At 37.2% G+C, this 144,179-nt stretch overlaps 5 protein-coding genes and 1 pseudogene across 15 annotated transcripts; 2 read left to right on the top strand and 4 right to left on the bottom strand.

The window, feature by feature from the left end:
• Positions 1-15,865: 15,865 nt before the first annotated feature.
• On the bottom strand, positions 15,866-20,855 carry LOC133877733 (protein SOSEKI 3). 10 transcript variants are annotated; one of them, XM_062316121.1, is made up of 8 exons: positions 20,682-20,855; positions 20,534-20,589; positions 20,087-20,335; positions 19,925-19,994; positions 19,726-19,841; positions 18,633-19,548; positions 16,390-16,690; positions 15,866-16,281 (listed from the first exon to the last, which is right to left on the bottom strand). In XM_062316121.1, exons 3-8 carry the CDS (start codon positions 20,292-20,294, stop codon positions 16,210-16,212), a joined length of 1,683 nt encoding a protein of 560 aa, XP_062172105.1. In that variant the 5' UTR covers positions 20,295-20,335; positions 20,534-20,589; positions 20,682-20,855; the 3' UTR covers positions 15,866-16,209. The 10 variants fall into 10 exon arrangements, with proteins under 10 accessions (XP_062172105.1, XP_062172101.1, XP_062172104.1 ...); XM_062316117.1 differs by having other exon boundaries at positions 20,087-20,332; XM_062316120.1 differs by having other exon boundaries at positions 20,087-20,332; positions 20,731-20,813.
• A 13,250-nt stretch (positions 20,856-34,105) lies between these two features.
• LOC133878292 (DNA ligase 1) lies at positions 34,106-71,144 on the top strand. Its single transcript, XM_062316826.1, has 17 exons — positions 34,106-34,967; positions 35,953-36,069; positions 38,370-38,471; positions 38,552-38,668; positions 39,938-40,168; positions 40,257-40,351; positions 40,632-40,719; positions 41,884-42,015; positions 56,736-56,848; positions 57,486-57,587; positions 57,690-57,751; positions 58,023-58,094; positions 58,192-58,265; positions 58,379-58,435; positions 70,272-70,349; positions 70,447-70,524; positions 70,711-71,144. Exons 1-17 carry the CDS (start codon positions 34,209-34,211, stop codon positions 70,777-70,779), a joined length of 2,346 nt encoding a protein of 781 aa, XP_062172810.1. The 5' UTR covers positions 34,106-34,208; the 3' UTR covers positions 70,780-71,144.
• LOC133877610 (uncharacterized) lies at positions 59,729-66,310 on the bottom strand (annotated as a pseudogene).
• A 3,413-nt stretch (positions 71,145-74,557) lies between the features above and the next one.
• On the bottom strand, positions 74,558-76,258 carry LOC133878551 (uncharacterized). The gene is made up of 2 exons (XM_062317111.1): positions 75,958-76,258; positions 74,558-75,785 (listed from the first exon to the last, which is right to left on the bottom strand). The coding sequence occupies exons 1-2, from the start codon at positions 76,003-76,005 to the stop codon at positions 75,096-75,098; spliced, it is 738 nt and encodes a 245-aa protein (XP_062173095.1). The 5' UTR covers positions 76,006-76,258; the 3' UTR covers positions 74,558-75,095.
• Positions 76,259-93,058: 16,800 nt separating this feature from the next.
• On the bottom strand, positions 93,059-100,082 carry LOC133878207 (SHUGOSHIN 2). Of its 2 annotated transcripts, XM_062316733.1 has the most exons (9): positions 99,411-100,081; positions 99,284-99,321; positions 98,864-98,972; positions 98,744-98,767; positions 98,575-98,640; positions 94,272-94,310; positions 94,086-94,179; positions 93,913-93,973; positions 93,059-93,561 (listed from the first exon to the last, which is right to left on the bottom strand). In XM_062316733.1, the coding sequence occupies exons 1-9, from the start codon at positions 99,576-99,578 to the stop codon at positions 93,267-93,269; spliced, it is 894 nt and encodes a 297-aa protein (XP_062172717.1). In that variant the 5' UTR covers positions 99,579-100,081; the 3' UTR covers positions 93,059-93,266. The 2 variants fall into 2 exon arrangements, with proteins under 2 accessions (XP_062172717.1, XP_062172718.1); XM_062316734.1 differs by lacking the exon at positions 94,272-94,310 and having other exon boundaries at positions 99,411-100,082.
• Positions 100,083-132,509: 32,427 nt separating this feature from the next.
• LOC133878404 (kiwellin-like) lies at positions 132,510-133,632 on the top strand. Its single transcript, XM_062316956.1, has one exon. The coding sequence runs from the start codon at positions 132,798-132,800 to the stop codon at positions 133,458-133,460; it is 663 nt and encodes a 220-aa protein (XP_062172940.1). The 5' UTR covers positions 132,510-132,797; the 3' UTR covers positions 133,461-133,632.
• Positions 133,633-144,179: the final 10,547 nt, after the last annotated feature.

The raw sequence follows: 144,179 nt of genomic DNA, 5'->3' as shown, positions 1-144,179 counted from the left end.
ATTAAAACAGCAAAGAAAAGAAAGAAGAATGGAAAATTATATAACTTTAAATTAAAAGAAATTTGAACGAAGTAACAACTTACAAAAGAAAAGACAAGAGTTAAGACAAGTGCTCTGAAGAAAATTGGTATGTACAATGATCGTTATGATAAAGTGGTGTCTAGCATGGGGTATTTATAGCAGAAAATCAGGTTAAAACCCAATTTTTACAAAATAACACATCCACCCCTCAAAACCCTACTAAGAGAAAAGAATGCTAGGGTTTGGAACTATATTTTTAAAAATGGAACCTCAACCCCTCAAAACCCTAATAAGAGAAAAGAATGCTAGGGTTTGGAGTGTCTGCAACAACCAGGAACAAGGAAATTCGCGTTCTTATATTGCGGGGCACTTATAACATAGCATACGTTTGAATTAGGAAAATTCTATTTCACAATGATTTGTATTATTTTGAATTATCTTTCTAACGCCACTAATTTCACCTTAATCAGATACTTAAACTGAAAGTTATGGTTAAAATACTATGACTTGTGCAGAACGTGAAATTTAATCCAATCCGATTTAACTCTTTCATTGATTTGGTTAAACATAACCATATCATCTAAGTCTTCTCAAAGTGTGCTTTCTTCCAAACCTCTACATTTTTCACTTTAAAATTGTTGTTTCTTTCAATGATGTGCAAAATACAAAAACTAACCAAAAACATTAAAAAATAACAAAGCTAAAGGTTTAACAAATGTGAATTAAGGGGTCCAAATATACAATATTTGACACTCATCATGAGGTGATAAGCTGGTCGATTCGGAAAGCTTGAACCTGGCACAAAGTCGATGTGGTGTTGTATATCTCTCATGGGTGGCAAACTGATAAGCGTCGAATGTTGCACATTCAAGCCCCTTAACTTATATATGTTAATTCCTTAGCATTGTTATTTGTTTGATTTTGTGTTGTTTTATTGTTTTCAGGTTTTAAATAAAGATGCAATTAATTTCATTGATTTTGGGCTTAAAGCACACTTTGAGAAGACTTGGAAGATATGTTTAAGCTTAACCAATCATAATAAAAGACCTATATGATGTGGTTAAGTTTAATCAAATCAAGTGAAGGATTAAATCAGAATTTCTCCACTAAGAGTTAAAATCGGATTGGATTCAAATTTGGATTCTGCATATGTCTCAGTGTTTGGATCATAACTTTTGTGTCAGATATCGGATTGCAATGAAATTGATGGCGTTGGAAAGCTAATAAAATATTTAACAAATATGTCAGAAATAGATTTTCTCTAATTCGAATGTTTACTATGTTAAAATCGCCCCGTAATAAAATACTGCAATTCTGGCCGAATTTGGAATCCTTTTCCTACTTGGATTGAAGTTTCAATCTCCTACTTGGACAACAAGACTCAAGAGCAATTTTTCTGGAATTTCAAGGGCTTCTAGGACTTGTGTGCTCCCTATAAATAAACCCCTAAGCCTCAAGAGAAGGTGTGCTTGGTGCTTGGGCTTGTGCTTAGATTTAGACAGAAAATTCTTTTCGGAGGCTTGACAAGTTGAAGAGGAGAAGAACATGGCAGGAGGCCATCCCAGCACTACGATGAGCGGCTAAATTCCTAATAAGGTGTTGATGTACCCCTTTTCCAAGTAACAATGGTTTAATTGTATTTTAGTTTGGGATTTTTTCTATGCATGATGATTGTATAACTGTGAGAATTGATTTTAATGTTTATATTCAATCATTGTGAATTTCTTATCTTGTCTTAGAAAGTCTTTTATATTGATTGAACTCAATCCTTCATATTTTTTGTGATTATGTGAATGATTGTTATACAACGATTTTAATTGATATATGATCAAGAGGATTAGATAGACCATGCCTAGGGAAGACGGATTGTACTACACCCTAGTTTAGTGTAATTTAGGTAGACAGTCCGTGCCAACCGAAGATGGGTTATACTATTCCATTGATTGTGTGTATATCCTATTAAAGACGTAGCTAGTCCATGCCTAGGGAAGACGGGTCGTACCGCATCTTAGTGGTTAGGTGGACGGTCCGTGCCAATCGAAGATGGATTATACTTATTCTTTAGAGGTAATTTCTTGACTACTCGAGTGAGACGAGCCCTTTATCATGCATAGTATGAATTTTCCTTGTTAATTTATGATTGACCATTGTTATGCGGTGAGTGGTGAAATCAATCCCCTATTCTTTATCTCATCCCTACTATCTTTAAATTTATGTCTTTTACTTTTATGCATTTATTTTTAGAAAACAAAAACCAAATCAAACATATTTTTAATTAAGTTATATTTAATCTCGATAAGCTTGATAATAATACCCCTACAGTCCTTGAGGTTCGACACCCTCTCTATAGCCTTATCCTACAAGGATTCGTCCTATTGCGAGTGGTTATTTATTATTGATATATTTTGGTAAACAAAAGACCACATCACAAACCAAGTGGTAGTTCCTTTGGCATCAAATCAACAAACTCAATCAAAACCTCTGGTAACTCCACTGACACATCATCATCTACTCTAGAACCCTTTTGACATGTCATCAAGGTGTACACAACACCCTCTTCTTCTATTTCCTCCAAGAACAGAGACATTGACAAAAGATTAACGCCCTTCTCAATCATTGGTATAGGGATGACTCCTTCTCGCCAAGGTGCTAACACCACTTTCTTTCCCTTGATGCTCAAAGTACAGGTATTTTGCCGCCCATCATGGACAACGCCTCTATCATACTACCAAGGCCTACCTAGTAATAAATGACATGCATCCATAGACACTACATCGTACCATGCATTATTGAAATATTTCTTTCCAATTGAAAAAGAAACCAAACACCTCTTATCTACTGTTACTTCACTTCCCTTTTTGAACCAGGACAATATGTATGGTTTTGGATGGCGATCAATCTTCAACTTAAGCTTCTTAATTGTGCATCCTCTAACACCACATTCTTAAAACTACCACTGTCAATAATAACCTTGCAAATCTGTTCCACGATTGTGCATGTGGTATGAAAAATATTGGTTCTTAACCAATCTTCTTCGGAGTCATCTTTTGGAGCGAGCAAGCTTTTTCTAACAACAAGAGTCTTGTGCCCATCTCCGTACAAAATCTCCTCATTATTGCCATCATCAAAAACATGATCTTCAATGTTGAATTCTTCTACTGTTTCATCTTCAATTAAAAGATTCTTACCCATTCTGCTTGTAGGCTTTCGACAATCTGTAGCTCGATGACCAAGCTCCATACATCTGAAACAATGGATGTTGGAGTTGTAACTCTGGCCTTGCATAGGTTGAGGATTAGGACGAGGTTCCCAAGGATGGACTCCTCGTGTATTTTGATATCCTCTTGGTGTAGATCTGGTATTGCTTATGGTATGCTGCTTTTCTACAGTCAAGGCACGTTGGTAGGCTTCAAAAACTGTCCAAAGGGAGTGGAGACTAAGGACGTCTTGTAGGGACTGCCACAAACCGCCCAAATATCGCGCCACTAACTACTCCTCAGTCTCTGACAAGTCATTTCGAACAACCAATTAGTAGAACTCTTTGGTGTAATCATCAACAGGTTTCGCACCTTGTCTCAGCATATGAAGCCGGTGAAACAACGTCTGTGTGTATTCGAAGGGTAAAAAGTGCCCCTTCATCTTCTTCTTAATTTTCTCACAATCACAGATCTTTTGCTTGCCTTGTCTATCCCATGATCTCTTCAATTGCTCCCACCAAGCAGTGCACGACCCTTTAGCTTGATGGCAACAAGCTTCACCTTTATGCAATTTGGAACCTCCTTATAATCAAAGATCCACTCTACTTTGTGTAGCCAATCAATGAAGCCTTCGGCTTGTAGAGTGCCAGAAAATTCTGGAAGCTCAACTTTGAAGCCTAAGTCTCCATATCGGTGTTACCAACCACGCTGTTCCCGACCCAAAATAGGATTATGATACAGGTATTCAAAGTTGGAATCTAAATCACGATCATCCATCTAGCGATCCCCTTCCAACTTTTGCGCCGCTAGACATTGGGATAATTCTACAACCTGCCTCTGCAAGTCTTCAATCGTAACGTCTTGTACATTGTATTTATGGTATGGGACTTCTTCATTCAGAACTTGTCCACGCCGACCATGACCACCAGCCATGGAAGTTGATGAAAAATTCACCCCAAGAAAACGCTTAAGCTCTGATACCAACTGACGCCGGCCAGAACTAAGATTGTTCTGACAGCGTATGATAACAGCAAAAATATGAATTGAAGATAGAAAATGGAATTCGGGAAAAGAAAAAATAACAAATAAGGAAGAGAAAACCTCTAATTGCCCCAAATAAGCAAACAGATAAATAACTCTGAAAGATTTAAAAATTTAATTAATACTTTACTTCAAAACTTGATTGAAAAATAACAAAGACTAGATGCCTTTAGATAGGCTAGGTAACTTCTAATTTAACAAGGAAAAACAGAAAAGAAATCCTAATTGAAAAAGAAATACATAATCCTAATGGAAAACGAAAACTCAATCCTTATTTGAAAAGAAAAACTAAAACAGGCATGCATAAAATAGAAAACTCAATCCTTATTTGAAAAGGAAAAATAAAAAACACATGCATAAAATAAATTCACCCTGAAGTCAACCTTCTCATGCATCAATATGATAATTTGTTGCATAGAAATTTCGGATGTCTTCAATATGGAATCATCTTAATTGACATATTGCTCTTTTTGACTGAGATGATTGATCTTGATGTCCTATGGATTCTTGGCTCATTTGTGGAAGGTACTAGTAGGAAACATGTTTTTTAATATGCACAAATTGATAAATAAATATGAATAATAAATTCTTAAAAGAAAGTAGAGATAAATATGGGAGGAAATTACATTCATGCCTCTCAAACTACCAGTCGTTTTGGAAGTAGCCCCCAAACTATTAACCCTTTGACTCTAGCCCCACAAACTACCAAAAAGTTTTAAAAAGACTCATTTTGTCAAAATATACCTATAATAATCATGCCACGTGTCATTTTTTAATTAAAAAAAATATGGGGGCCGGTTTGGGAGTGGCCGACCACCCCCATATTGTTTTTAATTTTTTTTTGTTTTAGTTTTTTTTAATATATATATATATTTTGTTTCTAAATTTACTTTTATTTTTTTTTAATTGAAAAATGACACATGGTAAGGGTATTATAGGCATATTTTGACAAAAGTGGTCTTTTTGAAACTTTTTGGTAGTTTGGAGGGCCAAAGCCCAAGGGTTGATAGTTTGGGAGGCTATTTTCAAAAAGATTGATAGTTTGAGAGGTTAAAATGTAATTTTCCCTAAATATGGAAAACCAAGGGCGGTTTTAATTATTTGATACTATTATGGTAATTGGTTGCATAATAGTTAGGTAAACAGGTCTTGTTTTAGATTGTTGAAGTTAGTCAAATTAGTTATCTCCATCAATTAAATAGAGCTGGAATATGTCAGTAGTGCCTGTTATTGTACCATCGAATGTTTGTGTTCCTGCTGGAGTTGCTGATTTCTGTTCAAATTTGCCACTGATGGGTGAGGAAGCCCAAAAAAAAAAAAAAAAAAGGCCTCGCTAGGTAAATGTGACGATAACTTGATATTGTTCCAAAAAAAAAAAAAGTGTTGGACAGCATTAGTTATGGAGGTCTAGATTAGTTTTCAATATCTTTGATTTTTTAACAGATATGAGCACTACCTTTATTAATCTAACTGCACACTTGTTTTCACATAATGAACCTCTGTTTTTTATTTCCCTAGTCACACATAACTAAGCTTTACGCCAAATTATAGTCTTGTAACTAAGAAATTTGTTAAATGATTTTCTTGGAACTTTCACGGACATGTTATTCCTTGTGGTTCTATTGAATGTGGGCAGAGTTTGATTGAACGGCTTGGTGTATGTTTGATACGGAAGTCACAAGATGAGCATGCATGATGGAGTCGATCTTTATCTGTTAGTGTTGGTAGTAGAGTCTTATCTTATTTGAATTTAGGAGTTGTTGGTAGAATAAGTGATCGTGTGATCACTTAGGACAGTTATCTCTAAGTATTATTTTTAAGTAATGAGTCAAGTTGTATTTTCTATTTAAAGAGTTGATGATGGAATAATAAAGCATGCAAATTTAATCACAAACTTTGTGCTTGAAAAGTTCTAGGTTTCCTCAGAATCTAAGGTCTAGGTTCCCTCAGAAGCTAATAATATATCAAAATAGGTAGGAAGAAGAATCTAGATCCAGCTTCTTTTCTTGTTGAAGGGTGCGTTACAAGATCCGTTACGCATTCACATAACGGTTGTGGTATGAGTTAGTTGGCAAAGGGATGGGCCGGAGTGAGAATCTTGATCTACTACCATTCCAAAAAGAACTACCATGTGACGCATTTAAAACGCATACCCAAAGAACAATGTAAAAGAACTACAGTTTCATTTCCAGCTTCCTCTTAGGGGTTTTGGTTTTTGTCCCTTCCCTTTTTTGTATTTGGCATTATAATTTGCTAGCACTTATGTTTTTTTACGTGCTTCTTGTTGGCTATTTGAATTCGGGATTCTGTGCAATATTATGGATGTTTCTAACGTTACATGATCTAGTTTCTTGGTATATATGATGTTAGCTTGAAGTTTGTACTTGTATTACAGATACGCACATAGCTGCCATGACAATACAGATTCACTGCCAGAGGGATCTAGTGGTTCAGATGTTGAAGGAACCACCTCTTCTTCGGATTTGAAGAAATAAACTGATTGATACAATGCCTCTCATGGCCTCATTTGATTTTCCTTTGTAGATCCTATTTTTGTTTCCACAAAATGTAGATATGCGGTTGTAGCTTTATCTTTTTGAATTTGCAGCCAAGGGAAAATCCCACCATTTATTCTCATTTGTGCCAGCCCCAATTGTACTAGTCCTTGAAATTTTTTTTTTCAAAGCTTACCGGTCCTTGATTGAAAATGAATGAAAATGGATTTTGTTTTGGCTGTGTATCTTTTGTGTTCTCATATTTTGGCAATATGCCAAAGTGATGGTGTTTGGTGAATGAACAATTATGGCCATTTTTGTTCCTCTTTCCCTTAGTTGCCCATTAGTATTGCAATGAAGTGTCAACAATCAAAGATTTATTGGGCCAAGATTCATAGCCAAGAATCATGAACAGACGAGCATGGAAGAGCTAAATCTGCATTTACCAAGACAGTTCAAACTTTGCATCTATAAACAGTTGAATTGATCAACTGGTGGACACAATACATCTAAGCCATAGCTCCGACTTTACAAAATCAACCTTCATCAAAATGAATGTGAATTTAGACTCCAAAGCACGAGTGTCCCAAAAGTTCATGTGCCGAAGGAGTGTCCACAATCGCAATCTACATTCATCTCCTTCCTTTCCAGGCTCTCCCTTCCTAATTGCCCTGGATATCTCCTCACTAGGAACTAAAGGCAAATGGCCAAAGATAGGATAACCCTACCGAGTCATATACCCTTCACCACACAAGTGTACTTCTTTGACCACTGCTGGAGGACCACTGCTTCAGTCCAACCCGCATCTGCATGCTTTAGGACACAAAGAACTGCTTATACTCTGAAGCAGCATAATGCACAGCAGCACGAGGACCCTCAGTTTGCGAAAAGTGGAGCATCCTCATCAAATTTGTGCAAAGCTTCATCTTTCCTGCAGTAATCAAACAATTGATCAGGTCCACGAAATACTTCCATCTATGTTGATAAAAAATTGAAAAAAAATGGGAATAGAAGGCCATAAACATATTACTAGCACCAATACTTCCATGACAAGTTCCATTGACACCAGATATAGAACTCAAAAGCCTCGCATTAATTGCAGATTTTCAACTTGAACAAACCAATGACATATATCTGGTAGAAAATTAAGTCACGTGATATCACGTCATGCAAGTTGGAAGTGAGATGAAAATGCTGGACTAAAACAATCAGGTAAGCTAGGAGATGTCATTAGAAAAATTGAAAACCGAGAGGTGTCACTCAAAAAAAAAAAAAATATATATATATATAGGCTCATTTTTACCCTTTATAATATACAAGAAAATACAAGAGATATAGGCTCATTTTCCATGATATGCAGATCAGATCTTTCATCTAAAATCTTAAATGGTTTATCACGTGGGTTTTTTTTTTCTGCCGATGTTTTGATATTGTAGTAGTGATCTCATTCTCATAACTTCTAATAATGATTCATTGGCTTTTCTTTCTGAATGTTGTGGGTTCAGTAGTTCAGAGAGATAAAAAAAAAAAAAGGATTGGAAACTTACAAAGAATGGAGAGTGAAACCGAGGCTTCATTGTCTTCTCAAAGCTCAGGTCTTTCTGAATTTAGTGACGAAGATATATCTTTGATGGAACTCGAATCTGGGAATTACGGGTATGTCTCATTTTTCAGCTTTCAATAGAATCTTTTTTCTTTTCTTTTTTGTCCTTCTCTTACAGGAGGTCAGGTGCTCGCATTACAGGAGGAGATGCAAAATCAGAGCACCCTGTTGCAGTGAGATTTTCGATTGCAGACATTGCCATAATGAAGCAAAAGTACACATGCACTTAACATTATGAACCTTTCCTAGTTTTTTTCTTTTCTTTTCTCTTCTATTTGTGATCATAATTCTTATTCTGTTTTACATGAGCAGAATTCCATGGAAATTGATCCACATGATCTTCCACGCCATGAAGTTGAAAAGGTTGGCGTTTTTTTTACATTTTATGAATTTCAAGTAAACTCAAGGGTGCCTCTTCTTTTAAAAAGTATCATATATTTTTTGCTGATTGATATTCCTTTATCCTGCCGTGTCCCTGTGTCATGATATATTATATGAAGAAATCTGTTCTGCTCTTGTTGCTTCTCTTTCTTTCTTTCTTTCTTTTAATTTTTATTTTTCTTTTAAAAAGTATCATATGTTTGAGTAGCTAGTTATTTCTGGAAATAATTTGTTGGAAGAAATACAGAATGTCTTCACACGAAACATGCGCAATTTGAGTATGTGCATAGGTGTTCAAAGAAACGAAATGACTGATAAGAGGTTGGTATGGTTTTGGTTTTGTTTCCTTAGCAAGCCTTGCCTTATTGCTTGGATCAGCGAATGAATCATAGCAAGAACTAAAAATTCATCATAGTTGCGAAGAAAAAAAAAATTGATGCCACTTTGCTGCTCAAATCCCTTGGCAACCAACCTGGCTTTGAATCTCTCCATAGATCCATCAGGCTTCTGTTTAATCTTGTAGACCCATTTGTTTTCAATTATGCTGTGGGAAGTAGGTCGAGGGCAAAGCTGCCAAGTGGGGTTGGATAACAGAGCATCAAATTCCTGTTGCATAGCTTCCCTCCATCTAGGATCAGTAGCAGCCTTACTATTGCAGCTAGGTTCAGTTTCTCGAAGGACAGTATGGTATAATTAGAGGATGCTTGGTAGATTTGTATACCTTGTAATCAGAAAACATTTTGGGTTTGAGAGAACCGGTTTTAGACCTGTTTGTCATGGGTTGAGAAGTGGAAGAAGAAATGGAATGAATTGCAGAAGGGGGAAGAGATTCTGCAGAAACCGAGTTTGCAGACAAGGGCAGTAAGGCATCTGATGGAGAAGGGTCCTTAGAGAAAGAATTAGGATATAATGGAGAAGTGGTTGGACTTGGAGGGTCTGCAGCAGCAAGATGAGTCTAGGTAGTAGGCAGAGAAGTGGAAACAGAATCGGTAGGCATCAAAGGGTGAAATGCAGGTGGAGATGTACTTACTAGGATGATCAGAGGGGTGTCGTTTTGAGCAGTGATCTTGGAAGGCAATGTGGCAGCAGGATATTCTAGTTTTTGAGAGATGTATATAAGATTTTATCTTCTATATATAACATATATGCCACATGTATATATGATCTATTATATTTAATAAAAAAAATCGTGTATACAACGGCCAAACCAATTGGCGTTGGCATTAATTTTGCTCTTTGGATTGCCGAACCACCTCCAAAGGCCATGAGGTGGCTCAAGCCACCCCTCCTTTTTTTTTCTTTCTTTTTAATTAACTTAACAATTTGAACTTCGACAATGGTCTGGCGGAGGCCCATCAATGGTTTGGTAGTAGTTCAATGTTGCCCGGTGTGCCCAATGGTGGTCCCAAAGTGACTCAGTAGAGGTTCAATTGTGACTTGGTGGTGGCCTATACCAGTGGTAGTTCAAGGTGGTCGATGGTGATTTAGGGTGGCACAGTGGTGGCCCAGTGCTGACTTGGTGATGGTCTAGCAGTGATTTGGCAGTTTGAGAAGAAGAAACTCAAACTCGAAAAATGATTTACGAAATTTAAAAATGTAAATCTTTTTCCAAAACTAAAAAAGCTTTTTTGGTCAAACCGAAAATATTTTCGGTTTGAGTTTTATTTTAATTCGCACCAAACACCAAAAAAATACGAAAAACACTTTTCAAAAAACATTTTACGCCGAAACAAAATGAGCCTAAAATGAAAAAATAAATAAAAAGGAACCAATGGAAACTCCAGATCTAGTTCCAAGGGAACAGAAAAATCTGTTAAAACTTAAGGGAAGAGTTCGGGGGCAACTCAATAAAAATTGAGGCCTAATGCAAAAGGTTAAAATGTGGCCTTTTTTAATTTTAAAATATTAATGTAATAAATTTTTATATTAAATCTTTCAAAAATTAACTTAAAAATCATTCTTCTAACTTTTTCATGTTCAAGTTGTGTTAATATTTTATTCTCTGTACATAACACGCCTAATCTATTTTATCTCTCTGGGAAGATAAATAATTTTTTTTTTTTTTTACATGTCCACACAAGAGGGGGAGGAAGGATACGAACTAATGACCTCCACTTCATGAAGCGTGGCCCCCAGCCGATTTAGCTACCTCTTGGGGACGGAAGATAAACAATTTTGAGTATGGTTCAATTAGTTATGTACTTAAATCAATGACACACAGTCAAAACTCGTAACAACAACTAACTAAAATCAATCGTCTTATAGTAAGTACAACATATAAAATATCAAAGAAATAAATAATAATAGAACAAAGAAACAAAAGAATAAAAGTGATGAAAGAAAATTAAAAAATAAATAAATATAGAAAAGAAAGTGAATCGTGCTTTAGTTTGAAATTTTTTAAGATTTTAAATATTCTACATCACTTCTTTTTTTACTTTTTTTTTTTTTCTCTAAATCCTGGCCTCGTAGCATGTCAAATAGTCTCCTCTCATTTTATTTTTCTTGAGGCATTTTACCTTCTTCTTTTTCTTTTTTACTTTTTTTTTTATTAAATTTAATATAAAATGCCTTTTTTGAGGGCTTTTTATAAATTATCTTAGGCGGTGGCCTAATTGGCCTAGCCATGGAACCGGCTTTGGAGAAGTTTATAAGGGGGGAAGTGTTGCGTAGGAGGGAAACCTGCCCATGGCTAAAAACGAGAAGGTTTTTGGCTTTTTGCAAGGGAGACGTTTTCTTTAGAGAGCTGAGAGAGAATTGTCGGGCTGCAAATAAATTAGTCAGTTCAATAACCCACTTGTTTAAACTCCATCAAAAACTTAATTTGTGACTACAAAAATCTGTTTGTAATTGTAAAAACTCACTTGATTATTAAGTGATACATACTCGACTCAATCGACAAAACTCGAGCTAGCTCGTATAAAGCTCGACCCAACTCGCCCGACTCAACTCGCTCGACCCAACTCGATTAAGGTTCACAAGCCTAGATCATATACACACATGTTTAAATGTGTATATAAACATATACTAAGTATTAATTAACATATTAAGTTATTAACTAGTTAGTTAATATACTTACTAAATAACTAACTACCTATGTAAGCATAGTTTTTTTTTTTTTTTTTTTTTGAAGGAAAGTTAGAACTTTCATTGCTGGAATCATATTACAAACAATACACCGAAAACGGCGAACAGAACACCACCCCAAGGGTGTACAACCAGCATGAGTTTCACTACAGACAGTTGCAAACTAAACAAATCCAATCACCAGACTAGTGCCTATGCGTTAACATAAACCTTTACTTGCATAAGGAATCGGTCACACAATCTGAGATACAACTAAAGACTGGATTAATACAAGCATGAAGCAAACTGTCAGAAAAAAAAAACACAAAAACCCAACAACAGAAAACAACCCAAACCACCGGCATCGGAAAACGCCGTCTCCAGCGGCGGCACGTGGAGCACACGCGCCCCCAGGGACCTCCCTCTTCAAAACAGACGCCACCGGATACACCCGAACCACCGAAAAACACCAGCCACGTCCCCAGAAGTCATGCCGCAACCCACACGCGCCGGAACAAGGAGTGACCTCCCTGACGCGTGCAGGCCACGCGCCGATAAGGAAAGCGCGTCACGGCCGAGGATGGAGGTTGCAGGACCGGAGAAGGTCGGCGACTACCGTGGAGAGGTCTGTGTCTTTGAGAACCTGGCAGAAGTGAGTAAATCTGACACCAAACAAAACACCAAGGAAGCACGGTCAGAACTTCGCCGAAGACACGCCGAGCCGCCGTTCCCCAACGCCAAATCTCCCGTGAAATCTTCTGTCAAGGGACTAAACCACCATCGGAAAACCGGGGGGACAAAACCCCATAGCCCTACTGGCCAGGAGACAACTAAACTACCCAAAAAAAAAAAAAAAAAAAAAAAACAACCCTAACCCAAAAGAGCAAGAAGAAAACCATCACCAAGAGGGGGAAGGCGAGGAAAGCCCCCCCCCCCTCCTGGCTAACAAACTCCTCACAAACTCCCTCTCTCTCTAGAAGACTTTCAAGACCCTCTCTCTCTAGAAGCTGGCAGGGCCGTTTTTATTTTTTATATTTTTTTTAAAAAAAAGTATATACTAAATAAGCATATTATAGTTAATTAGTTACTTAGTAACTAACTATACTAACTTAGTAAACATAATATTACATGTTAATTATAGAGAAAATTACATTATAACCCCCAAAACTGCCAGCCATTTTGTAAGTAGCCCCACGAACTGCCAATGCTTGAACTCTAGCCCCCCAAACTACCAAAAAGTTTAAAAAATACCAATTTTGTTGAAATACGCCTATAATATTCCTATCACGTATCATTTTTCAACTAAAAAATTATTATTATTATTATTATTTTTAAAAAAAAAAAAAAAAAATGAGTGCTTGGGACTTGGGAGTGGCCTTCGAGCTGGGGGTGGCAGCAAGGGTCGGGGGTGGCCGTGTGGCTACCCCCAATGGCCAAGGATGGGCGCGCAGCCACCTTTGGGGGCAATAGCTGAGCCAGGATATTTTTCAGAGGGGTCAAGATTAAAAAATAATGTTGAACGAAAGTTAATAAAAATTTAAAATATACATCTAACAAAATTTAGTTACTGTTTAAAACTATAAATGTAAATCAAAATTTATTTTGTCATGCCAAGCATGAAATGTAACATTCAAATCCTCTTGGTAAAAAAAAAAAAAAAAAAAATTCTTAAGCAAGGATCTACCGATAGATTTTCTAAATTTATTTCAACATAAACTTCTTGATAATTTGATTGGAGCTTAATAGAATCATTATTGTTGGTTAGACATATTACATTTAAAAAATTTATAAATTCGGATATTAAATTAACCAAATTTTGAACTAAGGTCTAAATAAAAATTTAAAATAATATTTTTTAATTGAAAAATGACACGTGACATGATTATTATAGGTATATTTCGATAAAATGAGCATTTTTAAAACTTTTTGGTAGTTTGGGGGGCCAAAGTCCAAGCTTTAACAATTTGTGGAGCTACTTGCAAAACGTTAGGCATTTTGGAGGACTAAATTGTAATTTTCCCTTAATTATAATACTTCGATAATAGTATTACTATTAATGTATATACAAATAAAATTAACACACTATCTACATAAACTAATACCTTTTAAAAAAAAAATTAAAAAAAAAAAAAAAAAAAAAAAAAAAAAAAAAAAACCTAAATAAACTAAAATATTAAGTACTTAATAGTTAGTATATAACTATATACTATACTTAAACTATAGTTAATTAGATATATGTGGTATACTTTTTTTTTCTTTTTTCAGTGAAATTGAGCACATTTTATAAATAGACAAATTAACTACAACGCTCAACAGCAATAATATCAACAATACAATAAAGAATTTCCTCTAGAAAACATTGAAACTCGCACAAAGATATTCCGCCTAACATGGTAAACCTTTCAATTCTGCAAATTGTTCGAAATCCCCGTCTCCTCAAAAAGATAGCCATAGACGCTCCAATTACTCCCACCTTTTCCCAACATCTGCACTATTTGAAGGGCATCACCTTCCAGAATAATTTTGTAAAACCTTAATTCACAGCCGTTATTGCTTCTACAACATCAAGTGCAATGATACGATCCTTAGGCTCACCCAAAGTTGCCAGAACCTTACCCTTACTATTTCTATTTATAACACCGATACCCATCTTCTTCTTAGTTTTATCCACAGCTGCACCTCAATTGACCTTGACAAAATCATCCATATATAGGAGCTTTCCAACAAGTTATATATGGTATACTAGACTTACTACTTGCCTACATTATACATATACTATAATTTCTACTCTCTAGTTATATATAATAATATATTATTAATTTGTAACCTATAGGCCATAATTATATATTATATTGTATAACATGCCTAATATACTTATATATTATATATTTGTACTATAGATAAATGTATAAAAGTTGCTCACAACTCAAGTTTAAATTCCACTGAAATCACACGTTAAAAAATTTAATACCCTCATTCAAGCTTGTCAAGTATCCGCTTAATTCGAGTTGAAAACCGCTTAATTCGAGTGACATTTTCAACGAACTCGAATTTAAACCCCATGGAGCATTCCGCGAGCCAAACTTAAACACACAAATTTTGTAATTCGGTTCAAATGGACATCCTCCTAAACAAGTTAATCTGAAAATTCTAAAGTTCAGCTAAGCTCATTATTGCCCTATAAGTGCCCCCATTCAATTGCTCTATGCGGCCTACGTTAGTGTCGTTGAGTAATTAAAGACATTTGTCGGCCTCCGAGGCTTCCTATCTCCTGACAAAAGGTAAAGAAAAGCGACAAAAAGCGACAAAATAAATACATGGGTTGAAATCATCTGCAATTTCCCTGCCAAAGTGCAGTAAAGGAGACTTGTAGAAAAATAAAGAAAGATGGTTCTCTGTTTAAACAGAGCTTCTATCCAAGCAGAGGAGCCCTGCAGCTGCAAGGCCCCTCCTCTCATCCCGAAAATTGGGTTCTAAGATAAGAAGCACTAGCTCCCGAAGATAAGATCGAAGAGAATGAAAACCACGTGGTGGTCATTATCAAAAGGTACTACAGACATTAAAAAAACAAAAAAAAAAAAAAAAAAAAAAAAAGACAACTCATTTATGGCATCTCCACCTATCTTCCCTAGAGCTTAAATTAGGAAAGCATAATAGTAAAGTCGTCTCACACTTGAATAAAACTTTCGGCAACCCTTACTCCATTAATTTCGATCATTAAAAACCATCTCCAGATTTTCAAAAATATTACACAACTTAGCCCTAGCAATACGTACGATAATTGTGAGTCAAACCCCTCCTCCAATTGGAGCCCACTTACTCCAACGTGCCCCGGCAGTCTGTCTCCTCTAGCCTGGAGAAATCCTCATCCATCACATGGCCCCTTGGAATGCAAAAGCAAAAAGTCATAGGCCAGGCTAATATCCCCGTTTTGAATAAACAAAAGCACTTTTTAGCTTTTGTAGTAAACAAAAGAAGCTTTTTAGCCTCCAAATTATTAACTTTTCAACGGGGCCGTGTTGGCAGAGGTATCCCAGAAGGAGCTGATGGGCTCAGGTGAGTAGAAGAAAAAAACAATTCAAATTTCAAACGGATCCTTGGGAACATCAGCACGCCATTTAAGAAAGTGTTCTGAAAAGACAAAGCAGGACAGCAAGAAGTGGATACTGCAACTGTAGTTACAAGAAAAGGTTCTATCCCATTTAAGAAAGCCCATAAAATCTGAAGAAATGGTCCACTAGGACCACACCTGCCCTACCAGCTCCCTCAGCAAATGAGTTATTCCCTCCTCATTTTTTACTTTCCAGATGTACAGAATCATTCCCTGGACCCGACATGTCTTCCATAATTTGAAATTCCAAATTAAGTTACCTTTCTCAAATGGAATGAAAATTGAACCCGTTTCTTAAGAACTGCAGACGGCGGTGTCACAATGTGCTTTGGATTCTATTATAACCCGAGCTCCTGAAGCAAGCCTGTAGGATAAAATCAACACTAAATGTCAAACCAATATTAACAAGATGGTGGGATCAGAATGATAACTTTGAGAGCCTCTTGTGAAAATGGGCAGAGTCGACACTTAACTTTCTTCAATTTTGATCACCTTCTCCTTCTCTTCTCTGAAGGAATCTAATCTCTTTGATTGCATTTTTCCCGAGGAAGGCTCTGTGATTCTCTTACTGCCACCATTTGATACACAGGGAGTTGCGGTATGTGAGCTGTCCACTCCATCTGAAGAGTTTCTTGGTTTGTCTGAAACAGGAGATCTCATAGATTCACACCGTGCCGGCTTGCTCAATGAACTCTTAATTGATCGTGGGATACATTTTGAATGTCCAGAGTTTGACTCCTCTTTGTCTTCCGTTGAATCGAATTGCTTAAATGTCCTGGACATTACATTCAGTTTTCATACTTTGAGGGCTAATTGTAGAACATTGTAAGGGAAATAACTACACATGGAAGTTTGGAATGTATGATATGACTGGCATACTCCCAAAGGATGCCTCTATCTCAATTAACAATTCTTGATCCATTGATCTGATAAACCTACCCCAGTAGTTAGTCATTTTATTCAATAAAATATCCACATTAAAAGCAAACAATTCAAGATTAACCATTAAATGAAAAGGCAAAGTATACCCTTAATTTGGTGTTAATGCAAGTACTTTGGTGTCCTCGAAAATCTATTCCCTATATTTATTTTCAGGGAATTTGAGACTTAAGTATACTTCTACGCACGTTGAGGACCAATAACTCTTCTCTCTCTCAAACCAAACTGGGTTGAGTATGTTTCAAGCTCAGGTCACTTAAATATGATCAAGCTTGACACAATCATCGAGTCTGACTCCAGCTAGAGTTCCTTCACAAGCCTAAACAATCTTCTCAATCAACCTAATCAAAAATACATCACAATCAAAACACTATGAACTCACTTTATTCTTATTATTGATTACACACATATTCCACCCATCATATTAATATTTATTTCAACTATCATTAAGTATTATCTTTCTACAAGTTTCTTTAGCAGCACTCCTGGCTCAGGTAGGCACAAGGCCAAGTTATTCTTATTACTGATTACACACATATTCCACCCATCATATTTATATTTATTTCAACTATCATTAAGTATTATCTTTCTGCAATTTTCTTTAGCACCACACCTGGCTCAGGTAGGCACAAGGCCAAGTGAGGTGAGCATGGTCTTGATCAAACTTGGCTCCTAAAGCAATCAAGATTGGAACTTCAGCATGAATTTGGCTTGTCTAAAAGGTCGATTAGTCAGAACAATCTTCAAAAGTGACGGGAGTCCCAAGAAGTCATGGCCAACTGAGAATGGTTAACAGTCCCCGACAAACATATTCCAAGAAAGACTCTGATTATGCTCAGTTTGTTTTGGTGTAAAACATTTTCTGAAAAATGCTTTCCGTATTTTTCAGTATTTAGTGCGAGCAAAAATAATAGTCAAACTGAAAATATTTTCGGTTTGACTAAAAAAGCTTCTTTAGTTCCAAAAAATGATTTTCCGAGTTTGAGTTTCTCCCTACTCAAACCGTTGGACCACCACCAAGATAGACCCGAGCCACCGCTGGGTCACCACCAAGACAGACCCAAGCCACCGCTAGGTCACCCACCAAACTATCACAGACCATCATCAAACCACCCCCGGGCTACCGCTAGACCACCATCGAGCCACCCCGGACCACTACCAAGCCACCACCATACCAGCGTTGAACCCCCACCAAGCCACCCTCGGAGACCATCACCATTAAGCCACCCTCGGACCACCGCCAAGCCACCCCCTAACCATAGTCGGACCACTACCGACACACCCCTAGACCACCCTCTAACCACCACCAAGCATTATTTTATATTAATATTTTAATGTTGTGAATAAAAATTGATTTTTATAGGTTAATATGATTGAATGAATATATATATGTGTGTGTGTGTGTGAATGAATGAATATATGTGTGTGTGATTTACCATATGCTCCAAACGTAGAAAAATGTTTTCTGCGAAAAACATTTCCTAAAACTTGAAAATATTTTACGACGGAAAACATTTTATGTCGAAACAAACGAAGCATTAATGTAGTTGTCCTCCATCTTGTTATATTATCATTTGAACCCATCCGTGAATTCTGAAATTCTAACGGGAATGGTTGCTGTCAACCACAATAAGCAATTCTTACGCTTACTACTTAGTTTTAGAATATGACCCATAGCAACATGTAACACGAATACACGATTAATCTCCAATAATCAAGCCCTAGAGATTTGTTCAAAAGATATAATATTGCAAGAAAAGAATTGGAACCAGACTAACCTGGCAGCATTGCAGGAAGAAGACCGTTTCAGAGCATTAGCTCCATCTCCTTCTTCCTTGAGCATTTTAGTCTCAATCAAGCTCCCACTAAAATATTCTTTGTTTTCCAACCTCAGGCCCATCAGCATTGGATTCTCCGTCAAGCAATCAAGCTCCCCCAACATTAATGAAGTAGAGTACAATGGGGAGGGAAATTTTGAATGGGAAAACCTGGGTTTGTAGGAAGGAACAAGGCCAAAACTGTGGTCTTTCACCGATATCGACCCGCATGAGATCAATTGCATCAACACATTTGTGGTCTTTAGCCTTGCGTTGGTGGGCATCCGAATTTCTCCCTCTTCAAGAATCCTAAAACTGTTAATTTTACTGGCATCAGCTCTAATCAAGGATTCCAAAGTCTCCGTCTTCCCACCCGATGAAGATGCACTAGAGCTAGATGGAGGAGGTGAACTGGCATCCCTAGAGATCTCAAAATTCTCTTTCGCACGTGTAACCTGACTTTGATAAATCTCACTACATTCAGGTTCTAACGATCCATCATCAGTCGAAACACCTCTTGTACAAGTTTCTCGGGCCTTAGGTCTGCCATTTTCCTCAGTTTGCGTTGAAGCATCAGCTAAGCCATCACTCTTGTAAACCTTGTACTCTGTCAAGCTCAGAGAACCACCCCACGAAGAATTTTTTCCAACTCTAGACTCCGGAGAAACACTGGAGGAACTGGGTCGTTGAACCGGAGGAGAGAGCTCGTCTTCTTGGGAATGTTTTGTCTCTTTTCCATTCATGCTGGAAGAAGAGGAAGAGTCATCGTGGCTTCTAGAAGATGCAGGCTCTGGCAACTGTTTCAAGCTCTGCATTTTAATATTTCCAATGGGACTGAATCGACCTGTAAAGGAAAATACTCCAGATTGCAGGTTTCCTAGACATTGAATAATTAATCCCCTTTCGATTGTGTAGATGAAAAATTAAACGAATGGATAGCTTCAAATTTTTCAATTTTCTGTTATTTGAATACAGAAAAAAAAAAAAAAAAAAAAAAAAAAAAAAAAAAAAACCAGCCAAATCAAACAGAACCTTGCGAATAGTCCCCTTCTACCTGAGTCAGATTCTTCGAAGAGCTCGGAACCTTTGAGAACGTACTCGTTTCCATGAGTTGGAAGAATGAGATCATCTTCACAAAGGTCATGCCACACAAATCCATTCTTGTAGCTTCTGCATTTTCAAAGAATAGAAGACCATGCGTGTGTTAGCATCATCCAAAGAAGGCAAGGCAAAGTGCCGCCATTGAGTCTCACCTCTTACAAGACCAAGAATACATGGAAGCCATCCCTCTGCCTCTCAGAACATTAAGCCTGTCAATCACATCTGCAGAAAGTCAAACAAAAAGAAAATCTAATTAGAATGAACACACTGGGTGTGTGTTGGAGCGCGTAATGGAAACGTGGGCGTTTGGTAACCTCTCAAGGAGAGACCGTCGGAGGACGATAGGGGGACCTCCATGAAATGGGGGTGCTCGAGCAGGCGGTTCCGGCAGAGATAGTAAAGCACAGGGACTTTCCGAATCTGATGGTACTTGGGCGACTTCTCCCTCCACACTTTGGCCCTATCCGGACTCACTTCCCGCTGGTACTTGTTCATCCTCAATCTTCCCTCAACTCCACTCATCGCACACGCTCAACAATCTACTTTACAATCAGCTTCACCTGCTTGATATTATTAAGAAAAAAATATATATTTAATTTCAAAAGCCACCAAATATATGCGTACATATTAAAATCTTATGCGTAATGGACTAAATCAGATCTAAGAATCTGCCGGAAACAGTGAGGATAATACGCAAAACGAATCAAACACCTACGAAAAAACAAAGAAAAATAGATACTGAGAATCACGCAAACTCATACGTGGAAGGGAAGTCGAGGAAATTCCAGAAACGAGAAATGGTGAAAGCTTGACATTGCTGGTGCAATGAAAAACAATCATATAAAAGGAGAGCAAAGGACAAAAGCGATTGATTGATTGATTGATTGATTGAGAGAGAGAGAGAAGAACCAGAAACGGGGGTGGACGCCCGAATTTAATTCTTCGCAGAGGGACGCACTCTTTGGTATGCTGATGCGTTGGGAGCTTCAAAACGACGTAGTGTAAAGGATGTAGAAGACAGTCAGAGAGTGGAGAAGGACAAGACGGAAGGGAGGCTGCCTCTGGTTTTCTTTTCTTTTCTTTTCTTTTTTTCTTTTTTTTTTTTCCCTTCTTCTTTCCCTGTTCTATAATTCTGTACCGGTTTTACCCCCAGTGAATACGGTCATTTGCATTTGGGGTTTTGGTTTGGACCGTTGCGGCCCTGAGAAAAGTAGTCGACTATTATATGCACATTAATTCTTCCTTATGCAACTTTCTTTTTTTTTTTTTTTTGGGAAGAGTCCTTATGCTATTACTCCAGCCAAACATTTAAAGCCTTCCTTTACTATTTGGAAGATATAAAGTCGCAGCTAGGGGTGTGCAAAACCCGCAGCACCCGCCCCACCCTGCAGCACCCGCCCCGCAGAAGACCGAATTTTTGAAATTTTTTGCGGGTTAGAATCCTAATTTGAGAAATTTATGTGGGGCGGGGCGGGTTGCGGGTTTAGACTTTTAAAAAACGCGGGTCCCCGCCCCACCCCGCCCCACCCCGAAAAAAAAAAAAAAAAAAAAAAAAAAAAAAAAAAAAAGGAAAGAAAGAAAACCTAATCGTCTATTCATTCACTCATTCCTTTTGTTTTAAATTGTTTTGGTTCACTTTTATATTTTTGCATGTTTACTAACCAATTGACTGTTATATTTTTTCATGTTTAGTTGTTTATTAACTAGTGGACTCATTTCATTGTGTGAGAAATACAATTTTTATGGTTCAATTTTATGTGATGTTAAAGTGTACACATTTTTATTGTATTATTATTTGAAATAATTGTTTCATTACTTCTGGAAAAGACAAGAAAATTGATGACATGGAATAGTGAAATATTATAGCTTTTTATTCTTGTCATTTTTCATTATGCTTTGTTGATTGGAGAAAATAAAAATCATGTTTCTTAGAATTTTATCTTATAATTAATAGAGCTTTTAGTTTAAAAGGCTAATCCATGGAAAATGTTCTTGAATGGAAATATGAATTTAATTTTTTATTTAAAAAACTAGTATTTTTTTTGAATTTTTTATTTTTTACAAAATAAAATCAAAATTACGTAAATGCCACTCAAAATACCCGCCCCGCCCCGCCCCGCAATCCCCGCAATCCCCGCCCCGCACAAACCCACCCCGTAGTGAACCGCACCGCACGGTTCCTCTTTATAAAGTGTGGTTTGCGGGTTGGAAATTTCCAACCCGCAAAGGTGCGGGGCGGGGCCAAAAAATGCCGAAACCCGCCCCACCCCGCCCCATGCCCACCCCTAGTCGCAGCTCTTTCTTCTTCTTTTTTTCTTTTTTTTTCTTTTTTTTTTTTGGATATATTGAAAAAGATACATGAAAAAATTAAAAGGTCGGCATTCTAAAACTTTATCCCAAGCAAGTAAAATAGTTCTAGTTAAAGTTGTTGATTCTGTTATTCTGTCTTATACTATGAGTTCTTTTCTATTACCAGATAGCCTCTGTCATAAACTGGATACTGTTTTTAAAAATTTCTAGTGAGGTTTTCCAAATAATAAATCTCGGAACCTATCTCTCAAATCTTGGAGCTCTGTGCTTGCCAAAGGATCAGGGTAGCTTGGGTTTTCATCTCATGAAGGATATCAATTTTTCTCTTATTTCAAAGCTTTGATGGAAACTCCTCACACAACCGGACTACCTCTGGGTTTCTTTGTTTCAGATAAAATATTTCAAATATGGTAATCTCCTATCTTCACCTCTTGCTTCAAGTTCTTGGATATGGAATGGCATCAGGTCCACAGTCTCATTACTTTCTTCTGGGGCTTGCTTTATACCACATTGTACTTCTAGGTTACCTATTTGGTCTTCCCCTTGGATTCCTATTGTACTCAAATTCATGCATGTACCTCGGATCCCTTTGTTACCAGCGTTATACCCTTTACAGGTTGCAGATCTCATCCATGCTGATACTATGATTTGGAAATCTAATTTTTTTCATTTTCTTTTTCACCCAAACACAGTTTCAGAAATTTTAAAAATTTCTCTCAAGTCTGGCAATGATCTCCTTCTCTGGACTCCTTCCACTACATGTGTTTTTTCTACTAAATCCGCACACCATCTCCTCACCTCTTCTCTCCCTTCCCCTCCCTCATCTCTTCCCAAATCTAGTTGGAAATCTTTACGGAAGCTTAATCTCAACCACCGATTACAACTTTTATTATGGAAATTAGTTTGGAATATAATACCCACCAAGACTAGGATTTCACAAACCTTATCCTTCTCCCAGACAGATACGTCATGTTCTCTATGCTCCTTTCCTTTGGATTCCATTTTACATCTCTTTTTCACCTGCCCCATTGCCTGAGTGATTTGGCGCCAATATGACAGATTGGCTTTCTATTATTCTTAATCCGGAATGCATAGGCATCCCACGGGTAGATTTCCATCTGTTTTAAATATTTGCGGTGGTTGCATGCGATCCGATTTGGTTTTCCAGGAATAAAGCTCATCATGAAGGTCAGATTCCTAATGCACTTTAGTAGCCGATTCGGCTACGTGGATTTTAATATTTATAAGTTTACCACTCGCAAATAGTACGAATCAATTGTACTATAGTAAGGGTGATCGAACCACAAAAATTATTGGTTGTTTTGCGTAACAGGATATCTAAAGAGCGTATGTAGCTTAACTTTGAAAAAGAAAACAAAAGTAAAGGTTGTAGAATTGAAGCTACAACAAATAAGTGAATAAATGCGGAAAATGAAAACAAACTTATGCTCCGTTTGTTTCGACGTAAAATGGTTTCCGTCGTAAAATATTTTCGACGAAATCAATTTCAAAAGAAATTATTTTCTCGAAAATATTTTTCGGCGTTTGGTTCGCACGAAAAAATTACGAAAAGGGAAAATGCAACTGTCGCCGGAATCCGGCGACGACCGGTCGCCGTCGCCGGAATCCGGCGAACATGTTTGGCCGGATCCGGCCAAAATTGCCGGATTCTGGCAGGACACCTCCGGGACCGGTCAGATCCGGCCTGATCCGGTCATTTTGGCCGGATCTCGGCAGGATCAGTGGCCGGATCCGGTCAGATCCCGCCGGATTCCGGCCATTTGGGCCAGATCCGGCCGGATCAGTAGCCGGATCCGGTCAGATCCCGCCGGATTCCGTCCATTTGGGCCAGATCCGGCCGGATCAGTAGCCGGATCCGGTCAGATTCCGCCGGATTCCGGCCATTTTGGCCGGATCCGGCGGGGTCAGTGGCCGGATCCGGTCAGATCCGGCCGGATCCCGGCCATTTCGGCCAGATCCGGCCGGATCAGTGGCCGGATCCGGTCAGATCAGGCCGGGTTCCGGCAGGTTTCTGTCCATGGCCGGATTCCGACGGCCGGCGGTGTTCCGGCAACTGGATTCCGGCGGATGGCGGTATTCCGGCGGCCGGATTCCGGCAGCCGGCAGGATTCCGGTGGTCGGATTCCGACGCCGGCATTATTCCAGTGACTTGATGATGCCGGATACCGGTGCTGCCTATTTTCGAACGACCGACTATTGTAGGATTTGGACAGTCAGATATCAAACGTGCGTGTAAGGACGAAGAATATAATTTTGGAAAACGATTTACGGTTTTAAAAACCGTAAATCGTTTTCCAAAACTTAAAGAAGGTTTTACGGTCAAACCGAAAATGATTTTCGTTGACCGTTATTTTCGCCCCTACCAAACACCGTAAAATACCGAAATCATTTTCCGAAAATCATTTTACGCCGAAACAAACGGAGCATTAAAGGAAACTTAGGGTGTTGATCTTATCCACTCCTCAACCAATGAGATGCTTAAAGTCTCTATGGATCTTCCTAATATGCATGATTTGAGGGCGTAATGGGCGTTAACCATTACAACGTTCTCGACATGAAAACACTTTCGTTAAGACGTAGTTATAAAGCACCTAGTTTTATATTAATCAACTCCACGTAAAGATTAGTCTATAATTGAAAAACGTTTACACTACGAAAAGTGTGGAGTGATTAATGCTCCCTAACTTACTACTCTACAATACATCCTAATAAGCATACACAATACATGCAAACCCTAACTAGGCCACAATGATAAGGTATCTAGTTTTGCACCGGTCTATTCCATGTAAAGATTAAACTACAATGGAAATACATTTTACACTACCAAATGTATGAAATGACCAGTACTCCCTAGCATATCCTATAAGGTGACTCTAATGAGAAAACACACATCATGTCAAAAAGCATCATTGCACAAGACATCATTCTCTTTCAAAAATGTTGGTTTTATTTATGAATCTAAGTAAACTCATAGACAAGCATAACTCTTTTTCATGAATAATTAGATTGAAATATTGAAGGCAAAACATTTTAGTATGGGTTTTGCAATCCTCTAGTCTTACACAATCATCAAACATATTAAGAAATTCTCAAGAACATCAAGAACACTTCATGGTTTTTGGATAGGATTTTGATTAAACCCTAAGAACTAAATTAGCTATGCATAATTGAATATAATCTATGCATGAAATCTAAAGAAAACAGTAAAGGAACAAGAAGAAAATGAACTAAAAATAACTAGATTAAAATCATAAAATTCGGATTACAAAAGAAAATAAAACCTAAGCTAGAACATGAAGAACAAGGAAGAAAAAAAAAAAGAAGGAGACAAGCTCTCTAGAACTAAGCCCAGAAAACGTGCATTAAAGGAAATAAAAAACACTAGAATTTAAGTGATACACCTGAGCAAATCCGAAATCCCCAAAAGATGCATGTCTAAACCTAAATCCCTAATCTCATATATATAGAGAACTGGATTTACAAAAGACCATCAAGAGTTAATTATAGCTGCACAAACAGAGCTGGTCAGTGTCCATTTTTGTCCACAAAATCCAACTTATGATTTGAATTACATAAAGAATTCAAAAGATCTGGAAATATCTAATTTTCTGGAAGACGGAGAAATCGATCGATCGATTATAAAGTCGATCGATCGCATTTCGCTCTATCGCAGTCGGGCTTGTCCTGGTTCGATCGATCGAGTTTTGCTCGATCGACTTTTCTTCGATTGATGAACTTCGATCAATCGATTATAAAGTCGATCGGTCGAATTGCCTTGGTCAATTCTTCAACTAACAAGAACAATCTCGAACTCTGGAAATGACTAAAATACCATTGATGTATTTTCATGTCTAATTCAAGTGTTTTGAATTAGATTTCAACTAAGACCTGAAAATAAGACAAAACACAAAACTACAACAAAACATTATATATACAACACAAACTAGGTCTAACAAATGCAAATTAAGTAGTCTTGAATTGAACAATTCAAGACTTATCACACTTGCTATATCATCTACTATCAATAAACTTGCTCTGGAACATCATTCATTCTGGTCTACAAAGTACATAATCCTAGAGGTTTGGAAGAAGCCTAACTCCCATTTCTTAAAGATCAATTATGATACTGCTATCCATGATTCCTTTTTAACCTAGGCAGCTGTTTGTAGAATTTCAACAAGCACTATTCTTAAGTGTGTCTCTCTCATTAGCCCACCATGTTTAGCTCTTCATGGTGAAGCCTTGGCGGCTTTACTGGCTGCACGTTTGGCTATTTCTTTGAAAGTTCATTCTTTTATCTTAGAATGTGATTATCTTACAGTTACTTTGGCTCTTCAACATCCAAATATCATACAAAATTGGCATATTGCTCAAACAATCTCTCATGTTTTGGCAACCATTCCATCAACAACTAGCTGGACAGCTAATCATGTAAACTGAAGTACAAACTTCTATGTCCATCACGTGGCAAACTGGGCCGCGACTATAAATTTTTCTGGCTGCATTCTCATTTTTTTAGTTTTCTCAGGATCTTTTCCTCATTGTTTTGGATTGGATTCCTTTTTCCCTTTCTTAGTTCCTTAATTTGTGTACTCTTTCTCCAGTACTTAAAAAATAAAAAATAAAAAAAATAACGAAGTCATTCATGACTCGTTTAGAGCACCTATAAAAGCATTTCTGGTAGTTCGAATTTTATTAGACAAAATAATTAAAAATTATTTTTCTTTATTTTAGTTATTCACTTTTTTAAAACACACTCAACAGTCTCACATGTGTCGTAGGGTTCCTCCACAAAATCTATATGAAGCTCCACAACCTCAAAATCTGATAAATGACCTACCATTAGTTATAAACTCGAGCTAAAAACAAGCCATAAATCTTAATACGCTCAGAATAGACTTTATGCCTGATCATTGAACGATCAAACAGAAGAGGTTGAACGTTCTACCACGACATCGAACGTTTGTCTAGAGAAGCTTGAACATTCGGTGCTGGGTAGAAACTCATTGCCGAACCAAAAACCAGTCAAGCCTATTATAGACAAGTCATAAGGTCTTAACATTATCCTTAACATAATCATAAGCCACAATAATGAACCCATGCAAAAAAGATACGTTCAACATTATCAATACGTTAATCCATCGTTAAGCTTGTGTTAAGGCCAACAAAACCATCTAGAGGCTTAAACCTACGAGCCTATACTATGAAAACAAACCAAAAAAATAACAACAACAAATGAAAGGAGTTGGGCTATAAAAAGTTACCTCCTTATAAGCACAAATGGACAATAACACTCTTTCTCAACCAATGCACTCTCTCACAATCTCTCTAGAAGAAAACTAACTGGGATGAGCGAAGGAGAGGGGTATTTATAGGATAAAAAAGAAGTATGGATAAGTTTGACACATTCTTTTTCAGTACAATCAATCATCGAACATTCGGTGTACTTTATGACACATGGTCTAATCGTGTGAGCTGTGCTACACAGCATATGATCGAACTTTTGGACATCTAACATTAACGTTCAGCACTAGGGTTTAACTCGAACACTCGGCTGAAAACTAAAGTCAATATTTTCTCTTTAAACGAACTTTACCGATCTTTATTAAGCCCATTAGCCCTTCCAAAACTCACTTAACCCTAATTAATAATAGGAGTATTACATGTAGACCCATGAGTTGTTATAATAATTTATTATAAATGTGGTGATGGGTTAGATATTTGATGCAGATGGTTAAACTTTAACATGTACGGAGGTTGGTTTTATACTTGGGACATTATTAGAGGTTAAATTAGGGCCTTATATCGGGTTAGAATGTGTATAGTTATAACTTTTGTAAAAAAATGGGTATTCTGCCAAACCATCGAGCAATTGACACGATTTTCAATTAATCGATGCTTCCATCAAACGTTTGATGCTTGAACATTACAACTTTTTTGCCTGAAAACTAAGTTTAAGTGTATTTCAAGCTTAGATAGAGACTAGTAATAGACCATTTCACCTATTTCAAGGTCGTAGAGTATTAGAGGGATTACCGATAAGTGCCCTACGTCTAAGGTGAGTAAAACTCACATGGATACTCGTTTTAAGATTCAAAATAACATAATTAATTTATTTATCAAACATGCATACTTATTGCTCATATGAAATATATTTTAGAATGATGTGAACTCTATTTTTTGTGTAAACATGTGATGAATAAATGAATGTTGCATCTTGTAAGTTTTATAAATGCATACATGTAAACGATAATGATTAATTGCATCGTATGATATTGGTAGCGATCCAACCGATGATTAAAAATAAGAATTTTGGTTTTGCAATTTATCGGTTGTCACAACTACGTGGATTTTAATATTTGTAACCACTCGCAATAGTACGAGACTTTGCAGTATAGAACTAAGGAGGGTATCGTACCACAAGGATTGGGGGGGTTGTTTAGTTATAAAGTACTTAAGACGTTGCCTAATTTAATTATGAAAAATATGATTTGTTTAATTTTATCATTAAGCTAAAACAAGTAAAATGGAGAGATTTAAGAACAAGGAAAGTATAGGGCATTAATTTCACTCAATCCTCATACACATGGCATACTATATTCCTCCCGAATTTCCTTCACAAATGTAATACGAACGCGTAATGATTGTCAATCACACGACGACCTCAACATGAAATTAATTTAGTTAAAGACAATGATAATCCATCTATTTATACGAAAGTCATTCAACTTATATCTAGGGTTGAATAATTCATGCTCCCTAGTATGGACTATAAGACCTTTTAATAAGCATACACATCTATGGAAAAAGCATAAACCATCTTAGTTAACACATAATCTCCACATAAAATTACACTAAAATGGAAAGACATTTAAGTAATAATTAAACTAAAAGAGTGTGGAGTAATATGTGTTCCCTAGCATAAGTTATCAAGTCCACATAAATTGTGTCATAAGCACCATTACATAACTATCTTAGGCTATGTAATCATTACACTTGTATGGAAATCCAAGAACAATACAATCAAATCATGACACTTAGAAAGAGTTCATCAATACCCTACAACTAAGTTAGCTACTCATGGAGAGATGAGATTCTCTTATAGGAGAAGAAGAACCCATTTCTCTAAGAGGTCTAGGAACTAAAATATGATACTAACAAGATGAAAAACAATTTAATCTAATGAAGGAATCTAACCTAACAACTAAGGATAATCAAAAACAAGAACTAAAGGAAAGAAAACATAAGAAAAGCATTAAAGAACTAGCTCAAGACTCTGGAATTTTAGGATTCCAGAGTTGTATTAAACATAAAATGACACAAAGAAGAAGAAAGAAATACTGAAAAATGTAAAGAACACTTGCATCAACTAGATTCCAACTTCACTTTACTAAAAACGAATTTAAAATAAGTTACAGCATCAACATACCTTTAAAACTAAGCTCTCTGGAAAACATGAAGAAAATGGTGCATCACTTGAATGCACAAAAACTAAAAATAAGATTATCCACTAAAAACTATCTATATCCTTAACTCTCACGTCCATCCTCTATTTATAGAGGATTTGGTACAACAAACCTAGCTCAAACAATCACTCTCAGCCGCACAAAATGATGGTGACAACTTCTGATTAGGACCGCATAACTTGAGGATGATTTTAGGCCACACAAAAAGCTGCCGACATCTGAAGATCTTTCTGAAATATCTGAAGTCGATCGATCGATTTATTTTGTTTTAGAGATTTCGATCGATAGAATGTAGATCGATCAATTTAAGTTCGACTGAAGAATCGATCGATCGACTTTTTGTGCAAGGAAATTTCGATTGATCGATTATACTTGATCGATTTTCCTTTTCTAGGCAGGAGCACTTGAACTTCAAATGTCTTCATTAGGCTTAACTTGTTGATTTTTTATTGTTTTCAATTAAGATCTAAAAAAGAGATTAAACACTAAAACATAATAATACATTATTTAACAACACAAATTAGGGTTTAACATATGCAAATAAAGGGGCTTTTGAATGTAAACATTCAACTCTTATCAGATATGGTACTACATGTATGGGTAACGACCATGTGCTTAACGTTATACGGGTTGACCCTATGGTCAAGAGATTTTATGTTTAATGTTTGACATTTGATCCAATAGTTTTATAGGTAATTGGCGCAACCATATACGGGTGGTGGTCACAATAACAACATCGTTAGTGGTGTGGATCAATTGGAGTTTAAATTTGATCGAATCACTAGCAATGACGGTATTCGTACCTCACCGGGGCATTGGCTTTGTACTACATATCCCTTGAGATAACGTCAACCTTACCAAAAAGGAGTTAAGGGTTTGGGTAGATCGTATGAAGTTGAACAAGTACATGTTCACTTTAAATATCATATACTATATTTATACTACATCTTCATGATATTATTGTCATTTAACAAATGATCTCATTTTATATTATTGCTTGTGATTTATAAATTTTTTGCTAAACAAATGAGTTCACCATATGATAACACGTTCTTCACGTGTATTCTCATTCACTAAGTCATGGACTTACACTTCGATTTACTTTCCACCAATAAACATTATGTTTTATAGCGACTGGTCCTATAGAATATGGATATGGAGAATCGAGACTGGAATATGGTTTTGGACAACCATTTTAGATTGGTCTTCAAGGAGTTAGATCCACTCTTAAGTGATGACATGTGGCATAATTTTGATGACTCCCTTCATGAGACGTTTTTAGGGTTTATGTGGGGTTATTTTAAGTTGTATTGCAATTCTTTGATCGATAGCTGCAGTTATCTTTTGCTTGTATCGATGTTTATACTTGGTTTGTAATATTTCTGAATTTTGGAGTTGTAGTAATTAATTTTGACTTGATGATCGGTCTTAAGACTGAAACATTGGACAATTATGCTCTAGTTGTGTTATGCTGTGTTATAATGCTTTTTGTATACTCTGATTGTTATTCATTTATGGAATTGTAGAATTGACTATCTTATAAGTAATAAAGGTCGTGTTTGGTAAACATTTGGGTTGTAGGTTTTTTTTTTTTTTAATAGTAATAAAAAGTGATTGATGTGATTTAAAGTAGAAATAAAATTTGATTTTTTTGTGAGGAAAAGTGAAAAAAGTTATTAAAAAATAATAGAAGTGATATAAAAAGTTAAGACTGTTGTTAAAAATGATTGATGTGATATAAAAAGTGAAATATTTTGAAGTTGACTTTTTTCTGAATAAAAATAGAGTGGTTTGCCAAACATTATTAAAGTCTTTCGTTAGAGACTTGTTGTGCAAATTATAATTACTCGCAAGTGCATGAATCGTTTTGCAATATAGTGTTATGCAAGTGCGAGGTCGATCCCACAGGGAATTGAGTTGCGAAAATTAATCTCTATTCAAACTAATCATATTTTAACCTAGTTCCAAATTTAGGGGTTTTTAATAAAAGAAAACATAAACAAAATTAATGAAAATAAAAGGGTCTAGGGTTTTGGAATCCACACTCACCAAATCACAACAACCTAATCTCATGCTCATCACACATGTTTTGAGGTTTTCAAATGCAAATCTTAGGTATGTTCTACTTTTGCTTCAAAAATTGTTTAAATCATTCAATGAATCCATTATTCCACAAATCACAAAAGATATATAGTTTCAACTAAATCATCAAATGTATCCATAGAATGAAACACAATGAATATCCAACATACATGAAAACCCAAGCCATCAATTTAATAAAACTATATCAAATCATCACTTGTATCCGGAAATCACAAGAGATATCCAAAAATAATCTCAAAAATCGGAGTAGAACAATGAGAAATCAAAGCCCATAAACTCAAATAGCATAAAGAAGCAATGAAACTCAGTTTCTATTCAATGATGAGGTTTCATCCTCAACCCAAGACGAAAGTTTAGTTATACATCACTAAAGAAAACGTAAATGAACAAGAAGAATCAATAAAAACATAAATAAACTTACAAAGGAAGGTGGTTCTAGGTGAAAATCACCCAAGAACCCTAAGCTAGGTCAAAATCGGCCCTTTGGGGCGCCCAGACGGTCTCTGCCGCGGCTCCTCATATTGAGAAAATGAGAAAAAGACGTATTTATAGAGTTAGCTAGGGTTTCTGTCTCGCAAAAATTTGATCGACCGATTTTAAAATCGATCGATCTACTTTTCGATCGATCTACTTAAAATTCGATCGATCTACTTTTTCAGCACTTTTGAAAATCCAGCTTTCTATGTATTTTGACTTGAAAATTGTCATTTTTCTCTTATTACCCTGCAAAAACGCAAAAACACTAAAACTAACCAAAACATCAAAAAGTAACAAAGCTAAAGGTTTAACTAATGTAAATTAAGGGGTCCAAATATACACTTTTTGGCACTCATCAAGACTCTCTGATGAGGGTTCTAAGATTCATTGCTCTTATTTGTTAGTAAAGAGGCGTAACCATGGGGTTAACTATTAGTTAATTAATTTTTCGAGGCGTTACACAAGGATAAACAGCGAGCCGGTTGGAATTCCCAAAGCTCGAATCGAGGCATTTGGAGGATTGAGTTACTAAAGGCCCACTTGGCCCTTGAGGTGAGTTAGGCCCAACGCCGATTAATGGATCCCCTACTCTCGACCTGACTCATGCCTCGACAACTCTTAGACCGTGACCCAAGGTTCAACGACTCATTGGATGGTTCTAGTAGTTGAGTTGTAGGGGATCCATGCCCTTGCCACGTTACCATAACAGGCAACTACGAGACCACTCTAACAATTACCTACGAAAGGGAAAATTTGTTGGCCATTACTTACGTCCCTTTATCCACGTCCGCCTCACGTCCATGCAAGGGAGTCTGTACTATCATGATGCTCCCCTGCCAAGTAATGCCATGTGTCATAGGTGGTTATACCTCTACTCTTATAAATAAATGATTATTGTAGCAGGTATGTTCCCAAGCCTTTCTTCTTCTTTTTCACACCTTCCATCTTGCTCTCATTGGCACACCCGACAAGCGTCTCTTGCTTGTTTCTTGTTTCTCTCGAAGTTCCTTGGTTGAGCTACCGACGTGTGATCAACTGCATCAACAATTATTAAGTTGGATGAAAGACAAGTGAAATGACTTTAAAGTGTTATTTTCATATTTAAAAAAAAAAAAACACGTCTTAAAAATTAAAAGAATTATTAACCCCATTCTTAAATATCTCTTTATGTTAATTTTCAAAATCAAAAGATTGAATGTTTTTACAACTAACAAAATATAAAATAGGCATGCCTAATAGTTGATTTGGACCAAAAGACAAACTTATATAAAATTTAAAGATTTATGTAATACACCATATTTTTATTTCATTTTACTGATGTGATATTGTAAATTAATGTTTATATATTTTTTTAACAATAATTAATCTACATTATCATATTAATAAAATAGAATAAAAATGTGGTGTATAATATTTATCAATCTCAAAATAGAATACATACAAAGTGACCCACGAATTGGTGGTTTATGAGTCATTTTATTAAATAAACCCAGGGGGTGGCTTAGTTGGTTAGAGCCTGGGACAATAAGGCATTTTTCCCATTTGATCCCAGGTTCGTATTCCCTTAGGTGCTACCTCTCTTTTGAAGCTAGTCACCTGGGTTGTGTGGAGGGGTACTTGTGGGCCTCTGATCATCTACTCATGATTTAAAGCCCTAATGCCTGGAGTAGTATCGGATATTGGGATTAGTCTTTGGTTTCCTGGTAAGACAGTCATTGCCGTCGGAAAGTTCGACTACCAGCTTGGTGGGACAGTCGTTTGGCGAACAAGGTATATTGCAGCGTATAAGGGGCCGAGATCCCTTAAAAAAAAAAGAAAAAAGAAAAAAAGAAAAAAAGACCTCAAATGTCAGGAACACGTGGTTGCTCAAAAGTCAAAAGTCAAAACGAGGGAACCTGGGCACTGGGCGAACTTGTTTTGGGCTAAAAATTAAAATCCTCTTTATATGCATATATATGTAAAATTCCCGCCACATTTCTATTCATTTTCTCCTCCGTCTAGAACGAGAACACCCACCCATACTCTCTCCTTAGCTGCTTTGACTATCTTTCTTCTGTTGATGCTCTCACTTCGTTCATGCTGTTGTCTACGCCATCATCAATCGCTCTCTCACCCCCTCAACCCTCTTTCTTTCTCTCGCTTCCCCACCGGCCCCTTCTCTTTTCCCCCCTATCTCCAGGCCTTCTCTTCCGCCAACCCCAGCTCCATAGCCATGTCCTCGCGCCCTTCCGCTTTCGACGCCCTCATGTCCGGCGCTCGGGCCGCCGCCAAGAAAAAGCCCCAGCCCCAGTCTTCGTCTCCCAGCAAACGCAAAACCCTAGATTCTAACCCTCCCCTAAACCCTACCACCCCCAATTCTTTGCCGCCCCAAAACCCCATTTCCTGCGAATCGAGCGGGGGGCCCCAGGAGGCGATGGCTGCAAAGAAGAAAAAGCTCCAAGCTGTTTGCGCGGAGGATAAGACTGCGCAATTGAAGAGCAAAATGCCGCAATTGAAGTTGAAGGCCGGGGATTTCAGTCCGAAATTGGTTGCGTGTTGGGGCGAGGGCGAGCGGGTTCCCTTCATGTTTCTCTGTTTGGCTTTTGATATGATTTCCAAGGAGACAGGCCGGATTGTGATTACAGATATAGTGTGTAATATGCTCAGGACTGTGATGCATACCACGCCCGATGATCTCGTGCCGGTTGTGTACCTTTCGGCAAACAGGATCGCACCAGGGCACGAGGGCTTGGAGCTGGGAATTGGGGACGCTTCCATAATTAAGGCACTCGCGGAGGCTTGTGGGAGGACCGACGTGCAGGTTAAAAAGCAATACAAGGTACCTGTTTATGTGGTTTCATGTTTATTTATCGCTTCTTTTTGGTTAAGTAACTCTCTGTTATCATTAACTTTGGATTATGAGTTATTTCACGTATATTTAGTTGCTGATATGATAAAACGTGTAGGTATGAGGTTCGAATTGCTGATGAGATATGGTTTGCGTTTTTCTGTTTATCTAATATCAGAGAAAGTCAAAACCTCTGCTTGGTTTAGGATTTAGAACTAGTGGCTTTGTTGATAACAGATTTTCATTTTCTTTTGGGAGGATATTAGAAGAATGAAAGTCCTAGGGATTTGAGATTTATACTTTTTGTTGGAGGGTTTCTGGTTGCTGATTGCACGGCAGTGTTGTATTATTGTGAGTGTTATGTCAGTTTTGAACTGTCCACTTGAATGCAGCTTTTGAGTAAAAAGGAAACTATGTGGAGATTGCATTTGGTGGGAGGAGTTGTTGAAACAAAATGAGAAGAGATGGCAACAAGTATCACAAAACAGGAAGCAAGAAGTTGTTAAAACCAGAGATCATAATATGCGGAAGCTACCAAATGGGCCCCAAGTTCTGACAGAATTGTTTTTTCTGATGCTAGACTTCGGTACTCAGCCATCTGTTTTATGACTTATAATATAAATCCTATCAGTTTGGTACTGTTCAAATAATGATGTGCAAGTTGATAGATTGTACAAATTGAGAGTACAGACAAATAGTTTGGTGTTTATTTATGTTAAGTCACTTTGGAAATAAATGGAAAGTTTCACAAGATCTGCCTTTGTATGGGTAGATGGTGATATTATTCAACATTAACGCATTGTGCACTATCTCATCTTTTAAATCCAGTTGGTTTTAAACCTCATCCTAGGAGAAGATCCAATCTTTTCTTATTTATCTTGCGAGCCAACACCTTTTTTTGACTTTCACATTTTGTGACGGTTCCTTTTGTCTTCTGTTTTATTTTATATTAAGTTTTTTTGGTTCAAATTGTCAGGAATTGGGAGACCTGGGTCTTGTTGCAAAAGCAAGCCGTTCATCTCAATCTATGATGCGCAAGCCTGATGCATTAACTGTTACCAAGGTTTTTAATACATTCCGGCTCATTGCTAAGGTGCACTATCTTCTTCTTTTCCAAACTTAATAGGCTTTAGAGTTTGACTCCTGTTCTTTGGCCATGGATTGATTTATCAGGAGCATTGAGGCTGGGAATTCAATTATGTTAACTTGATCTGGTTAATATTTCACTTTTTAGTACAGTCATAATCCTTGCGTCGGATAGTTTATACCTTAGTTTGGCTTTCATATTTGTGAAGCATTTGATGCAATGGTGCTCTACACAATTTATGTTTTAAGTGTCAAATATCATGATTGAAATATTGTTTCAGGAAAATGGATTATCGTTGATTCAGAAGACTTTTTTTTTGGATGAATAATAATAATTTTAATGAAAAAAAGGGCAGAAACCCTTGTACATGAAGTGTATACACCTTGATTCAGAATACTAATTTTCTGAACTTAAACTTGAAGACTATGAGTGTGTTCTTCATAATAAGGCTTCATGCTTTTCAGTATTTCTTTTTCACGACCATTAGGTGTGGCAAAAGCTGATCTCAGTCATTTTTTTAATTATGAGGACTAGGTTGTGGTTAGATTTTTGTAACTTATATATGAAAGAGTTGTAATAGGGTTTGCACAGCAAGACTCGACAGTTCATGATAATCCTCATTCCATACACTATCTTGGATAGGGATTATTTGAGTGGTTTAATTTTCTGGTTCTTTCTGGGCGTTTGACTTAAATAAGAGAGAAATTGAAGTACCCTTTGGTAACCTCACAGGGTAGATTTTCTTTTTGCAGGCTGCAAGAAGAATTGGAGTTTAAAATGGAAAGGACGCGAATTCTTAGTAAAAAAAATGGAGGATGCAAATGTCAATTTTGAGATGCACTTACAGAAAGTGCATTGAAGATGGCTTGACATTGAAATTGATGTAATGTTGGGTGTATAAATCCTTTAACTAATCAAAAGAAAGAAAAAGAAACGGTTGGTTTCTTTTATGAATTTTGTAGCCTAGCTATAAAGGTTTTCCTTTGAAAATTTGCCTATCACCTTTTAATTTTATTGATCCTCAATTTCTATTTCAAGTTTTTACTTTTGATTTCTTTATTTGAAGTATTCATGTTATTTGACATAGGAAAAGTTAAAGTTTTAGTTTGGAATATAGCATGTACATTTGTGATGGTTGGTTGACCCACAATACTAAGGGTTGGGTTAGCAGATTCTCATGCTTGGGATGGTTTTCATTATAGTAGCTACTGCCTGGGTGCTAATTGACAGTGCAAAAAAAAATTCAAGCCATTAGTTAGATATACTTTGCTTTGTTAAATTACCATTTGTCCCAAAAGCTTAAGTTGATAGGAAGAGGCAAATTTAGTCATTTAATCAGTACTTAACACTCCCCCTAACATGTGGGCTCAAACTCTCTTTTAATAGGTGAGGCCTAACATGTGAAATATTTAATTGAAAAATGAGGGTAAATGACCGAGTCACCCCCCATTTCAATTAAATATTTCACGTGTTGGGCATCACCTATTAAAAGGGAGTTTAAGCTGATAGGAAGAGGTAAATTTAATCATTAATCAATACTTTAACATACTTGTGATATTGGAAGCTCTTATGCTGTATCCTCCCCTTCAATGCTTTTTTCTTGGGGAGGGGATTTTGCTACCATCCCGCTTAGATCTGTTGATTGAAATGTTGAGCCTTTTGTTGTGGGTTTCTTGTCCACCAATTTTTTTTTTACTGGTGGGGTTTTACTATTGGTTAGTTGTTGAATTTGGAGGAAAGGAAATATTGGTTTGTGAAGTTTATGACCCATGTTATGACTTACGCATCCAAAGCCAGCATGAAAGGAATCAATGTCTCTTTGAGGATAGCGAGTCTAATGTTCTTTTTCAGAAATCCTCACTTCTAAGATCTTTTTTGGATTGGGTTATTGTAAATGTTCCTAATTTTGACTTAGAGAATCTGGTAGATTTGATTTGTTTTTTAGATTGTAGTAGCCTTTAAGGTTTTTGGCTCTCTTATATACTTTTCGTGTACGAGGGCTTTGCCCTTTTCTTTCAATAAAATTATCATTATGCATCACAAAAAATTATGCTTCTAGACTAATGTATAACCGACAAGAGTCTTGATACATACTGTACTATTTGTACCCAAGAAAACATGTTATTTTTTTGTTGAATAGGGATTCACCCTGTGTAATGTAATCTAGAAGCACCATTTTCTGTTTGGCCAATGTGCAGGATATCAATATTTGGGAGAAGATTGAGAACCTTGTACTGGGATTAAAATTTGGTTTTAGGAAGTATTGCCCTTTGTAATTAACTTGGTGTTATTTTGAATGTTGGTAGGAATCTGGGAAGGATAGCCAGGAGAAGAAAAAAAACCATATCAAGGGACTACTTGTTGCTGCCACCGACTGTGAACCGCAATATCTAATTCGTCTAATTCAGGTTGTAAATTGAACATGTATTAGATATCGGCTTGTTTCCTCGTTCGGTTTATTGTAAGCTTTCTATTATATATTTTGTAGACAAAGTTGCGCATTGGATTGGCGGAGCAGACCCTATTAGCTGCATTGGGTCAAGCTGCTGTATATACCGAAAAACATTCTACACCACCTCCAAACATCCAGTCTCCTCTAGAAGAGGTCAGTTTCTGTTCGTTAGATCAGAAAACATGCTGTGGAACGTCAAGTACTATGATAGAATGGAAGCCATCTATGGATTTGTTTACCTTAGTATGTTCTAGAAATGGCATCACCTTGTAGACATAACACTTTCACTATGTAAGGGAGTTCGGAGGGAGAGGAGAGGATAAGGGAAGGAGGGAGAATACAAGAGATGAGGGGGAATGGTTTTCTCTTCCTTTGTTTGGATCTTTTAATAAATAATAAGAGGGAAGAGAAGAGTAAGCACTTTTTCCCTTGTTTGATTGCATGGTGGCACCTAGAGAAAAGATAAGGTACCGTGTAAATTGACAATGGAGTAAGATTTTTGATAAGGGCTTGTGTAGACATAGTTGGAATATTAATAAATTATTAGTTTATTAAAGGAAGTGCAGGAAAATTCATTAAAGCTGATGCCTTCTCTCGCCAAGTTCCCCCAATTCGAGGGAATTGAAAAAAGTGGTTTTGAGGGGGTGTGGTACCCCTTCAAATCCTCTTCTCGCCAAAAATTACATCCAAATCACCCCTTTTTCATGTCCTATCTCTCCTCCAAACACACTGTTAAGTTTGAGCTATCCTTTCATATTTCTTATGGTTTTTGTGATGTTAAATGTGATTCTATCACTTTAACGATTCTATATTTCATAGCAGTATCCTATTTTTTAGGGGGTTGGGGTTGATTGTAGGTCTTAGCATTGGCCTCCATGCCATCACATTTTCATGTGGAAAGTATGCATATTGATTTGATATGGAGTTTACAAATATTTGTTTAAAGTACTCGCATAGGCCAATAATTAATGAAGAGCTTAGGATGGTTTCTAGTAGATATTCCATCAAGTTTATGGTAGAGTGAATTCTTTTCATGGTGTGACAAAGTGGGCTAGTAAAGGTCAGACATCTCACAAGTCCTAGAAAAAAACAGAATCTTGTCTAGATCTTGAGGCAACAGGCCAACACCTTTTGTGGTGAACTGATGTCATCATGTGAAGCTCATTGTATACTCCTGGTATGAGTTGTCAGCAATGTCCGATTACCTTTTAGCTCTTTGATTCTGGCCTTCTGTTAGATGCCAGAGTTAAGGGGTTTTATAGCAGATATATCCTTTTTTTTCCCCTTTCCGTTGTTGTGGTTTGATTTAGTTTCTGACCTTGTAATTGTGGTTGAGTTATTGTGCCATTTTTTTTTTGAACTTGCACAAATGTTATTTTGCTTGAGCATTTATTAAGCTTTTTATAATTGCGCTTGCATCAGGCTGCGAAGATTGTTAAACGAGTGTACTCTGTACTTCCTGTCTATGATAAAATAGTTCCTGCCCTTCTCAGTGGTGGTGTGTGGAATCTTCCACAGACATGTAACTTTACACTTGGTGTCCCAGTTGGACCGATGTTAGCAAAGCCAACTAAGGGGGTATCTGAGATTGTAAATAAATTCCAGGATATGGAATTTACCTGTGAATACAAGTATGATGGAGAACGTGCCCAGGTGATACTACCTAGTAAAACAACAAACTGAAATTTTGTACTGTTAATGGTATATATATCCATGGTCTAACTTAACTTGTTTGGAGCAGATACATTACATGGACAATAATTCAGTTGAGATATACAGTCGAAATGCTGAACGAAACACTGAAAAGTTTCCTGATGTTGTCATTGCAGTTTCAAGGTAGATTTGTATTGTTGGCAGCATTTTCTGTCTGTTATATCGAATGCATCTGGAGCAATCTCTATAGAATGTCAACTTAATGAATGGGTTGTGCATATCTTTGTTTGTGAAGGAATTTCATGGGTGAAATAGAACCCGCGGTTACAAATAGAACGTCAAAGCACTTTGGGTTTTCTTTATTCTTTCATTTTATTGTTATTGGAGTTCATTTTTTCTCAATGCTACATCACATGCTGGCCTTAGGTATAAAATTTTGCTAATGCTTACTGTCAGTATGTAGGTTGAAGAAGTCACCTGTTAGATCATTTGTGCTGGATTGTGAACTTGTTGCGTATGACCGTGAAAAACAAAAAATTCTGCCCTTCCAGGTAAAGTGTCTTCGCATTGAGTTGAGGTATATCATTCTATGTAGATGCAATGATTCTGCATTAATCAGGAATGCAGTTTCTTTATCAATCAGGGTTTAAAAGCGAAACAAATGCTTCAAACCATCAAAATTCTCTGCTTATAATTGGAAAAATAAATAAAAGATGGCAACAAAGTAGTCTGAGAGAGGAAACTTTAGGATATCAATTTTTAGGTTAAATAGCCCACAAAAAAGTGGGACCGGTCAATTAAGGAGAATTCATATAACTTTGTCAAGGCAGCAACACATGGAAACTATTTCGGATATGGTCTTGAATTTGTTTACGTTATTACGTACTTGATAAGATATATGACATTTCATTCGTTCATTAGTTTCCCAAAGCTGTTGAAGCAGCTACTTCATGTTGTTTATTCTTTAGAGCCCAATATTCCTTTTATGCTATGTTGCATAGTTGTGGGTTCAATTGCCACAGGTATCAAGTTTCTGCAAATCCATATATTTTAAGATTTATGGAGGAGATGTACATAAATGATGTGATAGAAGACAATGTTATATACAGATGATATAAATGTGCATAGGGGTATGCAGAATAATGGCAGGTTATTCTCCTAGGAACTTTATTAAGTTTCTTACACCATCCATATATATGGTAGATCATAGTGAATATTGTGAAAAAGAAGAAGATATATTAGAGGATGTTGGGACTGGCACATCTCTTGTCCTGTTCTATTGGAACTAAACATGCAATTGTCTCATGAATAAGTAATAATTGAAAGTCTATACCGTTTTCTTGATTTCTGGGTTCATTTTTGGTCTTGCAAAAGTTCTTTTATGTTTTCATTGGGATTAGCCTATTACCCTTGTTTATTATATAAGCCTATTAGCCTATTACCCTTGTTTTTTACAGCACCTAAGCCTAATCCATTATGTAAAATATCCTTCTTGCTTTTTGTGCCTAATCCTATTGTTCAGGGCCTGTTTATCAGTTCTCCTTTTTCATCATTCTAAAGGGAAGAAGTAATTTAAACCATTTGTAGATCACTTTTGATTAATTCGTATTCTTTGTTTAGAGAAAATATCTAATGGTTGACCCATGGCTCGAAGTAGTTTGCAATAGTGTTGTGGAGCTGAGCAGGGTAATTCTTATTAATGAATATAATGGCAGATCCTCAGCACTCGAGCTCGCAAAAATGTTGCTGTGGGTGATATAAAGGTTGATGTTTGCATATTTGCTTTTGATATGCTGTACCTTAATGGCAAACCACTTCTTCAGGAAGAACTTAAAGTTCGTAGGAAGGTATGACTCTTTTTATCATTTTTGCTTAATCAGTGCTCGAGTTTCCTTGCGTTTTTTTAACTACTACTTAATAGTTGTATCTTTGTTGTTGTTCATCCTGATGTCAGTTGTGGTACTTTTTCTGGTGACAGTTTTGGTTGCAAGGGGAAATGTGTGCTAGTCTTTCTTCATGAATACCCAATTCATTATGCTGACTGTATAGCTCAGATGTCTTAATTGTTTATTTACACGTGACAAAAATGTAACTTATATGAAATCCGGCATGAACATTTTACTGTTTTGTAAAGCATCTCATAAGGTTATCAGTTCAGCTTGGATGTCTATTTGCATCATGCCTATTGATGCCGTTCATGCTTCTAAGTTACAATGACCGCCAAACTGGCTACTCTGACTAGCCAATAACTTCACCACCCGATTTGGCATTATCCACTACCTCGAAAACCGCTAAAAGACTGAAAACTGATATCCACAATTCTCTAGCAACTCTGCAATGGAGCAAAAGATAATTGATGGATTCCCCATTGTTCTTGCACATGCAACACCAATCTGTCACTATTATGTGCCTATTTCTTGATTATCCAAGGTCAGGATCCTCCCTAACTCTACTATCCATAAAACCATTCTTGTAGGTGCCTTATTTATCCCTATGCTCTTCCAGAGGAAAGAAAAACCAGCAGGGGGCTAAGTACATGATCTGCCTTTTGGAAGGGAGCTAACATATCTATCCTCATCCCCTTGGTTCAACAGAGTACAAGAGGTTGAAAAAAGACCATCTCTATCTTTGAATCGTCTGATGAAGGTGATATTCCACTGATTGATGTTGTTCGCAACCACCATATGGTTTGCCACCGAGGCTTCCTTTTTTTTTGATAGGTAAGTAGAAAAATTTATTAAAAACGTAAAGGCGTCCCCAAGCATACATGAAGTATACAAAAATGACACCAAAACATGAAAAAGAAAGAAAAAAGAAAAAACACGTGCAAAACCCACAAACATAAGGAAAAACCCAAACACCCCAACATGAACCAGCCCACAAAACCCAGAGACCATTACACCATAGCAAGGGCATTCTTGCCTTTGCCTCATCTTGAACCAAAACCCTTAGCATCATAATTAATCTAGCATTTAAGTTTTTCACCTCTCTACTCCCTTTAAACTTAGGAGTGGAGACTGAAACCTCTTGATGTTGCGCCACATCAATTTGAGCCAATAAATCCTAAAAGCCCTTCACATTTCCCTCGTGGGAGACCCCCAGAATATGGAAACAAAAACCAACATCTATCGTAGTCCCAGGAGAACCACCAACACCTTAAAAAACATCTCCTCTTGAAGATTCACCCACCTCTAAGGAAAATGACAATAGTGGAGGGCCCCCAAGCCTTAGCGGGGCACCAACGCCCCTCATCTTCACACCCATAGATTGAGTCGAAGAGAGAGGAGACCCACCTACTCTGTTCGGGAGAAGGAAGCCATGTCGAAGAAGGCTAGTCGAGGGAGTCTTACTGACTGTTCCCCCACCAGGCTCTGATGAGGGTTGGGCACCAAAAGGCAGCGCCATCAGAGCACTAATCGCCGGCAAGGCCTCGTCAATCAGAGAAGCATCCAGCTGAGCTCCTCTGCCTACCTTCGATCTACAGTAGTATCTCAGCACCGATGGGTAGATAGGAGCCCCACTCTCCGACATCACCGAAAGAGAAATGCGGAGCCTTTCACCCAAAGCAGCCGCCCCCGAAGAAGTGGTGCCAAAGGAGACCCCAACAGCCAAGTCAACCCCCCAAAAGAAGGCTGGCGCAATGGGTTGTCCAGAGGAAGCTTGATCAAAAGAGAGAGACGTGCATAGAAGATTTTGGCCTAGAAGACTCCAGAACAAGACCAGAGGAGTTCGGAACAGGACCAAATGCAGCCACCGACGACGCTAAACCTAAAGTCACAGAACCCGTAACCACAGAAGCATCTGATCTGAAGGCTTGCACAGAAGATTTCGGCCTAGAATACGCTCGGAATAGGACCATCGGCAACCACCAGTGATGATAGACCAAGAATCGCACGAGTAACCAAGACTCGCCCATCAGTCGCTCCAAAACCCGACGAAGACACCAAGCTCGAATCCACAACAATGTTAGAACCCACCAAAACAGCCTTCTTGGAAATGGACTTGGAACCCAAGCTACTGGACCCTACCCGAAATCGGGCCCTTCTTAAAACCACCTTAGCCCTCTTGAGCATCCGGCCCACCGCTAAGCGGCTCACCTTGTGCTTAAGCCCAAAACACTTAATGTAACGACCCACCCCCAATGACACAATATTGTTCGCTTTTGGCTCCCCAAACCAGACTTCTCAGGAGGTCACCCATCCTGGGATTACTCTTGCAGAAGCACGCTTAACTGCAGAGTTCTGATAGGTTCATTGCCATCACGGCTTTAAAACGCGTTGTGTCATAAATGGTGCATTTATACATATAAGCATATCTCCATTCCCAGGCGATGTGGGATGTCACACTTAAGGCCCAATATCGGTGTAAGCCTGCAAGCCCAATCGATCCACTCCCCAAAGAGATTGAGTAGCTTTCCTGATAAGTCCATCCTTTCCTGCGCCAAGGGGTCAACATCACCCTCTATAACCCTGCAACACGAAGGGTATTACCTAGGGGACAAAATGATGCTTCTCCAAAGCAAAACAATCCACCGGTTGCTGAAACATCGTGGAGCAGTCCAGACCCATCGGAAAATTCTCCTCCAAAACTCCCCAAGCCACCGGCTGCCTCGTTTCCATCACAGACACACCATACGCACCAACGCGCTTCTTTTCGTAGCCCTTGACAAAGACGGGAGCCGCTGTGCGCACCACCCCCGCGAACAGCAAGGACCCAACTGCCTTACCCATCTTCCCATCATCTTCAAGAAATGCCAAGACTTTAGATAGCTCGCCTAAAACACGACTCCATCCCTGCCCATCACGTCCTTCGGGAAACAGAATCAGACCTCTCCGGCCACCCACAATGTAGACTGCCACCTCCAAGAAATGGCCGGACCTATTTCCACCTTTTCGCATGATGGTCACCTTAGACCCCTCCCTAAAAGACTTAACAAAATCTTCAACCCCAGGATTTCACAAAACCTCTTCCACCATCAACAGCAGCCACATAGTACAACGTGAGCACAAAAGAACTACCCCTGCAAAAGCTTTCCGCTTCTCTGCTACCATGAGCTCTGCAGACCCTTGCCCCACTGAGAATAGAAATGATTTAGCCTCCACATAGAACCAGCTCTCCATATCCAACCGCAGATGACGACCTCCGAAAGGGATCGAAACAAACGCACCACCACGCACCACCACGCACTGCTCACATAATGAATCAATCATGTGTCAACTAAAAACAGTTACATCTAGAACAATGCAATTTGTGCCACGAGGCTTCCTTGAAACTAGCAATACTATATAACACTGGAAAAACATCCCTCAGGGTCTGATCTCCACACCAGACGTAATGCTAGAGCTGAATCTTTAGCGCATCTCTCACCTCATATTTCACAAATCTAGAAACATTCCCCCATCCCCTCCTTGTGTTTGTCTACACCCACACCCTGTAGGATCTGTGCACGGCATTGGAGCACCACCCTCCCTAAATGCTCCCATATTTAGCTTCCTCCACCAATTTCCAATAGAGCTCGGTTAAATAGAATTAGGTTCCTAACCTCCAAATCTCCCGAGGAAATCAGAGTACAAATCTTGGACCAACTGACTAGATGTAATTTAAGCTCATCACCTACTTTGCCCTGCAGGAAATCATGCTGAATTTTATCGATACGATTAGCAACACTCAGCTGGGATGGGGAAAAGGGTAATCCTACTACCCTTATGACTAATAAAGCCGTTTTCAACCTGCCAAACGACGTTCCATCTTTTTGATATTGCCAACCCAAGTAGATTTTGCCTCAAATGGAGCTTCTAACAATAGGCCTAGGTACTTCATAGGCAAAGATGACACCCTGCAACGAAGGATACCGGTCAAGCCTCTAACATCTTCCACGATGCCTATGGGGGACTAATTCTGATTTAGGCTCTGTTTGGGTTGGCGTAAAAGTATTCTGGAAAATATTTTCTGTATTTTGTTTGGTGTGACGGAAAATATTAGTCAATCAAAAACATTTTTTGGTTTGACCGAAAAAACTTATTTAATTTTTGTTAAATGTTTTCCTTTTTTCAAATCTGTAAATCATTTTCCGAGTTTGAAAATTTTTAGAGAAGCGGCAAGAGAGAGAAAATGAGCATCTTTTAAGTCCCTCCCTAGTTCGTCCCTAAACCACAATCACAGATATGTCAAATCGACTTCCACACAACCTTTGGACTGAGATCCTAGTAAGACTACCCGCAAAATCGCTTTTACGATTCCAATGTGTTTCTAAATCATAGAAATCCTTGATATCTAGTCTCAGATTTATTTCCATGCACACCGGACATAGTGATAGCATCGACAATTATGCTCACCTTTTACATTGGTGTCTATAAAAGACGACAAAGTGATGCATATGCAATACCAATTACACCATATCGATGGTTCATTCAATGAGTTTCAAAAACTTGATTATTCATGCCAAATTAGAGGTAGAGATTATCGAGTTGTCCTTGATTGCAAGGGATTAATACTTTTTATGACTATCATCAAATACGAGGATGATGGTTTCGATCGAATACCTAATTTCATGGAACCTTGCAATTAGAATGTCTGACTCTTCCTCGACCTCGCCTTGATGTACTAGACAGCCAAAGGATATCTTTTTGCCAAGAATACTTTTGTTGAAAGTCTATCGGGCCACTGTCAGGCCACCGCCATACCTCTGCCGGACCACCACTAGAGATTTACTCGTCTCGAAGGATACACTGACTCACTGATTCTTGTTTACACTTACACCTCGAGCTTCGCATTTTACGGCTGCAATATTGTTTATGGATTCACAAAAAAGGTTCTACTTACAACCTGTGACAAAGCAATGCGTCGTGAGGTATAGAGTGACAAGCAAGACCCATCTCAGATAATACTAATACACCTTGTAATAACGGGCACACTCAACAATAATTTGATTTCAATTCACTAGAACTTCAAATACCAACTTCTATCAGAACACAATGTAAATAAAATTGCGATACTTCAAAATACATCCAATATGTATGTGTGTCTAATCAATTCAAAATCACATGATTGAATAAGTACAACCTAAACCACGAAACTGTTTATCCTTAAGGCCTGGTTAGGACTAACCCAATCATGGAATCACTTGCGTATCCTGGCATTGGCTCAATTCTTTTATTTTTCAAGTCGTAGATACCACCTATGATTCCACCTATGTGGCCTTCAATGTAGGCATTGGTGAAGTAAATACAATTTCTTTTCCAACTAGCAAGAAGATTTTGAGATGAGATTGGTAAGGAGTTATAATTTCCAATAAAGAATGCATCATCTCCTAAGCTCGTTACCTCAGTCCATTTCAACTGGCTTTGACCTAGCTTGAAGACGAGTAATAGGAATTGGTGAGTTAGCTTCTTTTTCTTTCATTCATTGGTGCATGCTTGGACCATCATTGTCTATGCATGCTCTTTCTTCATATGTGATGTTGGGTTTCAATTGCTCACAATCACAAATATAATGTCGCTAGATGAGGTGACCACGGTTGGTCACAAGAAGAAATGAGTGTTGAGTCTACTAACAACACGCCAGCAATCTCTTTCTTCATATAAGATACCACCCGGTTTGATCTTTTTGAATGAAGGCATCCTGACGCAAGTAAAGATTTCATTAGGTTGGTTATTGATAACAATAACAGCCCTATGAAAAGCTTCTGTCCATAGATACATGGGAACTGCGAAATGAAAAAGCAGAGAAGTCTAAAGCTTCCTCTCACTCAGCTCTTCCCATCGCTCTACTCACCCTGTTTAGTGCCCAAACATGGATATGACTACGCAATGGAAGTAAACATGTTAGTAACAGAACCTTCTTCAAAAAGATCTAAGGGGTAAGCTACATAAGCAATATATTGATTTTCTTCTCCAACAATTGCCATGTCACTTGGAACAGAACTGGTTGTTTATTGACTTTTAGTAAGTCCGCCTTGGTAAGCAAAATTCTAGATGTCTTTTATATTGATTTTGACGATTGGATCTCTCTATGAATGGAAAAAGGGTGCTTAGATCGGGAGTAATCACTAGTGATAGGGCACAAATCGGGGGGAAGGACAAAGGAAAGAGCGATGCCTACATTAAATCAATTGATTCGTCATGGTAGAGAAGAAAAAACGGCGCACGACCGTACTCGAGCTTCGGATCAATCTCCCCAGAAGCAAGGAGTATGCTCGCGTGTTTCAACTATCGAGATCTCCCAAATGACCCCGTTGAGTCACAACGTGGTCAAAGCGGACAATAGTCCACTAAGAAGAATGTGATGCAAGTCTAACACTCATATTGGAAGGGGCTGAACTCCACAACTTATTAGGAGTAGGGGCTTGTGTGACCTCTCCAACTATCTACCCATTGGGTAGGATTTTATTGGCTCAATCACTTATTTGTAGTTTTTTTGGAGGGGTTATCCAGATTAATATTATCAATTAGAATAAAATATATTGGTGATTGTGAACATTTGAGACCCATAATCACATGTGAAGAAAGATCATGCATAGACAACGATGGTCCAAGTACGCACCCATGAATGAAAGAAAAAGAAGCTGACTCAGTGATTCTTGTTTCTTGTCTTCAAGCTGGACCAAAGCCAGTTGAAAGGGACTGAGGTAACAAGCTTAGGAGATGATGCATTCTATTGGAAATAATAACTCTTGTCAATCTCGTCTCAAAATCTTCTTGCTGGTTGGAAAATGAATTGTATTTACTTTACCAATGCCTACATTGAAGGCCACATAGATGGAGTCATAGGTGGTATCTACGACTTGAAGAACAAAAGAATTGAGCCAATCCTAGGATATTTAAGTGATTCCATGTTTTGGTTAGTCCTAAACAGGCCTTAAGGATAAACAATTTTGTGGTTTAGGTTGTACTTATTCAATCATGTGGTTTTGAATTGATTTGACACACATACATATTGGATGTATTTTGAAGAATCGCATACATTGTGTTCCGGTAGAAGTTGGTATTTGAAGTTCTAGTGAATTGAAATCAAATTACTGTTGAATGTGCCCATTATTACAAGGTGTATTAGTATTATCCGATGGGTCTTGCTTGTCTCTCTATCTCTCACGATGCATTGCTTTGTCACAAGTTGTAAGTAGAACCTCTTTTGTGAATCCAAAAGCAATATTGCAGCCGTAAGATGTGTAGCTCAAGGTATGTGAGTGTGAACAGGAATCAGTGAGTCAATGTATACTCTGAGACGAGTAAATTAGAAGTCATTTGGACCTCCACCAGGCCACTGCTAGGCCTCCACCAAGCCACTACCGGACCACTGTCAAACCTTCGATGGATCGCCATCGGGCCATCGTCCGGCCTCCGCCGGACTATTATTGGGCCATCGCTAGACCACCACTAAGCCACCCTTGGTCTTCACTGGACCACCGTTGGCCTCCACTTGACCACCATTGGAAAGCCATTGAACCATCGTCAGAACACCCACAACTTTTGCCTGACTATTGCCGAATCACCTTCAGGCCATTCTTGGGCCACCGTTAGACCTTTGTTGAACTACTGCTAGACCAATGTTAGGCCAACCCATGACCACCATCAAACCACCCACGACCTCGACCGGACCATCACTGTGCAACCATTGAGTCCCCACTGGACCACAGCCGAACAACTACTGAGTCACCGTTGGGCCACCACAAAGCCACGCCTGACCACAATAGGGCCACCATCGGACCATCGCGAATCTTTGTTGGACCACCGTTGGGCCATCGGCAAAACTCAAATTTTTAGGTTAATTTTTTTAATTATTATATATTAATATTTTTATATTGTGAAAAAAATTGATTTTTATAGGTTAATATGATTGAATGAAAATATAAAAAATATTTGTGATTTTCCGTATGCGCCGAACGCCGGAAAAAGTTTTTAGGGGAAAATATTTTCCTGATAAAGGATTTCCCTGAAAACATTTTCTGACTGAATTTTTTTTACGTTGAAACAAACAGAGCATTAGTCAGGTTAATTTTCAACCCCGATGTAGCTTCAAAGCATAAGAAAAAGGCCATGTAAATTGTAGAGATGATCAGGATTAGGCTCGCAAATAATCAGCGCTTCATCCGCGAATAAGAGATGAGACATAAGAAGCTCAACATTATCCCTAGATCCCACCGAAAAGCCTAATAAAAGCCCCTCATCCACAGTGGCGGGCAACATTCTACTCAGCGCTTCCATGGCAACAACAAACAACAGAGGGGATCAATGATCCCTTTGTTAGGCTTTGGGAGCTATCAAAGAAGCCGGAAGGAGTTCCATTAATCAAAACCGTAGAGATGCAGTGAGCGATCCATCCATGCCGTCTCTCCTTGAAACCACATCTTCTCAATAGATACAATATGAATTCCCAATTTGCATGGTTGTAAGCGTTCTCTATGTCTAGTTTACAAAGCATCTTGGGAACCTGATCTAATTCTACTATCAAGACATTCATTTGTGATAAGGACTAAGTCTAAAATTTTGTTTGCCCCCTGATAAAAGCATTCTAAGACCTAGATATAACGTTTTCCAACACTGCTTTTAGCCTATTTGCTAGGACTCTAGAGATAATTTTATAGATGCCGCTTACTAGATTAATAAGGCGAAAGTCCTTAATACCATCGCCCTTACTTTCTTGGGAATAAGAGCAGTAAAAGAGGTGTTGAGACTCCTTTCAAACTTGGCCCGAGCATGGAACTCGTGAAAACCATTCGTTACGTCTTACTTTAGAACCTCCCAATAAGACTAGAAAAAAGCTAAAGAAAAACCATCAGGACCTGGGGCCTTATCGCCGTTCAGCGCTTTCACGACCTCCAAGACCTCACTCTCCTCAAAGGCTCTTTCCAACCACAAAGTCTTGTCATCATCAACGGAGTTAAAGGTATGACCATCCAGCTTTGGCCTCCAGCTGAATTGTTTTGAATAAAGACGAGTGTCGAACTGCAGAATATGCTCTCTTACCTCTGTAGCATATGAAGTAATGGAGACGTTGATCACCAAGGATTCCACAGTGTTTTTCCTTCTATGGGTATTTTCACACGGTGGAAAAACTTAGTATTCCTGCCTCCCTCTCTCAACCAAAGGGTCCATGATTTCTGTTTTTTGTCTTCAACTCACTTCTTCCAAGAGAGAAGTCCTTTCCAATTCACTAGCAATCTCATCATTACTTGCCTTTTCCTCATCCAAAAGAGATCTTTCTTTTAAATTAATATCAATACCTTGAAGTTCAAACATAAGAGCCTTCTTCCGCTTCTCGACATTGCCAAACACCTTCTCATTCAGTTTTTTTCAAATCAAGCTTCAGAGCTTTTGATTTCCGCGCCAAAACAAAGTTAAGGGATCCTTGAAAATTATAAGACGATCATCATCGTTTTACGTTCTCCACAAAAACCTCAGACTTTAGCCATATATTCTCAAACTTAAAATACCCTCTACTCCTAACGACAACATTACAATTAAACAATAAAGGAAAGTTGGGGATGCCCTGACACCACTAGAACGCTCACTTGGGAAGCGAATGATGTTAAAATCGGCCCCAGCACTCAACGGAATATTCCACCAACTCATTAGCCCAACCAGTTCATCCCATAGCAATCTTCTGTCATTGTTAATATTATGACCATAAACGCTAAAGCCAGTGATTGAAGAAGCCACAGAGAATGCCCCCCCCGGCGGCGCTCTTTAATTTTTTTCACCACCCGCCTATCCCACATTTACAAGATTCTGTCAGAAGCCCCTTTAGAAGCCATGTAACACCAATTCATATGAATACTATCCCATAAACTGCACACAACAGCGCTAGACACTCTAATATAGCTTCCTGCAAGAAGTCAATATCCACCTTTCAGTCTCTAAGAAGATTCCTTATCCTCAGCCTTTTACCCCTTTCATTTAAATCTCTCACATTCCACATCAAAATCTTTGGCTTCATAAAGAAAACTTAGAACCCTTACCCTTACCTTTTCCTCTACTACACTGGCCTCCCTTACTATCATAGTTCACCGAACAATCTAACCTCTTCAATTCTTGCTGCCTTCTATTCACTGACCTAGATAGAGGGTTGGATGAGCTAGCTGTTCCATTTTGAGTTCTGCTTGCTTCAGTGGCCTTTAGCAACGTCATCATATCACCCTTAAACCCCTCACAAGACACCCCCACAACATGATGGAAACTCTTGATTGTCTGAACCACCCAGTCGGAGGCCTCTACACCAGGCACAAATGGCTCTTCAATTACTGCAAGTGGAAGAACGTTCAAAGGCTCGCTAACCCTTGACCCTTCTCTGTGATGAAGAACCAAACTCAAAGAAGGGGTCATCTTGACCCCATTGCCTTTGGCCACAATTAAACTCGAATCACTTCTTGCCAAAGGGAGAGTTTGTTTGAGCTCTTGGTCCATCCCCAAATTGTCACCCAACCTCTTCCTAAACTGAGGAAGGAATGGCCTAGGATTCAGACTTGGGACCACGATCCTCCTCCCATCTCTGAGATCTAGCGCTAAATCCTTGACCCTAAGAGATCCCACGGTCCCTTCGGCTCTACGTCGTTATTGGAGCACCATGCTGCGTCAGAAAGAATGCAAACCCAAGTGCAGGTTATCGCAAGTAATAAATTCTCAATAAGTCCGAAGGCGATCCACATGGAATGGTAGATACTAAGTAAAATTTCTATTATTGTGCAGAACAATAAATTGAGTTGATTGTTGTTTTTCCACTAAAAGTGAAGCAATGGAGTGAAAGATAAACTAAAATTTAATTAACTAAACTAAATTAATAAAAGTGAAATTGGAGAAAATTAATGGGAAACAATAAAGTTGAAAGGATCCACTTAGCATTCTATTACGTATTCTTGAGACATTTTAAACTCAAATAGGTAGAGAATCAACTCTCCTAATCGGAAAATAAAACAATTAAGCACTAATCAAATAAAATTAAACATGTGCCGACTAAGGATTTGATTTCAATAACATGTTACAACAAATTAAGCATGCAATATATTTTGAATCATAACAAATCAAAGAAAGTAAGCATTTGATATAAACAAAATCATAATGAATCAAAATAAACTTGTCAATATGAAATTATTCTCAATTTAAAAATCCCCAAAATTTAATCATTAATTCATGAAGATCAAATAAAATAGTCTCAATAATAAAAATACTAGGCTTCACCCCTAGCTTTTAGCTAGAGGATTAGCCACTCATAACTATAAAAATAAATTCCATAAATAAAGTGCTAATCATTAACAAAGCAACATGAGAGAAAATAAATTGAAAATAACAAATAACTAATACCAATCGAAAATCCCCAGTGCTCTCTGTATTCGGCGCCCAACGCTTTTGTGTGTAGAAAAACTCCAAAAATAATCACTGCATCGGAAAAATCAAGGGCCCTGGTGTTGTTGTGTGTTGCTCTTTTTATAGAGAAGGAAAAAGAATTATATTAAGTCTCCTCTTTCTACTACTACACGAATTGGTCTTTTAATGAGATACTCATCCAAGTCGTGGGCCCTCGTGATGCTGTTGAAAAGTCTCCTTATTTTCTGCTTGACTCATCCTACTGCAACTCTATCTTTTGCAAAGCTTGCTTCCTTTCTTGTAGGTTCCACGTGAAAGAGAGACACCTTCCAGAAGTCCTCCTTCATTACGTGCATGTTGGTTCTTTTATATGTTTTTTCTTTTTTCCCTTTAGCTCCCACATTGACTCATCTGGCAATATGATTGAAAAGAAAGTTTCCATCTTGTCCATCATTTAATGCCTCATATATATACCACTATCTTCTGCATTTTTCTTTCCACTTCCTACCAAGTCGTAAAAGAAAGAACAATTACTTGCATTAATATGTCATTTAAGCTCAAGATTAGTATCAAACATTATTCCACAATGAAGTATAAAATGTTAGAATTGATACAAAAGAAGGTATGATAATGTTTATTTTAATTAAGAATATGGGCATATTTAAGCTATTATCAAACCACTGGCCCATCTAATTGTCCACTAGAAGCCTTTCCACCTGCGCCGGAGGCATTATTAGCAATGCCTAAGCGGTAGCAGAACCACCTATGACAGAAAGCAACGTCAATTGGAGGATTGAGGGAACCACCTAATGACAGAAAGGAGCTTGAAGCGGTTGCAGAACCATCTGTGCACAACAAGACTTGACTCCCTTGCTGTTCACCAACAGATCGATCAGAATCGAGGGTGGGGGAAGGCGTCGGGTCATTTGGGTTGCTAGCTATCGTGGCTGAGGTACTTAGATCCGCTCCCTTGCCCGATCAAGAACCTTAAACGCCATGCTTAATGATCCACTTGTAACTCTTCTTAGGCCTAGGCCAGCGATTAATTGAAGCCTGTGGCTTGGCGGGTTGGGCCACCGTAGTTGGGATAGAAATAAATGCACCATGGCCTGTGGGAGATTGGACCCTCCCTTTAGCAATGGGCTTTAGCCCCTTTGAAAAGTCTGATTGGTTTGATCTTGGGCCTGCTCTTGCGTCCACACTCCTAAGAGAGGAACCCTCCTCCTGAAAGCCTAGGCCTTATAAGATTTGCTCTTGTTGGCCTATCAACTTTTGGGCCCGTGTTTATATCGTCCGAGAAAGAAGACGATATGAGCAAGGCCTTACCCTTAGACATGGGCCTCAACTTAGATGCCTCTAGTCGCACTTATCCAAATTTCCTCCAAATCATCGATGGTTTCCTCTGTTCTGAAGTGGCTGGTGGGGAGTTTGGAAAAGTTTGCTCGCCCATACACCCCTCTACCACCATCATCCTTGCCCCACAATTCTTTCCTCCAAGGTACCATTTTTGTTGTTAAGCGACGTGGAAACGTTTGAAATTTGCCCCACCCCTAATAGCACCTCCCTAGAGGACCTTCGGCTGCCACCCTCCACCAGACCCATACTTGTTCACTCTAATGACGACCTAGAACAAGCGACAAAGAGCCATTGGGAAACTTTTTGGTATTTGGCCTTCCATTGCTGAAAGACACCTCGAAGAAAACTACTACCCTTCACAGCTCAGCGGCGCGCACAACTCTTCCATGCCCTTCATGACCCTCTGGAATGATAACAAATCCTCTCCGACCACCCTCTCCATACTCTACTAATGCCAGGTACCTTCCGGCTTCCATGGCTATTCATGCATCTCTGAGCGAGGAAAGCTCTGCTACTAAATCTATGAGATTTAATAAACTCTTTTGGCGCCTCCCCTCGAACCAGTGCCTCCACATTGGCCAACAACCACTCCATAGTCAGCTTGCCCATGTACACTACTCAAAAAACCCCTTTACTTCTCTCGACAAAATGCAACACGGAGCAACCCTCTACAACCGAAAGCTCGAGAAGGCCTTGGCTTCGGTGTATAACCACTTCAAAAAACCCGTCATTGAAACCCACGACTTCTAGAACGAAACTAGATCAACTGAAAAAGCAGACTAGAGAACTGAGATGAAACGCGCTCACACGCGCCAAGGGAAGTGAGAGGGGAGAAGGGAGAGAGACATATATTCAATTGTATAAGCAACATCATTTAGGAAGATACTGTTCAAAAATATATAGTAACAGTTTTCTTTTTCTTTGACTCAAATTACTCGTAATTTTTTCTTACAGTAGATTTGAACTTAAATTTTAGCCTCGTGTGATTCCATGTATCTGTTAATCTTTATGCACACATAACGTGGAGCATGAGAAGTTTAAAGTTGTGTGCAAATAACACTGCCTTCTTTTACTCCTTTCATTAATGGTTGTCCAGAGCAACGGTTGGACCATGAGGATCTATGTTGCTTGGACTCTTCAATTTTGCCATTATACCTGTTTTACACAACATTACACAGATATGGTTATGGGATGTTTGTCTAACTTTGTCTAAGACAGATACTTCTCATGTGACCCCACCTAGAGAAGCTTTCCTTAGAAAGAAAAGAGAAGTTTCCCCATCTTTCCCCAATGCTTCACTGAATATTAATTTCACAATTATGTTTATTGGTTGATATGTATATGATGTGTCCTGCCAATATCTAAAGTTTTGGGAAAGTCCATGTATCCTAAGTTTCTGGAAATAGGGGAGTCAGAAGTCTAGGCATATATGTACACCCAACACCTGTACCTGAGTCTGAGCAACATAGATGAGGATCTTAATAGTGATGTAATTAATCTGCTGAGCAATTTAAAGAATCAATTATGCTCAACAATACTATTGGGTTGTAATGGTGGCATTGATGCTTCAGGAGAGACAGGAGTCTGAAAGTTACCTTCTTGTTTTTATGGAGTTTTGGAGGATGATGCCCTGGTCGCATGAATAATTCTATCAAATTGTTATGTAAATATGATCTTTTAATTATTAGAAGGTGATCCCCTGACTAAACTTATCAAATGCAGGTGTGCCATATTCTAATAAGGAGATCTGATTTTCAAAAATAAAAGTTAACAGCTCTAAATCTTATGCATAACTCTGAGCATGTCTAATTTTTATATGTTGTTAAATTTCCCCTTTGTCTGGATTTTGTGTTATGCATTTGAGTCAGAACATAGTAATATAATCCTATCTGTGGGCCTTTCACTTTGTGCAGCACCTTTACGACTCTTTTGAGGAAGAATGTGGATTTCTCCAGTTTGCAACTGCAATAACATCAAATGATCTTGAGGAAATACAGAAATTTCTTGACACTTCTGTTGATTCAAGGTATTCATTCATCATTCGGGTGGGCAAGTGGAGATGAACTTGATATATCATTAGATGAAATTATTCAAGTATGTCGATGCTGGGGTCGAATTCTGCGATGGGAAGCGTTTGAGATTATATCCACTTCACCAGCTAGGTGTTTACTAGTGCCCTCGGTGGGGCTGGGTTAGGCTATGGTTGAACCGACTTGAGGGACTGTGTGCGGCATCCCCGTCTAGGCTCCTCTTGTCATTGGTTCTCAACGGGTAGGTGATACTATGATCACGCCCAAGTAGAGAAGCCACTCCGGTCGCACCCTCCCACCATTTTTGCTTAGAAAAAAAGAAAAGAAAAAAAGAATGTCGATGTGTTCATGTTGCCATTGAATCACATCAATATGGCAAATTGAGTATATCTCACGAATGATCACCCACCTGAATATATAGACATAACTTGCTTGCTTTAATGGGTTGAATCATTCTTACCTACAGGATATTTTATATAAGTATACACACACATTTCCTTAGCTGGTTACTTGTCTTCCGTTCTCATTTTTTTTATTTTTCCTTTTGTATTTATTTATGTATTTAGATAAAGAAATTAAAATTGAACTTTTTTTTTTTTTTTTTAAAAGTTATTAATTAATCTTAGTTTGCAGTTGTGAGGGTTTAATTATTAAAACACTGACTAGAGATGCTACATACGAGCCTGCCAAGAGGTCACTTAACTGGCTAAAATTGAAGAAGGATTACATGGATAGGTAAGGGTAAACTTACATGAAAAAAGCTTACATATCAGCTTCCTATCCTGCTTTCTATTATGACTTCTGCATATCTTTTTATTTATTGGCTGTGATCTGCAGTATTGGGGACTCACTAGATCTGGTACCTATTGCTGCTTTCCACGGCCGTGGGAAGCGTACAGGTAACTATGAAAAAAAAGAGAGGCCTTTTTCAGCTAGGTGAAGTTATACTTGCAAATGCAATTTTTTTTTATTTTTTATTTTTTATTTTTATTTTTGTGTGTGTGTGGCTTTATTAGTAACAAAACCATGGGTTTTACTCTCAATTTCATTTGATTTTTTCTTTCTGTATGATGTATGAGCTATGCTATCTTTCTTGTCCTCTTCAATTGGTGCCTTAATCTTAATTTCAAGCCTCAGTTTTGTTAATGGTGATATAGTGTTTCTCCCTAGGTGTCTATGGTGCCTTTCTCCTTGCTTGTTATGACAGCAATAATGAAGAATTTCAAAGCATTTGTAAAATAGGTGAGCAAATGCCTGGTTTACTGCTGGTTACAGGCTTTTGAGTCTCTTAACCTAATGATGTTCATTTGCTCAAATATTTTGATGCGATGATGGGTAGGCACTGGATTTTCTGAAACAATGCTTGAAGAACGTTCTGCCAGTCTCCGTTCTAAAGTGATTCCTAAACCAAAGGTCTGTGGTTCTTTCTTTCTTTCTAATGTTGCCACTAAAGAATTGTGTATACTTAGGGTTCCTGGTATAATTTTATATGCTACTCCGGAGTTTTAATATTCTTCTCCATTCAGCCCTACTATCGGTATGCAGATTCAATTAATCCAGATGTATGGTTTGAACCCACTGAGGTAATAATTTTATCTTTTTGTTCATTGTGACCATTCCTTTTACTGCTATCTTTGTACTTTTGTTTCCCATATCATATTCGTAAGTTGCAAATTGAGCTTCTTGAGTCCGATTTTATTTTGTCTTTGACATGGGATTTCTTGATAGGAACCCACAACTAATTGAATAGAAATAGATAGATATTGAACTCCTTTCAGGTAGGAGAGACCACAAATGAATTCAATTTGGCTGGATACTGATAGAACAAGAATAATTTGGCTAATTAAACCGTACACATCTATGTGAGTTCTCATTGATATATATAGAAGATTACAAGAGAGTTTGAATAACATCACATAACCGCATCTGCTTCCTATACAATAGGACTAGAACTCTTATCTAACCTTATCTCTTATCTATCTATTATAGAGTTTGAATTCTAAGATAACTGAACCTTATCTAGCTTAACACTAGAGTTTGAGTAGAAGTTGATTTCCTATGGAGCCGCATAAGACTCACACTTGGACTGTGAGTCTTTTCCGGTAGTATCCTTAATACCCTCCCGCAAGATCAACGGGGAAGATCGCATGTTGAGCTTGAAACAGAGTTGCTGAAAACGTTGAGAGACTAGTGGTTTAGTAAGGACATCAGCTAGTTGATCTGAACTAGGAATGAACCGGATTTCCAATGATTTATCAGCTACTCGATCACGAACAAAGTGAAAATCTATCTCCACATGCTTTGTACAAGCATGAAAAACTGGATTAACCGACATGTATGCAGCCCCAATATTATCACACCAAAGTGTTGGTGGAGAATGTAAACTGATTCCAAGTTCTTGAAGTAAAGCTCGAATCCATAGGAGTTCAACAGTAGTGTTTGCAACTGCCTTATACTCTGCTTCTGTTGAGGACCTAGATACCGTAGGTTGTTTGCGTGAGCTCCAAGACACCAAGTTAGAACCAAGAAAAACACAATATGCACCTGTGGATCGTCGATCATCTGGACATCCAGCCCAGTCAGCATCCGAGTATGCTTGCAACTGAAGAGAGGAAGTACGACTAATGAGAAGACCATGAGAAAGCGTGTGTTTCAAGTACCGAAGGATTCTTTTAACTGCTTGCCAATGAGGCTGAAGTGGTTGGTGCATAAACTGGCACACTCTATTTACTGCAAACCCTAAATCTGGTCTTGTGAGGGAGAGATACTGTAATGACCCTACAGTGCTGCGATATAGGGTTGGATCTTCCATTGGATCACCAGAGAAGGCAGAGAGACTTGAAGAGGACGACATTGGAGAAGAGATAGGCTTGGCTTCATGCATTTTTCGTTTTCTTCAAGAGATCCAATATATATCGTTTCTGAGAAAGAAGAAGGCCTGCTGCAACTTTATTGACTTCAACACCTAAAAAATAGTGAAGATCACCTAATTCTTTCACTGCAAAATCAACACTGAGAAGCTTCAAAATTTCTGTAATTGCAGCCGGATCCGATGCTGTGATTATTATGTCATCGACATAAATTAGGAGATAAATAGTGACTGTCTTGGTGCGATAAATGAAGAGAGAAGTGTCGGCCTTAGAACCCACAAAGCCAATCTGAATTAACTTATTGCTGAGGCGAGAAAACCAGGCTCGGGGGGCCTGTTTTAAGCCATAAATCGCCCTTTGAAGCTTGCACACGTGATTAGGAAAGCTGGGATGAAGAAATCCAGGTGGTTGGACCATGTATACATCCTCGGATAGAAAACCATGCAAGAATGCATTCTGAATATCAATCTGCTTGAGTGACCAACCTGCTGAAAAGGCAAGAGAAAGAACTGTCCGAATGGTTGTAGGCTTGACAACCGGACTATATGTCTCTCCAAAGTCAACACCGGCCTGTTGATGAAAGCCCTTAGCAACTAGACGTGCTTTATGTCGTTCGATGGACCCATCAGCTTTCCTCTTAAGCTTGAATACCCATTTACAGCCTACAAGATTCTGAGAAGGCTGTTTAGCAACAAGAGACCAAGTCTGGTTTTGAAGGAGAGCATTAAATTCAACTTGCATAGCATTTCTCCATGCTGGAACTTTTACTGCATTGGAGAAGCAAGTTGGTTCAACAAGAGCTGAATGTGTTTCAGCCACTAAAGCCCGAGGAACTGGGTATCGGATGGTGCCATCTGTAAGTTGCCTTTGTTGAAAAATCTGATTCATTGACCTTGTACGCATGGGATGTACTCGAGCAGGAGGAGTATCCGTGTGAGAGTTGGAAGTAGGCATGCTACTCTCTGCAGAGGGAGGAGAAGGAGGACTGGAAATAAAATTAGAAGGAGAGACAGCTGCTGGAATTTGTAACTGAGAAGTGGCAGGAGGTGTTGGAAGTAAAGGAGGAAGAACCGGTGCCTGCACTGGTGAAGGAGAAGTAGAAACAGAAGGGACAGCAGCAAAAGGAAATTGATCTTCATGGAAGATGACATCTCGGGAGATGTACACCCGGCCATAATCAATGTGAAGACATTTATAGCCTTTATGATGTTGACTATACCCGAGGAAGAGACACTCTTTGGAACGTGGGGAAAACTTCTGAGAATTATATGGTCGTAAGTTTGGAAAACAAGCACAACCAAACACCTTAAGGAACTTATAATCTGGAAGTTGATGAAAGAGTGTCTCAAAAGGTGATTTATTTTGTAACAAAGGTATTGGCAATCGGTTAATAAGATAGCATAAAGTGAGACAAGCCTCGTCCCAAAATTTTTGAGGGAGATGGCTTTCGGCCAAGAGAGCTAGAGTAGTGTCAATAAGATGCCTTTGTTTTCTTTCTACACATCCTTGTTGTTGGTGTGTATGAGGATAAGAGATACAATGAGTTATGCCATGAGTTTGAAAATAAGAATGGAGATTGCGATATTCGCCACCCCAGTCAGATTGAACGCTTATAATTTTTGAATTTAGTAGACGTTCAACCATGGCTTGAAATTGGAGAAAGGTTGGCATAACATCAGATTTAGCTTGAATTGGGAAAACCCAACTGTAACGACTATAAGCATCAATAAAGGACACATAAAACCAATTTCCATTAATTGAAAGAGTTGGGGAAGGTCCCTGATGTGAACCCTGTCAAGAATAACGAGACCCAACAACGAAAGGGAACCCAAAATCGTTCTATGGACAGATTCGAATGGAAGACCTCGACCCGTTGTTTATAACAAACAAGAACATCGGTATAAGGAAGATGCCACAAACGGTGGTGGAAACTCCGTTTGATAAGTCGAGATGAACGCCACGGGAAATCCCGATAAGTTCGCGTAGTTCTTCAAAGAACCAAAGAGAATAAACCTCACAAGTTTTATGAATAATCAATGTCTCCTTTTCCATTGCTTATGCACCTATTTAAAGGGCTGAACATTACAAGGAAAAAAAACCTAACATAGAAAACCTAATTAAAGCCGAAAATGGGTAAGGAAAGAAATCCTTACTTTCCTAAAACACACAAGACATATAAGGCAATAAAGGCTGGACGCCCACCCTCCTAATCAAAGCTAAAATAAATCTCTACTTGCCTAAAAAAAAAGACGCTAAAATAGGAAAGAAGAGCTGGACGCCTAGAGTGATATAGAAGGAAACAAAAGACAACATAAAAGGAAAGAAAGTGGCGCCTAGAATAGCCATGCAATCCGATCATTCTAGAATAGACCCAAAATATTTCTTGCCAATTCTTAGCCTTGACCGGATCCTTCTAGAACTTGAATCAAGGTGACGATTCTTTGTTGCCCACGTGGATCATGCTCATTGGGCCTCCACGAATTTGCTTGAGCCCATAACTCTTGAATGAGTCCGTTGAGTACATCCTTGAACTTCTTTGCTCGTGCTCTCGTAACCGGCCCAATTGGTACTTGAACGAGATCCTTCGAAGCGGTGCCTTGATCTCCATCATTCCCCTCCTCTTGAAAATGATTTGCCCTCAAATCATCACCTACATCAAAAGGACTCAAATCAGTAATATTAAAAGTGGCACTTACATTGTACTCGCTAGGTAAATCTAGCTTGTAAGCGTTGTCATTGATAAGCTCGAGGACTTGGAAAGGACCTTATCCTCTTGGGAATAATTTGGAACGTCTTTTCGCTGGGAATCTTTCTTTTCTCATATGCAGCCAAACCCAATCTTCGGGTTCCAAAACCAGCTTGCGACGTCCCTTGTTGGCTTGTGTGGCATATTGCTCCGTTCTTCGCTCAATGTTGAGTCTTGCTTTCTCATGAATCTGCTTCACAAAGTCAGCTTTCTTTTTGCCATCTAAATTAACGTGCTTCGTAAAAGGTAAATGAGATAAATCCAATGGAGTTAAAGGATTAAACCCATACACAATTTCAAATGGCGAAAATTTGGTAGTAGAATGAACAGCTCTATTATATGCAAACTCAACATGTGGTAAACATTCTTCTCATGTTTTGATGTTCTTTCTAATGATTGCCCTCAATAGAGTAGACAAAGTCCTATTTACTACTTCAGTTTGACCATCAGTTTGTGGATGACAAGTAGTGGAAAACAATAGCTTAGTTCCTAGCTTACACCACAAAGTCTTCCAAAAATAGTTCAAGAACTTAGCATCTTTATCCGAAACAATTGTCCTAGGCATGCCATGTAATCTCACAATCTCTCTAAAGAACAAATCAGTAACATGCGAAGCGTCATCCGTTTTGTGACATGAAATAAAATGTGCCATTTTAGAAAATCTATCCACGACCACAAAAATTGAATCTCTTCCACATTTAGTCCTAGGCAATCCTAGCACAAAATCCATTGAAATATCAATCCAAGGCTCACTAGGAATTGGTAAAGGAGTATACAAACCGTTGGGCTGCACTTTGGATTTAGCTTGCCTACATGTGACACATCTACCACAAATCCGTTCGACATTTCGTTTCATGTGAGGCCAACAGAAGTGTTCTTGCAAAATAGCTAAAGTCTTTGCAACTCCAAAATGTCCCATTAATCCCCCACTATGTGATTCCTGCACTAATAACTCCCTCATAGAACAGTTAGGCACGCATAACTTATTTTCTCGAAATAGGAATCCATCAAGCCTAAAGAACTTACCAGAGGCGATTTTCTCACAAGCTCTATATTCCTCACAAAATTCGTGGTCTTCAGCATATAATTCTTTAATGTGTTCAAAACCAAGCAATTTTACATCAAGTGTGGAGAGTAAGTCATACCTGTGAGAAAGTGCATCAGCGACTACATTCTCCTTACCTTGCTTGTACCGAATGACGTATGGAAACGTCTCTATGAACTCCACCCATCGCGCATGCCTTTTTTTTAGCTTGTGTTGGCCCTTCAAGTGTTTCAAGGACTCATGATCGGTGTGAATCACGAACTCCTTAGGCCATAGATAGTGCTGCCATGTCTCTAAAGCCCAAACCAATGCATACAACTCCTTGTCATAAGTTGGGTAGTTTAAGGCTGCCTCGCTGAGTTTCTCGCTGAAGTAAGCAATTGGTCGTCCTTCTTGCATAAGAACGGCGCCTATACCAATACCTGAAGCATCACATTCTATTTCAAACGTTTTAGAAAAGTTAGGTAAAGACAACAAAGGTGCGTTAGTCAGCTTCTCTTTGATTAATTGAAATGCTTTCTCTTGTTCTTCTCCCCACCGAAATCCAACGTTCTTCTTGATCACTTCGGTAAGCGGTGCGGCTAAGCTACTGTAGTCCTTCACGAACCGCCGGTAGAAACTAGCAAGTCCATGAAAACTACGAACATTACCTACACTTGTGGGGCTCAGCCAATCTTGGATTGCACGTACCTTCTCTTCATCAACCTGTATACCTTGTGTACTAACAACAAATCCCAAAAATACAAGCTTATCGGTGTAAAAAGTGCACTTCTTTTAATTAGCAAACAACCTTTCTTTCCTTAGCACATCTAAAATGGATTTCAAATGTACTACATGATCGTTTATGTTTTTGCTATAAATGAGTATATCATCAAAATAGACAACAACAAATCTGCCTATAAAAGCATGCAAAACATGGTTCATAAGTCTCATAAAGGTGCTCGGAGCATTAGTCAAACCAAAAGGCATAACTAACCATTCATACAAACCATATTTTGTTTTAAAGGCGGTTTTCCATTCATCTCATTCTTTTATCCTAATTTGATGATAACCACTTTTTAAATCAATCTTAGAAAATATGCAAGAACCATGCAGCTCATCTAACATATCATCTAAGCGTGGGATAGGATGATGATACTTTACCGTTATGTTGTTGATGGCTCGGCAATCAACGCATATTCTCCACGTCCCATCCTTCTTAGGTGCAAGTAAGACCGGAACCGCACATGGGCTCATGCTCTCCCTCACGTGCCCTTTCTCCAACAATTCACTTACCTGCCATTGAAGCTCCTTTGTCTCCTCGGAATTGCTCCTATAAGCTGGTCGATTTGGGATGGTTGCACCAGGAACAAAATCAATTTGATGTTCAATCCCTCGGATTGGAGGTAACCCATGTGGTGTTTCCTCAGGGAAGACATCCTCGTACTCCTGCAAAAGAGAAACAATAGAACTAGGCAAAGCAAGGTCGAGTTCGTTAGTGTTTAAAAGTGCCTCTTTGTACAAAAGTACAATCATCGGCTATTTTGAAAACATTGCTCGCTTGATCTCACTCACTTTTGCATAGAAATTCTTTTGTTTTCTCTATGATTTTCTCTCAAGGGCCGAACTTTGATTTTCTTTTTCTCTCATTTTTCTCGGCCTCTCTCTGATTTTCACTCTTTTTCTTTTGCTCACTCTCTTTCTTTTGATCACTCTCCTTTTGTAATCTCACTTGATCCTGGTATACTTGCTGCGGTGTCAATGGTACAAGAGTGATTGATCGTTGATTAAGTACAAAAGAGTACTTGTTCGTAAAGCCATCATGTTTCACTTGCCTATCGAACTGCCATGGACGCCCTAGCAATAAGTGTCCCGCCTGCATCGGTACTACATCACACAACACTTCATCTTCATATTTACCGATTCGAAATGCAACTAACACTTGCTTGTTCACCCTTATCTCACCACTATCATTTAACCATTGTAACTTGTACGGTCTAGGGTGCTTTACCATGGGCAATCCCAATTTCTCTACCATAATTGTGCTTGCAACATTAGTACAACTACCACCATCAATAATCACATTACATACCTTGTCTTTAACGTAGCACCTAGTGTGAAAGATGTTCTCCCGCTGTACTTCATCAACTCCTTTTGCTTGCAAGTTCAATGCTCTCCTCGCCACCAATGTCAATGCGTCAGGAGCTAAATACTTCTCCTCGGAAACATCCTCCAATGGTGGCATGTCGTTGGTGTCGGAATCTTCATCATCGGTCACAATTTCACCATTGGCTTGCAACACTATGACTTGCTTGTTTGGGCATTGACTTGCTATGTGGCCCCTGCCTTGACATCTAAAACATTTAATATCACGATTCCTAGAGGTAGAGGCTTCGGTTTTACCTTGAGGAACGTGGCTGGTGGTTGCGGACTTGGGCTCGGGTTTGGGCGTTTGTGACTTGTCCGGTGGCTTGGCATGACTCGATTTCCAAGAGGTAGAACTAGAGTTATGGCTTGCACGTGTCCCACTCCCTCTCTTGAGTTGTTGTTCCACTTTGATAGCCATATGCACCATATCTTCCAATACCACATAATGCTGCATCTCTACCTTATCACGGATCTCCCGGTTTAAGCCAAGTAAAAATCTAGCCATTGTATCCTCCCGATCCTCCTCTACATTAGCGCGGATCATAGCAATCTCCATCTCCTTGTAGTAATCCTCTACGCTTCGACTCCCTTGTCTAAGACCTTGTAGCTTTTTGTACAACTCTCGGTAGAAGTAACTTGGAACGAACCGCTTTCTCATCACTGCTTTCATCTCCTCCCATGTGTCTATTGGTCGTTCTCTATTCCGCCTCCTGTTTATCACAAGCTGATCCCACCAAGCAATAGCATATTCAGAAAATTCAATCACGGCTAATTTTACCTTCTTTGTCTCGGAGTAGTTATGGCAATCAAACACGAACTCCATCTTCTTCTCCCACTCAAGATATGCCTCAGGATCAGATCTATCTTGAAAGGACGGAATCTTCATCTTAATACCACCCGAGTTGTTATCTTCACGATTCCTAGCTTTTCTAAATTCTCCTCCAGGTCTCCTATTGTTAACAATGGAATCCCGATCTTCTTCTTCATTAAAACCAGACCCATAACGCTCTTCATCCTCCTCCCTCGGTGGAACTCTTTCCCTTCTACGCAAATTACGACCGTTTTGTGGTTGCTCCTCACGTCTATTCTCCATCTGATCTATCCGTTCGTGAACCTGCTCCATCTCCATCTTCATCACACACCTCATCTCACTCATCATGGCCTCCATAAACACTTTCGGATCAGCCAATTTTGTATCACCTTCGGCAATGCTCTTACTACTATCGTGAGACATGATTGCTGCAAAACAAAGGTTAGAAAGAAAAAGAACCTCACGAATCACTCCCTTACGTGTTTACACTCAAGAATGTGGATCACTCTCCACTCGTGTTTCACTCAAAAGAATATGGCTTTTACCCTCTGATGTTCTCACCACTCTTGCCTTTTCCACTCGATAATTCTCTTTTAGTTCCTTTGAAACTAAACAAACAACTCAAAATTTCCAGCAACAATTTACCCAGAACTAATCAAGGAATCTCAGATTTGAACATAAGGAATATGGAAATTTTCAGATTAGAATTAGAAGGAATACGGCAGTTTGGAATTTTGGAAGCACAAAATAGTGATTTTTTTATTTATTTTTATTATTTTATTATTTTTTATTTTTTTTTATGATCAGCAACTAGCTTTTGAGAATAATGAAATAAGATTTTCGAAATAACTAAGAGATGTGAGACCAGACCAATAGTTTAGACATCAACAAGACAAACAAAGATTGAACAGATAGGGTAAAGGAAATTCGGCTAAGAAGAGATAAATGATGTTGACGGCTAAAGAAGAAACAAAGGAATGAAAGATGTTAAAGGATAGGCAAACCTGAACTAGAAACCGTGCTCTGATACCAAATTATGTGAACCCTCGTCAAGAATAACGAGACCCAACAACGAAAGGGAACCCAAGATCGTTCTATGGACAGGTTCGAATGGAAGACCTCGACCCGTTGTTTATGACAAACAAGAACCTCGGTATAAGGAGAGGAGCCATCAAGAAAGCCATAGGCGTCTTGGCCCTTGATATATGCGAGAATCTGAGTTTTCCAGGCATTGAAATTGCCTTTGGAGAGTTTAATACTGAGATTGTGATTCATATTTGGGACGGTGAAGATAACTGTTGGTTGGGTAGGTGGCGGGGGAGGCTGTGAAGCGTTGGAGGCTGCCGAGGTTGCCAAAGCAGAGGACTCGGAGTCGGAATTGGCCATGGATCACGACGTTGGTCGGTGAGAGGGCTCTGATACCATGATAGAACAAGAATAATTTGGCTAATTAAACCGTACACATCTATGTGAGTTCTCATTGATATATATAGAAGATTACAAGAGAGTTTGAATAACAACACATAACCGCATCTGCTTCCTATACAATAGGACTAGAACTCTTATCTAACCTTATCTCTTATCTATCTATTATAGAGTTTGAATTCTAAGATAACTGAACCTTATCTAGCTTAGCACTAGAGTTTGAGTAGAAGTTGATTTCCTATGGAGCCGCATAAGACTCACACTTGGACTGTGAGTCTTTTCCGGTAGTATCCTTAATAGATACAAACCACAATGATAAATGCCAATACAATATTCAATAATCAATCCTTACTCCTAGTCCTAGTCTTATACTAACTTAAGAAATATAACTACCCACGTAATAAACAAACAACTACCTATACAGGGACTCTACACACGTTGAATAACGTGGGCACAAAGGGATAAACTATAACTCTAAACTCAACTGCTGTAGTTGAAGAAACCCACTACCCCTGTCTCTTAGAGACCCACGTCTCTTAGAGTCCTACACGTTGCTTAAGATTAGTTGGATACATGAGTATCCCATGATCTTATCCCATGATCTTCACGTGTGCCCTTTGTATCAGCTTCCACGGCCAAGTAATGTGGGTTAGCTTGGTGTTCGCTTGGTGTAGACATGGGGTCCTAATTGGGACTCCATTATTCGCCCCCCCTTGAAGAACATTTTCCTCAAGGTTCATGTGGGGAGACTGCTGCTGTAACTGCACAATCTCCTCCATGTTCTCTGATGGAGCTACGCCCCTCATCTGCTTCCTCGGTGGCCGTGCACTTGGTGGGTGCTCTTCCAACTCCATCTTCATTGTTTCCTTGGAAGAGGAAAGTCCATCAAGGTTTGCCAGATGCTGGGAAAGAGGGATTTGTTTGGTTGTATGGAGGTCAACTAGAATTATGTCAACGTGGGTCCTTAAAACTACAAAGTTGATGGGATGTGTGGGATGTTTTGATTGATTCTCACAATGGGTATCCGGAGAGCAGGTGGTTCCCTAGATGGCGATGTTGTGTGGGTTTTGGGGGGTGGGTTCCTCGTCGATGTTGCGGGTAGGAGTTGTTGTGTTGACTGCGGGTCGGTTGTGGGTTTTCCGTGGTAGGACTGGTTGTGGGTGGTCAACAGAATGGGTCACGGGTTGGACGAGTGGGGTTGACTTAGGCGATGAAATCTACACCAAATTGTGCATCTCTTTTACAAATCGTTGGAGGCTTCCCGACAGCGTCAGAAGTGCACCTTTCAAGTCTTGCATGTCTGCTTCCAAGGTGTGGATTCGCTCTTCGTCTGTAGCCATGGTGGCGATGCTGGTTTACTGGGCGGTGAATGGTGGAACGGCTCTGATACCAAGTTGATAGGAACCCACGACTAATTGAATAGAAATAGATAGATAATGAACTCCTTTCAGGTAGGAGAGACCACAAATGAATCCAATTTGGGCTGGATACAAACCACAATGACAAATGTCAATACAATATTCAATAATCAATCCTTACTTCTAGTCCTAGTCTTATACTAACTTAAGAAATATAACTACCCACGTAATAGACAAACAACTACCTATACATGGACTCTACCCACGTTGAATAATGTGGACACAAAGGGATAAACCATAACTCTAAACTCAACTGCTGTAGTTGAAGAAACCCACTACCCCTGTCTCTTAGAGACCCATGTCTCTTAGAGTCCTGCATGTTGCTTAAGATCAGTTGGATACGTGAGTATCCCATGATCTTCATGTGTGCCCTTTGTATCAGCTTCCACGGCCAAGTAATGTTGGTTAGCTTGGTGTTCGCTTGGTGTAGATGTGGGATCCTACGTGGGGCTACATTTCTTGTGATTTCATGCGGAACTTTCTTTCCCTGAACAATACAAAGATTTTATAACCTTCCTCTTGGCCTTTTGTACCTTTCTTTACCAATATTGGAAACACTGGGGATGTATACATGGCTACATGCAAATTGTTTTCTTTTCTTTTCTTTTCTTTGTGTATGTGTAGTAATTGTCTGGGATAGAGTACTTTATACATACTGAACAGTTAGCTACAGTATTTTTGCCCAGATACCTGTTGTTGGCCTCAATTGAAAACAACAATTTGGAGTTTAATTTGTTTGTTATATTCTTGATCCTGTTGGGTTAAGGGTTTTTTTTTTTTTTTTTGGCTTTTATCTTCCGCCATTTTGTTGCTGAGAAACTCTGGTGATAAAGAAAATATAGTGAAAAAAAAAAATTGAGTTTTTTAAAATGCCCAAAACTGGAGAAAATTACGCCAATAATAGCTTTTTAGATGAATGTGGTACACTTACAAAAGTGGAGCTCTTTTTCATGCATCATTTTGTAATTGTCTTCCAGGTTTGGGAGGTGAAAGCTGCGGACTTGACTATTAGCCCTGTTTATCGTGCTGCAATTGGCATAGTGGATCCTGATAAGGTTGATTGGATTTGTTTGATTTTGAGATGATCCTTAATAAATGCAATCTGATAACTGCTTTTTTCTTCATCTAATTTTCATGTTTTTTTTTGAAAAGGGCATTTCTCTCCGATTTCCACGTCTGGTTCGTATCCGGGAAGATAAGACTCCAGAGCAGTCGTCCTCATCTGAGCTGGTGAAAAACAATTATCCTTTATCTGATAATTTGATTATATGGTTACAGAATAAACAAGGAAAAAAAACAAGAAGAAGAAGAAGAAAGAAAATTCTGAATTATTAATGATCCAATTATTGGTTTGAACTCTATTTTTTTTTTTTTTCGTTTTAAATTTTTTTGTAAATTCTTATTTCTTATTTTTAGGTGGCTGAGATGTATAATGCTCAAAAGCACAATCATCCAAACGATCAAGGTGATAATGAAGATGATTGAGGATTTGTGGAGATGTTTTTCGGTGTAAAAGGTCAGCTGCTTTGGGCTGCAGTTGCAGCCCATGTGAGTTATACTCGAATGTGAATTTTTGGCATCTAAACATACAACCTATATTTTTAGTGCCTAATCACCATATTTGGACATGTGGCACCTTTAATGTGGTGTAGGATCCATAGTAGAGAAGAGTTATGACATTATCTACACCAAAAACTTCCTCTGATTTGGATTTCCTAGGGAATACTTGAAAAAAAATTCCCTACCTGCAGTGACAGAATTAATAGCCTGTCATGTAGAGTTTTTCCTGTATCTGCTGTAACACAATCACAGTTTGTGCATAAAATTTCAGACATTACAAATGTTTGGTATTTGCCTTGAGTAAATTTCTATACGCCGTGTGTTTTTATTAAACTGATAATAGTTACAGCAACTGATGACTCTTGGATCAGACATGTTGGGGTACCGTATGTTACGCGCATTAGGAAGGATAGCTGGTTTGAGTGGAAGGTCAATGAGATGGTATGATTGTTAAGTGAAGCCTTTCATTGAAGAAGGATCTGAAATATTTGTCGCTAATGGTATGCTTCTATTTATCTTTATCTTATTTTAAACTTGATTTAGCGTAGAATGTAAATCATTTAGAGTTGGAGCATATAGTGGGTTGGTCTCTGCATTTGTACGATTGCCAGCTCTTTGTTGTGGAGCAAAACAAGGAACGAGTCAAAAAGAATGTTTGGTCTAGAAACTTGTGTCCAGTTAAGACTAAGAGTCATGTTTGAGAGAGCCATTTATAAAAAAATTTCTGGCTGGCCTTGATAGATTGTCAGACTCCCAGAACTTAGGCAGGTACATGATGCAGAGAGGTGGAAGGTCTTGTCTAATTCTGTGAGTCGGGGTCTTGGGTCAAGACTCAAGAGGTCAGATCCAACCACACAAACTTATTCCTCTGTGCCGTGTGGACTACTCAACAGACAGCTCACAGCTCACAGTTCACGTTGTTTTTGGGTTTTGCGCCTAACATTCCTAGCGGGTTTTATGGTTCAAGCAGTTGGAGTAGAGAAATGTTACACCTACTGTCGTTATCTAAATCTAATTGCAATTCATTCAAAATTTAATGATGATTTTGACTATAACATTAAATAGTATGTATGTGCAGTGTGAAAGTGGGAAGATGTATATCATTTAGATGGAGATCCTCTCCCCAGTATTTGTAGGGGATGCAATTTTTAAAATTGTGACAGTCCATTGTGATTGAATGATCACGAACGTGTCACGTCGGCAAAAAGAAGAAGAAAGAAACAACCTTACGTAACTCCTCTCACTTTCTCTCCATCCATTTTCATCCCTCTCCTTTTGATTCCCACGCCATTCATGACCCAAATAAAACACAGCTCATACGAGCACAGAGATTATAATCAAATCTGATACGCCTATGATTTGAGGTCAACAAGTTGGTGTCACCAATTCAGCTTCCTAAACATTCGCTCACTTTCTAGGCAAACTTTTCCGAGTATCCAAACACCATATCCACCAATCGGATTTTCAATATTCCCTCCATAGAGAAAAAAGAAAAAGAAAAAAAAAATGTGGTCGGCAACAAGGAGGGGCAATGAGAATGATTGCATGAGGTAGTTGTAACTCATGTAATCACTAAGCAGTGTGAGGTGAAGGAGAGAGAGGGAGGGGTGACAAATAGGGTTTCTTTTATTTTTTATTTTAAATGACGTTCTATGTTCATGTCTGTGACAGTTCTAATCAACCCTTATACTTATTTGCAATAAGCTCAAAGTAGTATAAAAATATTTTGAGAGCTCATTGAGGTACGCAAAAGTAACAAATCACTATATTATTATTATTATTATTATTATTATTATTATTTTTTTATTTTATTTTATGGATTCCGTTAGTGTGACATGTCAGATCTAACTACATAACCACATGTGTGACGTGTCACCCATAATAAAATATATATATATATATATATATATATATATATATATATTTTTTTTTTTTTCTTATTTAAAAGAAAAAAAAAAAAAAGGTGAAAAGGAGTGATTCGGCCAAACCCTTGGCCAAATGCCAAATGAGGGTGCTTGATTTATGTTCTTTTGTGATATTCTTGTGGCCATTGTGTATCTGTGTGCAACTGCGAATTCTTTTCCAAAATGAAAAATTCATCAAACGAACATGTTATTTGCAAATGATGCTTGGTTTTCCTTGCCCCACATGGTTCAATTTTCTTGCATAAATTAGGTATTTATTTATTTTATACCTTCCAATAAAATAATGACACGAATATGATAAAATACAAAAACACCAATTTTTTCAGTAATTCAACTCATCCCTATTCCCCGTTCAAGACAATCACAATCGAAAGTCGATCACCGCCCACTCCCCATCCGCACATACAAATGACTTATAACTTTTGGGTGATGAATGTGCGTTTTGAAGGGCAAGGAAGTCTCATAAGAGACCACCGTAGTAGTGAGAATCAAGGTTTTCACATGACAAATCTGTAAGTAGGACAGCAGTGGAACCTGAGGATTTAAGTGATGCTTAAAAATTGAATTTGGGATGACCATACGAAGAACTGGAGGCTTTGGTCGCAATTTTACAAATCCAATGGATTTGGGATGACCCCCCCCCCCCTTCTTCTTGCATTTCGAAAATAGAGAGCAAACCCAAAAATTTTTACACAGCAATAACCAAAACCCAGTAGCCAAACTTGAATGGTAACCCAGAAAAAGATCCCAAGCTCTGGTGCTTTTGTTCTCTGCATCCTAGACAAAATGGTGCGTTAAGCTCCGTTTGCGGGAACGACGAGAAAACTATGAGAATAACTTCCTTCAAAACTTTAATACCTTCTTGTTTGGCTAATAGGTTTTGGTTATTACCGTGTAAAATCTTCTGGGTTTGCTGTTTGTTTTGGAAATGTGAACGAAGAAGAAATCCCAGAACTATTTTCTGGCATAATTGCGGTGGCGGAGGAAAGCTTTCGATTGTGTTGAATGGGTTATAGGCATTTTGTGATGAGTTGTTAAAATAGCGGAAAATTTGGTATTTTTATCATGGAGGCATGTTATTTATTGCGCGAATTTTGAAATTTAACTTTATGAGATAAAATTTAAAAAAGTTGAATAAAATTTGAGTTGTTTTTAAAAAAAGTACGAAAAAAAATCAATATTCTTCTTCATTGCCAAACGAATCGCATTCTTTCAGTTTCAGAGGTAGCATGCAATCCACCTCTAATTAAAAAGTTAGAAAAATCCGAAGGTAAATTGACCTGAGAATACAAAATAATATATATATATATATATATATGTTTGGTGTTACATTTTGATGTGTCATTCTGTCATTAGAAGGCACAAAATATTTGATTTATGCCATGTCTCTATTGAAGTTATTCTCATTTTAGTTTAGTCATGTTTAGTGAATAGGCACATTTGTTAATGCCTTTTGGACCATTTTTTGCTTTTTAGCAAAATAATTAACATTCAAACTTTCTTTTTTCTTTGTATCATATAACAACCAAAAAGTTAAAAAAAAAAAAAAAATACCATCTAAAAAGCATTAACAAATATCGTTTTGAATGGTTGAAGCTGCCCTGTACAACAAATGAATTTTTGTACATGTAGAGTCAGGGGATGATTTATAAATGGAGCAAGCGATATTGGAGTATATGAGCCTTCATTTGCTTTGGCAAGGGTTAGTTAGTACTTAATTAGTAGAGTAGGGAAGAGCCAGGGAAACTGGTTTCCAGAAACAAGAAGAGATTTTAGAGTTGAATAACCAATACTTGAATTAATATAATCATACATCACACCAGTAGTAGATCTTGATTCTGATTTCAGGATTTGTGGGATCCACTCATCCCGACAGGCAGGGCTCCAAAGACCTTCTGGTTGTTGGCCACACCAATCCCAACCCTCCCAACCCTAACAACTCCACACCCATCATCTTAATAATGTTTGATGTAATCCCTCTCTCTTGCTGTCTCTCACACACACTCACACACACACACACTGAGCTACTACCAAAGTTAACGGTTCACATCACACAACAGTTTTTAGACAAATCAAACCCCTTTCACATCATGGGCAAAACTAAAAATGTGAAGAAAAAAAGAGAGAAAAATCTCCACCCAAAACAGGCGGAAAGCAGCCTAGAGCAAGCTCTTTTTCTTTCTTCTCCAGTGAGTTAAAACTTGGGATGGCTTCTTTTCTAGAACAACCCTCTGTACAACTGCTAGATCCTATACTAGTATTAAATTCCAAACATAATGATTAATAAAAATATTGGGGAGTACTCTGAAATGGTAGTCATTGGAGAACAAGCCTTTGATACTTGGTCTCTGTAGGAGAATCAGAGCCGTCGCAAAGAACCCTTTTTCTATTGATCCCGCAGTTGATGGGGGTGCTGCAACCAATAATGTCTTGCCGGAGTAGTTGTGGTGGTGGTGGTGAAGGAATGGTGACAGGTGGAATCTCAAAGGACTCGAGTGGTGGTGGCGGATGTCTCCACTGGGGAAGTGGTCCGGCCAGAAGGAGCGTCTGAAGAAGTGGACCTGCTTGCATCACTGCCTGTAAAAGCTTACCTTTTTCAGGCAATGGCTTCTCAGGCACTAGCTCTGGTGGCGGAGGAGGCAATTGGGGTGGTGGAATGGGGTCAACAATCGGAGAAGAAACAATGCTCTCCTCACAATCTGACGATGAGAAGCCATTGTTGGAGTCAATTCCTCTTCTGGGTTCATCTTCAATGCTGGAAATTCCTGAAAGAGGACCCGTCTGTTGCTGCTGCTGCTGTTGTTGATGTTGAAGTAGGATCTTCTCAAGGAAGAGCCTTTGACATTTCTCTTGCGCTTCATCTCTTTCTCTCATGGATTTGCTAAGCAGATCTTTGAGATGAAGTAATTGGTCATCTCTCTTCCTAAGCTCCTCTTGAACTGCCAACCTCGTTTGCTCAAGCTCCAAAGAAGTGCACAAAAGGGAACTTCTCAGCTCTTCCATGGCCTGTACGATCAAAATAGACAACACCCATCAAGAATTAGCTCTCAAATGGCATTGTGAAAGAGAAAAACAACAAAACCCCATTAAAATCCAGTCAATTAATTCTTCTTCTTCAAAAAAAAAGAAAAAGAAAAAGAAAAAATGAATCACAATTATAAAGAAGAAAGCTTTTTACCTTGCAGTAGTAAACCCAGCTAAGATGAGGACTGCGCTGGCTGTCCATGTGATGTTCCTATATGATTAGACTGAAAAACCGAAACAAAGCATAAATCTCGGAGACGACCTGGGGGAGGGGGCAGGGGAGGTGGGGTTTTTGAGTGCTCCTTCTGGTTCTTATAACAACCACTTGGTTGTCACTGTTCTAGCTCGTTCTCTTGCTTTTTCTCACTAAGGGGTTGGACAAAAGCGCAAAATGCCAAAAGCCTAGTAAACCGATTCCTATATGCTATGCTCTGCCTCTCTCTCTCTCTCTCTCTCTCTCGTGTTGTGTTTTTTACTAGCGCGGGGAATCGAATCGTATATCGGCGGTAAAAGCGGGAGTAAGGAACCAGTTTCCTTATGTCTCACCCTTTACCCTATAAAGATACTCATAGCTTTGCTTTTCTTACAAATTAATAAATAATATGATTTTTTTTCCCCCTCTCTAATTAGATATTTCTACTTTAAGTAGAGGTGGAGCATGTTTAATGCTCGATCTGTAAATTGCACAAAGAGTTGGGAGTAAACATCCATCCTGAGACTTGGCCCTTTTTCTTCTTCTTCTTCTTCTTTTTCCTTCCAACTTTTTTTAGTTCTAATTTTCAGTCAATACGACCATGTCATTTCACTTTCATAAGATGATCGATCGATCATTTTTCTTTTTCTTTTTATAATTTTTGAGGCTTGAAAATGCTACAATTTCTCTATTCAGTAGACTTATGAGCCCTTTATATCTACTCCTATCGAAACGATTTCTAGCATAAATGAGATCTTCTATATATGCCAGCCAAGGGTTATGTAACATGGGAGTAGATTTCAGATTTCAAGCAAGTATGCGAGAATTTTTATGAACTCCACCTATTTTAACAAGTGAATGGATTGCCTGATACTTGTTAGAACATTTTTATTTTATTAGGGTTTTTTTTTTATATTTGATGTCTAAATTGTTAGCAATCTAAAAAACAAAATTACTAAAAGGTTCTACAGGCAAAATTTAGGAAATAAATTTTTTAAAATTATTATTTTTAGCTCCGAATTTTTTTTTTTTTTTTTTTAAAAAAAGATTATATCCTCTATAAAATTAATTTATTTACCTTTTTTTTTTTAAAAAAAAAATTTAATAATATTAACAATTTGTCCACTCGCACCTAGTTCCAGGCAGCATCCTCGTATCTTCTCAAAGTCTTAATATGCACATATTAGAGTTGCCTTCTTTTTTTTTTTTTTTTTTTTTTTTTTATTATTATTATTATTATCATTTTTTTTTTCTTTTTACCGAGTCGATTCGTTGATTTTTCTCACACGTGGGCTGCCTTTCCCAATAAATCCAAATAAGGTTTTCTTGTTTAAATTTTCTCTCTGTAATTGATTGAATTTGAATGATTCACTTTGATTTTTCCTTCTTCTATGATTTTTATTTTGTCTGTTTACTTTTTTATTATTATTATTATTATTATTTTATGGAAAACAAAAAGAAGCCCTTCAAAGATTTATACATCACTAATGATATTTAGTATCAGATAAGTATTAATTCAAAAGACTGATTTTTATTATCATATCATCTCATTTATATGACAGTCGTATAATAGCCTATTAAATATCATTACTTTTGTACCATTTGCCATGATCCGAATTTTTAATTACGATAAGATTGTAAATGCCACTTTAAAGTACCAAATTTTACTCTCTCTAAGGCAAAGAAGTTTGGATAAGGATCCAAGACGATTAGTTATCTAAGTTGTTGGTAGCAATTCAGACTATTAATGTGAGAGAACTCATATGAGACCTATTTGTCCGAAAAAGTAACCGGGTAATTCAAAATTTAATTGGCCAGACATATGAATCTTATATAGACTTTCCCGCATTAACTGTTTAAATTACTAACAATTCAATTCCTATCCCAAAAAGTTTATGAATTTTATATGCTGCTATTCTACCACCTAGATCGAGCTAGCTGCTAGCTGCAAACGAAAGGGTGAATGGGTTATGTCTGAAGTTTGCTTTGAATGATGTGGAAGATATGGACTAGTAGTTTTAAATTGTTTAATTAAAATATGAAGTCGTGTCAAAATAATTTGGACCTAATATTAGGTAGAATCCTTTTAACTTTTACTTAGAATTTCGAGAGAATTTTTGTTTTCTCAGCTTAAAAAATTGAATCATCTACACTTAACGGTCCTCTCGTGTTTCACGTATTTTCTTTGCTCCGTTGAATAATTCCCTCAACTTGACAGCCAATTAAATCTTCTCCCTCTCCAGCTTTAGGAGGCCAATATTTTCTAATAATCAAACCATTTCCATTTTTTATTTTTCCACACTCGGCCCCACCAAAAAATAATACAGTATGAAGAGTGTTATTATTATTAATTTTTTTTTTTATTTTTTTTTTTTTATTTTTTTTGTATATATATATATATATATCTCTAAAATGGATTTTTTTTTTTAAAAAAAATTATAGATTATTATGTATTAAATGGGACATGGGACTAACTGTACTCCACGAGATTGACCAATTACTGCACGAGATTATTACTTTCTTTCCTCTCTATATATATCATCCCACCGAAATAGTAAGTTTAATTTATTGGTAGATGGAACATTTGATTTACTTGGCCAAAGTTCAATATTTTTAGATCACCATATATGATTTGTTTCAAAATTTGAAGTTAACAGATCGAAAAGTAGTACTATATCTATCTAAATTATTTTCACTAATATTAATTAATGTAACATAGAATGTAGGGATGGATCGGTATATAAGAACATGCAGAAAATGCAAGCATGCACTTAATTATTAAAAAAAAAATAATAATAATAAAAATTATATTTTAATTAAAATTTGTCCATATATAAAACAAAAAAACTAAAAGGTTGTGTCAAAGACGAAGCTGGATATGCACATTTAAGTTTGGTTGAAATGAAGTCATACAAGTGGTGGAAAATGTAGGGAACTTTTCAACAATATAGAGCATGTCTTCTTTGACGAACCAAAAATATATGAAGACCGAATGATAAATAAGCTTCTCATTTTTGACTTGAGGAGCGCCTGCATGTGCACCTCATGCCCCCATCATAGACTTGCAATAGAACCACCCTACATTAACCTAGACTTAGAGAGATATTTCATATTTCTCTCTCTCTCTCTCTCTCGAAGAACTAGAAGGAGAGAGAGAGAGAGAGAGTGTTCGTTTGGGTCAGAAAAAGGAGCTGGTAACCAAACTTTCCCACCTGTATTTGCCCAAAGAAAGTTGATGGACCCCTTTTGAACAATAAAGTCGTGCTTCAGGGAAACAGCCAAACAGGAGAACCCTTCCATTTGACTAAATTCTAAAAATTTGCATATATATATATATATATATATATATATATATATATATATATATATATATATATGCTTTATGAGGAGAGACAGGTGTACGGTGTGGATGCCGCTACATTTATGATTTGTTTGAATAATGAGGATCTGTTGTTTTATTGGTTAATTTATTAATCAATTAATAAGATATATATAAAATTAATTAATCTACTAACGAAAAAGGGCAGCGAAAAATCCAAAGTAATAATCCGAATGGCGGGCCATTGCGTCCCATCCGAGGTGCGTTTTTATTCCTTTTTCCTACACTACTAACTACTAAGCTGGAAGCTGCATATCTCCGTGTGATGCGGATGCCCTACCCCTACCATTATTTAGCATGCATGGGAAGCGGCAAATTGAAGCATCAAGCTGAGCAGAGGAGGAGGAGGAGCTTCAACAAACCCTTTTTCTGAGGATTTTGAGGTGCGCTTCACCCATATACACATACACGTACGACATGCAGTTGATACAACCATGACTCAATCCTTTCTTTTTTTTTTTTTTTTGTTAGTTTTGATTTTACATATATTTTATAAGGTTTTTTTTTTTTTTTTTTGCCTATTGGCCCTTAGCAAGAAATTTTGATGGTAATCAATTTAATTGTAACCAGATTTGATGGTACATTTATTTGATTACTGTACTTATATATTCCAATACTCCTACAAATAAGAGTCTCATCAATTGTAAAAACATCAATGAATAAAAGTAAAATGTAGCATTTAGGGTTTTATTCTATGTATGTAGGTTATAGATCTAACCACGTAAATCCTTATGTTTATTTTATTTTATTTCGGTATTCTTTTTATATTTTCATTTTATTATGTCTTCCTTCACTCTAGTAATGGAGACAGACTTTGGCCGCGAGTCTCATTCCACATAGACTCATGTGGGTTCTCCTTCCATGGCTTTTTTTTTTTTTTTTTTTGAAGAAAACTAAAATAAAATAATAAATGTGGAAACAAGAGAGAGAAAAGAACACAAAAAATTACGGGTGGTTCGGTTTTAGACACCTACGTCCACTGCTATAAATTAGCTCTAAGAACTACATTGTGGTAATTTACTTGTTTGTCTACAATACAAATGTCCCTATTTATAGGGTTTAAAGTAAACACAAAGTTTGGTAATCAAATCACTATGATTTGATTACAATTAACCCATAAATAAAGAATATTATAATATCAACCAAATATGGAATATAAGAAAAATATATTATATATATTTTCCATATATTCTAACATTCCCCCTCAAACTCAAGGTGAAAGATTTTGAAAGCTTGAGTTTGAAAATAGAAAACAAATTTAAATACAGCCGAAGTCGATGGTTGGATCAAAACGGTACTAGCGAGAAAGACTGAAAGTGACGGCTGGAGAACGGAGACTATCTATTAAAAGAATCTCGTGAGGGGCCAAGTTGCAACTGACAATGATGGTTGGAGAACAGAAGTTAGCTATAAATCCTGTGAAGGACCAAACCACATTGTGCTAAGATTCGCCAATGAACAGTGAGAAAGGCTGAAAGAGATGACCAGAGAATAGAGACTATTCGTTAAAATAATTCCATGAGAGGCCAAACCTGTAAAGCCTTGCTTTTTACAAAAAGGCGTAAGTGAAAATTTCGATTTCCATGTGACATTACGATATCATCAGAGTTAAGAATTGACAACGGAATATTTTTTTTTTCTTAACAATTAGGGAACATAACATAACAGAACTGATTGAATTACCTCATTATATTAAAATACAAACCATGTGTTGTAATATAATAAATACACTCAAAACAATAACATATGTACCACATGCGGCACCAATAATAAAATCATTGTTTTATCCAACCTATTAAATATTACATATCAATATAACAAGTCTCAAATAAAATTAACACAATAATTCTAGATGTTCCATCATTCGTTTGGACCTGCATAAACTTGCATGTGATTGTGGTTAACACCACAATCCCATACTGTATTTGTGTGAGTCAACAGCTCTCAATAACATAAGAAATACTACTCTATTTAAAAGTACACTATACAATCAAATGATGACAATTGTATTACCTACATACAATCTCATAAATCGTTTTATAAGCACAATCTCATTTATTAGTGTAGATGGATAGATAGATGCCGTGAGACTTTAACACATGATATGTTCCTATCAATGCCGTGAGTTTTTTACCATCTCAGCTGGTCTTACCATAGATAGATGGATTGATAGATGCCGTGAGACTTTAAGAAATGATACGGTTTTATCAGTGCCGTGGGTCTTTTACCATCTCTGGTCTCACCATAAATAGATGGATTGAGTGATGCCGTGAGACTTTAACACATGATAAGGTCTTATCAGTGTCGTGGGTCTTTTACCATCTCTAGTCTTACCATAGATAGAGCTATTTAGGTGTAGTAGGTCTCTAACCAAACCGGTCTTATCCTATTATTAGCAATTGGTGCCTTGAGATTTAACGCTCAGGACGTTAACCCTTGGTCTAGTTGATTGATTGGTGCCTTGGGACTTTAATACGCAGTCTTTGCCTTAGGATGTTAACCCTTGGTCTTTCTTATTAACAAGTTCCTAATTCATAACAATTAAATATGTATGACAATACAATATGCAAAACCGTAACATACACAATACTCCAAACAAAACATGTTACACACAACTCATGTCAAATGCCAAACAACTTGTATACAAGTAAATAAAACATAAATCACTACGCTATAGAAAGCAACCACGTATCATTGATGAGTGCCAAATATTGTATATTTAGACTCCTTAATTTGCACTTGTTAGGCCTTTAGCTTTGTTATTTTCTGATATATTTTGTAGTTTTGATGTTTTAGCATTTTGCAAGTCATTAAGTGAAAAATGGAGGTTTTGAGGCAAAATTGCACAGAAAGCTGGAAATTCGAATTTTAAGGCAATGGCTGTGCTCGAGCGCACACACCCATAGTATGCCATTAGCCCGCAACAATGCGCCACAAAAGAGCCTTTCTGTCACGTGAGCTCGAGCATAGCCCTATTGGGCTCGAGCGCACTTGCCTACCAGTAGCCATCAGAGCACCATGATGCGAGCAAGGAAGTCATTCAAGCCTGAGTGAGCTCGAGCGCAGACTTGTTGGGCTCGAGCGCACCCTGCAGAACTGGCAAAAATGTAGACTTATACCAGAACTCCAATCAGACCATTTCTTTTGACAAAAACACTTCTCCCTTTGATTTTCGCAGCAGAGCATGCCGGTTTTGTGATTTTGGTTGTCTCTTGCAAGAGATGAACCCTAGAGGGGGGTAGATGAGTCTTTCTACATGGCCTTCAAACCCTAATGCTCTTCTATAAAGCCATAGCATTCTCTCCTTTGAAACCTAACGAATTGGGCAGTAGTCTTAGGCTATTTTCTCTTCTGTAATAGCTTAGATTAAGAAACTCTTTACATTTTGTAACTCTTTTCTTTAAGTCTTCTTTGAGTTTATGTTATTTCTTAAAGCTTTTGTTGTGTTTTTAGTCATGGGAGGCTAGAACTCTCAACCAAGGTTGATGATGAAACCTTACCATTGATAACACTCACACTCTTGTTATGTTGCTTGTACATTTGATGTTCTATTAATATGTTATTCAAGTTCTATTCACTTTAATGCTTTATCTTTTGGAATGAATGTGTTTAGTTGAAGAAGTAGGACATTTAATGTGTTTCAACCGATGGATACATTGATTTATTGATTTGAAAGAGGATATCCATTGTGATTTGTTCTTTGAATGGATACAATGAATGATTTGATTTCAAATAGGTATTCTTTGTGATTTATCTTTGAGTTGAATTTATTAAATGGTTCTAACATATGTGGTCAAGAACTTAAATGACAAGTTAAGCTTAAATGTTCTTTAGGTGTTTAAATAGAAAACAAGAGTATGTGTTGTTGGATTTGGTTTGGTGGATTCTTAAGCCTTAGTTCTTTTTATATGTTTTTTTTCATCATCTTTAACTTAGTGTTATTTTGCATGTTTGAACCTCAACATTTGGAACTAGGTTAAAATAAGGTTAGTAAATAAAACTCTGATTTTTTTACCATTTCTTTGTGGGATCGACCTCGCACTTGTAAAACACTATATTGCAAATGATTCATGCACTTGCAAGTACTTTTAAAATACACAACAATCATCCTTAGTAAGTAAGAATACTCACCATTCTTTTTTGCACCAGAAAGTGTTTCATATACAAACGTTCAGGTGAGAGAGATTCAGAGAGAGCTTAAAGCTGCTGTGATCGGGAAGGAGAGAGAGAGAGAGAGAGAGTTTTGAGAGCTTTTTCTCTACATTTTATGTTTTAATGGGCATGAGAAGGGGGAGTTCTTTGGGGGTTTGTTGGCCGTGTGATGGGGGAAAGGAAGGTTTCTGCAATTTAAAAAAAAAAGGAAGAGAGCTTCTGTTTTGGGAGAGAAACATAAATCAAAGACAAGAAGAAGAAGATGAGCGTGAAATAACGTAGATGTGCTCTCCTTAATTTATAGGGATTTCGAGTGGCTTGGATGGATGAATTTTGATCTAATGGCTGAAGCATCTTCTTGGGCAGCAAGTAGAAGACGTGGGCATTGGTGTTCTGTGATTGGTCCAGGCGTCCAGCAACCATTAAAGCCTTATAAAAATCTCTTATCTTTAACAAACTAACACTTAGTTTCTAACTCAATTCTATTTTGACGAATTTATCCTCTATTGAACGTGTGAACTGGTTCTCTTTTCCTTTTGAATGTGTGGGCTGGTTCTTTAAAGTGTAGAGATGGACGTTGGCTGTGCTGGGTTCATGAAGAACTAAAATGGGCCCACTAATGTTAGATATTAATTTTCGTCCAAATCAGGAGTAGTATTTTTCACGGGTGTTTTCGGGCTGTAAACGGAGTCCAAAAATTATAAAATTCGAAAGATAGATAGAGGACTTCGAATAGAGTTTTCTGGTTTTTGAATTAACTAAAATGAAGTTTGTTTGACCCTATTTCTGACGTTCCAAAGTTTAAGGTCCATTTGAACTTTTTATCAAATTGAAACAATAAACACATCTTAATTAATGAATATTTATTTTCATAAATATTCATATTTATTCTTCTTCCTTATTATTATGTCTTAAATCCTATTTTAAGACATTATATTTTATGTCTTAAAATTAGGGGTGTTATAAAATTGCAACTTACAATGATGGTCGGAGTACAGAAACTAGCCGTTAATCCTGTGAAGGGCCAAACCACATTGTGCCAAGATTCACCAATAAATTAAGCCCCAGATCATAATAAAATAGGGCCAAAAATCTAAAAGAGGGGATTTCTTTTTCTTTCATTTTCTTTTCTTTCTTCCTTTCTTTCTTCTTTCTTTTTTTTTTTTTTGAAAAGAAAAATATTAAAAATAAAATAAAATAAAACCTGCGGAAAATCTAGTGGGACAAAGCACACTCAAGCAACCATGCACCCATGGGGAATAATATGGTGTTGCACGAGGTCACGTACAGCCGAGGCAGAGATCTAGTGTGATGCAGCTACTGCAGATTTGGTGTGGCGCGTATGGATATCACACGCTGGAGAGAGTGACGGCGCGCGGCAGCGAAAAATTGGACTTGTTGGTGGCGCGTGGAGGCATGTGGGACGTCTATTGGAGACTATTGTTTCATAAAAATGCCTATCTGAGGTTGATTTGCCGATTTTGAGAATCAGTTTGGCAAAAATAGGTGGCACGTGGACGCATGATGGAGTGGACAATAAATAGTGGCGGTGCGTGTGGTAGCGGATGGACTCAAAATTCCTGTTACGCGCAAAACAAGCTCAACGAAGCGTCTGGTGTACTATTGTCACAGTGAAAAACACCAAAAAGAGATGCTCAAAGAGAAGCTGCACGAACAAGATATGGAGATTTTAAGAGAGGCACCAGAATAACGGTGGCTCTGATACCATGAAGAAAACTAAAATAGAATAATAAATGTGGAAACAAAAGAGAGAAAAGAACATAAGGAATTACGAGTGATTTGGTTTTAGACACCTACGTCTACCACTATGATTTAGCCCTAAGGACTACACTGTGCTCATTGACTTGTTTGTCTACAAGACAAATGTCTCTATTTATAAAGTTTAGAGTAAACACAAAAGATGGTAATCAAATCAATTAACCCGTAAATAGAGAATATTACAATATCAAACAAATATGGAATATACGAAAAATATAATATATTTTTCGTATGTTCTAACGTTTAAAAAAAAAAAAAAAATTATTTATAGGGGTATAATAGATAATTTGAGTCACATGACTCACTTTTCGTCCAAGTTAACGGAAAAATGCTAACAACTGGGGTAAATTGAAAGTATCTATTTTTTAAAGTTTAAGAGGTGATTAGAAATTAAGTGTAAGTTTGAGGGTTTGAGAGAACTAAATGTACTTTCTCATTTAAAAAAAAAAAAAACATTTGGGGTAATAGTTAAAATGTTGAGAACTCCACCGTAAAGTTATCCTGAAAAATTTTAGAGTAATAGTTAGGGTTTTAAGAACGCCGCGATATAGTTATCTTAAAATAATTAGAAGATCTTAATCCTAAATAAGACAATCTTTTTGATAGATAAATTTATGATGCTACATAATTTTTTATCCAAAGAAATTGGGAAAAAAGAATATGGAATCATCGTATGTGTTTTATTTTTGCCCTCCAACGTCCACTATCTTCAATATCAAAATATTAGTTTGTTTCCGGCGTGTTTTTGAAGAATGATAATGATAATAATGATACTTAAGTTATAATACTTAAATTCCTAGAAAGACATCTAATGTAGTAATCTTACAAAAGCCATCCTTACATTCAAAAAGAGGAGACAAGACAATATCATTGCAAGAGCACTTTTACCAACATTATTACACTATAATAAGTGTATACAAATACATAAAAATAAAAAAAATTCCTCAGTATGCACTGTGGTGCAGGCATCAGCTAGCTTCATCATAAGCTTTTGGTAGGACCCCTTTGTATCATTCTTACAGTTGGACCCCACATTATCGTATCTTTGATGCCTTCTCAATCAAAACATGCACCAGAGACTATGATCTGGTTGGGAACATGGAGAGCACAATGCTTTGTAAGCCTACAAAGGCTCCACTATGCATGCAATGTCCGAATTACCAAAAACAAGTGTATGAATACGGCTTTGAATATTTAGGTGCTCTTTTCAGCAATTTGTCCCCAAAATGTAAGTTCTGTAGTGAGTGGGTTTTCAGGTATGGAAAAGATCTTCATTACAAACAACTCTATCTACACGTGATTGAGGACATGTTTGCTGCTTCACTCATCAATTTCGGCATCAAAATGTCTCACAATCGCTAGTAATTAATACTCTTGATACTTATTTATCACCTTCATTTGACTAGGTAGGAGTAAGAGTCTGTTGCCTAGTTAGTCCAAGCAAACCAACTACTTCGAACCATGTATAAAAAGAGCACAATATTGATGGAGAAGGCGGGGCCGTGAGAGTGGCACCAAATCGAGGAGAGCTGGCCTTAAATCCCTTCGCAATCGAAGGTGAAAGCGGGAAAAGGACGATGACGAAACGATTTTTTTCTTTCTTTGTCAGCCAGCTGGCCTCTTCTTCTCAAAATTCTTCAAAGCTTTGGTCCGGAGTGGAAGAGGCAAGGTTAAAATACCCAACGTCAATTGGTGTGAAATGAGAGTGATAATTTATCAATTTATTTTGTTTTTTTAGCCCTTAATTAAGCTAGCAATGGTTTTGCTCAAAGTTTAGGGTTGCTACGAAAGTGGTTTCCTTTCCTTGCAAAGAGACTTAACTATATAGGTCTTTTTGCCTCAAAAGCATTCTAAAGTTACAATGAGGTCGGTAAAGAAAAACAGGGTTCTTGAAAGGAATTAACGACTTGCTTTTGGGACGGTTATGGGAATCATATCTATCAAAGGCAATAATATAGTAAAGAAATACCCGTCTAACCTAGGTCCCTTTGTGTGTGTGCTTTTTTTTTTTTTACTCCTATACTTTTTCATGCAAAGATGCTTATTGATTAATCACATAGAAACTACACTTACACTTACACTTCCCCTTTTTAGATTACCATCTAATTTGTAACATACCCTCAAACTTTAATAAGTTTTAATGTCCTCCTAAATTACTTAGCCTCCTTTATTAAGCTTTTTAGCTAAATCCAGCAAAAGATGAATCAAGTGTGATGCGCATAACTCAAAATGATAATAATATTTTAGTATCATATATATATATATATATATATAAACATAGTAGGTTTTGGACCATTGATCAGACCTACTACTATGAGGGGGTACGACCACGAAAAAATGACGAATCCTAACTACGGATATATAAGAGCCAACATTGCTAAAAATCAACATTTGATACCTTTGCTGACATTTTAGATAAAAACCTAGATCTAGAACTATCACATCGACCGCTAAAATCAGACTTAACCAAACCAAGATTTTGAACAACCCCATGTTACGTGCACTATACGTGTCTCATTTTCCGTCGAATTTAATAGAAAATCTTAGCCGAGGAGAGTTAAGTGAAAATACAATTTATTTTTTTTTTTTTTGTAAGTTTTTATTTTTATTTTTGGATTATTTGTTAATATTTTTATTTAAAAAACAAAAGAAAAAAAAGAAAACAAGAATTCTAATAAACGAAACCGTAGGCAGACTTAACAAGACGTCAAAATCATCCTCCCCTTTGTCTATTTGGAGTGTGAAGGTAGGCTTTTAATCACATCTTATCAATTGGGATGGCGTTTGGACAATCCGAGAACACATCAACAAATTAAGCCTAAAACCTACTCAAGAAACTATGTCAGAAATAATATTTACTATCAACTTAAACTTATAAATCGTAAGGCAAATATATATATATATATATATATAAAATTTTTACAACTTAGTTTTTAAAAACTTTTACAAGTACTTATCGCATAATTTTTTAATAGTACTAATAAAAAAATATATATATTTCTCATATACTCAAATGATATATAGATAGACTGAATGCAACCCAATATATAAAAAATTTAAGACAGAAATTTTTTATAAACCGGTTTGTAGGACATTTCATATGACTTACATATAAAAATGACACGTGTCATTTAAACATGTGAAAAAAATATGTTATTTTTATTAATACTATTAAAAAAAGTATGTGAGAAGTATATACTATTAAAACAACACATGTCAAGAAATACATGTCAATTTTTTATGTGGATTGTATAAAATTTATATCGAATATAAGAAGATAGCTACTACTGTACAAGTTAGCAGAAACAAAAAAAGAGAAGATTCTCGAAATCTTAATTTAAAATAAAATAAAAGTAATTTTGATTCTTTAAGCATTCTACGGTGGAAAGATAGTTTTTATTATAGGATATAAAAAGGACGTGTCTCTTGACATGTGATAAGCACATGTTATTTAAATAGCACATGCTTCTTACATGCTTTCTTAATAGCATTAATAAAAAAAAAAAAAAAAATGTTCTTATCATATATTTAAAAAATACATATTAATTTTATATGTAAATTGTAAAAAAATTTCAACAAATTAATTGGTAAAAAATTTCTGTTGTTTATTATATAGTTGGGGTTACGTCAAGTTGGAATATAGGTAGATTGAGTTTGAATTGGATGAGTTACAAAACAAACAAAAGGGTGGGGTCCTAACGGCTAATTGTTGTCGGCGGAAACGAGAAAAATCAATGGATGACAACTTTGTTTAAACCGCGTGGGCTCCACCAACACAAGTAAAACTAAAACGAGAAAAATAGAATAATAGGGTGAGATTGAGATTGAGATTGAGATTGAGATTGAGGTTGGGGCCTCTTTACTCTTTAGGTGGGTCGTCAATTCCATCTCAAATCATATCATTGTATGTAGGATCTTTGGAATCCCAAGCCGAGCAATCCTCTCTAAGTTTTAGTTTAATATATTTTTTCATTTCTTTATCTACATTATTTTCCTAAATGATCCTCTGCCAACATTCCCATTTTAAGAATTGCATCGATTCTTTTTAGGGTCAAACACATTTCTTTTGGTACATGTGGCTTAAAGTTTTTGTTTTTTGCATCATGTGATTCAATTCGTATTATAGATGGTACCTGAAATTTTAGAAAAGAGTGGATTGGTACCACCGCAAGTTAAAAAACTAATGGTATGCCACATTAACATCAGTTAAATCGCCACATTTTTTTTTTTTTTTTTTAAAAATAAAAAATAAAAAAATGAAAAATCGTTAAGGCCACCCCCACCACCAGTCTGAGGCTGGGCAAACCACCCCAAGGGTCAAACCAGGTCAAAACCACTATTTTTTTTCTTTATTTTATTATAATATATATATATATATATATATATATATATATATATATATATATATATATATATATATATATATATATATATATATATATATAACAACCCCCAAGCGGCCACCCCCAAGGGCCAAACCACCCATGTATCCTAGCATAAGAGAAATAATGTTTGGCCCTTGGAGGTACCAAAGAAAATAAATAAATAAATAAATAGGGGTTTGGCACTTGGTGGTGGCCAAACTACCCACACGCCAAATGGGTCTTGGGAGTAGCTTTGGCCACACCCATTTTCTTTTTGGGGGTGGTTCGACCAAGGGGGTGGCATGGCTCACTTGATGTATACAAAAAATCAACTATTATATTAAAATTTGTTTTGTTTTGTTTTTGCTTTTTTTTTTTTAATAAAAAAAACTAAATGCCGATTGCTATTGCCACATTATCCTAGTTATATGATAGTTATATAACAGTTTACTAAATAATATTAAATTGATTTAGGGTTTATTTGGGTTTACGATTTCAAAAAGTGCAATTTTAAAAATAACTATTTTAAAATGTTCAAATTGAAAAAGTGATTTTTAAAAATGCAGTTTGACCTTTAAAATAGTAGATTAGCCTTATTAATTCTACGTTTTTTTTTAAAAAAATACCCATTGCCTGAGATGAAAAAATTGTTTTTTGTATTTTCAAATTGCAATTTTTGAAAAACGTAATTCCCAGAAAATTTTGTTTTTTGTTTTTGTTTTTTACAATTTGGTTTAAAATCACAATTTTTGTCTACGAAACTGCAATCTCAAACGCACCTTAAAACATGTGGTCTGTACAACTCTTTCAAGATAGAATAAACATGCGACTTCTCAATTGTTGGTTGGGGTGCATTTGGATCCTCTCCGGTCCAAATGAACTGAAGGGATCCAGTTAGTTTTATTTGAGGGACAAAATTGTACATAAAAATGTGAAAGGGTAATTTTACCTCTTAAATAAAATTAACTAGATCCTCTCCAGTTTATTTGAACTCTGGTTTGGGCATGTGCATTCAATATTTAATCACTATTACCAAATTTGAATTGAATTCATCAAAAGTAATGCTACATACTGTACAAACATCTTATAAATCTTACAAAATTGATGTGGTAAGGCTAGTAGCCCTTATTACAAAATAAAAGTATCTAATAAATATTAAATCTTGTCACATTGAGTCGGTAAAATATTTGTGAAATCTTTATATATTACGTAGCATTATTCTTATTCAAATCCTTCAAATCACTATTTTTTTTTTAAAAAAAAAAAAAATATAAAAAATACATTTCATCCAAAGGTCGAAACAGTCCGTGATCTCACGCGGTTTTGGGGTCTCCAAGTAGATACAATGACGGCCCCTTTTGTCCTGTTACTCTCCCCCCCCCTTTGCATGTGAGGGTTGTGATTGGTAGTTAGAGTTGGTTGGATTTTGCCACGTGGCCCTCTGTTTCTTCTGTATCTTTACCAAAAATGATGTTTGGGTGTTGGAGTTGGAGTTGTGGGGACGTATGTCGAAGAGCTCACGGGAATGGCCAAAAAATCCAGGCCTTTTAAAATGCAGGTGAAGCTGGATACACTTGTCCATCACACAGATATCCGGGCCGTCTCCCATTGGACGGCGTTTTACGGCAATTAATTGTTCAAATTGTTAGTATAAAAAACCCTACGTGAGATCGTTGTCCATCACAGTATCGGACGGAGATTTCATGTAAAAAATTCAGGAGCCATAGTTGAATAAATTTTGAACAGCTGAATTTCATATGAATTATCCCACAATAACTATTTAAATTGCTAGTTAATTGTCGTGATCCTCCGGGATCTGAGCTAGCTGAAATGTTGGGTATGCTTGATTTTCGCTTATGTGATATAATAATAATAATAATAATAATAATAATAATAATAATTTTTTTGATGATGCAAGGTAATTAAAATATAAAAAGAAGAAGAAAAAAAAGAAAAAGGAAGACTCCAAATAATGGCCCCCACACGGTTTCTTACTTTGTATGCTGTCTATAAAGTACTATGCCAAGCATGTTCGATGAAGAATTTCTGGAATTATTGAAAGAAACCATTTAGCATTGAGAATTTGTGGTCTTGACAACTCACCACAATCTCACATGACTCAACATTTTCGCTACCAAATGAGAAAAGAAAACAATTCATGAAGAAAAAAAGTGTCAATACATTCTAAACTCTTTTAATTTTTCATACATATGACTACTGATGCAATTGCTAGTAACTTGAAAAGGATAGTTTTACTGTAGATAAACATGAATCTTACATTCTTTATAATTTGTAGGTCATTTTACATAGTAGAATTCTTTGAATCTCAACCGTTGGTTTGAAATTTAATGGTTGACATTCTATTATATTAACGGCAACTTAATTGTTGTTATCAGATTGTGATCTCAGCACCATATTCATATTATGAGAGAACTCATATGGGATCTATCTGTCCAAATAAATTTTGAGCTGCCTAACTATTTACTCGAGTATATGGATTATTTCATATATGCTGTCCAAATTGTTAGAGATTTCAATCCATTGTTATCACCTCAACTGTTATCATGTTTATCCATATTTTAAAAGTAATAACTACTAAAACCATTAAATTCTAAATTAATGGTAAAAATATGAATGATTCTACTTGTAGAATCCCCTTAAAATTCAAAAAAAAAAAAAAAAATCCTAATCGGATAAATATGGCTCATATGACATCCTTTCATATCCTTCAGCAAAACCAAAAAGGCTTGGACCTTTAACAAAACCAAATCAGATAAATATCTTGGGTTGTTTGGAAAATTCCTGCACTTTTGAATCCGATAGATAGTTGCGACTCAGTATTTTAGAGTAACGTTACATATCACATTTTTATCCACAACTATTCTATAATACTGATGTGACAGCCTCAACCAATTATTGAATCTATTTATTTATTTTTTAACAATGACTAATCCAAAGATTGGTTGGGATCGCCACGTCACCATTGTAAAATAATTGTGGAATAAAAATGTAATCTCTAACAATACTCGCATTTTAATACCTATACATACAGCTTCAGATGATCAATGTTCCTAGACTTTTAGTGCTCATTGTCGTGCTACTCATGAGGCTGGAAGTTTGTACTCCTGCACAGTTTAGGATTCTGTCTTATATGGTGCAATTTGGCAGAAATTCAGGTTGAGCTAAGCTAACCAAGCACAACACAAAGCTATTATAGATAATAGATAGATGTGGAAGTTTGTTGTCTTCAGCAGCTATATCGAAAACTTTGAGCATGACTTGTAAACCATGATTGAGATAGAATTTATAAGGCACCAATTTAGTTGCGTTGAAAAGTGACAAAAGAAAAGAATTAACCATATGAGATAAATAAAACAATCATCATATCTTTCTCGTTTGGATATACAAATTTTACAATAAAAATAGCATAACAGATAATCACAACCACAATGTGAAATAACACTACCAAAACACAACCATATTACAACTTACACGGACAAAGAAAGATGTGGAAACATATGATGATGATGCTAGTTCTACAAACTCTTGTTCAACTCACTGGAATGGAGTGGGGACGAGAGTAGAACAGATTTTGATCACCCTGCCCTTCGCATTTTAATTTTAATAGGAGCTTCCTTGTAGGATTGAACTTTCCCAACAGCTTTACGCAATGGTCTTCCAATTGAAGACCTTTGTCCTTCATTTCTTTGCATACAAATTTCCCCATCCTCTCCCTTTCTAATAGATGAATTCAATGGAACACCATCTTCATGTATAGGATTGTCGAGCGACTGACTGACTGAATATTTTGCATCTTCTATCTCGAATAACATCTCGGCCGGCTCCTTCTCATGGGATTTAAATCTAGCGGATTGCCTCCTCAAACAACGCCTATACAAAGGAAAAAGCAGTCATGATTGATTTAGTCCTTTCCATTCAATGGAGATTGGATGATAAAATGAATGATAACAGCACTTGTTGCTTGGCTGCATCTTTTTTTTTTTTTCTTTTTTTTTTTTTTTTTCCTTTTCTTTATTTTTTAAGGAGAAATTACTATGCATTGCTTTGTGTATGTGTAATATGCTAGGTAAAACCTAAGGGCATTAAATATCCATCACATCTTAATTGTGAGCCCATGCCCACATCAAATAAGTACGGGCATAGGACACAAAGATTAGCTAGAGGTTTGCCAGAGTCGTGATCCAGAGCACAGTTAACATATAATATTAATTGTCAACTAACCTTTTATTGTCAACCTTCTCTTTTTCTACAACTTTTTGGTATGTAGTAGAAGGGCCCATAGCTGCAAGTAATTTGTAAGTGCCATATGTTAATAGCTATACAAAAGAAGAATAATTTTATTTTTTTTTTAAAAAAATAATAATAAAGAGCCATTTTAGGTCCTAAACAATTACATCTACTTCTTGTGGTGCGCCTTCTGTTGAGATTACGAGTTTTGTTATCATCATTAGCTTCAAGCAATGACTGCTCTGCTCCCTCTTCTCCTACCTTCAGCCAACAAAATAAACAAGGTAAAATAATACAAGTGTGAAGAACTGGAAGAGCTCTAACAATATAACTGAGAAAATTAACTCACACACCTGAGTGACAGTCTTTTTACAGTTTAGTTCCATTTTTCTCTGCAATCGAATGAGTATTTCTTAAGAAATCAAACAAGAATAATGTTCAAGTGCAAAATTTAAGCTCAAGGCCCAACTTGAGTTGCATTTTTGTCTACTTATATTTTTAGTTTTATACTGGATTCTCTTCCATCTAGCCTACTTAGGGGTAGTGTTTATGATTGTCATAGGAGTCAAATATGAGAGGGTTGCATTACTGGAAGAATAACAAAATGTGCTAAGAGGTACAGTTTGCTAGTTTAATAAAGCTATAATGATCATACGATCATTTCAATTCGCATTTACTCGTTTAACTATGTGTTGTTTTGTTTTTGTTTTTGTTTTTTTTTTATGAAGAAAAACCCCTTTAAGGCAGTGACACTTTTTGTACTTACCTCCGTCAGGTAAACCTCGGACCCATGTAAAGTGCCCCCTCCACACGAAACTCCTTTAACTATGTTAGGTTTTAATGTTGGAAAATTTAGTGTCAAAACATGTGAGCTGGGTCGTTAAGTTGTAGGTATTAGTTTAGGGTTGAGTCGGTGTAAAATGCAGTTCAAGAAAATGCTAGAATTGAAGACTTGAAGACTTCAACCGCAAGTGCGATTGCAGTTCGTTTGATCGGAATGGTGCAACAGTTCTCATACAAATTCCAGAGAGGTTCAATTGCATTTCGTTCGATTGAAGGTGTGCATCAAGTTCCATACTAAAACCTGAGAGCTTTGATCGTAATTTTTATTGACCATAGTTCGTTTGATCAAATTGTTGCAATCGTACTTGACCTCCGATCGATCGAACTGGCCACTCACAGTTTTAATTGTTAGCTGACTTGACTTTTAAAACCTAAGTTTCACCCTACCTATATAAGCCTAATGAGCCACAATTTTCATTGGTGAAGAGAGGCTATTGTACATCATTCTTGGAGAAAATCTTAAACACCTTTGAGCTTAAAACTTGAAACCTCTCCTTGTTTGTTGTCAATTAAACCACATAAAGAAAACCTTTAACCACTAGAGTTCTGGGTTGCAAAATTGTTGCAATCGTACTTGACCTCCGATCGATCGAACTGGCCACACAGTTTTAATTGTTAGCTGACTTGACTTTTAAAACCTAAGTTTCACCCTACCTATATAAGCCTAATGAGCCACAATTTTCATTGGTGAAGAGAGGCTATTGTACATCATTCTTGGAGAAAATCTTAAACACCTTTGAGCTTAAAACTTGAAACCTCTCCTTGTTTGTTGTCAATTAAACCACATAAAGAAAACCTTTAACCACTAGAGTTCTGGGTTGCAATGGATGAGTTCGTTCGTAAAGAAGATTCCTATAGAAGAAGGCCAAAGGTTCTGGAACCATTGCGGTAAGAGGCAAACGGGTTGTTTGTTGGGATTGCAAACTGAGTCCAGGATTATAAATGTTTTGTAAGTTGACTAGTTTGTGACATAAGTCTTCTATATTGGGTTCCTTTGGGGTTGTCTGATTCCTGGAGTGGCTTTTCTTTTGAAGAGTTCTTCAAAAGTTTTTATGTCATACCAAAGTCTCATGTTCATTTATTTTCTACTTTCTTTGATTTTGGTATCATTATTTTGTAGTGTTTGGTGTAATCATTGTTCAAATTGCTAGTTAAGATTGTGTGATTAAAATTGGGGTCATAAACGGTTTTTCAATTGGTATCAAAGCAAAGCTTACTTTGGTTGGATTAATTTCCTGAGTGAGATCTTGACCCTTGTTGTCATATCTCAATCTCAATCTCTGGTTGTCCCCTTTTACTTTGATGACAATAATTATGCCTATTAAAAGGTACGCATAGGAGTGTTCCTTACATCTGTGGATGAATGAGTATGAATTTATGTTCAAAAGGGTTGAACTAAGCCACCTACCAATATAGACTCGTGGCCTAAAGATGAACTAAATGCTTGTAATTGGAACAGTAAGGGTTTACATGATATCTTTATGGATGTTTCACAAGAGAAGTTCAAAAGAATATCTATGCGTGAAACTGCCAAGGAAGTATGGGACATACTAGAAGTAACACATGAAGGCGTTACAACTGTTAAGAACTCCAAACTTCAGATGTTTACTTCTAGGTTTGAGGAACTTAAGATGATAGATGATGAAACTTTTGATGAATGTTATGCTCAATTGAATGACATTGTAAACTCAAGTTTCAACCTAAGTGAGAGGATCCCTGGACATAGGATAGGGAGAAAGGTCATGAGGTCTTTACCTGAGAAGTTTAGACTTAAGGTCACTGCAATTAAAAAAAGCAATGATCTTAACTCTATGAGAATAAAGGATTGGCTCCCTTCAAACTTATGAACTAACATTGCCTCAACCCAAGAAGAAGTCTTTAACCTTGAAAACTATGAGGAATCCATGGATGATGAGTACTTGGATTTGATTGCCAAGAAATTTAGAAAAAATTTCAAACCTAAAAAGGGTGAGAAATAGGAACAAACCCCCCCAGATTGGTTGAAAGGCCTAAGTGCGACTCCATCGGGAGTACCCAAAAAAAAAAAAATAGTGGTAAGAAAGAGAAGAATACTCAAAGTATCAAGTGTCATAAGTGTTCTGGCTTTGGACATGTTCGGGCTAAATGTCCCAATTATGGGAAGTCTAAAGGTAAGGCCATGAATGCCACCTTGATTGATGAGTCTAATTTTGTGACTCTCATGAGCCCCTTGATAAAAATGGAAATTACATGGCTTTTGCTGCTTATATGAAAAGTGGTAGTGAGTCTAGTGTGGATGACACACTTGACCATGGTGAGTCATCTCAGGATGATTTTCATGAGGATGAGCTGCAAGTTGCTTATAACAAACATTTTAAAGAATGCACAAAGTGAAGGAAATCAATAAATTAACCTTTAAAAAGCTTAATGAGACTGAACTTGAAAAAAAAAAAGCCTTGGTTGTTAAAGTTGATTAATCACATGCATTGATTGATAAGGTTCAAACTGAGAATTGTGTGCTTAATGAGAAAAATGAAGACACTTGAAAATGAACTTGAAATGTCTAAAACTCAATTGAAAAAATTCTCTAGTGTACAACTTGATAAATTGTTGAATTCTCATAGGCCTAACAATGAAAACGGAGACTTGGAATTTACTGTTATGGGATTCTCCATCCCTTTTTCTTCCCGGTCTCCTCCTGTCACTGAAGGAAAAACTGTTTTTGTGTCTTCTTCAAAGGATAAGGGTAAAAATACTGTTGTTTGTGATGTTGTGTCTAAGCCCAAGTTTGGACCACTTCCTAGGAGAGAACCTACTCCTAAGTTTGTCCATACCTGCCACCATTGTGGTAGAGTTGGTCACATTCGACCAAACTACTTTCAAGTGAGACAACGAAACATGTAGAGAGGTTAACGGAACATGTAGAGAGGTCACAAGAAAGTGAAAATATTTAACGGAACGTGTAGAGAGGTTATCTTAAGAAGTTTGAAGGAGAAAGGATCCACATACACCAGCTTTAAAGTGACCAACTGTTGAAGGAAAAAGTTCATTTAGCATCGTAACAAAAAATAATGCATAAGAGTTGGTACTTGGTACTGACCAGGGGAAGTGACCCTAAAGTAGATGTTCAAATAGAAAAGATAATATATGACAATTGACACTTCAAGGTGCATTTGGCAGCACATTAGTTCAATTAGTGACACAAAAGTCATTTGGATTAAACATCCATTCCAGGTTGATGATAAAGGCAATTGCTATTGCATGGGCTAGGCAAGGATGAAAACTTGGAATACATAATTATAGTTGGGAGGAAATATCAGAGGAACCAAACTGCCACGGTCAAAGATATGGTTGGCAGGGTCTTCACCTTTTTTTAGTTGGAATTCCTTTCATTCTAGCTTACTTCAGGTTAGTACCAGGAAACACCTTTAAAAAAGCAATGTTTTGATAGGTATGGACACAATTCACACAACCACATAGGATGGAAACCGTGACCTCACCCTCCACTCCTTACTTAAGGGTGAGGAGATGCCATTTAGTCAAGGACCATTACAACTGAAGTAAAATTGTATAATTTTTCGTTAGTGGTGCTTGACTGATTGTTAGGGGTCCAATAATATCAGCAAATATATGACGCCATTTATCAATGAAATGGAAATGTTTCTATGAAGTGAAAATATTCCAACAGTGACAGCTCCAGCATGTTTTTATAAGACTTTCGGATTGTTTCTTGCATAGCATTATGCAGAATACATATATTTTTACTCTTTATTTTCGCTGCATGCCAAACTACTTTGGTTGCATGCTAACTGAATAGAATACGAGAGAGCTAACCTGTTCCATATTCTTTGCTTTAAGTAAGGCATCCTTGCATACTAGCTCATGCTGAAGTGCTTTTAGCTGAAACAAGCAATGTTGGGAGTTCAAACACCAAAGAAAGCAAAAACCCTACAACCAATGTAGTTGAATTTCTATATGGAATTGGGAGTTCAAACAAACTTACCTTCTCTCTTCCTAAATTAAGTTCCTGGACAATTAGCAACAATGCGGTCAGTATCAATGAGAATTAGATAATTTTAGATGTGAGATTAAAAGATAAATTTTAAGCAAAAACCAAGCACACCGTTAACATATGGCTGTTTGATTGAGCAAGATTCCAATTCTGCAGCTGCAATTTCTGAAGCCTGGCTCGCAGTTGCTGCAACTCAGCTCCACTTACTTCAATGACTTTACTGTTATAATGTGATCAAGGAAAACCCTTTCCTAATAGTCGGTAGCTAAAATGACAAAGAAAAATAGAAAGAAAAAAAATAAAAATAACGGATTCTGATAAGAATTATGTTATTGGAAATTTCAAATTCCTTAAACATGCAGAAGCCGCTCCAATGACACCAAAGAGTCATATAAGGCTCGATGGCCTAAAGCGTCCTTTGTCCCAACAATGTAAAAAGAAGTACACTTGAAACATTTAATTTCTTTCTTCAGCAGCCAAACATAATACACACCATAGCTAACATAGATAGATAGTGCAATCAAAGGATACTTCCTCTCCGCGATAAGTTTGAGAAAAGTCATTCTTTCCTGGTTCATAAATCGACAACAGAAACGCCCACTAAGTTTAACCACATATCACATAGAATCAAAAAGCAAGCAAGAACGCAAGATTGTACCTTGAGCAGTTGGTCAATATAGCCCTTATCTGGCGTATAAGTCCCCTCCGCCTGCACATCGTCTTGGCTCCGGAGTTTGGGTTGCGACTGCAAGTTCGTAATGTCGGAAAGTTTCTTCCTCATCATGCTTCCCAAAGACAATCTCTTCGCCACTCTCTCACCTTTCATTGCTGTCTATCTAATCCACTTCCAACCCAAAATTTTAAATCCAAAATAGTGATAATTATGAAGAAAAATTGAACCCCAGATGAAAATTAGCGAGGAATTTCGCAAAACTAGGGACACCCAGCAGCAATGAAGTGAAATGAAAATTACAGATGAGTGAAGAAGAGGGCTTCAGGGAGAAAGCAAGGGATATATACTTCCCGAGAGTTTAAGAAAGACAAATGTGGGTAAATAATTCAATGTGATTGCTGAGTTTGAAAGAAAAATTGAGACGCAAAATGACACATAAATCAAGAGAGGAACCGCTCAAAAGAGCTTAAAGGAAGGAAGGAAGGAAGAAAGAAAGAAAGAATGTGAAAGGAAAAGGGGAAGAGCGACAGAGACAGCAAGAAGCCAAAGTAGAAATGAGTAGCACAAACGGCTTTCCGAAGCAACAGTCCGAACCTGATTTAAATTTCTCCCATGTTCAACCCTTCCGAACCTCGCTTTTTTAAAAGATTTCAATGTCTTCTAAGTGAGTCCGGATCTTAAAGCATCTCTCTACTTGTACTAGCTAAAATACTTTATATACACAAATAGATTCTTTATTTTTCTTTTTACTTTTTTATTATTTTTTTAAAAAAAAAGAAAATATATTATTTTTCATTATTTTTTATTATATTCTTCCCGACGCTCATATTTTCAAACAATCATTCTTTTTAGTGCTTTGGTCTGTTTGGGTGTTCAATTTTTGAAATTAGAATTCAATTCTTATTTGGTGTGCGAATTTCGAGATTTGACTTTGTGAGATAAAATTGAATAAAATATGATTTATTTTTGAAAAAAGCAAACACTGTAGCAAAAAGTTGAATAAAATCAAAATTTTCTTACCGGTTCATATTTTTTCTAATGTTTTCCAATGTTTATATATATATCACGGCTGCTACTAAAAAGCAATATGAAACCAAGCACAAAAAACAAAGAAAAAAATTATATTTTAGCCTCTCAAATTACCACCCATTTTGTAATTAGCCCCATAAACTGCCAATACTTTGACTCTAGCCTCCCAAATTACCAAAACCTTCGAAAAATGCCACATTTGACAAAATATCCTCATATTACCTCTGCCACGTGTCATTTTTCAATTAAAAAATAATAAAAAAACTAAAAAAAAATTAAAAATTAAAAATTAAAAACTAAAAAAACTAAAATTTTATTTAAAAAAAAAAAATAGAAAGGAGATAGGCAACCACCCCCATGGGAGGGGGGTGGCCTGTGAGCCACCCCATTTTCATTTTTTTTTTTAAAAAATAAAATAAAATTTAAGGTTATTTTAGTTTACTTTTTTATTTTTAGTTTTTTAGTTTTTTTTTTTTTTTTAAATATTATTATTTTTAATTGAAAAATGATACGTGGCAGGGGTAATATGGTGATATTTCACCAAATGTGACATTTTTTAAAGGTTTTGGTAGTTTGAAGAGCTGGAGTTGGAATGTTGGTAGTTTGTGGAGCTAGTTATAAAACGGGTGGTAATTTGAGGGGCTAAAATATAATTTTCCCAAAAACAAACTATCCTACATTCTAGGAATGCAATTCATCAAAGCAACAGAAAAAAGAAACCAAAAAAAAAAAAAAAAAAAAGAAAAGAAAAGAAAGATAAGTCCTCAAATGATCACTATTTTTTCATAGAACTACCGAGTGTAACATTTGACTACGTCAAACTACCATTGTTTAACAAAAAAAAGAAATCCCTCTCTCAGAGTCAGACATTAAAATGGATGCAAAAGTGGTCATGTGTGTTCACGTTGAAGAAATTCTTACCAAAATACCCTCACTTTTTGTAACGCCCCGCCTTTTATAAAAAGGCGTAAGTGAAAATTTCAAATTTCCACGTGACATTACAACATCATCAGAGTTAAGATTTAACAGCGGAATATAATATATTCAACAGACTTGAAATTAAATAACACATTAAAGCTTCTAACTGAAATACCTCGAAATGAATTAAAGGGTGTAATTAAATAATTACACAGAAAATTGTACTTGTGCCACATACAACACATATAATCTACAACTAACATATTTTTAGTACCATTATTACAAACCAATAGAAATATAAATAAAGAACCATGACATAGTAGTCCACGAAAAGGGAGGCAACCTAGCCTCAAACACTGTCATCAGGATCCACCTAAGAGTCTAGTTAATCTTGATACTCCTCCTTCTTATACTTGTATTAATAAATAATATAGAAAAAAACAGTAACACAAAAATACCTAAGTGAGTCCCCTGTTTCCAATAATAATATGAATGTTGATTTATTTAATAAATGCAACATAATGCAAATATACCCTTATAATCACATATATACGCAATATATGAACCATGGTAGCTAATTATAATCATAGATTGAATATAAACGTAACCATAAAGCAGTATTATGACAGTTTTAAATGCAAAATTTTAGGTATTGCTTTTTTTTTTTTTTTCACTCCTTTGTTGGCCTAGGCACGGTTAGCATCTTATTTGAAGCCTGCGCTTTCTCACATTTAACTTTTAATTATATTCTTTGGGAGCCTAGGCTCCTGTAAACTTGGGTTTTCCTTAGTGACCTAAGTACACCAGTTTGTGTATTTATTATTCTGTTTTCGGGTACTTCCTCATTCACCGAGAACCTATGAACTCTAGTGAAGCCTCATGTACCCATTGTAGATCTAGATCCCCAACTTGTTATTAAATAGATTATTAAAATAATAAAATATGCAAAGTCACATGCGCAAACAAGTAAATAAAGCAGTAGACATAATGTTATAGGAAAAATCTACCAGCTTCACCCTCAATAAGTATAGAGATACTAACTGTTTCCGCTCTAAAGATTATCCATAGAAGTTGCATAATTATATCCATGCATTAATAGACTAGTAAATAATACTAGGTGGATCATTATTTATCCGGACATCACAACGGCTATACATAAAATATAATAATTATATAAATATAACCTTATCATTATATTTTATACCAACAAATAAAATAATAATTTTGTATTAATAAAATGGATGGGACAACGGTATAAAATATTGATATTCTTTTTTATCGCTTTTGATCTCTAAATAATGTAATGTCGTTTGGACATTATAACGGCATATAAAATGGATTAATTATAATGCCACATATTTCATGCGGGCATTACAATAGCATTTATAATAACCAAAATACAATTTTTTAATAAAAATTGCCATTTTCACTTTTAAATCATATTAGCATAATATTTCTTTTTAGACATTACAATTAATATAACTAATTGCTATAGTTATAAAACAATCCTAATTTTATCTTTTTATAAAATTGGGCAGAATAATGAAATTAATATATTGAATGCATAAAAATACTTAAAAATATTTGGGCAGCGTAACGACGCTTTTGTAAAATAGTGACTTTTAATTTGGGCATTATAACGACGTACTTTTATATTTAATAACTCCGCTTTGAATACCCTTCTTTTGGTCTTCTTCTTCTAAGTATGGGCTGCTATATTTAAAGAAGAAGAAATGGAAAACAAAGAGAAAGAGAAGAGAATAGAGTATCTTCTTGCTGCAAATCGTGAGAGAAAAGATAGAGGTAGAGAATTTTGAGCTACTGGTCCCTTCTTGATATTGCATCTATGGACGAAGATGCAGAGAAAGAGAGATGAGAGAGCTTCTGCAAAACAGAAAACAAAGAGAAAGGAGAAACCAAGAGAGTTTCTTGAGAGAATTTGAGAGAAATGAGATATGTGATCAAAGGAAGGGGTTGGGTTCCTTATATAGTGAAATGAACGGCTCAGATCACTCTAAAATGATTGTATCCAACGGCTAGGATGAAGATTTGGGGAGATTTGGTATTAAAAATCGAATCCCAGGTTATTTGGTGCATGAATCAGTTTTATGCAAAAAGTCGATTGATCACATTTTACATTGTAGAAAAATCAATCGATCGCATTGAACAGTAAGTCGATCGATCGCATTTTTACACTATAAAATAATCGATCGATCCCATTGAACAGTAAGTCGATCGATCACATTTTTACACTATATAAAATAATCAATCAATCTATTATACTTAGCCAAATTTTCATCCGTTTCAGAACCTATATAACTAAATCGCTTGATCGATTATTTAAATCAATCCATCGATTTCAACTTCTAATAAGGGTTTGATTCCTTAATCGCACGATCGATTTGAAGACATTAAACAATCGCTCGATCGATTTTATAATCGATCGATCGATTTAGACTTAGTCTAATTTCTAATCCATTTTAACTCCTTTACATATTTTTACAAAATATTTAATCTCTTAAATATATATACCTATCTTGATGAATATTTATTCCACAAATATTCATATGTATGTAATTCCTATTATTAGGCCTTAAATCATATTTTAAAATATTTTATTTAATATCTTAAAATACGGGGTATTATACTTTTGACAATTGAAAAATCATAATTGCCCTTTATAATTATTAAAAAGTAACCAAAAAGAAAGATATTCATAAAAAAAGGGGACAAATTTGAACACAGGTGTGGTTCGACCACCCTGATTTTTTATTTTTAGGTGTAGCTCAACTATGCCCCCCCCCCCCCCCCCCACCCCACCCTCCCCCTTTCCAGTTTGGGTGGCCGAACCACTCCTCCTTTTAGTTTTTCTTTTTTATTTTCTTTTAAAAAGAAAATCATTATTATTATTTTTTTTATTTTGACAAATTGGTATTTTAAGAAGAAAGATAGAAAGTGGTCACATGCAGCTTTTCAGTCCGTTTTAACGTCTGGCGTTGACGGATGAGTTTTTTTTTTTTAACAAAAATTGATAGGTTGACTTATCCAAATGTAATATTTGGTAGTTAGGTGACCTATAAGCATTGATAAGGGAAGTGAAAGTGAGATGGCCCATCTTGAAATCGTCCATCAAATTAGAAGAGATGGAAACTATCAATTTAATCAGATCCAGACAAGTTTTTCAACCACCCCATTATCTTTTCCACTCAAAGCAACAAGCACAAAAAGAGCCATTGTTTCATAGTTATAGGCCATAACCTGTACCATAAGCATTGCATAAGCTAAGAGAGGGTGCAAGAACATAGGCAAAAACTACGCAATACCACTTCCACTCAGGGAACATGATATCACAACTCTCACATGGAGAAGGGTAGATTAAGAAACCTTTTGAGAAGATGATTCAAAGTAGAATATCCGTTGTGAATATCACACGTGTTGACATATGCAGAAATATGGGGATAAGATGAGAAAAGAAGGCTGAGTGTCACAAACACCAATGACTTTTCTAAGAGACTCAAACTTGCTACCATCGAGAGGTTTGGTAAGAATATCAACCAATTGGTTATCAGTGGGTATGTAAGAGAGAGATACTACCCAGGATTCCACAAGATCGCGTATGAAGTGATGTCTGATGTCAATGTGCTTGGTACAAGAGTGCTGAACTGGATTCTTGGAAATATTGATGGCACTTGTATTATCATAATTGATAATCATGGTGTTTTAAGTGAATCCATAATCACATAGCAGTTTCTTCATCCATAGCAATTGGGTGCAATAGCTTCTCGCAGCAATATATTCAGCCTCAGCAGTAGAGAGGGAAATCAAAGATTGTTTCCTACTCATCCAAGCCACAAGATTATTTCCCACATAAAAGCATCCTCCTGAGGTGCTTTTTCTGTCATCCGCATTGCCAGCCCAATCTGCATCAGAGTAACATGCAACAACAAGATTTGTTTTCCTAGAATACCAGATGCCATGAAGAAGAGTATCATTTACATACCTGATGATATGTTTGGCCACAGTGAGATGAGATTCTTTAGGATTTGTCTGAAATCGGGCACAAACTCCCACACTGAAGGCAATATCTGGTTGGCTGGCTGTGAGGTAGAGAAGCTTCCCTATCATACTTCCATAGAGAGTAGGATCAACTGGTTTACCTTTGATTTACCTGTAAGGTCAGTGCTTATCTTGACACTAGTGCCTATGAGAGTATGAGCATGACTCTTCCCATCTAGACCAAATCGCTTAGCCAGATCCTTAGCATACTTGGATTGAGAGATGAAAATTCCTTCAGAAGTTTGTTCGACTTGAAGACCCAGAAAGTAGTTCAACTTACCAATCATGCTTATCTCGAATTCTTGCTTCATCTCCTTAGAAAATTCATGGGCTTGGGAATCTAGAGTAGCTCCAAATATGATATCATCAACATAAATTTGAGCAATGAGCTTGTGTTTACCTTGATTCCTAATGAACAAGGTCCGATCAGCCTGCCCCCTTGTAAACCCTTTAGCCAAAAGATATGTAGTCAGTCGCTCATACCATGCTTGAGGAGCCTGCTTAAGACCATACATAGCTATCTTCAGCTTGTAGATATGATGAGGATGATGAGGATCTTGAAACCCTTTTGGTTGTCCTACATACACCTCTTCCTGAATAATGCCATTCAGAAAGGCAATATTTACATCCATATGATATAGCTTGAATCCAAGATGACAAGCGATGGAAAGAAGAATTCTGATGGATTCTAACCTAACAACAGGAGTAAAGGTTTCATTAAAGTCTATCCCTTCAATCTGAGTATACCCTTGAGCAACGAGGCGTGCCTTATTTCTGACTACTGTACCATGCTTATCTGATTTGTTCTTGAAAATCCACTTGGTGCCAATGATATTATGATCAGCAGGTCTGGGAACAAGAGTCCATACATCGTTTTTGATGTAACTCGTCATGCATGGCAGAGACCCAGCTTTCATCTTGTAGGACTTCATCAACTTTCTTTGGCTTTGTCTGTGCAAGGTAGCAATTGTAGGATATTTGATTAGCTAATTCACTTGAGGGCCAGATCACTCTGTTTCTCAACTGACACCCTTCTTCAAGAGTCCCATTGAGCTGTTGGGGGGGATGATTAAGCTTTACCCATGACCGCTTAGGAGGATTTGTGGTTTCATCCTCATCTTTAGATGCATTAGCAGTAGTCTCAGAAGTTGCACTGGGAGGAACTGGGAGAGACTCAGCAACTGGAGAAATGCCTGGAGTTTCTTGAGGTGAAGCAAAAGGCTTGATCATGTCAGCTGAAGGAATAGGCAGCTTTGTAGGAGTGGGCTGAATTTCCTCCCCCTTGCTAGATGCCCCAACTTCTTCATCATTAATTACTACATTGATTGACTCCATCATAGTTTATGTTCTTTTATCAAACACCCTGTAAGCGTGACTGTTGGTGGAGTACCCCAAGAATATCCCTTCATCACTTTTGGGATCAAATTTACCCAGATTCTCCCTATCTCGAAGAATATAACATTTACTTCCATAGATTTGGAAGTACTTGACTGTGGGCTTCTTTCCTTGCCAAATTTCATAGGGAGTCTTGTTGGTTTCTGGCCTTAGGTCGACTCTATTGATGATGAGTCAAGCAGTATTGACAGCTTTTCCCCAAAAATGTTGAATTAGATTCTTTGAGTGGATTATTACACAAGCTATCTCTTGAATCACCCTGTTCTTTCACTCTACAACCCCATTCTGTTGAGGAGTAATGGGGGATGAAAACTCTTGCTGAATGCCATATGAGTAGCAGAATTTTTCAAATCTGGCATTCTCAAATTCGCTTCCATGATCAGTGCAGATTCTCATTATGGGGCAGTTTTGCTCAATCTGAATTTTCTTGAATAACTGTTAAGCTGCATCAAAAGCATCAGACTTTTTCCGGAGAAGAATAGCCCATGTGAATCGGGAATAGTCATCCACCACCACCAATATGTACTTTCTTCCACCTAGACTAGCAGTTTTAGTAGAACCCATGAGATCCATATGCAGTAATTTTAAATTTCTAGAAGTGAGAATACCTAAAGTTTTCTTATGAGTTGCTCAAGTCTGCTTCCCCAGCTGGCATGTACCACAAACTCCTTTCCCAGTCTTCTCCATCTTGGGTAGATCTTTGACAATTTCTTTGCTGGCTATCTTGAGCATATCTGTGAAATTTAAGTGCCCCAACCTTTGATGCCATAACTCACTATCATCAATGGTTGCCTTATTGTAGATTATTTGAGGATTTGAAGTGAGACCAGGGAGGCCATAGCTGTTGTCAGCAGTCCTTTCTCCTCCATTAGCCACTTGCCACTGCTGTCAAAGATATTATGCTTATTTTTGGAAAATTGAACCACCAAGTCATTGTCACAGAATTGGCTAATGCTGAGAAGATTTGCCTTGAGTCCTTCTACATACAAGGCTTATTGAGATGCTCCTAGTCTTGGAATGTCAATGATCCCTTTTCCAATTACCTTGGTCTGACTTCCATCTCCATAGGTGATTCTTCCTCCTTTGCCCATCTGAACTTCTTTTAGTAGAGTCTTATCACTTGTTATATGTTTAGAGCATCTACTATGCAAATACCACAAACAAGTATCAGGAATTTTTAGGGCAGTATGAGTAATTAGACACAAATTGTCTTCTTTCTTAACTCAGACCTGTTTAGAGGTATTCTTCTTTTTATTAGTCAAGATAGATTCCTTTTGAGTAAGGCTTCCTAGCTTTTCACTAATGAATTTAACCTGATTACTCAAATTCTTGATTTGGTTCTCAATACATGGTTCACCTTTCCTAGGAACATGCAATTTATTCCAAGGTTTCTAAGAACGAATCTGAATGCAATTAGGGCAGGTATGACTACTAATGCCATAGTGATGACACATAGGGATAGAATTTAGGGATAATTGTACCATTGGTTCTTGTGGTATGCCGTAATTATTTTTCACTCCCTATGGTTTAAGAAGTTCATGGGAGATCCTTGTAGTAAGCAATAATTACAAATCGATCCCTGGCGTCCAATTCCGTTAAATTTTTTGATAGATTCTGTTAAATACCACAGCAGCGCCACGTCAGACCAATAAGAATGCGACACGTGTCCATCTTAATAAAAAAAATTATTAAAAAATAAATAAATAAAATTATTTTTTTTAAAAAAAATTAAAATTCAAAAAAAAAAAAAAAACAAAAAAGCAAGGGTTGGCCGTGCGCCACTCCCGGCCACCTCTGGGGGTGGCTGCGACCTCCCCAGTGGCTAGGGGTGGCGCGCAGCTACCCCCAACGAAGTGTAGACTCTGAATATAACAATATCCCTGATTAAATAAGCAACATTACATACAAGTGATTTTGTCCAATAGAATGCAACCAATCACAAATTAACAACGAGGATAATTGGAATAATTGGCAATTAGAGAATTGTTAGTCTCATTGATAATGGGAGTACCCATAATTTTTTGGACCCTGCATTGTTAGAAAAGTCCAATTGTTGGTGAACAAGAATAATCTCATTAAAGTGTAGGTGGCTAATGGAGATATTGTTTTTAGTGAAGGAAAGTGTAGTGGGGTGAAAGTTGAAATGAATAATCAGTTTTTCAGTGTAAAATCTTATGTGCATGTCCGGTTGTGACATGGTACTTGGCATCCAATGGTTGGTGTCTTTAGGTTCTATTCTATGGAATTTTAAAGATCTAACCATGGAATTTACAATTGGTCAACAACATTGTCTTTTACAGGGGTTAGGGATAGTAATATTATGGGAGGAATTAGAGACTCTCAATCCTCAGGATGAGAGTCACAAGGGTCTTATGTTACAACTCCTATAGAATGTAGAAGATTCTAATCTTCCAGTGGAAGTCACTACTGTAATAGGAATTACTCGGACAATTTGAAGATTTATTTGCAAAGCTTCAAGGGCTGCCTCCTAGCAGGTCACATGACCATGCTATTGTCCTTAAAAATGATGCTAAACCCATGTGTGTCAGACCATTTCGGTATCCTTATTTTCAGAAATAAGAAATAGAAAAAATTGTCCTGGAGTTGTTGGCATCATGGGTTATTGTTCCTAGTCAAAGCCCATTTTCCTCTCCCATATTATTGGTTTGTAAGGCTGATGGTTCATGGAGAATGTGTATGGACTACCGTGAACTTAACAATGAGATAATCAAAGACAAGTTTCCAATACCGATTATCAATGAGCTATTGGATGAGTTACATGGTTCTAGACACTTTTCTAAACTGGATTTGCGATCCAGTTACCATCAAATCCAAGTTAAACCAGAAGACATACCGAAGACGGCATTTAGGACTTATGAGGGTCACTACAAATTCTTAGTCATGTCCTTTGGTTTGACTAATGCTCCATCAATTTTTCAAAGTTTGATGAATGACATCTTTCGGTCATACTTGAGGAAATTTATCTTAGTCTTTTTTGATGAGATACTGGTGTAGAGTCAGAATCAACAGGAACATTTGTGGCATCTAGAACTTACCTTGAAAACTCTAAGGAAGCATCAACTTTATGCAAAAAGGAGCAAGTGTAGATTGCGTGTGTTAAGATTGATGATTTAGGGCATCTCATTTCAGCTGAAGGTGTCAAAGAAGATGGTGCTAAGCTGAAGGCTATGGTGGAATGGCCTATCCCTAAATCCTTAAAAGCATTGAGGGGTTTCCTTGGTCTTATAGGCTACTACCGCAAGTTCATCAGGGGTTATGGTACAATTGCAGTAGCGTTAACTGTTTATTGAAGAAGAATGTTTTTTGAAAAATAAAATTGACTTATAATTTACCATGTGTGTGATAGTGTGCAACAAAATATTTAAAAGAGACAAATATTTTGTTGACAAAGTGGAAACTTAGTTAAGAGAAAAACCACTCTTGGGCAGCCAAACCCAGAATTTTCACTATTCAAAAGACAAAGCTAGTACATAGAAAGTAACACTCACGTACCTTGATGCAGCGATCGTTCCTATTATTTTGACACGAAACCCAATGTGAACGCTTCCCAACCAAGTCTTCTACTTGAAGGGGTCTTCAATGAAATCTTTTACCTTAGGGCTCCTCCCTAAGATAGACTTCATACGAACAGTTGAGCACACACTGGCAACGGCTAGAGAACTAATGGATCTTCAAATCTCCCTAAACACCCTCTCTAAGCACTATAAAATTCTATACTGAATTCTTACAAAATACAAGCCTAGAGCCATCTATTTATAGGCTTACAAAAAACCTAATTTTGATCGATTTCGGACTTTGGCAAGTAGCGTCCGGACAGTCACTTAGCTGCGTCCGAATGGTCTTCTGCGACTGCCTTTCCAGAATAGCACAATTCTTCCCAAAACAAGACCACGTCTGGATGGCTTGACCGAGCATTCGGACGATCAACGTTGTCACTCCTTTCCAAATCCGTAAAGGAGACTCGAAATATTCTGGAACACTGGGTAGCGTCCAGATGTGTTTTCACATCGTTCGGACGTATGGCAAAACCTTCCCAATTAGTGTCTTCTGAAATCCAAATCCGTGTAGAACTCGGAGTAGCTTGACCTAGCGTTCGAACGATATAGCTCTGTCATCTGGACAGCTGCAATGGCTGAATGTTCTAGACACTGAGGGGTGTCCGGATGCCTTCAAAGGTCCATCCAGACGGTTGCATAGGAATCGATTGTTTTTGACTTGGAAATAGCATGGAATCTTCATGAACATCTTCTAGGAGCTTGTGAATAGACACATGGCATGAATTGAGACATAAAGACTCTGAATTGAACCAATATTCCTGTTAAAGAGTAACCTTTACATAAAATGTTTTTATCAACCAAAATGTAGCCAATATAAAATATTAATATTTTCCATTGGACAGCCGAGCCTACAAAGGCCTTTGAAGATTTAAAAGAGGCAGTCACTCATCCTCCTGTTTTAGCCTTACCAGATTTTAATCTACCCTTTGTAATTGAATGTGATGCTTCATGAAGGGGTATTGGAGTAGTGCTGATGCAATGTCAAAGACCTGTAGTTTTTTTCAGTCAGGCCTTGAAAGGCAGGTTTCTTTAAATGTCTACTTATGAAAAAGAATTGGTGGCTTTAGTCTCAATAGTAAAAAAAAAAAAAATGGAGACCTTATCTTTTGAGTCATCCATTTAAGATAAAAACAAACCACCAAAGTCTCAAGTTTATTCTAGAGCAGAAAATAGGAACCCCAATGCAGTAGCGATGGGTTTCCAAGCTTTTGGGTTACGGTTTTGTGGTTGAGTATAAAACAGGACAAGACAACAAGGTGGCTAAAGCTCTCTCTCGTAGAGATGAAGAAGATTTACAAGATCTCTCTCTCTCTCTCTCTCTCTCTCTCTCTCTCTCTCTCTCTCTCTCTCTCTCTCATAGGTTACCCTACATTGGATTGGTTGTTTGAATTAAAGAGGAGCTATGATCAAGATCCTCAAGTACTATCATTAACCAAACAAATTCAAGAAGGAACTTCTACAAACAACAGATATACAATAAAGGAGGATATCTTGCTATATAAGAAAAGATTATACGTTAGTATGCCATTGAAAGAGTCCATTTTATAGTATATATATGCTAGCCCTATTGCAAGCCATGTTGGTTATGACAAAACCATCCACAAGGCTTGAAGGGATTTTTCTGGCCAGGAATGGAAGTAGATATTAAAACATTTGTTAGGGAATGTGATATATGTCAACGGGTCAAAGCATAAAATGTTTCTCCTGCAGGGTTGTTACAGCCCTTGCCAATTCCAAAGAGGCCATGGTACAGTATCTCAATGGATTTTATAGAGGGTCTTCTCCTCTCTAAAGGTCATAGTGTGGTTTGGGGGATTGGAGATGGGCTCACTAAATATGTCAATTTCCTATCTCTAGCACATCCATACACAACTAGCTTATTAGCACAACTATTTGTCAAACAGATATTCAAGCTTCATGGCCTACCCAATTCCATAATTTTAGATAGCTCATTAGCACAACTATCTCTCATTCATCCAGTCTTCTATGTGTCACAGTTAAAGAACAAGCTTGGTACTACGTCTACAACGATTCCTACTCTACCTCCAATTGATAAAAATGGAGTCTTGAGACCTGAGCTAGTGGAGATTTTCGAATGCCGTTCTCAGAAAAAGAATAATAGAGCAGTAGTAGAACTGCTTGTTCGATGGCACAGCCAAGCCAAGGATGAAGCTTCTTGGGAGACCTTCCATCGTTTGAAGACAAATTTCGGCCACCTAGCGGGCAAGTTGTTCTTAAACGGGTGGCTATTGTGAAACCCTTCGAGAAGATGATTCAAAGTATAGAGATTCGTTATGACTATCACACGTGTCGACAGATGTGAAAATATGGGGAAAAGATGAGAAGAGACAGCTGAGTACGTGCTAGCTACTCTTAGAGTAATGATAGGCAGGGAAAGGGCCTTTTGGCTTTTAATATTCTTCTTTTTTTCATTTTTCAAAAAAAAAAAAAAAAAAAAAATCTGATTTTGAAAACCTACCTCCGTCATTCTATACCCATTTCTTCCCCAAACCATTTTCCCCCCAAATTTTTCCCTCCCTCTTTTTCTCCATCTCCTCTCCTCAACCCCACCGTGAGCTCGCTACCGTCGACCACTCACGAGCCCGCCGCTCCACTGTGTGTTTTCCATCTCCGGCCAAAACCCAAACATGGTGCGTTCTCCATCTCCGGTTCGGCTCTGACAACCCAACTACCGTATTGCCACGAGTAGCCCCAGCCAAACCACCACCACCGCCGTCGCCGACGAGCCCATCCACCGTAAGGTTTTCTTAGTTTTGTTTTGTTTTGTTTTTTTTTTTTTGTTTTTATCTTTCCTTTCGATTTTCTCTCCAGATCCGGTTTTTTTAGCTGTTTTTGGGTGAGATTTGGCTGATTCTTGGTCATTATTCCGTGCCCTAGATCTTGAAAAGCCAATACCCAAAAGCTTGAGCTTTTAGATCCTTGAACCGGGGGTACGGATTTTTGCGTAGATTGGGGATCTCATCGAGCTCGATTAAGCTCATTTCCTTTCCAGGTAATCTCTCATAGTGGTGTGTTTAAATTCCTCTTTTTCCTTTTTTTTTTTTTTTTTTGGAAGAACAAATTTTGGCTTTTGCTTAAAGTTAGAATGTAATATTATACTGGTAAAGCATAGCTTGCAAGTTGTTAGATTATTATACTGGTAATTGGAATTATGGAGTGGATTGCCCCTGTTATAGAAAGTCAATATTATCTAATTAACCAATGAATGAATGTCCCATGTAAAATAATAGTGAATAATTTATGATACTTCACGATATCATATACTTTTGCAGTTCATGTTGATAAAATTTTGAATTTCTCCATTCTTACAATTTTTTTTTTGGGTGGGCAATAATATTAGCAAATTAATAAGAATAATTTCCCTGTAAAGTTTTCATGCTTATTAACATTAACACAACCTAACATATGACAATATTAATTATTGAAAATTTTCCAATCTCGTTTATGATTTGTTATCTTCTTCGATGATTGGCTGGTCTTTCATGAAAAATTGTTATGAGTTTGTCTTGATATATGGTCCTGTGCCTTTTATTATCCATGTTTCTTCGATGATTGGCTGGTCTTTCATGAAAAAGAAAGCGGTTGATCCAGATAGGATTCACCCTGTGTTATCCATGTTTCTGGATAGGAGAGAAGAACTTTTTTTCTTTTCTTCTTTCTTCTTCTTCTTCTTCTTTTTTTTTTTTTTTTTTTTTTTTTTTTTTTTTTTTTTTCATTTTGTGAGAAGCCCTGTTGCATTCTGTGCAAACAAATGGCATCATTCCCCTCAGGAATATCCAACAATTAGTTGTACTACTGATACCATTAATAACAATTGTAATTATAGGAGTTATTATGGTTTTAATGATAGCGTTCATCGAATTAATCAATTCATTTTTTGTTGCAAATTTATGCAGTTTCCATTACAATCCATATTGTGGTAAGTGATTTGGTGTTGGCTACAGGATATTGTATTTTGAAAATGTTGTTAATCACTTCTTGTCCTTTTAGCCACCTGACTTTGTTTTCATCACATTTGATTTCTCTTGTGACAGTGAGATTTTATGTTACTTGCTCTCATATGGCAGTTTGACTTCCCACCATTCATGGTGCTAATTATTGCTGTCCTTAATGATGGTTTGTTTGCTTTTTTTAATCTCGCTCTGATTTTCTTATTTTATCTAACGAGCATAGGACTTTTTTTTGGTTCCTTCATTACCGAATGATTAAATAATCAGATAAACACATTGTTTCCCATCTCTCTACAGCATTCACTTAACATTAATTCTCCTAGCAGAGAAAGAGAGAATCTTGCAGATTCCTTTTCTTTATGGTGAGAAGTTTGCCACTTACGAGATCTATGGCTTGCCAGGCACCATTATGACAATATCGAAGGACAGGGTTAAGCTTTCTCCTCTGCTAGATAGTTGGAAGCTGTCAGAGATCTTTGCAACTAGAATCATTCTTGGTGGTTATTTGGCTATGATCACAGTCATCTTCTTTTGGGCAGCATACAAGACAGACTTCTTCCCTGTAAGACTTATTATCTTTTTGTTAAATGATCACCAAATTTATGCAGGTCATGGCAGAGAATACCTGATCATTTAAACACATCAATAATTTCTGTTCTTTGGAGGCTGTCTAATTTTTTTTATCAAACTCAAGCTCATCTCCTACCATCATCATCATCATCCAAGCAAGTACTATGTGCAACTGAAGGCTTATTTGCATAGTTTGGTTTTTTTTTTTTTTGCTTTTTACATATTAGGCACTATATCCTATCAAATTATGAAAGTTCAATTTTCCAATTTCTTTTATCCCTGACCATCTCATTCATCCCTTAACCTGCTAAAGCTTCCAATAATTGAGGGTGGTCTGCTTGTGTGTAGTTAGACTAATTAGACCATCATGATTAGCTTGGTCTTGTCTAATCCTGGTTGGGTCTACTTTTTATCTTGTAAGCAAAGTTAAAAACTTTGTCCACGGTATTCCAACACTGGTCAACTGTCAGTCGGCATAATTGTGTGTTTAATGTTTATTGTCCAAGGTTTTGTTAAATGACAAATGCCCAGACTCATAGTCGTTTTTCTTATTATATTATTATAAAATTTAATTGGTCATCTTAAATCACATGCATCAAGTTGCTCTTATTATATTTGCCTTCAATTTGAATAGTTTGTGAAAGAAGTTGGTTTTCTTCCATGCCACCATTTTGTTCTTATTAAATTCTCTCCACATGTACTGTTTAAATCTTTGGACTTCAAAGCATCCTATGCCAAGTACGTTTTCTGTTCTCTGTCTCTAATTGCACAAGTCAAAAGCACATAATTCATCCATCCTCTTCTCTTCTTTATGCAAGCTGATCATGGTTGTAATATTGTATGTTAGTTTGTAATTGGCCACATTCTGTTGGAAAAAATCACTTCTTTGTAAAAATGCTTTTTAACAGGGATTCCGCTATTCAGAAGTGCTTCCAGAAGATTCTGCACAGTTTGCAAGGCAGAAAATTCGGTTTCCTGTCAGCCGTCCGGACGATGTGTCATACCGTTTGGACGCCGATCTATCCAAAGTGTCAGTCGTCCGGACGACGTGTCATACCGTCCAGACGCCTATTTGTTCAAAGCATCATTCATCCGGACGACGAGAATTTCCCATCCGAACCTTCCCTTGTGTCGAGAAGTTTCGAACTGCTCCAGCTTGCATCCATTCGGATGTTTCAGCAGCTCGTCCGAACGACTCTCAGTATTCGACCGAGCTTCAGGATTTCTTTCCAAAACACAGATATGGGAGGATCGCTGCAACCGTCCGGACGACGTGGATTCCTGTCTGGACTCGCTTATCCATAAGGCAAGTATCGCATTCAAAATCCAGACGTCCGGACACCAGTCAGCATGGTACGCGCATGCATCAGATATAAAAATTGTGTGCATCTAATCAACCGTCCAGACGACCATTCCCCTGGTCCGGACGCACGAAGCCTTTATATGGAAATTACTTGCAGCGGAAGTGCGACCATCCAGACGACAGGGCACCACCATCCGGACGCGGCTCAAAAATAGGAAAGAATTTCAGCGAAATTCTCGGGAAGTCGATCGCACAGTTGTTCGTCCGGACGGCCCTTGACTACCGTTCGGAATGTGCCTATGTTTTATCAAGCCAGACGCTGATTTGAACCCTCAGCCTATAAATAGAGGTCCCCAGGCTTGAGAACTGCAAGAATTTGGTATTGAATTCCTTTTGAGCTTAGAGAGCTATATTGTGAGATTATTGAGCTGAGTTGATCTCTCTAAAGCCGTTGCTGTATGTGTTGTTGTTGCGCTTAATCTGAAGTCTATCTTAGGGGTTGGCCCTAAGGTAAATGATTCCATTGAAGATCCCTTCAGGTAGGAGACCTGGTTGGGAACTACAAGAATTTAGTATTGAATTCCTTTAGAGCTTAGAGAGCTATATTATGAGATTATTGAGCTGAGTTGATCTCTCTAAAGCCGTTGCTGTGTGTGCTGTTGTTGCGCTTAATCTGAAGTCTATCTTAAGGGCTGGCCCTAAGGTAAATGATTCCATTGAAAATCCCTTCAGGTAGGAGACCTGGTTGGGAGGCGTTCGTGTTGGGTTACACGTTAGAGTGTAAGATACGACCACTGCATCAGGGGTATGTGAGTGCTATTACTTTGTAACTAGTCTTGTCCTCTAAATAGTGTATATCCTAGGTTTGGCTGCCCCGGAGTTATTTTTCTCATATTGAGTTTCTACTTCGTTAACAAAAATTCTTGTGTTATTTAATTTCTGCACTGTTATTATTTTGTTAACACTTTGTGCACACACACACACACTTAGAAGTCGTTTTAATTTTCATTGTATAACTGCATAGACTTGATATGGTAATTTTGTCCCATCCTTTTCAATGATTTCTTCTGACAAATATTCTCTTATGTACTTGACATGTCTGGCATTATGGAATGATCTTATCTTAAAGAAAAAAAAAATGATTTTCATATGATCAGTTTTTGTGTGCTAGTGCTCCGTTATTTATTTATTTAATTTTCTGATCCTCCTAGCTATTCGTTAATAACCGCATGCAAATGGTTAGTTATTTATCCCAAAAGAAAATAAAAAGCACACGACTTTGTATAAAAGTCCTCCATTTACACATTGTTCAACAATACTGTATTTAACTTCACCTACATAATTTATGATATCAATTTCTTACCGATAATTGGTAATTATATACGATGTTGAAGATGTAATTATGTAAGATGGTGTCCGGATATCAATGTGAGTTTTGATCGCGGCAAAGTAATCTTGACCGAGGTAAGATGATAGTATAAAAAAGCACAAGTTAAGTCTGAAAATCCAAGTGCAAAGTTAAAATCTTTGGAGGCTTTGATGTAATACCACCTCGTATTGTATGCTTTTATTTTCTATTCTTATTTCTTTTCCCCGGTTTGATAGAAGAATTCATGCTGTCGGTTTGGTCTGAAAGCTTTAGTACTGCCATTTATGTGTTACTAAATTTTCAATTTATATGGAGTTTTCTTGTTTAAGAATGAGATTTTTCTTTCAAATAGTTGATTTGATTTTCTTCTGTTTTTTTCCCTGGAAGTGATTAGAATTTGAATGCTTTATTATGAGCATATACATTCTCGCACTGATGTGTTGGAAGTACGTAATATCTCATTCTCCCTAGAAGTAATATCTCATTCTCTAAATTTTGCACTGATGGGTTGCATTACCAGTTAAATTTTGCAGCTCTTGCTTGGTCTCCTTTACTCCGAAAGACATGCCACTGTATTAATATTTCCTCCTCGGCTCCTCCTGAAAGCTTGATAATTTTTGCAAATATAGAAGTTCCAGTTCTAGATATAGAATTTTTGCAGATTTAGAAGTTTGGTGGAATCGTCATGTGTATTGAGCACTTTCTCCATATTACATGTATCAATTTTTTTAGGAAAACTCAAAGAGAGATGAGGTTGGATGTCCTGAGGAGCGTTTACCAGCAAATGTTACATTAAAGAAGCTAACAATGTAATGTGGGCATATTTTTTACAATGTAATGTTATGGTTTGGCTCTCTAGAAATTATGGATGTACAACAACAATGACAGATTATGATGAAACATTCTGTTATGGTTTGATAAATGAAATGCAATGCATGTTGTTTGTGTAAATGTGAGGGATTAAGGTTATGCCAGCAGAATGTAATAATAAATTGTTAAATGGTCAATAAATTGCAAGAGTGTACTTATAGATTGTAAGAATTCTATTCTTGATGTATAATAATGTTCATCTGACTTGTGGTGGAACATTAAGGCATTTGGAATGACAGCACACCATTGGCAGCTTTGATTAAACATTTAATTTGTTTACCCCACAACAAATTATGTGTATGTGATTAAGGAAGCCAGGAAGATCCTTTAAGCTCTATAATAACAAAATAGTCCATGAAAAAAATTACTATAGATATACAACCGCAATAAATAATATTAGAATTTCACATAACCAATAAGTTGTTCAAAGCACACCATTACATTTTGCAATCCATAATACAACCAGACATGATCAGACTTCAAAAGCATCACAACTTCAAAGGCCAATACAACACAAAGTTTGACACATAAAAAACATATCGACCGGAAGCATGACAACAAGAAGGTTTTATGTCTTTGTCATTATTCTTCCTCTTCAAACATCTTTGAAGATTTGGCTTCCTGGACGTTTACCACATCCCTTGCCCCTAATCCACCTATCGGGTGTTGTATACGTCCACTCTGCAAGAAGTTTAGAGATACATAAATCATGCGGAACTTCAAAATATATATTTACCAATGAGTATGAAAATTCAGCGAAGAAGAACAAAATAAGACAAAGGGAAAAAAAAATGTTTTAGGGAATGAACGAAAAGAAACTCCCATCCAAACCAATTCAGGAAAACAAAAACAAGATTGACCTTAAAACAATAAATTATACTTGTTTTCCTACTTATCTCAATGAAACATATACATCCATACAATAAAAATTTGATCACGGCTCATTTAAATCTTTCAGATCAACAATGCTTGATAATGTTGCTCCCATTTCACCATGATCTTATCTTCATCAAGACCGATGAGCATTCTCAAAGTAGTATTATTCACACCTCAAGTGAATGGAATCACTTCACTTGGTATTCATAGCAATGAAAGGCACAGGACCATATGAAAGGCATAGGACCATATGTCTAGCCTCACATAAATCGGGCCCAATTGATTGGCATAGAGAAACATCCTGGATACACTACTAATGATAGGCAGGGGACGGTTAGCCATGTACATGTGCATATACACTTGCATACAAACGAGTCCATTTCTTCGCTGCAAGTTCCAGTTCAGTTGTATGAAACTTTTTTATCTATGGAACTTGCAGCAAATAAAGCAAAAGAACCAAAATACAACCAAATTGCCAAACAGGCAGGCCCCCACTTCCGGCCGTCTTCTTTAAGCATTCACCTACAGACCAAATTGAGTTCCCTGCAATAAGGAAGCACAAGTATGTTCTTTCTATCCCGGCCATGAAGGACCCAATAGAGGAAAAAAGGATTTATAAAATAATAAAATAAAATAACATAGTTTAATATAGATAAACAATCTAGAATGATGCATCAAACACTTGAAAAACAGAGAAATGATGCATATGCACCTAAGAGGGATTTTGATTTCTGCTCCTAAAAGATATAACAGCAGATATACAAACAAAATTCAGCATCAGATTAACGCCTTTTGAGGTAAAATTTCTCTTGTAAACTTGGCTCTCACAGCTGTTACAGTATATCTACCTAAGCACATTCTAGGTGTTCAGCACATTCTGTGTAACAACTATGTCCCAACAGAAGAAATGGATAAAATAGTAAGCTACAATTAAAATGAAGCCATAATTAAGAGAATCAAACCATGTCACATTACAAAAACATGAACATTATTATTTTTTTTTTTTGTTGTTGTTGTTGTTAAGTACAAAAATATGAGCCAGTATGGGGAAAAAAATCACAGTACACTAACAGACACAAAACAAGAAGTAATATATAAAAGAACAAGAAATGACTGAATATAAACAACCAGTTCGACTGTTCGAGAATACAGTTTGTCAACTCTCAAAATTGCTTCAAAAGGGCAGAGACAAGTACAGAAGTCCAAGCATAGAGAGCTTGCAATAAAGCACTTCCAGCAAAATTTGTGAAACAACATGTGATAGATTTTTTTAATGGAATATAGCTTTAAAAACCACATAGCTTAAAAAATCAGACTTGTACACAATTTTTATGAAAAATTCATCAAATAGGTTGCACTCAAAGAGACCCTGCCAATTAATTGTAAGTAGCGTTTCCTGTATCAATTGAACTCAAAATTCACGACCCATTGACTCAGATCTTTTGTGTTGTTTCTTTTTAAATTATAGTTCACAGGAACATCTAAAGCTAACAAAGACCCCAATCATCCCAGGCCAGTTAGTCAGTCAGTCATTTCATTGAGCAAAACATGTAACACCCAAAACTTCCATTCCATTCTGTTTTGCCATTTTATGTTTTAATTTCTACAGAATTCTCAGCAACCAACCAGAGAATTCCCAAACAAAATCATATCAAATATCCGAACCAAAACCTGTAAATCAAAAAATCAAATGTCTGAACCAAAGAGACCTTACTAGTATAATAATCTAACAACTTGCAAGCTATGCTTTACCAATATAATATTACATGCTAACTTTAAGCAAAAGCCAAAATTTGTTCTTAAAAAAAAATAATAATAAAAGGAAAAAGAGGAATTTAAACGCACCACTATGAGAGATTACCTGGAAAGGAAATGAGCTTAATCGAGCTCGATGAGATCCCCAATCCATGCAAAAATCTGTACCCCCGGTTCAAGGATCTAAAAGCTCAAGCTTTTGGGTATTGGCTTTTCAAGATCTAGGGCACGGAATAGTGACCAAGAATCAGCCAAATCTCACCCAAAAACAATTAAAAAAAACCGGATCTAGAGAGAAAATAAAAAAAATAAAAAAAAAACTAAGAAAACCTTACGGTGGATGGGCTCATCGGCGGCGGGGGCGGCGGTGGTTTGGCTGGGGCTACTCGTGGCAGTATGGTGGTTGGGTTGTCAGGGCCGAACCGGAGATGGAGAACGCACGGTGGTTGGGTTTTGGCCAGTGTTACACATGAGTGGTATTAGAGCATTCCTAGTAGCCTCATCAAAATAGCTTTTTAGTTATTTTGGTGAGCCAATTTGATGAAAACACTAAAAAACCACTCACAACAGCCTCACCATTTTAACAAAAAAGTTTTGATGAGTGAAATTACTCACCAATTCTGATGAGTAATATTCACTCACCAACTCACTCACCAAATTTTGTTTGACCTTTCTCTCTCACATAATCAGCACACTTCTTTCCTTTTTTCTCTCATTTTCTTCTCCTATCTCCCATCTCTCTCACACGATAATGTCTTTATTTCAAGGATATGAAGGATTCTTTGTAAAAATATTAAATAGAGAAATAATAAAAAAAATATGAAAAATTATTATTTAAATGGAATAGTGAATATTGACTAGTTAAAATGGTGAGGCTGCTGGAAGAATTTTAATAAAGTGGCCCACCAGAATAGAAAAAAGTGATTTTTAACTATTTTGGTGAGTAAAATTTGGTGAGGCTACTAGGAATGCTTTTACAATTTACAACGATAGAGAAGAGTGTACACCCTGTAAATGCATTTCACCCACATAGGAGTGCAGTAGTTTATTAAAAAAAAAAAACGTAAGATTATAAATAAAGGGAAACTTTATAACTCCTGAACTTCTATTACCTTTGCAATTATCCCTACAAAGTTCAAAAACTCTCTATTTAATGCATTCAACTTCCAATTTTTTTGCAATGTCATCCTTACTGTTAGGGTTTGGAGTTAAATCAGATGACAAATTGGAGAATATGACTCTTTATGGTATTTTCCGTTTTTCCACTGTACCAAATAATGGGAAATTTTTTGTCTATCATTTATTTTCCACCCACCCTCATCTATTCTCCAACTTTTTTCCCTACAAAATCCATATTAGATATTTAATCGTAGACCAGAAAATTATTTTTCATTGATTTGAATTGTTTAGATGCACAGGAAATTGAAAATTAAAAAAAAAATGATTTTACAATATAGAAATCACAAACTAAATATGCTAGTTTATTTATTTATTCTTTAAAGTCAAATTAACATAATATTCTGAATCCCTCCTTTAAAGTCTAGATCACTGACAATGCCGTAGTTTGATAGTTCCCTAAACAAATTTTGAGTATTAATATCTTCCTCTGTTCAATTCAGGCATTTGTTTGAAGGAAAATGCAAAACATTTGATGGAACAAACGTGCATGCTTATAAGGATTGAGAAATGAACCCAATACCCATATATAGAAGACATTGGAACAAAAAATTTCACAATCTATACTTGTAGCTGAGATCATACATCTAGCTAAGAGCATTCGTAGTAAACTAGTGCTAAAATTTGGCTAGAAAACTCAACTTTTATAGTTTAACTTGTCACTTTTCAAAAGCTAGGGATGGAAGCAGAGCCAAGTCACGCTTTGAGATTTCAAGACTGGCTCATTTAGGAGGACCTCTAAATGAGCCGAGCTCGAGTTTGACCCAAGCTCATAAATCCTTGCCCGAGCTCGGCCCGCCAGAAACTTACTCGAGCTCGTGCAACACGCTATTTCGAGTTGAGCTGGGTATACGACCGGCTCGGTTCGGTTCAAGCTCAAGTATAAAGCTGATTCGAACTCGAGCTTGAGTTCGATCAAAAAGCCCGTTCGAGTCATTATTGCCTCCCACGACTGCACACCACCACGCCACCTCACCACTAGAGAAGAAAATTTCACTCAACCACCATACCACTTCTCTGCAAACCTTGTACGGCGGCTCAACTCACACCACCTCACCACGCTGTAATGAATATTACCCAAGGAAACAGTGGTGTGTGTTGTAGATGATATAGTGTACTGTTCAGAAGAAAGAAGAAAGGTGTTGCAGGAAAGAGTTTTTCTTTTTTTTTTTCAAAGCATATAAGAGGCTCAAGAGAGGTGTTAAAAACTTGAAGATGAAGAGGTGCAATGGAAGACATGAGCCTTGGGCCATCCACATGTATGGCAGTGATGCACTCGTTCAATAGCTCTTGGATCCAATGGCCTAGTATGCACCACTAATGAGATTCTCGCATAAGTAAAACTCATTGATGCATTGGCAAAGAAAATTTGGCCAGAAAAAGTTAAATTGAGGAGAGAATCAATGCATTGGAAAGTGAAATTGGTCAAAAAAATGTAACGTTGCAAGCTGGATTCACCTAATAATTTGTTCAAAATGCATTTGCTAAAGGCTGTAGCAACGGGTAGGTCCGTAGGTGTATAAGTGTAGGTATTCATATACAAGAAGTTGGAAGACATCAATTGATCTAGAGCCTATCTATCCTATTATTTGCTAGTGTGAAAGACTTCTCAGGCATTGACATTAATGTAAATTTTTAAAACAACTAATGTTTTTATTGTTTAGCACTTGACAAACCGAACAAGTAAAACTTTTATATTGAAGGGAAGAGACTTTGGTCCTTAAAAATAAATGCTTTGAATGCTAAATTCCTTTACATGGCCGGCCATGTAAATGCGATTTACAAGAAAATTAATTTATCAATTAATGTTAATCTTTAATTTCATTATTTATTAAAATTTGAATTTATTTAATTAGTTAATCATGTAACTAATAATGTGGGATAGGTCAATTGAATTTAAGTTAGTGCACCAAATTTCCTTTCATGAATTTTTATTTAAAAAAAAAAAAAAACAATTTCCTTTCATGGATTAGGTCTAAATGATTGTAAAAGCAAATATAAATTATGACATATATGATATATGTTTAATATATATATAACTAATTAATTTATTATATTTAATAATATACTTTCATTAACATATTATCATAGTTAGTATAGTAACTAATGTTGGGGATAACCCCACACGGCACGGCCCGGCCCATCCACCAGATCATGGTCCAACCCATCCAGTAAATCACGGGCCTCTAAACCCACATTGGCACACTAAGGATCCTGACGCTCTAAGCCTGTAAGGCACGAGCCTGCAAGTGCGGAGTTCAGGTCCCAGAAGCCCTGGAAATATATCACCTTGGGGCTTGATACGACCACTCGGGGTGGTAGTCTGTGATCTCGAGGAATTCGGGATCACATTTAGTTCCTAGAAATCAGGGACCAGATTTGATCGTGAATCATCTGCCTTGAGTCTCGCCCCCTTACAAGTAAGGAAAGAGTCCCAATTCGAGCAGGAAAAGGATTCCTAGTCTAACCCAAACTCTGGTGGCACTCAAGGGTCAAAGAAAAAGATGAAGAACCCTAATGCAGGTTTGCCTCCATCTTATTGTGCTCAACATACCTTTCCCTTATAACTTACTTAAGCATCGAAGTGAAGGGAAAAAAATAATAAAAAAAAATTTCGTTTATTATCTTTATTAACAATGAATAATAATAATGAAAGGATTTTTTTTTTTTTTTTTTTAAGAAGACGTATCCAATTGATATTAATGTAAGAAAGATGAGGCGACCTTTTATTACTATTACGCATTTTGGTATTAAGAACACTTTTTTGTATCCCCATGAATTGGATACTACTATGCTATTTCTTATACTTGTATTAGGCATATTTACTTTGTTCGTTGGGGCCATAGGAATTCCTTTCAATCAACAAGGAACGGATTTGGACATATTATCCAAATTGTTAACTCCAGTTATAATACATAAAAATTCAAATAATTCTGTGGATTGGTATGAATTTGTGACAAATGCAAGTTTTTCATTGAGTATAGCTTATCTCGGAATATTTATAGCGTCCACACTGGCAACCCCGGTGCTTTTTCTTGATTGTGTTGGTTTTTTGCAGTGATTGTGAGTTGAAGGGAAATGAAGAACATCGAGGATCGTGCGATTCACACTATATCGGAAACTGTACTAACAGTTTGGCACCGTCTCTAGGAACGCTTTTTCGTTCTCATTAAAAATATATTTGATATGGTGGTGACCACACGCTCGGATGGCCGGATCCTCCAGCCAAGAAGATAGTTACCAAAGTCATTTGTTCAGCTCAATTTACCCCCGGAAGTCCATAATGATCCAAAACCTCCTTTGTTATTCCCTCCCTCGGGGGGTGGCGACGAAAACCGGATGGGAGAGTTGGAAGCCCAGATAGCCTCCCTAATGCGACAAGACGTAGAGTTGCTGCTCCGAATCCCCAAGAAATCTCATTTTGAGACCAACTGAGAGGAACACAACACCCGCACCGACGGCCGTGACTGCCACAAAAATAAATTTGAAGAGGAGGACCACTAGGAGGAGGATCAACTAGGAAGAAACCACAGGGAGGATGCTGGAAATTTGGGGTAGAAAGATTGTTGATTTTGAAAAGAAGTGCGTTGACATGGCTAGGGGAATGGAAAGAAAAGACAAGGGTAGGGCAGCCATGGTGGATAGACTTCTGATGGGTGCAAGTACGCCCTTCACCCGGCATGTGGCAGACTATCGACTACCGGAAAAGTTCAAAGTCCTCCAGATCCAAAGTTATACCGAGGTGGGAGACCCCATCGAGCACTTGAAATATTTCAGGGTCCATCTTGATCTTCATGGAACCTTTGACGAGGTAGCTTGTCGGGCCTTCCCCTTGACTTTATAGGGGAATGCCTGGGATTGGTACAGAAAGCTTCCCCCAGGTTCTATATATAAGTTTGACGAGTTGGGGAGAGAGTTTTTTGTATAGTTCATGGCCACGCGGACACATAAGAAGCCCTCAGGATACTTGCTGACATCGCAGCAAGGTAGCAGTGAGACTCTTAAGGACTTCATGGCTCGATTAAACCTCAAGAAGATGACGATAGAGGATCCTACTGACGACATGGTTTTTTTGGCCCTTTACCAAGGATTGTCACTCGAGGAACCGCTGATGAAGAAGTTGGTCAGGAAGCCAGTCGAGCACATTGCAAGGGCTAATGGACAAGGTGGAAGACTTCATCAATCAATAAGAAACTCTGAAGCAATGATTAGCTCAAGGCAGCCTCAGGAAACGCCTTTGGAGAAAAAGAAGGAGTTCAAAAAAGGGACAAAGATGAGACAAAGCCAGTGAAAAAGTTCCAGGACTACAACTTCACGCCCCTCAACACCAAGGCAACCAAAGTCCTCATGGAAATAAGGAAAGACCCAAAGTTCTGTCGGCCTCCGAAGATATCCAGTAATCCCCCTCCCCATAACAAAGATAAGTACTGTGACTTCCATGAGCCTTGTGGTTACTCATCGAAAAATTCATCAAGAATGGAAAGTTGGTTCAGTTTCTAAGGGAGCAAAGGAATCGGCCAGGGAATGACCGACCACTGAATCCTCGGGACAACCAACCCTAGGACTACCACCCTTGGGATTATCTACCCAGAGACCTTCAGCCCCGGGACCATTACCCGTGGGGCCCACCTTGTCATGACGACAGGGGGCGTGACAATGCACCCTGGGAGAACGAAGAAAGAAGGGACAACCAAAGGCGGGAAAGGAGCAAGAGTCAACGACGCCAGAACCTGAGAATCAGGAGGTTACAGCTGAGATCCGGACTAAATATGGGGGTTCGCGGGAGGATGCGGGTCTAATTCGGCCAAGAAGACATACGCCGGGCTTGTCAAGAACCAAGAGGTTTACAAACTAGAGAGGCCTGCAAAGCTTCAGAAGAAAGAATCCTTGGTGATAGGATTCTTGGACAAGGATTATGTGGGAATCTCTTTTCCCCACAGTGATGCTCTGGTAGTCACCCTAACAATAGCAAACCAAAAAGTCCATTGGATCCTGATGGAAAAGGGCAGATCAACGGATATCCTATACTAGTTAGCTTTCGAGAAGTTAAATTTAGATTGGGAGAGGATAGCCCAGGCCAACTTTCCATTGATGGGATTCACGGGCGAGCAGGTTTAGCTGCTGGGTTCAATCAAACTCTTGGTAACGGCAGGTATGGTCCCTAGCCAAGCAACTATCATGGTTGAAAATAAAATATGACTTCTAATAAACCAAGTATGTGTTCGTGTGCAGCAAAATATCTTAAATGCAGAAAATAAAAGAGACAAGATATTTGTTGACGAAGTGGAAACTCAATAAAGAGAAAAACCACTCTGGGGCAACCAAACCTAGGATATCCACTATTCAGAAGACAAAGCTAGTACATAGAAATTAACACTCACATACCCAGATGCAGCGATCGTCCCTATGACTCTAACACGAAACTTATCGTGAACGCTTCCCAACCAAGTCTCCTACTTGAAAGGGCCTTCAATGGAGTCCTTTACCTTAAGGCCAACCCCTAAGATAGACTTCACACAAACAGTTGAGTACACATAGGCAGAGGCTAGAGAGCTAGCGAATCTTCAATTCTCCCTAAACACTCTCTCTAAGCATTACAAAATTCTATACTAAATTCTTATAAATTACAAGCCTAGAGGCCTCTCTTTATAGGCTTCAGAAAACCTAATTCAACTCAAAATCGAAGTCCTCTGGGTAGCGTCCGGACAGTCACTTAGTTGTGTCCGGACAGTCTTCATCGACCGCCTTCCCAAAGTAGCGTAATTCTTCCCAAAACAGGACCTCGTCCAGACGGTCAATGCTGTCACTCCTTTCCGCATCTGTAAAGGAGACCTAGAATATTCTAGAACACTGGGTAGCGTCCGGACTTGTTGCCACATCGTCCGGACGTCTGGCAAAACCTTCCAAAATAGTGTCATCTAAAATTCAATTCCATGTCGAACTCGGAGTAGCTTGACGTAGCGTTTAGACGCCTTCAAAGGCCCGTCTGGACGATTGCACAGGAACCGACTATTCTGATTTGGAATTTGCATGGAATCTTTATGGACATCTTCTAGAAACTTGTGACAAGGCACATCGCTTGAAATAAGTCACTGTCCATATTACTTGAAGACTCTGAAGAAAACCGATAATCCTGTTAAAAAGCAACCGTTACATAAAGTGTTTTTGTTAACCAGAATGTTGTCAGTATAAAATACTAACAAACTCTCTCTTTGGCCATTCTGGCACAAAAATCACTTGACTGGTTTGGAAATACATTCCCGGACCAAAAATAAAAAATACTCATCCTTTTTGTCTCAAAAGGACAAAGGGTAAACAAAGTATCAAAGAAAAATCATAATCCAACATTTCCAAAGAACAAAAACAAGGAATATAACAAGGTTACGTCTTCAACAAGAATTCAGCACACATATGTATCTAAACCTAAGAAAATAGTCAGATAGCTCGTCAAAAATACGCAAACATATAAAGAAAAGTCAAGTAATCAATGAGCATAAATTTCCCTGCAGATAGAAATTTTTCAATAGTCAACTTAACTCATGTAATGCGTGTGTGTGTGTGAAAAGTTTACCAATAAGGTTTGATCTTCGTTGATTTGATTTAAAGCAATTGAATTTTCTAAATAAGAAATAAATTCATAGTTAGATCAGTCAAAAGTCAAACCTTATTTTACTAGGGCCTAGTCACCCTTATCTGATACTCTTCCCCTAATAAGCAACACTATTTTTTTTTTTTTTACTTGCACCATGGAGGACAAGATTAATAGCTGAGTCAACACAGAAGCAGTGAATTTATTCATATATCAATAAGTAAAGAATTATAACTACTTGTATCACTTAGTGCTGCAACCTAGATAGAAAGCCAGAATTTATGGGGTCTAGGTTCAATTAGCGAGTTGGTCAATTTGACCATCTTAGCACACAAAAATCTCTCTTCAAGAATTTTCAAAAGCAGAAAATCAGAGATAAAAAATGTACCTTAGGGGAACCTTGAATAGTGCACATTTTCATCGCATGAGAAAAGCAACTATCTAGTATGAATGCAACATGGAAACTTTGCAGATATCAAGTATAAACTCTTAGTTATATAAAGGCAAAAATAATTAATGCATCAAGAACTGCGACATTAGTAATATATAAAGTCTTTTACAGGGTACAAAGATAAAGAAATTAAAAGGTAAAGATTTCAAGTTATGATTTCATTTCAGTAATATATAAAGTCTTTTACAGAGTACAAAGATTTCCGAAAAGAAAGGTAAAGCTCAGCGACCTGACTACCCACCTCGAACGACTTAACCTGCGGTCGCAGACTAAAGTTATGGGGGGTAGCTCATTAAGGTAAACAGAAAAGATTCAGTATGACAGAGCTTTAGGAAGGATCCAGAAAGATAAAGATTCAGAAAGACAAAGCATAAAAAAGATAAAGCTTTAGAAAGAGTTTCAGTAAAGATTCAGGAAGACAAAGCTTCAGGATGACAAAGGTTCAGGATGGTAAAGGTTTAAGGAGATAAGGCTTCAGGATGATAAAGCTTCAGGAAAACAAACAGGAAGGTAAAGGTTTAGAAAGACAGATCTTCAGGAAGGAAAAGGTTCAAGGAGATAAAGTTTCAGAACGATAAAGCTTTAGGACGACAAAGCTATAGGATGACAAAGCTGCAGAATGATAAAGTTTCAGGAAGGAAAAGCTTCAGGAAGGATACCAAGAGGACTTGACTAACCGCCTCGAACGACTTAGCCCGTGGTCGCGGACTAAAGCTATGGGGGGTAGCTCAACAAAGTTAAAGCTTCTACAAAGGGAAAATCACCGAAGCTACACCAAACTCTCAAATTAAGATCTCTCAGGAGCAACTCGAACAAAGATACGGGGAGACAACCCCTATAACAAACCATACGGGGATATCACCTCTACAAAAAATAACCAAGTAAGTTCATCGCTTCTAAAAGATTTTTTCATATCCTCCTCGGTCATAACTTACACAAACCGATTGTTTGTTCAAGTTATTAGAGGATAAGTGAGAATTGATTTGTCATGGAAAGTTTTTCCATGACAAAGAATTCAAACATTACAAAGTTCGAAAATAAAGATATTCACAGGTGAGACCAAGCTAGATGGTATTCAGATTAGAAGATTCAGTACGCCAAGCACAAAACCTCGGGCCACCAGAAGCCCCTAGTCATTATAAGTCTCGGACAACCAAAGCCTCAGCGCTAGTCTGGGCCTCCGAAACCCCCAAGAGAGATTTTTGTGGAAGCGGTCTACGAAGCGCTACCGATGAATAAGCTTCGGATATGTTAAGCCTTTTCTTTAACGGTTTACCATTTTTGTCAGACAGAACCTTGATCTCAGGAAAGGTGTACGCAAAGTGTTCTCTCAGAGTGGCATTTCACCACAATCTTGGTGAAATCAACTACATCAGTCCGATCCATCTCCTACCGAGAGTAGGAGATCATTTTGACAACTTTGGCCCTACCGACAATATTATGTAGAGGCATTTATGAAGAAGATATCTATGAGAAGTTGTTATTAGTACTATGACAGATCACAAGTTGGATCCACTCAACCCGATCCAAGGAGGAGATAGATATTTAGCAACTACTTCAAGGAAATCAGGTATCAGTTATCCCTGGAAGAATTGGGATAGGACTTATGGTCCAATCAGATAAGAAGAATGATCAGATCAAAAGTCTAAGAAGATATCAGATTAGAAGTCTAATAAAAGATCAGAGTCCAATTAGAACTTTGACAGCAGTTCTAGATCGACAAGGAGCAGGAATTCTAATCCTTCCAGAGATTCGAGGCATTATTCGTCATAATTACTTTGAAAGATGCGGCAATTGTCAGATACAGATTATGGAAGATCCAGATTCAGAAATTGAGGTATTTAATTCTCTTACATTCTAAATTCAAATAAGAGAATTAGGGGGGTAACTGTTGGAGAAATAATTAACACCAAAGACATGTGGGCCTAAGGTAGTATCGGGGGCTGAGCCCATCGGGTTGGCCCTGCCAGATCAGACCTAAGTACAAGACCAGTCGTTATCTCCAAAAAGACAGATATTCAGAATATATCAAGATAGACTTCTATCCCATCAAATATGGAATAAGGTACCTAATAGAATGACATTAGCTAAAGAGAGTGCCATATCCAGTTTGGACTCTACTACCCAATTTGAATTCTATGAAGATAAGACTCAAGACTATGTGATCTAGGACTCAGACTCCTAATTAGAAAGATAAGATTCAAGACTATGTGATCTAGGACTCAGACTCCTAATTAGATTATGTTCCAAGCACTCTAGCAGTTTTATAACTGTGAACTGTGAGCCTATAAATAAGACTACTACGCCAGGTATTAAAAAGAAGCAGATTCTCTGGACTCTTGAGATTACTGATATTCTCCAGAAAATAAGTTCGAACTGACTTAGGCATCGGAGTGGGGGTCCGGTTGGCACCCCCGACGAGCCGTTTGTTATTTTGCAGATTACGAGGAGAACGAACATCGAGGAAGGCAACGAATCACAAGGCGACACGTCACCGTACCGGAAACTGTACCAACAATATCGATTTCGAGACTTCCCATTGGCAGGAGTTAGCATTTTTGGTGGCCAAGTTAACTCCGGGTCTTTTTCGGATTTTCATGAGAATTTGAGCTATGTTAGCATTCAACCGATTGTAAACTGATTCTCCCTGAGGTGTTATCATTCTTAGGGGCGCTACTACCTCCATCTTCTTAGCAACTTTATTCAGGAGTTTTCTTTCTTTCTTTTCTCGATTGTCCTTTCACTTTCCTCGGGACTCTGTCTCGGGAACCTGCATCGCTTCCACATTTATAAACTCTTCTCTCTTATCCATGAGTTCTAAGATTGAGGCAGGAGTTCTTCGGGCTAAATCTCTCATTAAAGGTCCTCCGACTAGGATCCCATTTAAGAGAGCAGCAAAGGACTAAATCTTCTTTAAGGTCATCAACGGTCAATTTTTCGTGGTTGAATGATATGATTCCCGTGAGATTCAGTTAATTTGTCTTTGTTTCAAGGTGAAAAGATAAGTTGAAGAGATAAGTTGAAGGCTTCTTACATTTGCGACTCCCGATGAATTGTGATAGGAACACCTTTCCGAGATTGTTAAAGTTATCTAAAGAAAGACCCCAAATGCCCTTTTTTTTTTTTTTTTTTTTTTTTTTTTTTTTTTTTTTTTTTTTGTAGTAACAGTTGTTCTACTCTGACCGAAGCGCAAGTTAGATGATCCTTTTTGACCGGACTATCAGATTTTGAAGACTAAAAACCCTGAATTGCACGGCACGTTAGAAAAAAAATTGCCAGTCATCGGTGTAGTCGCTGTCAAGAAGACTGAGGCTGAACCTCAGGGGACAGGGCAAGTTAGATGATCATTTTGCTCAGGCTATCAGAGTTTAAAGTTGGCTATATAAGAGCATGCCATCTCTCCTTCTCTCCCAAAGCTGAAAGCCCTCACCATTAAAGAATTGAAACTCTTATAAGTTGTTCCAAAATGACAAACATAGTGTCGTTGATTTCCCTTTCCCTCATCATCAATGCTATATCCCTTCCACCATTACTCACATACGCGATCTCCTCTTGCGATGGCCCATGTAGTACTCTTGATGACTGTGACGGCCAGCTTATTTGCATCAATGGCAAGTGCAACGACGACCCTAATCTCGGTACTAGCGAATGCTCTGGAGGAGGAGGAGGAGGAGGCAGCTCCTCATCTGATCCTACCAATTGCCCCCCGTCCTCGGATATCCCCTCGTGCGAAGGCCAATCCAACCCTCAGTACTGCTCGCCCCCGGTAACATCCTCCACACAAGCGCGTCTCACACTGAACGATTTTAGTGAAGGTGGTGACGGCGGGGCCGAATCGGCGTGCGACGGAAAGTACCATAGCAACACAGAGCTGGTGGTGGCACTATCGACAGGGTGGTTTCAGGATCGACAACGATGTGGGAAGATGATCAAGATTGAGGCAAGTAATGGGAAGAGTACGACGGCTACCGTAGTGGACGAGTGTGACTCTGTAAATGGGTGTGATAAAGAGCACGCGTTTCAGCCACCATGCAGGAACAATATCGTGGATGGGTCGAGCGCTGTTTGGGATGCGTTGGAGTTGAATCAAAACGACGGTATCGTGGATGTTACTTGGTCTATGGCCTAGACGTAGGCTGGCTGAGTAATTGAGGAGCATCAAGTGTAATAAAATGGCGACGCATTTTATATGGCAAACAAATGCAAGTGGTGTGAACAAGAATTAAGAAATCTGGCAACACCATTAATTATTAGGGATAGCTTGATAACTTCATATGAGCCGACCTATTTTATTATCCTTATTACATTCGTTTTACTCCATGACTGCATTGCATCATTTTGTTTTTTTGGACGTAACTAGTTATGTTAGTTATGTTAATAGATGAACATATTAGTTATTAGTTAATAATGAGAAAGCTTTTCTCAAGAAAGAATCCAAGTCATTTTCTTAGAAAGGATAAGAAATTTCTCATTGAAATATATTTTATGAGATTGAATTAATATTCTTAGTCTCTAACTAGAACATTTTTGGTAAGGAATACCAGAATAGTGATGTATATGTGATAATGCTTTCACAAATATGAGAATAATAAATAAAATTAGTGACTAAAGGATAAAGATATAGAGAATTAATGTGACAGTGTCTTTGACTTTAATTCTGCTACGGAAGATTTCATGCAAGAATCAAAACCCAATATTAAGTAAATCTAAGGAATTAATTGATTTAATAAAAAAATAAAAACTAGAATGCAATTACAATTGTTTATTGGAATAAATTGTAATTAAATAGAGATTTTAGGGACTATTTGAAGCTAGTTTTATTTTTTTTCCTTTGGGTCCCTCACCAAGCTAATATAAATTAATCAAGTCAGGTTTTTTATTTATTGGCTGCTCGTTTTTATTTAAACATGGTGTAGAGAGAAATGTGTAGAAGATAGCACTGTGCAGATCGGCCGCCTATCGACCGTCACCGCGCCGCCACCGACATCCGACGGCCGGTAGGCGGTACATATTTGGCCTACCAACGTCGGCTCGGTCGGTAGGCGAAACAATTTTCTAAGAGTCGGGTTTTGCACTGAGCCGAACCGACATTTTTGTAGTTGAGTCGGCTTGTATTTGGGCATATTTCACATTTGTTGTAGTTGAGTCGACCAGAGTGTTTTTGGAAGCTCCGAATAGAGGTGGTATATGGACATTTCTGAGAGAAAGAGAGTTGCAGTAGAGTTCAATAAAAAGAGTAAAAAAAAAAAGAAAAAAGAAGAAGAAGACGGAGAAAGTAATGAATTGGAGAAGATGTTGTGACTGTTTGGGGCGCATGACTGATCAATGGGTGGTTGCGTAAATGGGCGGAAGTAATGGGTTGAATCAAAGGGTTGAAATTTGGCACGGAAAGGATGATTAGATGATAAGGGATTTTCTTTCAAAAAAAAAAAAAAAATTGATAAGGGATTAATTTTTTTTTTTCTCCTCTACACGTATGTAGTTGAAATCGGCTCCACTTGCGATCCTGGCCGTTTATGATAATCACTAATTTGATGATTCCATTTAAGTCGTTGGATACCATTTAAAAGAGTGTGCTCATGAAAAGTTGAAACATCATATATCTAGTGGTCCATATTTCAAAAACACACAGCTGGGATTGAAGAAAAAAATTGATCGGACGGTCTGGATTAAAGCTCGGTAACTGGTAAGGCGTGGTATCAATGCTCAGAAAAGAAATGATGGGCTGTCAGGCGAAGTGAGCTGTAAATGCATTGTGATTTGTGAAGTGTCTTTGCTCTTCATTATGACTGATTGAGCAGTAGTACATACAGGTTTCATCATTATTTTCTTTTTATTATTATTCTTTCATCATTATTTTCTTTTCTTTTTTTACTCTTTCTTCTTCTTTCATTACTTTCCCGTTGTTCTTGCTTTTTTACTCTTTCTTCTTCTTCGTTACTGCAAGTCACCCACTATACAACGTCTTTTTCTTCTTCTTCTTTTACTCTTTTTCCTCCTCTTTTTTTTTTTTTTTTTAATAGAGCTCTACTGCAAGTCACCTTGTATACAACGACGAAAATGGGTAGCTGATCTAGAGAACGTATTAGCTTGCATCTTCGGTGAAATCTGAGTAGCCAAGCTCTCACTGTCTGAAGCTTACCTACCATCTTCAAAACTCTCTTTCTCTCCGAGTCTGAAGCTTATCCTTCTTTTTTTTGTGGTCAGCCCAACTTAAATGATCGGCGACAACAAACTCTTTTCCTTTCCGAGTCTGAATCTTAGATTTCTCTTTCTAACTAATTACCGACTGTTACCGTCACCAATGTGCTGGTAACGGTATCGGACGAAATATATGTTGTCGGAAAGAAGTTGGTGAAATTACCGACTTCACCGACAACATCGAGATGGTAGGCGAAAACCCTTCTCCCGGTACCGATGCCCCCGATACCCACCCCTAGTAGAAGATATGAGAGAGGGAGACTAGGCTTGGAATAAAACTCAGGCCCAATGCTTAGGAAGGTGACGCTTGGGCCATGGAAGTATTCCTTGGCCCTATACGTTAATTTCAAGGAGGTGGAGGCTAGGGTTTCCTAGCCCTAGCCGTCTACCCCTAGTCCTAGTCCCACATGGACTAGTTCTCACACCTTTTCTAGTATTCCAAGCTTAAAAATAAAGAAGCTCGAAACTTTTGCAAAACACACCATCACTCTAGTTTTTTAGTCTTACTAAGACTTGTATACTCTTGAGTTGTTCTCAAGAATAGGTTTAAGTTTTGAAGTGCAACATAACATTTCATACTCTTGGTTATTCTTAGTCATTGATGAGAAGATGTGAAAGTCTCATAATCCCGGAGGTTACACGTGATTTTTATTTATTGGAGAAGCACGAACAAAAGTTTTGCCCAATTGCCAAGGAGTGGCAGTACAACAAGTAAGCAATCTTTTTCTTTTTGTTCTTACTAAAATAGCATAGTTCTTCCCATGTTGTTCATAAAGTTTGATCTTAGTTTGAGAATTTTTATTTTTCGCTGCGCAATCATGTTTTTGCAATTATATTCCCAATAGAACATGTTGGTGGCGAAGGTTCGGGGAAAAAAGTGAAGAATTGGAAGCGAGGGTGTGGAGGAGGAAGTGGTCTGGAAGAAGTGAAGTATTTTTTTTACATTGCCCTATTGAAAATATAATTTGTTGAGTTACAATTTTGACATGATGCACATAGATAGAGAAAAACATAGTGATAATATAATTGACACACTGTTGAACATGAAAGGGAAAACGAAAGACAACCACGAAGCACACAATGACCTATGAAAAATGAGTTTGAAATCAAAACTTCATCCATTTGCCGTGGTCAGCAGCACGCTATATTTACCCACGGCTTGCTTCACAATGTCTAAAAGATAGAAATATGGTTTTTTTAAGATGATTAAGGATGTAAAAGTGTGTTATGAAAAATGAGATTTTAGGCGGAGCAAATATTAATATTAGAATATATAATATGTCAAGTATTTTCTTTATATTTTTATATATGACATAATACTTACCTTATAAGAAAATTATCTTTTAGGTGATTGATTATAATCTATGGTAATCAAATTAAACAATTTGGTTGCCATACTTATTTTCTATGGTTGTAATATTTTTTATTAAGTGTGATGAAATAATGAAAAAGGTATGCAGAAAATTAATCTCAAACCTTGTGTTTGAAAAAAATTTAGATTCATTTTAATGAATCTAAAGGGTCTAGATTCTCTCATAACCTAGCAAATTATCTCGTTACGTATTCTTGAAATCATTTGTGTAACAATTAGTATCAAGTTTGATGGTGGATCAAAGAGTGAATCATTTGGAGTAACAAATTGTTGGTCTTGGAACCATGGTGGAATGTATGATAAAGAAGATAAAGAAATAAATGCCAAATTAGATGGGTCCTTTACGAGGAGCCACAAAAGGTGCTATTTTGTATCTCATACCTCCACAAACTACATCTGACCCTAGCCACCATCCAGTCAAACCACATGACCCACCCCTAGCCACCACAAGCATCAAAAAAACAAAACCAAAACAGAACCCAAACAGAAGAAACCCACCCTCGATAGTGTACATAACCACATTACACCCTTAGCCGCAAGCACCCATGTTGGAATTTGGAAAATAAAGATGTGGAACTGCAAAAATTAAAGAAGCAGAAAAATAAAAATTGTATAGAAAGAATATTGGACAGTAAGGCGAATATAAATCTGTCTCTTAGACAAATATTGTCTCCCACTTAAATAATAAGTTTTGTGAAATGAAATACAACAATTTCTTCCTCAAGATACAATACTGTCCGAATGTAGTGTGTGATGAGTGCCAAAAAATGTATATTTGGACCCCTTAATTTACATTAGTTAAACTTTTAGCTTTGTTACTTTCTGATGTTTTGGTTAGTTTTAGTGTTTTTGCGTTTTGCAGGGCAATAAGAGAAAAATGACAATTTTCAAGGCAAAAATACATAGAAAAGCTTGATTTTCGGAAGTGCTGAAAAAGTAGATCGATCAAATATTAATTCGATTGATCGAAAAGTAAATCGATCGAATATTAAGTAGATCGATCGATTACTAAGTAGATCGATCGATTACTAAGTAGATCGATCGATTACTAAGTAGATCGATCGATTTTAAAATCGATCGATCGAATTTATGCGGAGCTAGAATTTCAGAAACCCTAGCTAACTCTATAAATACCATTCTTTTTTCATTTTTAGAAAGAGAGCCGCGGAGGAGGCCGCTTAGGAGTGCCCTAGGGGCCGATTTAGGGTTTTTTGGTCGATTTTGACCTAGAACTTCAATCTTTTGTAAGTTTATTCGTTTTTAATGCATTCTTGTAATTTATTTATGTTTTCTTTGTTCATGTCTAGCTAATACTTTCGTCTAGGGTTGAGGATGAAACCTCACCAGTGAATAGAAACTGAGTTTTATGCTTGTTTATGCTATTTGAGTTTATGGGCTTGATTTCTCACTGTTCTATTTCGGTTTTTGAGATTATTTTGGATATCTCTTGTGATTTCCGGATACAAGTGATGATTTGATATGGTTTCATTAAATTGATGGCTTGGGTTTTCATGTATGTTGGATATTCATTGTGTTTTATTCTATGGATACATTTGATGATTTAGTTGAAACTAGATATCTTTTGTGATTTGTGGAAGAATGGATTCATTGAATGATTTAAACTATTTTTGAAGCAAAAGTAGAACATACCTAAGATTTGCATTTGAAAACCTCAAAATATGTGTGATGAGCATGAGATTAGGTTGTTGTGATTTGTTGAGTGTGGATTTCAAAACCCTAGACCCCTTTATTTTCATTATTTTTGTTTATGTTCTCTTTTATCAAAAACCCCTAAACTTGGAACTAGGTTAAAATAAGATTAGTTTGAATAGAGATTAATTTTCATAACACAATTCCTCGTGGGATCGACCTCGCACTTGCAAAACGTTATATTGCAAACGATTCGTGCACTTGCGAGTATATTATAATTTGCACAACAAGTTTTTGGCGTCGTTGCCGGGGAATTGTTTAGTTTGTAGAAATTGATTTTTGTTTGAATTGATTTTATTTTTCTACTAGTTTAGGTAGATTTTTGTTTCATGTAATTGTTGTTTTGTTTCTGTTTTTGTTTTTTGTTCTAAAAAAAAAAAAAAGGAAGAAAATTTTTTGTGTTCCCGGTTCTGTTTCTGCACTTTCTGAGTGCCCTGCGAAGTCGATCGATCGAGTATCAATTCGATCGATCGAGAAAGCATTCGCCCTATATAAAGTCGATCGATCTAGAAGTAATTCGATCAATCGAACTTTACTTCGATCGTGCGAATTTTCTAAGCAGCTGAAAACCCAAAAAAAAAAAAAAAATTCAGTTATTTTTAGTTTATTTTGTTAATATTCTGTTTCTGTTTTATATTATTTTATTGTTTGTTTTTCTTTGATTAATTTATTTAAAAAATATATATATATTTGGTTCATATCTTTGGTGGGATATTTTCTTGCTATATGGTGTAAGTGAAACATGAGTTTTTACTTTGATAATTATTGTGATTCTTCTGCACAACATGCTTCACCTAGTGGTAGGACACTTGCTCCAACCAACTACCCTTACAGTTTCAACCCACATGAACCATGTTCATATTGCTCTGATCCTTATTATAGTGCTAGTAGTTGTCCCTCCTGGGGACAATTCTGCAATCTTTCTTATGAGCAAGTGAACATCAATTTCTCCAGCCCGGGATTTGATTCAAATTCTGATTTTTACAACCCGGACTGGAGCGACCATCCTGATTTCTCGTGGCAAGCTCAAGCCATGGGAAATTGTGCTCCCCAATCTCAAGAACTGCACCATCCTGATTATCCGCAGTTCGATAACCAATTTTTCCATCCTTCATCCTACAATTATCCAGCATCTTCTTCACAGTCCACTTTGGAAGACACTCTCAAGGTCTTCATGGAGCTCACAGGCCAGGCTATTAGTGACGTGAAGAATGCTGTTATGAAAAACACTCAGGCGATTGCAAGGATAGAAGGACAGCTCGAATATCTGGTTGCTGAAGTCACCAGAATAGAGGAAGAAGAGTTTCGAAGTTAGTTGATGGCTCAAGGGCACTACATAATTGATGAGGATGATGCTAGCTATTCTTGTCATTAGCATGTCCCTACCATCACCATGTTTGAGAATGAGGAAATTGTGGATAGCAATGAGGAGAAAGAAAAGGAGGAGCACTTGGAGCACACAGCGCCCCCGCCAAATCCAAATACGTCCAATGACAAGGAAATGAGTACTGAAGCTCATTCCTTCACCACCATCCCTCTTGAGACATTTCATGAGCCCCAAGCTTCAATTCTTAAATGTCTCAAAGAGCCATCTTATGTCAAAACTGTCAAGGATCTATGCACACAACTGCGCAAATCTAGGCACCATCGTCCTAAGAAGATCCTTCGAAGCAAGCAAGTTAGCTACATAAAATGGCGAAACATTCCACCAGAGGGATACCAAATTTTCAAGAGGAAAGGGTGGAAGGGATTGTTTGGACATCCACATGATTGGGGAAGGCGCTGTAAATTTTATTTTCCCTTTTTACTTTCTGTACATTTAATTTCTTTCATTTTTCATTTAATTTCTTGTTATTTTATTTTTGTTTCTAACAGCAATTAACCTTTTGATGTTTGTTTCTATGAGAAAATATTGCTGTTAGTTTTTGTTGACAGGTGTTTTGGTGTTTAAGTTTGGGGGACGCCTTGACCTTTTTCACACCTTGATTTTTCCTTACTTCTGGTAATGTATTTCTACACTACACATTGAGGACAATGTGTAATTCAAGTTTGGGGGTATGGAAAAACACTTGTCTGTTTGTTTGTTTATTTATTTTTTCTGTTTGTTTAGTTATTTTTAGTTGTCTTTTTGTTCTTAAAAAACAAAAAAATAAAAAAATTTTGTTGTCAAGTTTGAGTTAAGCCATAGCTGTGGTTTGCATTTCATCGGCTTGCTTAAAGTTTTGAACACATCATGTCATTAGGAATCTGAGTCTTTTGACTTATTTTTGGGCTAGTGAGACTTCACTTGTTTGAGTTGAATTATCACGAGCACATTAGCATGTAATCTATGGGGTATGAATTTGTGCTTAATTGTGTATTTTGAGAATTGTTGGATGACTTATTGATAAATAACCTTGGCTTGCAAGATATATATATATATAAAAGAAAAAAAAAAAAAAAGAAAAAAAAAAAAAGATATCATTTTGAGTTTTTCACTGAGTAACCGGGCCTCTTGCCTCACTAAGCATTGAGTGTTCGCGTCAAAAGGTGAGAATTTCAATTTGGTTAATTGTATAGCTAGTTTGGCTTCATAGCCTTTTTGACTTGAGTAATTAAGCCCTTACGGATGTTTCTACATCTAGTGCCCTAAGACTATCTAGTTCGGGAGCCACTGGCTCAACACTCGTTACATGGGTCAACTAGAAAGCTTAAGGGAGCCGAGCATTGCATAGCCTACACACACACACACAAAAAAAAAAAAAAACAAAAAAAAAAAAAAAAAAAAAAACAAAAAAAAAAAAAAACAAAAAAAAAAAAAAAACAAAAAACAAAAAAAAAATATATAAAATAAAATAATTTGCATATCTTGCCTTGGTTGTTTCATTTGATAAGGAGTCCAACGATTTTTTAGGTACTTATCTTGAGATTAAAATGAAACCTCATAATTGCATGTTGATTTCACTCTATACTTTTGAGAAAATGTGATGTCTTAATTGTCCATTTATGAGTGATTTGATGTTGGATCCCCTGTTGATGTTTATGATGGGGTTTGTCTTTTCAAGCATGCCAATGACGTATGAACCGTGGTTTGTGTGAAAATTCTTTCTTGTTGACAACATAGTGTTTCAATGTTTGTGGGTATCATTTCTGGCAAACCCTCACGAGACTTCACTCGTCCATTAGGGAGTCCTAGGGGTTTAAAAGGCTTGTTGCATATGCTAAATGCAATCGTTTTTCTCACGAAAGAGGACTTATGTTTCATGCTTTGTTTTTGTTTTTCATTTTGTTTTGCTAAAGGACTAGCAAAATGTAACTTTGGGGGTATTTGATGAGTGCCAAAAAGTATTTATTTGGACCCCTTAATTTACATTAGTTAAACCTTTAGCTTTGTTACTTTCTGATGTTTTGGTTAGTTTTAGTGTTTTTGCGTTTTGCAGGGCAATAATAGAAAAATGACAATTTTCAAGGCAAAAATACATAGAAAAGCTGGATTTTCGGAAGTGCTGAAAAAGTAGATCGATCAAATATTAATTCGATCGATCGAAAAGTAGATTGATCGAATATTAAATAGATCGATCGATTATTAAGTAGATTGATCGATCGAATTTATGCGGAGCTGGAATTTCAGAAACCCTAGCTAACTCTATAAATACCATTCTTTTCTCATTTTTAGAAAGAGAGCCGCGGAGGAGGCCGCTTAGGAGTGCCATAGGGGCCGATTTCACTGTATCTTAGGGTTTTTGGGTCGATTTTGACCTAGAACTTCAATCTTTTGTAAGTTTATTCGTTTTTAATGCATTCTTGTAGTTTATTTATGCTTTCTTTGTTCATGTCTAGCTAATACTTTCATCTAGAGTTGAGGATGAAACCTCACCAATGAATAGAAACTGAGTTTCATGCTTGTTTATGCTATTTGAGTTTATGGGCTTGATTTCTCATTGTTCTATTTCGATTTTTGAGATTATTTTTGGATATCTCTTGTGATTTTCGGATACAAGTGATGATTTGATATGGTTTCATTAAATTGATGGCTTGGGTTTTCATGTATGTTGGATATTCATTGTGTTTCATTCTATGGATACATTTGATGATTTAGTTGAAACTAGATATCTTTTGTGATTTGTGGAAGAATGGATTCATTGAATGATTTAAACTATTTTTGAAGTAAAAGTAGAACATACCTAAGATTTGCATTTGAAAACCTCAAAATATGTGTGATGAGCATGAGATTAGGTTGTTGTCATTATTTTGTTTATGTTCTCTTTTATCAAAAACCCCTAAACTTGGAACTAGGTTAAAATATGATTAGTTTGAATAGAGATTAATTTTCACAACACAATTCCTCGTGGGATCGACCTCGCACTTGCAAAACGCTTTATTGCAAACGATTCGTGCACTTGCGAGTATATTATAATTTGCACAATAGTGTGCAGAATGCGAATTCTGAACACTACTCTGAATTCATAAATTCTGTAACCGCAGAGAAGATGAAAAAGAATAGAAGAAAAAAGATGTCGAAAATATGCTTGAAAAATATATTTTTATCTAAATTCCAAAAATAGTTTATAGCAGTTTTAATACAGTTTCTAACTGTTGAAAACACATTTTCTGACTGTTGAAAAAGCAATTAGAAAATATAGTTTCTGATAGTTTAGAAAAATAGTTAAGTATTCAAAAATATTACTGTTAGAAAAGCAGTTGTACACATAGAAAAAAAAAATACACGTAATTAATAATCTCGTGTGCGACAATGCAAAGTGCTAAGTGCGTCTAAAGCGTCAAAGCGACATGCGTGCGTGCACTGGGTGATGCAACTAGTACAACTAGCACATATATACTCAAAATCTTATCTAGTATAAAAGTATGATAAATGCTTATAAAACACACAAAATACTGATAACTTTTCAATGTGAGACAAAAGGTAATAAAAGAAATAGAGGAAAAGTTGAAATATTCAAATTTAAGATAAATTTAAATTTTCATATATTCAAGATAAACTTAAATTTTTATGAAATAATTTTCAACAACCAGACGCAACTCCACCAACCACTACAGCCAACAACCTAGACACCCAAATCGAAAGCCATAGTGTCCACAGCCGCTACCGCCCAAGACATCTTCTCCGATCACTACCGCACCACCATCTTGCACCACATCAGTCCACCATGCTCACGGAGGTGGAAGAGAACTCACCAGGAGAGAGACCACCGAGGAAGCAGATGAGGAGCCATCAAATAACAGGGAGGATGAGGAGAAACACCGAAAAGAGAGGAAGATATTTTGAGAAGCTTGCTTAACAGAGACGTGAAGCCACCAAAAAAAAAAAAAAAAAAAGGGAAAAAGAAAAAAGAAAAGGTGTGCTTACTAAAGTGCCCGATGAATATGCTTCAAATTGTCACGTTATGTCAAGATTAACCAACTTTAGTATTGATGGTTTAAAAGTCATGACAGCAATAACTCAAGCTAATTGCTCGGTGAATTCTTACCAAAAAAGGTTATTGGATAGAGCTGTCCCGCTTCTTCAAAGACCTTTAGATTGTTTATTAATGTTTTTTCAGATTGTGTTTTTTTTATTTTTTTATT

Source organism: Alnus glutinosa, chromosome 9, assembly GCF_958979055.1.
Source record: "Alnus glutinosa chromosome 9, dhAlnGlut1.1, whole genome shotgun sequence".
NCBI classification, from domain to species: Eukaryota; Viridiplantae; Streptophyta; class Magnoliopsida; order Fagales; family Betulaceae; genus Alnus; species Alnus glutinosa.
This window is presented reverse-complemented; position numbering and strand designations above follow the sequence as displayed.

Coding starts and splice junctions, on each gene's coding strand:
- LOC133877733 (XM_062316121.1), bottom strand. CDS start 20,294: ATGAGTGGAGTTGAGGGAAGATTGAGGATGAACAAGTACCAGCGGGAA. Junction 19,842..19,924: donor TATTCTTGGTCTTGTAAGAG/GTGAGACTCAAT, acceptor TTGAAAATGCAG/AAGCTACAAGAATGGATTTG. Junction 19,549..19,725: donor CTTCGAAGAATCTGACTCAG/GTAGAAGGGGAC, acceptor TTCAATGTCTAG/GAAACCTGCAATCTGGAGTA.
- LOC133878292 (XM_062316826.1), top strand. CDS start 34,209: ATGCTCTCACTTCGTTCATGCTGTTGTCTACGCCATCATCAATCGCTC. Junction 38,472..38,551: donor ATCTAATTCGTCTAATTCAG/GTTGTAAATTGA, acceptor TATATTTTGTAG/ACAAAGTTGCGCATTGGATT. Junction 58,436..70,271: donor TATGGTTTGAACCCACTGAG/GTAATAATTTTA, acceptor ATTGTCTTCCAG/GTTTGGGAGGTGAAAGCTGC.
- LOC133878551 (XM_062317111.1), bottom strand. CDS start 76,005: ATGGACAGCCAGCGCAGTCCTCATCTTAGCTGGGTTTACTACTGCAAG. Junction 75,786..75,957: donor GCTGGGTTTACTACTGCAAG/GTAAAAAGCTTT, acceptor TTGATCGTACAG/GCCATGGAAGAGCTGAGAAG.
- LOC133878207 (XM_062316733.1), bottom strand. CDS start 99,578: ATGAAAGGTGAGAGAGTGGCGAAGAGATTGTCTTTGGGAAGCATGATG. Junction 94,311..98,574: donor AAGCAAAGAATATGGAACAG/GTTAGCTCTCTC, acceptor ATTCGATTGCAG/AGAAAAATGGAACTAAACTG. Junction 93,974..94,085: donor GCGCACCACAAGAAGTAGAT/GTAATTGTTTAG, acceptor AATTACTTGCAG/CTATGGGCCCTTCTACTACA.
- LOC133878404 (XM_062316956.1), top strand. CDS start 132,798: ATGACAAACATAGTGTCGTTGATTTCCCTTTCCCTCATCATCAATGCT.